A 142,239-nucleotide genomic window follows, 5' to 3' on the forward strand; every position below is an offset into this window, starting at 1 on the left:
CAATAATAATATCTAGCTCTTACACTGTGCTTTTCATCCTGTAGAGGTGCGGACTCACTCATGCAGCGCCTCCTGCTGGTGACTCCTGGAAATTAGCTCTTTTTCCAGCCAGGAGCACCCTCTGCAGGTCGGTGATCCGCCTATCCTCTTGGCCCCCCGTGTCCCTCCGTGGACCCTGGTGCCCTGTTACCTGGGGTGCTGCCCCCTGGCAGTAACCCCTCAGTCTTAGGGTCTCCCCTCCTCAGGGAACCCCCACCCACTATCCCCACCTTGTCTCAGTATATAGCTACTGCCAGTCATCATCTAGACCCTGCTCCCTGGGGAGAGCTGCAGTGTACACCCCATTCATCACTGGCAAAGAGGGGTTTGGACCTGCTGCCTTTGCCTACCCTTGGCTACCCCTCTATAGCCCCAGTACCTGTCCTGGCCTTTATCAAGGCTGAAGCCTGGATCTTTCCAGGCTGGAGCTCCCTAGCTCCTCTGCCTTTCCCCAGCCCTGCTCCACTCTAGGTACCTTGTCTCTAGCATCTAAGCAACCAGACCCTTCTCCCTCTACAGGCAGAGGGAGACTGTTTGCTCCTGGCTTCCGTGGCCTTTTTATACAGACCAGCTGTGGCCTGATTAGGGTGTGGCCCAGCTGTAGCTGCTTTCCCAATCAGCCCAGCTTTTAGAGCTGCAGCTTTCAAGCCCTTCTTGCCCCAGCCACAGCCTTCTCCTGGGCTATTTTAAGCCCCAAAGGGCAGGAGTGGGTAACCACCCCACTACACATCCATAGAGGCCCACCGGGGATATTAGTTGGTGGTTCCTTCATGGGGTCATGAGCACAGGCATGTATTTGGCATGGTTTACCCCTATCCCAGACACCTGCCCCTTCTGCGGCGTGAGGAAGACCCTAGCGCACGTTTACTTACAGTGCACCAGGTTGCAGCCCCTATACCGGCTCCTCACCAATATCCTGTTACGTTTCTGGCTGCACTTTTCCCCTCACCTCCTTCTCTACACACTCCCTATCCGTGACCCCACAAAGTCGTGGGACCTCCTGGTCAACCTCCTTCTTGCCCTGGCTAAAATGGCCATCTATGCAACCAGGGAGAGGAGGTTGGCCGAGGGAGACTCCGGTGACTATGAGGCTTGTTTCTGATCCCTAGTCCGTTCACGTATCCAGGCGGATTTCCTCTGGGCAGCATCCACTGGACCTCTTGACGCCTCCCAGGAGCAGTGGGTGCTGTCCAGGGTTCTCTGCTCGGTGTCCCTGTCAGGCTCCCTTTTTATGACCCTTTGACCGCACGCCTGTCCCTGTTCTTTTATTAGCTGTTCCCCGAAATCAGTGGGTTTCTGAGGTCCTGTAGATCATCCCCTTAGGCTGGGGGCAGGATCTGTTAGCAATGGGCGGGCTTCCGCCCACCCAGTTCCCAGAAACCCAATATGTACACATCCATGGAGGCCCACTGGGGATATCAGTTGGCGGCTCCTTCATGGGGCCGTGAGCACGGGTGTGTATTTGGCATGGTTTACCCTTGTCCCAGACACCTGCCCCTTCTGCAGCGGGAGGGAGACCCTGGCGCACGTTTACTTAGAGTGTGCCAAGTTGCAGCCCCTATACTGGCTCCTGACGAATATACTGTTGCGTTTCTGGCTGTACATTTCCCCTCACCTCCTTCTCTATGCACTCCCTATCCGTGGCCCCACAAAGTCACGGGACCTCCTGGTCAACCTCCTCCTAGCCCTGGCTAAACTGGCCATCTACAAAACTAGGGAGAGGAGGTTGGCCAGTCGAGACTCCTGTGACTGTGGGGCTTGTTTCCAATCCTGTCTGTTCACGTATCCGGGCAGAGTTCCTCTGGGCGGCATCCACTGGCTCCCTTGACACCTTCGAGGAGCAGTGGGCACTGTCCAGGGTTCTCTGCTCGGTGTCCCCGTCAGGCTCCCTTCTTCTGATCCTCTGACTGCACTCCTGTCCCTGTCCTTTTATTAGTTGTCCCCCGAACTCAGTTGGGTTTTGAGGTCCTGTAGATCCTCCCCTTAGGTTGGGGGGGATCCTTTAGCAGTGCGCAGGCTTCCACTCGCCCACTTCCTGGAACCCAAAAGGTACACATCCATAGATCTCAAAGCACTTTACAAACCAAGGTGAGTAATCATTATCCTCAGTTTACAGTGTTATGACTAAGAAAAGTTTGGGTTTGTGGTATGGAGAACTGCCTCAGAGCAGTCTGCTCACACAACTCAATTGCTTCCATAGTTCATATTTTGCCACTTCCAAAACCAAAATCCAATATTTTTCTATGGGTGACACTATTTTAAGCATAGTTAGAAAATGAGGGAATGAGGATCGTCTTCATTTCCCCCTGTGCATGGATTGATTATATAGCCAACAGCTAGAAATAAAGTGGTACTTGGAAGGAACACTGCCAACAAATTATTCAGATCTGTAAGGAAGTGAATAAGTTACAACTGCCCAGCAGCCATGTTAACAGATACACTATCTTTTTTCCACTGCTATCTTTTTTCTGTGACTACACATATCTCACATTTGCCTCACTCTGCCCTTCAAGTGTTATATGCACATTTGTGGTGCATAAACAAGAGGTGCTTAGCTATTTATGGAGAAGACTATTTTGGAAAATAATAGAAAAGAGATCATTGCATTAGGATTGCTTAATTTCCACAAACGTGTTGTTTCAAGGCAATGATTTTTTTACTCCCCAGGTACAGGTCTCCAACACAAGTGCTATCATATCTCCATTGTCCTTGAGTTCCCATAGAATGACAGAAGGTGAGGTGGAGCCCAAGCACAGAATATCAAACTCAGCAGCCTACAATTTAATTTATGCTGCTTCACTAGAAGAGCAGAGACAAAGCAGAGATTTCCATTCATTTTATTCAAAGCAGTAATATTCGTTTTATTGTGAGCAAGAAAATATGAGCATGGCATTGGCGTAGCTGAGTTTTCTCTCAAGCGAGTTTCAAGAAGGCAAAACATACCAGATCATTAGTTGAAAAGTAAATAGGGGAAATTAAGCCAACCACTGAAAGTTAGAGAGAGACAAGTGAAGCATTAATTGAGAGACAAGTAAGAGAAAAGCAATTAGGATATCATTTGGAAGTAAACAGGAGATGAGACAGAGGATAAATTATCCATCAGGCAAATCTCTACATTTCATTAGGTGCTTCATTACTAATTATTATGAGCCAAGTTTTTTCTCATATCATCTGCAATGTGCTTACAGCAGTTAAAAGCAGTAGGATGACTCAAAAGCACTGAAAGGTTGGTCACTTTTCATCTGACCACAAGAGATAGTGACATGCCATAGCAGTTACATACTGCTGTGCTTTTATAGATTGTAGCAAACATATAAATAGACAAACCCCCTGTCCTGTAAACACTTATGTAAACACTTAACTTTACTCTTGTGACCAGTCCCTTTGCAGAACAGAGGCCTAAGTTTGCAATATATTTACATGTCATTCTAGATTGGTAGGGTCAGCTGAAAAAAAGAATTACTCAACTTGATCACTGTTGGTGAAATCCTCCTGCCCCAGAGAAGCTAGACAAATTCGTACTATGAATAAGGTACAAATTTTTAACAGTGAGGGTAATTAACCATTGGAACGTATCAAGAAGGATGGGTGGATTCTCCATCACTGGAAATTTTTAAATCCAGATTGAATGTTTTTTAAAAGATATGCTCTAGTTCAAAAATGAATTAAGTCAAAGAAGTCCTATGGCCTGTGTTACGCAGATGGTCAGACTAGATGATCACAGTGGGTCCCTTCTGGCCTTAGAATTTATGAATTTAGGATTAGGAGTTTTTCCACTGACTACCCTGGAGCCAGGATTTCAACCATTGGCCTTCTATGCAGCAGAAGCCCAAAAGAAACATAACATACATACTTTTAAGACGATATGAGCAAACTTTATGATTTTTTCAACTGAATCTGGCCTTGAGAATACCAGGCATATATTAACCACTATCTCAGTTGTTGCCCATTCAAGAAGATGTTATGCTGCTTATGAAAAACCTTATTTTAATGAAACTCATTCCTCTGATGCTTGTTAGATGTAGTATTTAACTTTAAAACAAAGACATTTCTTACAGGCATATCATGAGAAGTACTGGATATCTGACATTCTTAGGGTATGTCTACACTACGAAATTAGGTTGATTTTATAGAAGTCAATTTTTAGAAATCGATTTTATACAGTTGATTGCGTATGTCCCCACTAAGCGCATTAAGTCAGTGGAATGCATCTTCACTACCATGCCTAGCATCGACTTACGGAGCGGTGCACTGTGGGTAGCTATCTCACAGTTCCTGCAGTCTCTGCTGTCCATTGGAATGCTGAGTTAAGCTCCCAATACCTAATGAGGCAAAAACATTGTCGCAGGTGCTTTTGGGCACATGTCATCAGTTGCCGCTCCCTCCGTGGAAGCAATGGCAGACAATCATTTCACGCCTTTTTTCCTGAGTTTCCCATGCAGATGCCATACCACACCAAGCATGGAGCCCGTTCAGCTAACCATCACTGCTGCTGTTGTGGGCAAGTCTGATGTGAGGGCTGCTGTGATCCAAGTAGCCAAGTAGCCAATGCAATCATTGACGTTCTGTTATCTGTTATCAGTGATTCAGTCCTGCCTGGAATATCATGCGAGCTGGAGGCTTCTGCCTTAGGCTGCTCTCCCAGCCAGCAGCTCCACGCGGTCACATCTACCCCAGGCTATCCCTTGCTCCCATGGCTCATGAAGCCTGGACAGTAGTAAGGAGCATTTCAACTATAGGCTGAGCAAGTGCAGAATGGTGGTAGAATGAGCCTTTGGATATTTAAAAGTTCACTGGTGCTGTTTGCTGACTAAGTCAGACCTCAGTGCAACCAACATTCCCATTGTTATTGCTGCTTGCTATGTGCTCCATAATATCTGTGAGAGTAAGGGGGAGATGTTTATGGTGAGGTGGGAGGTTGAGGCAAATCGCCTGGTGTCCAATTTTGAGCAGCAAGACACCAGGGTGATTAAAAGAGCACAGCAAGGCACGCTGCACATCAGAGAGGCTTTGAAAACCAGTTTCATGACTGGCCAGGCTTCAGTGTGACAGTTGTGTGTGTTTCTCCTTGATGAAAAGCCCCCCTTTGGTGATTTAGTTCCCTGAAAGTCAACCACCTTACCCCTTCGAAATAAAGTAAATATTGTTTTGAAACCATGCAGCGGGGGTCAGTGGGATGCAGCGGGAGTCTGTGCTCTTATTGGCTTTCCTGCAGCTCCAACAGCTGCTTCATCATGTCCGTTTGCTCCCCCATTAGCCTCAGCATCACATCCTGCCTCTGCTCTTTGTGCTCACTTAATTGTTTCCTGGCCTCTGCCACTGAATGCTTCCATGCATTAAGCTGTGCCCTATCAGTGCGGGAGGACTGCATGAGCTAAGAAAACATGTAATCGCGAGTTCATTGTTTTCACCTGCTAATCTGTGATAACCTCAGGGCCGAAGATGATAGTGGGAGAGTATAAACATTCTACACTCCACGATGCTGGGGAGACTGCATGGTTACCTGTTCTGCTGAGTTCGCCATGCTGACCAAACAGGAAATGAAATTCAAAAGTTCCCAGGGCTTTTCATATGTACCTGGCTAGTGCATTGGAATTCAAAGTGCTGTCCAAAGCGGTCACAATGGAGCACTCTGGGATAGCTCCTGGAGGTCAATAACGTCGATTTGCGTCTGCACTACTCCAAATTCGACCCAGCAAGGTCAATTTTAGCACTACTCCCCTTGCTAGGGAGAATTACAGTTGATTTTAAGAGATCTTTAGGTAGACGAACAGGGTTGCTTGTGTAGCCACATATTCATTATAAAATCAACCTAATGCGGCTAAATTTGACCTAACCCTGTAGTATAGACCAGGGCTTAGATCTTAGACTGAACTTAACAAAAACGGATGGGCAGAATTATCTAACCTATCTTCTGCCTCTTGGCAGTCAACTCAGCACTGAGCAGTTATGTCCCAAAATATTAAGCACTACCAGATCTTCACTCATACTCTTAGTTTCATTGACATGTGTAGCTGCAATTGGTCCCCTGGGAAAACTATACTTACAATAACCCTGTGAGTAAAAAAAACTATTGCTAGGTCACCCCCATCTTCTCCCACTCTTGTTTCTGTGTTTTTCTTCCACAGTGCTCCCAAGGCCTGGACTATCTTCCTCAGCCCCATTCTACAAGCCACCTCTCTCTCCATTTACACTAAAGATCCCTACTAAAGATCCATTGCTTTTGCAATACCCATGAGAAGAATAAACAAAACAAAATAAAAAATTGAGCCTGCTCTTCAGGCCTGTTAGCAGCACAAGGAGGGGTTAAAGGCAGTGGGAAATTCTCCCAGTGGAAAATTACTATACAGTCTTGATTTATGGGCAAGCAATTGAGACTGATCCATATGTACCAATGGTATGCACATAGGTAGAGAGTGGGGAGAGGGTTGTTCTGGGGTATGGCCAGATCATATAGCATTCTGGTCAGTAAAATGGAGCCTATTAAACCACTCTAGCCAGCATAACATAGACTCACCCCTAGTACAGGAACTGCATTTTTCCTCCTAGTGCCTATATCACTCCTTTCACCTTCTATTCATTTCCTGTCTCAATCCCTAACATCCCAAATTAAGTACCAGAACAATCTAGCCCCTAATATCTAAAATGACCAACTACTATTGTTAGCAGGACCCTGCTATCAATATATTAATCAGTGTTCCAGAAATTCTCTTCTTATATTAGATGATTCCTAGGGGTTCAGTTACACTAGCAGCTTGAAATTTTAAGGTTGCAAACTCACAGATTCAGATTGTCTACCATCAGCTAAGTTTTGCATGTGCAAAATCATTGGCACCAGGAAGTGGCTGAAAAACGTAGATTTCAATAAGTTAGTGCACAAAAGTGTAAACAAACAGAATTGGAGGATATTTCTTAGAAGCTGGTCCAAAAGGCATAGGCATCATTATTATTTCTCTAGGGGATTGCACCAAATGTAGGAGAATAAGACAAATATCATTGTAAAGACTTTGTGTATCCTATTAATAGTCTAAAAGAGCTTACTTACACATGGTTGTGTGCTCCTTTCAAACAGGACTGATAGAAAATTGCAGAAATACAAAACTATGTTGAGTAGCTGTCTCAGGAGGCACAGAACTAAATTGGTATTTTTTTTCTAAACAATGTGAAGAGAAAATGACTATCTCCTGAAAACTGGAAAAAAAATTGAAATATTAAAGCTTAAGAATAAGACACACTGCTTTTACAGTAATGGATGCTGCACTAAAGCATAACTCTGCTTTTCTGCTGCATTTATTTTATGTTTCTGATTTCTTTGTTTTAAAGTAATCAGAATTATTTTGTATTATATATTATGTTGTATTTTCAGACTTCACTAAATCTTTTAATGGACTAAAATGTGGATGACGAAGATGCTTATGCCAATTTCTCCAGTTTTTCATAGTCTGCAAACTATCTTGTAATGGTTTGGCTGTTCCATTTTCTAAATAAATGAAATTTTCAGTGATCATGGGTTGACAGCTCCAGAAACGTAAGCCCTGTGTTTATGTGCAGAAGAGGGAGAACTCAGGCATCAACCCTGGGTGTATTTTGGAGATTGTGAAAATTAAATGTAGCCTCATTGCTCATTCCCTCCATTGGTTCTATGCTGCTACTAAACATTTTGCTTATTAGCGCCAGATAATTGTTGTGATGGTGTTTGTTTTAAATCATCTATTTCTACAGTGACACAACAGTGAGATAGACAAATAAAAGGAAGGGTCCTGTCCTGAGGAGCTTACCACCTTAGGGCCTAATCCAACACCCACTGAACTCACTGAGAGTCCTTGCATTGTCTTAGTTAGCCCTGAATCAGACCCTGAGACCCAGCACAACTAGGGATAACAAAGGTAGGGAGGATAGTATGGAAAGAATGAGGCTGACAGTATTATGACTCTTATTGCTGCAAGGAACCATCAGAGTAGCTAATGTAACAGAACCAAAAAGAGACACCAAAACAGAATGTATGTACTTACCAGATTAAAAATAGCCTAAGAACACCACTAACAGATAATAACCACCATTCTGGAATAGTGGCACCCTTGTCCAGCAACACTGAGCTCTATATCCTCTATCTTTATGAGCTAGGGCGTCATACATGACCCATGATGGACATTTTTGAATAGTGAGGCCCAAACAGTACATAGATACTGTTTGTAATCCACCATCAACTATGATGTCCAAGCAGAGATAAAGAACTACTAGATTGTACAGTTTGTCTGTGTGTTGGAAAATCATTTTAGCTTAACTCAGAACCATTGTAGTTTAGAGCCTGGTCACTGATGCCATGCTGCCATTTGCAAAGCCACATCTTTGGTGAGATTGAGGAAGGACTTGGTCAATATAAATACCTCATTGTGATTTACCGTTGGTGCTTGACGTGGCCTACTGTGTATCTCCAGCAAAGAGGCTTATGTCAGAGATAGAAGCTACTGGAAACCTCTTTGCCAGAGGTATCAAAAGATTTAACAGGAATTTGAGGAGAGGTCTTTATTTAAGAATTTATTTAAAAATGTCTTCTGTTTGCTTCTTTGAGACATATAAAGAACTGTGAAGGCTTTTTCCACAAAAAGGGGGGTGAGCATGGGGTTTCTGTTTGTATTTTACCATAGAAATATCAAGAATGTCAAGTATAGACTTCCATAGCTTTGGTAGGGAACCTCTGTGGTGGGAAGCAGGGGCCTCAGCATGTGTGTACAGTGAGATCCAATTCATTAACTGAAGATGAAGGAGGGTTGAATCTTTCTCCAGAATGTTAGACAAAGAATTTTAAACAGTCTTACTAAACCTACCTTCCCTCCCAATTGCTTAATTTTCATTCTCTTGATGTCATCATCTCTCTATTTTGCTGGTCTTCACAGCAATCTCCAGGGAAGATAAGACCTGAATTTCTAATATATATTCAAAATAACAACAATATATATAATCGGGTCTTTATATATTTTAAAGAAATTAAAAAGTATGAAATAATCTTTTTCACTTTACAAGTACCTTTACAATTCATTTTGCCAGGGGCACACTTCTGAAATAATTCTATGGTAAACAAGTGTTACACATACAAATGATTTACACACACCGCTGCTGATGCTTCACTACTTTTCTGTATGATTAGTAGGGCGCTAAAATTACTTTTATATTAGCTAAAACCAAAATGAGAAAGCAAACATCACAGGTAATATACAAGTACCACAGAGAGGAGGGAAAGCAGTCATTCAATACTGACAGGAGAGAAAATTCCAGGAAGGAGACTAGGTCCACATACGACAGCCTCAGAGAAGATGACAACATAGTTGCTGAAGTCAAGCCCAAAATGATTAGCAAGAAAATAGCCCCTGCAATAGTTCTCGTGGTAGATACATCATGCTGATGTGCCAGATACTTGGCAGGGGTGTTTTGAGTCTGAGCCTGCTGCTCCAGCAGTAGAAGAAGACCTCAAGAGTCAGGTTAGAATCTATGTTGATCAAGCCAATTCCAAGATTTCTAGAACTCATACATGATGTTTAGAAGGGGGCAGGTGAAGTAAATGTTGTGTTGCAAATGTTGTTTCAATCTGTTCCTTTAGACAGAAACGAGTGAAAATCAGGCTCAGTGTAATTAGGAATAATCTATTTATAGAGATATAGACCTTATTTTTGCAAGACCAACAGTCTGGATATCACTTGCATTAACTATAAAGCCTGAGAACTATTTTCTCATATGTGTATTTGTAATAAACTGTGGTACTTACATTGAATGGCAATTGTATCATTTGATTTAGAATCTATACATGTAATATAACACTTATATATGTATTAAATATTAAGTAACTGAAAGAATACCTTTTCACACATTGATTTAAACTAGGGAAGTCCAATCTGCATTATTTACTGTATAATCCACTGTTAAAAAGTGAAGTTGTTGATGAACCTGAGATAGAAACTATATAGACCTTTTCCAAAGCCCACCGAAATTAATGGAAAGTCTTCAACTGACTTCAGTGGGCATTGGATCAGGCTCTATTTCCATTATTTTGCAAACTGTCAGCAATAGGAACCTTTAAATTATAAATAAAACCTATTATCTTAGTGCTTGAAAATGCAATACGTTCTTATTACAAAAGCTAACGCTATAATAGTGAAAGCTATTACAGATAATAATAATATATGTATTTCTTTATTTAAAAAAACCTGATTTCTTCCTTAAAGGACCTATTATATGTTAATGTCATCACACTCATGTATCATTGTGAACTTATGCAAGTGACCCATATTATGTATATAACTATAAATATTACTGAAGTCTTAGGAAAAGACTTTGGTTTTGAGTTGTGTTATTTAGATGTACAGCTATAAATTTTTATGGCATGTTGAAGCAATCTATTTGGATGTGATTTGTGAATTAGGTGTATGACTATAAATATAAATGAAATGTTAAGAAAAATCCATTCGGTGGTGGGTTGAGTTCTTTTCTGAACAGGTATATATTTCTATCTGTGACATTTTTATGAGAGTTTTAAGTGACCGTCTCCAGTACTGATATAACAAAACAGGCCTTTTATTTTGGTAAACGTGTCTATCCAATAATCAAATAGTGGTGTGAATGCACTTACTTACGATTCAGTTTGTGAGCAGTGTTTACTTATTTCGCTGTATGAATATGGCTTTATTTTCAAAAAGTTTTCTCTATTTCAGAATCAGTGCTGTATTTCAGGATTTTGGAAGAGCATAAATCCTCTAAATCTTTGACAATCAAAAGAGTAAGTTTTGTAATATGTTATACGTAGTGCAGGTGACAACAACATCTATAGCTACGGTTGCCCGAGACTTCCCATTATAAGATCCTTCCCATTATAAGCAAATTTCAACTGTCTGCGCTGAAATTTTCCATGGCAGGTGGAATTTTTTTTAAAGTTTCAGCAAAAATGGTTCAGCCATTTCCAGAATGAGGTTAGAGAAATATGTTGCTTTGCCCATGATAGCCATTCCATTGAGAAGCTCTAGCATCTCCATACTTTGAAACAAGGACTTGAAATTTTGCGGGGGGTGGATCACCCTCATCATAGTGATGTGCCTTTTATCCTTCCTATGAAAAAAGTCCAAACTTGGCCAAGTTAAGAATCTTTGCAAAATGTCAGTTCACATATGTTCAGGAGAGACTTGTTAGAATTTGGCAGCTAAAGTCTCTGAAGATTCCATATGTTCTGGGCATACTCCAGCCCCAGGACACAGAGGTTGAGCAGGACTTTCCCTGCAATTGTTTTTCCTGGCTGCTGCAGTCTGCTTTGGCGCCAGGCACCAACAATGATCACAGGGAGACAATCTCTGCTGTGACCTCAATGTTCCCCCTGCTGGTGCCCAGGAAGAATGAGAGAAATAGCCTGATTCAAATGCAGAGTGGACAAGAGCTGTATTTTAAAGAATCCTTACTGAGGTTGCAGGAAGTAACCATCCCGATGTGTAGAAAAAATAGTAAATATGGCAGGCAACCAGCTTGGCTTAACAGTGAAATCCTTGCTGATCTTAAACACAAAGAAGAAGTTTACAAGAAGTGGAAGATTGGACAAATGATCAGGGAGGAGCAATAAAAATATTGCTCAGGCATGCAGGAGTGAAATCAGGAAGGTCAAATCACACTTGGAATTGCAGCTAGCAAGAGATGTTAAGAGTAACAAGAAGGGTTTCTTCAGGTATGTTAGCAACAAGAAGAAAGTCAAGGAAAGTGTGGGCCCCTTACTGAATGAGGGAGGCAACCTAGTGACAGAGGATGTGGAAAAAGCTAACGTACTCAGTGCTTTTTTTGCCTCTGTCTTCATGAACAAGGTCAGCTCGCAGACTTCTGCACTGGGCAACACAGCATGAGGAGGAGGTGACCAGCCCTCTGTGGAGAACAAAGTGGTTTGGGACTATTTAGAAAAGCTGAATGAGCACAAATCCATGGGGCTGGATGCACTGCATCCGAGGGTGCTAAAGGAGTTGGCAGATGTGATTGCAGAGCCATTGGCCATTATCTTTGAAAACTCATGGCAATCAGGGGAGGTCCTGGATAACGGGAAAAAGGCTAATGTAGTGCCCATCTTTAAGGAGGAGGATCTGGGGAACTACAGGTCAGTCAGCCTAACCTCAGTCCTGGAAAAATCATGGAGCAGGTCCTCAATTAATCAATTCTGAAGCACTTAGAGGAGAGGAAAGTGATTGGGAACAGTCAGCGTGGATTCACCAAGGGCAAATCATGCCTGACTAACCTAATTGCCTTCTGTGAGGAGATAAATGGCTCTGTGGATGAGGGGAAAGCAGTGGACATGTTATTCCTTGACTTTAGCAAAGCTTTTAATACGGTCTCCCAGAGTATTCTTGCCAGCAAGTTAAAGAAGTATGGGCTGGATGAATGGACTATAAGGTGGACAGAAAGCGGCTAGATCGTTGGGCTCAATGGGTAGTGATTAATGGCTCCATATCTAGTTGGAAGCCAGTATCAAGCGGAGTGCCCCAAGGGTCGGTCCTGGGGCTGGTTTTGTTCAATATCTTCATTAATGATCTGTATGATGGGATGGATTGCACCCTCAGCAAGTTCGTGGACGACATTAAGCTGGGGGGAGAAGTAAATACGCTGGAGGGTCGAGATAGGGTCCAGAGTGACCTAGACAAATTGGAGGATTGGGCTAAAAGAAATCTGATGAGGTTCAACAAGGACAAGTGCAGAGTCCTGCACTTAGACTGGAAGAATCCCATGCACTGCTACAGGCTGGGGACCGACAAGCTAAGCAGAAGTTTTGCAGAAAAGTACCTGGGGATTATAGTGAATGAGAAGCTGGATATGAGTCAACAGTGTGCCCTTGTTGTCAAGAAGGCTAATGGCATATTGGGCTGCATTAGTAGGAGCATTGCCAGCAGATGAGGGAAGTGATTATTCCCCTCTATTTGGCACTGGTGAGGCCACATCTGGAGTATTCTGTCCAGTTTGGGGTCCCCCACTACAGAAAGGATGTGGACAAATTGGAGAGAGTCCAGTTGACAGCAATGAAAATTATTAGAAGGCTGGGGCACATGACTTATGAGGAGAGGCTGAAGAACTGAGCTTATTAGTCTGCAGAAGAGAGGAGGATTTGATAGCAGCCTTCAACTACCTGAAGGGGGGTCCCAAAGTGGATGGAGCTAGGCTGTTCTGAGTGGGGTGCAGATTATAGAACAAGGAGCAATGGTCCCAAGTTGCAGTGGGGGCAGTCTAGGTTGGATATTAAGAAAAAACTATTTCAGTAGGAAGGTGGTGAAGCACTGGAATGGGTTACCTAAGGAGGTGGTAAAAACTCCATCCTTAGAGGTTTTTAAGGCCTGGCTTGACAAAGCCCAGGCTGGGATGATTTAGTTGGGGTTGGTCCTGATTTGAGCAAAGGGTTGAACTAGATGACCTCCTGAAGTCTCTTCCAACCCTAATCTTCTATGATTCTAAGGGAGATTTAGGTTAGATATTAGGAAAATCTTTCTAATTAAAAGGGTAGTTAAATTCTGGAAAAGGCTTCCAAGGGAGGTTATGGAATCCCTATCATGGGAGGTTTTCAAGAACAGGTTGGACAAACACCTGCCAGGGATGATTTAGGTTTAGTTGATCCTTCCTCAGCATAGGGGGCTGGAATTGATGAGATTTCAAGGTCCCTCCAAGCCCTATATTTCTGTGATTCTGTGGTTCTATAACATAATAATGACTAACATAATTGTTGCTATATTATTACCATTAATCATTAGTTTATGTGACTCTTTTCTATAATGTTAGAATTATGCACATGAGAGGAATAAGATACCAAGGTGGAATTTTCCCCTCCATTTTTATAGTCCTTTGCCAATGAGAGAGAGAGAGAGGTTTTTGCTGTTACTGACAAGCATAATAACTCATGGAAAGTGCACTTTCTATTAGCATTAGGAAATTCTTTATCTTAGTGTCTCTAGGTTAATTTACGTAAAGTGAAACCTGGCCTAGATAACTTTTGCATCATTTATCTCAATGAACCACATGAATCTGAATAATAAATAATGAATATGCTTATATGTAAGCATATTTCCTTTTCCACAGGCAAAAATGAATATTTTCTGTGAAAAAGACCCATCCCCAAACATACCTGTGATCAGAAACCTGTTTGCACAAATGTTTGACCTAATATTCACAAACACTGTCTTGTGCAGGATACTAAAGACTTAATTCTCTAAACATATAATATAGAGCTAGTTGTTTGCTCCCTCACCAGCAGGACAGCTGCTTTACACAGAGGAAATACATAGACTAGGATGATATTCAGTGATCCTGTTTAAACAGCCAGGTTTCAGCTTTCTGATATTTTATCACATTATGAATTAAAGAAAAAGTCCATAGAAAATGCACCAGTTCCTTCCGATGGTTTTTCTTTCTCTTGCTTCTTGATGCACAAAGACATACTCAGTTACCATTTGTTAGGCTGGTCTGGCAACACCATAATAACAGAACAAAAAAATGTCTTGAAAAATCCAGAACTTACTAATAAGCAGAAGCTGCAACCCCACATGCAGCCGCAGGGACAAATCTTAACACTCAGTGCACAGTAAAGAGGCAACACATGGGGACAGTCCGCTGGGTCCAGAGCAAAACAATCATTCATTTCTTCACTTCTGCATGGTGACTGTAAAGCCCTTGCCGGCCACCGCTGCACCCTCACGGTGGTAGTAGGCCCCATTGCCACATCTCACACCCCGCAGGGAAAAATGTCCAATGGGCTAATATTCTCAGTGATCCACCAGCTCTGGCCCCTGCTTCTCCACAGACTGAAACATAGGAAGTCCCAAACGTGCCAGGTTTCATGGTATGTTGCACAGCTTCAGATCAACCAGCCGGGACTCCACACATCCTGCCCCCTGCCCACCAATGGTATTGTTGTGATGAAAGATGCTAATGGCTGCCTGCAGATGAGTCTTGGAACCAAAGACAATCACAGTCCTTGCTAAAAGCAGTGGCTGTGCCATGTACTCTTGTAGACAGAGTAATCAAGCCCCATTAGGTAGTAAAAATTAAAAAAAAAGCAGATGTTATGATGACTGCCTAAGGCCTAGATAACTTTTGCATCGTTTATCTGGATGAACCACATGAATCTGAATAGCAAATAATGAATATTCTTATTCACAAGCAAATCCCCTCTACCATGTGGGCTGGAGCTAGTATGTCAGTTGCAGGCTGTGTGTGTTGGAGGTGGAAAGCCAGGTGAACAAGTTGTGAGTATGACCATGAGAGGAAGCAGAGGTCCGAGCTCCTTGGGCACAGAGCTCGCAGGAGTGCTATACTTGGGTATTTTCCGAGCAGGGAAACTGCCTGTTGTTTATTTTTATTGTGTTCAAGGAAACAGACCTTGTGTACTTCCTTGTATATCAATAAGAATACACCAACAACGTACTGATATCTTCTCTTCACAGAAACAATCCCATAGGGCTGCAAATATTGGCTAACTGCTTGGGCCAAAGGGGTAGCAGTTCTGTATTGGCCTATCCTTCTATGGTTTGCCACTCTTACAGGATGTAAAGACAGGATTACCATGACGGGTGTGGTCTGAGTATCCGAAGAGAGTATTTGCTCGATATTGAGTGTGTGCAAATGGCTAATGCTTGAGACCCTGGTCAGCAAATTCCCATGTATTTCTATTAGGGATGTCAAGCAATTAAAAAAATTAACCACAATTAATCATGCGATCAAAAACATTAATCGCAATTGCATTGTTAAACAATAACAGAATACCATTTATTTAAATACTTTTTGGATATTTTCTACATTTTCAAATATATTGATTTCAATTACAGCACAGAATACAAAGTGTACAATGCTCATTTTATATTTATTTTTTATTACAATCATTTGCACTGTAAAAAAACTAAAGAAATAGTATTTTTCAATTCAACTAATACAAGTACTGTAGTGCAATCTCTTTATCATGAAAGCTGAACTAAAAATATAGAATTATGTACAGAAAATAACTGCATTCAAAAATAAAACAATGTAAAACTTTTGAGTCTGCAAGTCTACTCAGTCTTACTTCTTATCCAGCCAATCACTCAGACAAACAAATTTTGTTACATTTGCAGGAGATAATACTGCCCATTTCTTGCTTACAATGTCACCTGAAAATGAGAACAGGCATTCTCATGGCACTACAGTAGCTAGCATCATAAGATATTTACGTGTCAGATGCGCTAAAGAGTGATATGTCTCTTCATGCTTCAACTGCCATTCCAGTGGACATACGTCCATGCTGATGATGGGTTCTGATCAATAGCAATCCAAAGCAGTGTGGACCGACGCATGTTCATTTTCATTATCTGCGTCAGATGCCACCAGCAGAAGGCTGATTTTCTCTTTTGGTGGTTCAGGTTCTGTAGTTTCCTCATCGAAGTGTTGCTCTTTTAAAACTTTTGAAAGCATGTGCCACATCTCCTCCCCCTCAGATTTTGGAAGGCACTTCAGATTCTTAAACCTTGAGTCGAGTGCTGTAGCTATCTTTACAAATCTCACATTGATACCTGCTTTGTGTTTTGTCAAATCTGCAGTGAAAGTGTTCTTAAAATGAACAACATGTGTTGGATGATCATCTGAGACTGCTATAATATGAAATACACGGCAGAATGTGAGTAAAACAGAGTGAGAGACATAAAATTTTCCCTCAAGGAGTTCAATCACAAATGTAATTAATGTATTCTTCTTTTAACAAGCATCATCATCATGGGAGCATGTCCTCTGGAATGGTGGCCAAAGCATGAAGGGGCATACGAATGTTTAGCATATCTGACACGTAAGTACCTTGCAATGTTGGCTACAGAGGTGCCATGCAAATGCCTGTTCTCACTTTCTGTTGACATTGTAAATTAGAATAGGGCAGCATTATCTCCTAAAATGTAAACAAACTTGTTTGTCTTAACGATTGGCTGAACAAGAAGTAGGACTGAGTGGATTTGTAGGCTCTGAAGTTTTACACTGTTTTGTTTTTGAATGCAGTTATGTAACAAAACACAGAGATTGCACTACAGTACTTGTATGAGGTGAACTGAAAAATATTTCTTTAGTTTATCTTTCACAGTGCAAATATTTGTAATCAAGAATAATATGCACTTTGATTTCAATTACAACACAATTAGAATACAATATATAAAAAAAATAGAAAAACATCCAAAATATGTAATAAATTTCAATTGGTATTCTATTGTTTAACAGCGCAATTAATTGCAATTAATTTTTTTAATCGCAGTTAATTTGTTTTGAGTTAATTGCATGAGTTAACTGTGATTAATTGACAGCCCTAATTTCTATGGCTCCTTTGTCTAATCAAAGATGGTACTGTAACTGACTAAGGTCTGGTCCATACTTAAAATTTAGGTGACATAGCTACATTGGTCAGGGTTGTGAAAAATCCTCACCCCCAAATGCCATAGCTTTGCTAAACTACCCGTTCATGAAGATATGGCTAGGAAAAAGAAAGAATGCTTCCATCTATTATTGCCTGGGGAGGTGATGTTCCTACACCAATGGAAAAAACCCTTCCGTTAGCGTAGGCTGCATCTACACTGCAGGGTTATGCCAGCACAGCTAAGGTGCCATAGCAATGCCAGTATAAAATCTCTGTAGTGTAGACATACCCTGAGCATCCCTACCGAAGCAAAATTTGGGAACAAAAGGCCAACTCTTCAGACTGCAACATAAAACAAGTCAGCGACTGACAAATAGGTAACTGTGTTGCGTGTGGATGCATGCAAACCTTATTTAAACAATTTCAAAAGATTGCAAGCACTACTGTGAACAGTGTTTTGTGTTTTACGTAACTAGAGTTGGTGTACAATACACAGAATTCAGGAAGTCTTATATACTAATCTCTTGCTATGATAGCCAAATTCAAGGTGGCCATGTTGCATGATGCATTGTCCTCCAAGGGGTAAAACCACTGTACAAAATCTGGATAGAATCAAATGAAAAATTGCATCAGACTAGGGATATTACATGGTTCCAAAGATCTAGAAAGAATTTTATGTTCCCAGTAAGAGGATCTATTCTCTTATGAACAGATTGGGGCATTAGTCACATAAATCTTTCATTCATTCATGGGATACTAGAGCTTCCTGAGTGAAACATGTTTTTTTTTAATTTTATATATTGAAGAAATGTCTTTTAACCAACTTACAAAGAAAATTAAGCTTCTGAATTTTTACTTTTTTCTGTTGTGTCTTTAGTGATTTAACTGATTGGACGTTCTGAACTAATTTAAATAGCACACTAATTATAAAATTAAGTGCCATGCATATTATATTTATTTTAAAATTTCAATGCCGCTCCAAAATTAGCAATGTAAAGGAAACTCATCAGCAACATATAAAGATGTACAGAATAACTTAAGACAAAGAGAATGATTATTTTGGGGAAAGAAAGACCCTTCCGACCCCAAATCTAAGTAATTATAAAACAAAGCTGACAATCACCTTTAACAAAGACAAACTTATTCATTGTATGTCAATATATCATATATAATGATAAGACCTGGTTGGGAATCTTCTGACAAAAGAGAATGCCAATTAATAGAAGCTGAAGTGTTTCATGGAAACATCTCAGGTTCAATGAATTTTTGTCACATTTTAGGTAGGATTCTGACAGTACCCTGTCTGCCAGGTTTCTCTGCCTGGTTTCCTAGCAGGCTGTTAGGAGGTCTAGACTTCCAGGGTCCAGAGCTCCAAGGCAGCACCAACATATAGACTCTATAGAGCAACTGTAAAACTGATACTATCATGTCAATTTCAATCAGCAACTGCCGGTTTCCTACAGAACATATTTCCTTTAGGCAACACAATGTGGCAGGGTTTCTGAAATAAAACTTTTTCAGAATTTCTGGTGTGCAGGAAATTTTTGCGGGGGGCAGGGATGATTTCATTTTGGATCGGAACAATCACAAATGTTGATATATAGAAATTTCCTGCAAACTGGAAATCTTGAGTTTCGGCCAGTGCTAATGGTGTGAGACATGCTGCGTACATTTTCATTTCCAGACACATTTTAATAGCTTTGATCTGACAAAATTATTCCATACTGCTTTTATGTGCTTTTTTGTTATGCAAATACTCACTACACTTTTTAAAACTATAAATTTCCACTCCTTTCTTATTATTCCAGTGACAGTAAACTGGTCTTTGAAGCACTATTCCCTACCACCAGGGATGTTATCCATTGTTCTTGTCTCAATCGCTATCACAGTCTGCTGAGCTCCTGATCATGTCTGTGAAATGTTCACATTCAGGTTGCTTTGAAACATTTCTTTCAGAGAGCGTTTTTCCTCTTTAACCTTCATCTTTTTCAGCAATATGTTGAACAATTTCAGTTAGCTGGGATATGACTCTGACAAGGGCATCTTGTGGTAAATTGTACATGACTGATCATTGAGGAAAGAAGCTGCATCATACCCCTCTGCTGAAATGTGCAGCTTTGAAACTCAGTTTCAGATACTGAACTGGGTTATTATTTCTTTTCAGAGATGGAATGGTTCAGCCAGATAATAAACTTTAGCCAACTTGTTTATAGTAGGAAATATTATACGTTGATGGTTCTCCATGTAAAGCGACACACAATTAGGATAAGATGGTATGCTGTTTAAAACTTAAAGAGCTCTCTTATTTGTGAATCAGTTACCGACCCTCAGTTCAAATGAAAACTTTTTCAATTAGAATATTCACTGCCTGGAGCAGATACTGTATGAATGAATGATTGAATGAATGAATGATGACATTTCAGCAATGTGTTAGCTGTCAGGATGAGTCAAAGATATACCCACAGAGTAGTCTGGCATATTTTTAAGCATGAGACACTTGTTGAGCTGAAGAAAAAATACCCTCATTATTTAAATAACTTTTCCATCATTTTAATAACATCTCAGCAGTTTTGGGATTCTGCTCAAATGCATACAAACCTTTTTAGCACAAGTACCACAAACTATATACCAGATAAAGTCAATATGCAAGGGATACTATTTTCACATAAAAACTAGATCAGCTGAAAAAGTAATATAAAGTGTGAATATAAATGTTTACTGCAAATTATTCCTCTCTACCTAATGATAAATGCAGTGCATGGAAGCAGGAGGTTTGGAAACTTACAGAACCTCCAGCTTCCTACTCACTCTGCTTTTCTGGTTTAGATACAATACTGACTACCTCTCTCTCTCTCTCCAGAAATCTCCACTGAAAATATGATGTTTTACATGTTCTAACTATAAATATGCTGGACACCACACTGATCAATTCAAACAGAAATTCTTAGTTACACAGTTAGGATGCACACATTTCTTTCTAAAAATCAAGATGCACTTATAAACCAAAATCATCTTTTTCCAGTCTTTTTATATGACATAGGTAAAGGCATTATTCAGTGTGAAATCTGAGTAATACAAGACAATTGCTAAATATGAGCCTGATCCTGCAGGCAAAATTCCCATCAATGTCCTATATCATCTGTGTTTGGGGTTAGTCCAGCTAGAAAACAGAATCATTTGAATTCTCCTTATATGCTCAAAAAAACAAAAATACTTCCAACTGAGTGGTTGCACACAAAATATCACTACTATGAAGAGGAACATGGAAATGTAGAGGCGTCTTTGGTGTATCTGATAATAATGCTTCTCTGTGGAACCAGGAAAATGCTCTGAACGTTAATAAAGAGAGCAGCCCTTCTTTGAAAGGAGGAGGTAATCATATATTTGCTTTTCTATTGTCTTGCTGCCAGATCTTAAAAATGTTAATTGACTCCCTGAATTATTATTTGTAAGTAAAACTGCAGGGTTTTTTTCCCTAGTGGATAAGGGCTACTGTGAAGTTATGCCTTGTGACATTTTTTCAAAAAGGATAAAAACCTGATGGGAGTCTGACAGGTCAAATTTGAGCAGGTTGTCATGGCTGCAGTGAGAGAACAGAAGCTTTTTGTTCTTTCCTACTTGTACCTGAGCTGAACTGAGGGAGAGGTATGATGCAGAAAAAGAAACTGCTTCCTCTTTAAAACTTTGTTAGTTGTCTTACTTGGATACTTACCACAAGCTCAATCAAATATAGAGGGTAAACAGTCTATAAATTGCTCTGTAATTTGGGTTTGGCTGATTACCAGTTGTTCAATGAAGTTTGGGCCCAGTCCCGTGAACGCTCTGCGACTGGAACTGCCACCGAAGTCAAGTTCTGCAATTAGATGTATGAATACCTCAGTCATTAGACCCTGCACTTTTTCTGTGTGGACTTCTGTGCAGAGATGGAGCCCCCACTGAAGTTAGTGGGGCTGAAGATGGTGTCCAGAACAGCTTGCAAGATTGGGAACTCAGGACCAGATTCTGTGGCCCATACCCTTACCTTCTGCACCCTAGCACTTAATGCCGTGACTATGTGAGACAGCACTTAAGCACATACTTAACTTCAAGCTTCAATTAGACTTAAAGCATGTGCTTAAGTGCTGTCTGGCATGGAGATGTTTTCCTAAATCATCGTCTTACTTCATAAGCTGTCCAACTGAAATCACTTCTGCCCATAAAAAAGCAGCAGCAAAGAGGAACAAGATTTCTGTAAGGTAGAAATAATGATGGTAACTGGTAAGGTTTCAATCTAGCCCTTAGCTAATTAATCAATTGAAAGAGTAAAGTGAGGAAGATATTAATGCAGTGTGATTTTTTTTTTATCTGTGGACATAACTCTGCCCTTGGATATACATGCAGAATTTGTAATATGTTATTAAAAGTAATTGTACCAACTCATAGACTGTCAGAAACAAGCTTTCCTGTTACACATTAGTGTTAGAAGGACAGTGCACAAGCATCAGACCTAATAAGCACATACCTTCATATCTTAAACTCAATATTATTACCTAGGGAAAAGTATTAAAGGGAGAAGAAACTATCTATGTTTAATGAAATACTCCAGAACATTGGGAAAACAGAATATATAATGTTTTCTGAGGTAATAGACCTAAGATCTTTGAGTAATAATTCCCTCTTTGATGTGGCCCAATATATTTCACACACTTCTCTTCATTTGCTTCTTTTGATGAGAGTTACTCAAATCATGAAAAATCATAATGTTGCATTGTAGTATTTTTATAAATTATCCATCAGGACAGTAACACGGACAGATGTGAACATGAAGTATCTTATTTCAATTTAAGAGAAGAAATGTCTATAATTCCAATTCAGCTGTGTAGTATTTAACATTCTCCATTACAATAGGTATACTGGGTGTGTGTGTATGTGCGTATATACATATTAAATTAACTAAATTAATAATTGCATTTAGATATGAAGTGATACATTGTTGGGCTTCATATTGACATTGCAACAAAGCAGGCAGTTAAAATCATGCATGTAGCTCCATGCAGGATTTGATGCTTGGCATTACAGCATAAAGCCACTGTTAGAGAGCTACCGTTTCTCCTTGTGATAGTTAAAGAGAACTGTACAACACTTAGTACAAAGGAGTACTTTGAATCCCTGATTGGGGCCCCTCTAGACACTTCCATAATAATCACCAAGAGATTATATAAAATGAATTTCCTAAAATGAGAATGACCCAATAGACATTAGCATCTAAAGAATTGGGCAAATAATGTATTTATCTTACTTTATGTGGTAATCTGCCAAGCACCTAGGCCAACGTTTTCAGTACATCATCCGATAATAAGAAAAAGCTACACTTTGTGAATTTTACCAAAGGTATTCTAGAGCTTATGGTAATATTGTCACAGATTTGTGTAATTTGTGTGTACAATTACATTTGTAATTGTACATGTTGATGTCCAGTCAGACTTTTAAGTTGGCCTCTTACACACACAGTTAGCACAACTGCATGCACAATCATAAAAACTTGGCACATAATTTCTATCTGAATAAACAGTACTGTTAGCCTTGGGAAATCATCTATCCAGGTCCATCTCAAGAGTGCTCTGTGGGAGTCAATAGGATAAACAAACAAATGTTTAAATATGCGAGTTGAACTTGGGCTGGCAGGGAGTTAGAACTGGGGTAGAAACACAGCATTTTGTGGACATTCCTTAATGACCAAGAAGAAGTATAATTAAGCTTGTTGCTGAATTAAAAATTGAATATGTTTGCTGCATATGTATTAACTGGAGAGTGATGCAAAATTAAATTAGACTCAACACTTGTATACTTACTCATCCAAAACAAACTGCAAGAAGAAATGTATCACAGAGACATATACCCACACCTTTCTGATATGTGACCCAGTCTCTGAACTGGAAGAAGAAAGACAGCTTTGAGTTGGGATCAAACAACCATCTGCTAATATGAGTTTTTAAAGTATCCAAAACTACACTTTCTAGCGTAAGGTAAGTGCCAGCGTAGTGATGCTTCCTGTAGTATTTTCCTAGAAGTGTTTATTTTTGTACCTTCTTATTTTGCAATTTTATTCTTTATTTTTTCCTGCCTAATTTTTTAGCTGGGGCAGTCACGCCAGATAGGTGCAATGAACTTCAGGTGAAGCAAAGCCAAGAGGGATAATAGCTTGAGTACAGGTTTCTAGGAAAGAGTGTTTATCTAGGCACGTATAGGGCCATAGTATCTGAGCAACTCACATTTATTAATGGATTTTATCCTTGTTCTTTAGGTGGGGATCTATGACACAGGGTAGAATAAGAGACTTGCCCAAGGTCACACAGAAAGTCTGTGGCTGAGCAAGGAACTGAGCTCAACTCCCCTAAGTCCAAATCCAAGTCCAGTGCCTTATTCACTAGACCAGTGGTTCTCAACCTGCAGGCCATCTGCAGCCCAATAAGCACATAGCTGCAACCCATGTGGCATCCTCAGGGCCATACAGGTACTATATACATTGTGTGGATGTGGCACACATAAAGAGTTGTATATGCGGCCCACAATGGTAAAAAGGTTGAGGACCACTGCACTAGACAATCCTTCCTTCCAGAAAACTGCACTCTTCCAGGGCTGCCCAGAGAATTCAGGGGGCCTGGGGTCTTCGGCAGTGGGTCCCGGGACAGAAGTACCCCCACCGCCAAATTGCCACCGAAGATCCGCTCCAGGATCTGCCGCCCAAGTGCCGGAAGGACCCCTCGCGTGGGTCTTCGGGGCATTTCGGCGGTGGGTCCTGGAGCGGAAGGACTCCCTGCCACTGAATTGCCAATGACGACCTGGAGCGGAAGAAGCTCCGGGGGCCCAGGCCCACTCCAGGGGCCCCAAAAAACTCCCATGGGGGCCCCTGCTGGGCCCGGGGCCTGGGGCAAATTGCCCCTCTTGCCCCCGCTCTGAGCGACCCTGCAGTCTTCTGTTCCCAGTAGTGGTACAGAAGAGCTATGGAGGGCTAGTTTGTGAATGAACAGAGTGAAAATCCTGAAAAGCACAAGGACTGTCAGTATTAAAGAAACTGCTATGACTGAAATTTCTGTCACTCACAAGTGAAGGAAATTCCAAAAGTTAAGTCCGCTCCCAGATTGACCTGACAACATGATACATCCCCCTAATACACTGACCCTAGTGAAGAGCAGAATGTAAATCCGCGAATGAAATCACTGTGACTGACATGCTGTAAATGCAAGGAAAGGAATGGCAAAGAAAACAAACAACTCTTCAGGGTGACAGTATTCAAGGTGATGGGTAGTTTCTAGATTCATAGATTTTAAGACCAGAATGGACTATTACACCATCTGTTCTTACCTTCTGTACAACACAGTCCATCGAATCTCACCCAGTTGCACCAGCACTGGTCCTACTAACTGGTGTTGGACCAAAGCATATCAAATAACCAAAGGCCTGGAAAAAGCCTCACTACAAAATAAAGAGATTGCAGCATGATCCCTGAGTGTTATGTAATGTGGTGGTTTCTCATACAGAGGAGCTTTTTCTTGTTCCCAGGTATAGACCATTTCCTGTGTTGTTCAGTGTACACCCTCTTTACTGGCAGTCATGTGCTGCAGAACTCAGAGCTGATTTATCTGCTAGAGTCTTCTATTAGTTCTCCAAAGAGAAATCAAAACAGTGACAAATGAAATAATCCTTCCCTGAAGACTGCTAGCCTCTGGTTTCCTGAATAGATAATTCTAACAATGTTTTATCATGATGGTACTTTGAATAGATGTGTGTGTATCTCAACATTGCTAACACCATCTTTTCATTGTTGTAATCAGTCATTGACTATAACAGAGAGATTTACATTGCATGTTTGGACTGAAGGACTATAATTTTCCCATGTTTCAGTTTGATGCCTTTATCAGATCTTTATACTATAACAAAATGAAGATTCAATAGGACACACAGTATTTGCTTCTACAGCCCAAGTATATCTACAGACCTCAGACCTTACAACTGCAACGTTATTACCTAAGGAAACATAATTTTAGTTAATTCAAATTTATTCGTTATTTTTCTCTCCCTCCAAACCCTGAACAACCTCTCTGCCATTAATCTCTCTACGCAATGCTTTATTCTGCCACGTCATAGACATATTTGTGTTTCCCCTTTCCTAATGAATGGAGCTTTACAGCTGTTTGGAACAACTGTATGGAGAGAACAGACAATGTGCCAAGAAATTAAGACACACAATTCAGTTGATGTTACCTATAAGGTAGACACATTTAGAGGCCAAGACACAACTCTAAACTGTGATTAATGATTGCATCTTCCTTTGGGCTGAACCTTAGTCTCTTCCTCTTTCCTCTCTTCTGGACCTATGCTCGGTAAGCACTTACAGTGCCAGCAGCACTCCTGAACATTAGCATCCTACTGCCAGCAGGATTTGGAGTGTGGACATTGGAAGTGCTGCCAGAACCTGCTTGCGTTACTCACTCCTTCCTAGTCTATGTAACAACCCTATGGGATTCCCTCCCACTCCCCAAATCCTTCAAAAACATTGCAGATCCTTTCATCAAGACATGAAAAAGAATTCTAGAAGAAACAAATGCAAAGTTTTAAACATAAATCTCACCATATCCAGGGCTCTATATCAAACAGTGGTAGAGTGGAGGCAGAGGGATGGATTCTAAGATTTCCTCAGGCATCATGGTGGCCCCCTAAGAATTACTGAGAGTCAGTTCCTCCTCCTCCTTCTGCTGATGAAATGTAGATCCCTAGCCCTTTGAAGAATCTACATCAGAGCTGCGACAAGCTTTCAAAGTTGCTTGGAAGTCACCATGGACACAGCTGGCAACTTACACATGGTAAATTAGCACCCCAACTTTCACAATAAGCCAAAAAATCAAGCTAATCCCATTTTAAAACAAGGCCAAAACAAGCTAATCTCTAAGAACCCCAACACTGTATGTGACTAGATACAGAGTGCAGTCTGGGACTGTGGTGGGCCTGCTTTGCACTCTGACTCTCTCCCACCCCTTTGCCCCTGCTTGCTGGGAGCCAATCAAAAAAAAAAGAAGTGTAAGCAGAGTCAGGATGAGCTGTACCCTGACATCTGGTGGTGAATCATGGGGAGTGTGGAAAGAATTTCAGGGAGTGTGGAAAGGAATTTCAGGTATTTGCATTGGCACACCCATCACACCTAGCATAGCCCATGGCAGCCTGGGATGGTTATTTTGACAGCTCTGGGATCCCCAATTTCTTTGTTACTGGGGCAGGAGGAAGAAAGTGTTGTCACCCTGATTATGTGAATGAGGAACTATGAGACTGCTTTATGACAGAGATGACTCAACCTCAATTAAGTAGTACTTGCTAGACAAGGGACATGGGTTCCAAAACCCAGTGAATTGAGAGAGATTGGGGACTAGTGTGTGTACCTGATGGTATGGGCCTCCTTTTGAGGGCCTGGAACACCAATTGCACATCCTCCTCTCTCCACTGTTAAAGAATAGAGCTAATTTTGATTCCATTAGGAGTCCATCTAGAGGTGGCTGACCTGAATTCACATCGGGCCAATGGTGCACCAGCACTGGGGCTCCCCTACTACAAGCTGAAATCACTAAGAGCTGAAATCACTAAAAGAGCTGAGCTGAGATCACTGAGTGCTGTGTTAACTAGTGAGGGAGCCTGAAGATCTATCGCTAAGCGGCTGGCAGAGTGGAGCAGTTTGCAGCATTTTGGAGCAGCCCATGGAACAGTGAGTGGAGTGGAGCAGTTTGTAGGGATGGCTGGCGTGGCTCATGGGTTGGCTGGAGGTGGTGTATTGGAGCTGGTCATGGTGAAGGCTGCAGCAGAACTCCATGGAGAGGCGGAGCAGTTGGCTCTGGCCCACGTAAGTTGCCCCTTAACACCCTGTGTGGGTCCCCCCTCATTTCCATGCAGGCTGGGGGGGTAAAACTCTGCAGATAAACTTTTGAACCCTGGGGTGGCACTGACCAGAGACTTTCAGGTTGTTGGACTTTGAGGTGATTGGACTTAAGACCCTAAGGGGGAAAGGACATTGCCAAACATACTTGGAGGTGGGTTTTTGCTTATGGTTTGTGTTATAATCCTGTTTGTGGTGTTTCTCCAATGTGATGCCGCATTGTTTCCCTCCTTTATTAAAAGGATTTTGCTACACTCAGACTCCGTGCTTGCGAGAGGGGAAGTATTGCCTCCTAGAGGCGCCCGGGGGAGGTGGTATGTAAGTGTCCCAGGTCACTGGGTGGGGGTTTGAGCCAGTTATGCATTGTGTTATTGAAACGGAACCCCTGGATACTGAACCCAGCCCTTGTTGCTGCCAACTCAGAAGGGCAAAAGGGTTACAGAAGCAACAAGCTACAACAAGCTACAAGCCAAAAACTAGCCAACAAGCAACTCATAAGTCAATTAAGTCAAAAACAAGCCCAATTTCTGTGTTTTTTTCCACGGATTTGGCATGTCTGACCATGAAGTGAGTGGGAAGGAATCACAGCAATGCAACAAAACAAAATAAACAAAACATCCTTGTAAACAATGTGATGAAAATCCTCACCCATTAGCAACTATATCTCTTAGTCACCTTTCTCGATAGGACACACTTTCCAGTATGACTAGCTTCTCCATTTACTTAGTTATTGTCCCAAATGTCATTATATCCCATCCTCATTGACCCATTTTACACATTCTTTCTTGTTCCTTCCAGCCCGATTACTTAGTACATGATTTTTACCTGACCCACTTAGAACTTGTATGGAGTATAGTTGTAGTTGTGTCAATCCCTGGATATTAGAGAGAGAAGTGGGTGAGGCAGCATCTTTTACTGGAGTAATTTCTATCTCTCTCACCAACAGAAGTTGGTCCAATAAAAGATATTACCTCCCCTACCTTGACTCTGTGCTTAGAACTAGTCAGTAATGTGATTATTGTACTCAAGATGTTTTAAATATTTTAAATATATTGTCAGATTCAGAAATGGTGCAATAGGTAGCCACACCATACAGAGATGTTTTACTGTGATTACCAGAGTTGCTTGAGATCTTGCAGTTTTCTCCCTTCTTCTATTTTTTTCTGCTTCATCCAAGTCTTTCTCCTTCTCACCTGTTTCACTTACATTCTCTCTCCTCCCGGTTCTTTTCATCACCTACTTTTTATCACACATACAAATGCTAAGTTCATTGCTTGCAGTAGAAATTCCAACCCACTTTTATGTACTGTGAAAAAATACTTCATGCTGGGGTCAAAGATTTAGAAGAAAGGCTGGCGAAGAATTGTGAAGAGGAATGAATGAGAGGCAGAGAACTCATAAACAACATACACAAGATCATAAAAGACTTCTGGGACTTGTGAAGAGAAGATGAACTTCACAACAATACACTATTCAAGATGTGCTGAGAGGGAGAGGGAAAGAGACCAAAGCAAAACAAAGCAGAAAATGCATATGGATTAAAAAACAAGGTTAGTCTCCTCCTTTGCACAGCCACCAATAAAACTGGTGGCATTAATTTTCTATACTAAGATCAGAATTCAATTAAACTTCTGCTGAGACTAAAGTTCTCTCTCCTGCAAAATTCAGACTATGTGGCTCTCCCCTTACTGATTTTTGTTTTTTCTTTTTTTAGAACATAAGGAAAGCCATACTGGGTCAGACCAATGGTCCATCTAGCCCAGTATCCTGTCTTCTGACAGCGGTCAGTGCCAGATGCTTCAGAGGGAATGAACAGAAAAGGGCAAACATTGAATGATCCATCCCCTGTCATCCAGCCCCAGCATCTGGCAATCAGAGTATGAGGTTGCCTCCCTCACCGTCTTAGCTAATAAACATTGATGGACCTGTCCTCCATGAACTTATCTAATTCTTTTATGAAGCGAGTTACATTTTTGGCCTTCACAATATCCTCTGGCAACAACTTCTATGGGCTGACTGTCCATTGTGTGAAGAAATACTTCCTTTTGCTTGCTTTAAACCTGCTTCCTATTAATTTCATTGGATGACTCTTGGATCTTGTGTTATGTAAAGGGATGAATAAATCTTTCTTTTTCACTTTCTCCACACCATTCATGATTTTATAGACCTCTATCATATCCTCCATTAGTCAACTCGTTTCTAAGATGAACAGTCCCAGTCTTTTTAATCTCCCCTCATATGGAAGCTGTTCTGTACCCCTAATCATTTTTGTTGCCCTTCTCTTTCCCTTTTCCAATTCTAATATACCTTTTTTCAGAAGTGGGGACCAGAACTGCACACAGTATTAAAGGTGTGGGTGTAACATGAATTTATATAGTCGCATTATGAGATATACTGTCTTAATATCTATCTTTTCCTAGTGGTTGCTAATATTCTGTTCGCTTTGTTTACTTTTTTCTTTTGTTATATTATTGTAGCAATACCTCATCAGAGATTGTATCCATTGAATAATATACCGTATACATTTTTTCTAAAGTAAATTTTGGAATATAGAGGCTTATCTGTAAAGAGCTTTGTGTCTTTTATCATTATATGACAAACTTTGGATGTACGGCATCCAGCAGAATATAGGGGGGCAGGTAGAGAAGGCAGATGAGAAAGTAACCTTTTTTCATTTGTGGACCCTTAAAAATTTTTGAATGGAGGTGCAGACCCTTTTGTAAATCTTAGACATAGTCTGCGGACCCCCAGGTTGAAAAACACTGTTCTAGACTTTCCATATCATCTATCAAATATAAAGTTGTTTGGAGCCTAGGGAGTTAAGAAATTATTTATATTAATTGTAGGTTGCACTGTATAATAATATTATTAATGTGTTGCTGCTGTTAGGGTGAAACTATGGGGGCCATGGAGAAGCTTGAGAAGGCCCATGATGCAGCAGAACACCATGGTTTCACTATACAAGAAGTCAGGATGCGGAGGAGCTAGGCAGGCCTACCCATCCCTTTCTCAGTTGTGGAACTGAGCTCTGCTGTGGTCCACTCCAGGGGAGTGTAAAAAAGGACAAGGGTGTAGTGGAGTACCCAGTGGCCCCATAATTGGTAGGCCCCAAGAAGAGAAAGGACAATCTTGTAGTTAGGCATTGGACTTGGAATTGGGACATCTTAGTTCTATCCCTGATCCTGCCATAAATATCTTGTGTGACTTCAGGCAGCAAGCATTCATCAGTGATAATGAATTAGCATAGAAATTTTGATAGATGATCACTCAGGTCAAACTTTTCGAACTTGGATGTCTATGTCAGGACAAGGGATCTGTTTTATAGTCAACTCACAGAGATGTAATAAAACCTGAGCAGTTCTGGAGGGGTCTGTGGGGTAATATATTTACTTTGACAGGAGAGAAGATTTGGTAGGCCTGCACAAAAAATCATCTTTTGTCCTCTACCGTTGATGAAGTGGTCTTATCCATAACTTTGTCCTTACAGGTCACCATAGTTTTCAGATGACCTAAAACAAAGGAAGCAAGAAACAAAATGACTAGAGAGCTAGTCTCTGAAGTCTCAGCCTGAATCAAATCAACTGAGTCATAAACATTTTTTGTAATCTTATCTCATGACAATGCAGGAGGCAAACAGATTCTTTGCATCATACCATCTGTAAAGTGAGTATCAATCAGCAGATTTTGTTAATCTAAGGTGTTTTTGCTCAGTGGCTGGTATGACACCCTCCACTATGAGGAAATTTCATGTTACTATTTCTCCAGTTAAGTTTAGGTCAGTGGTGCTCGCAAAAGTACTACAGATTTTGAGAATACTTTGTACTACAAACTGTGCCATAGCCCTTAGTTCTTTCTGGATGTTGAAGGCTAGTGAGGAAAAACAGGAATCATTGTTTACAGAGATTGCTAGCATGTCCCTTAAACATCGCAGGGTGCTTATCTGTGTATAGATCTACATATGCCACAGAGGCTTTTGTAGATGATCAGCTTCTGAGGATGGATAAAAATCAGGTGTCCATGCTTATATTGTTAGATCTAGCATACAATGTTGTTAACTTGCCACGGACCCTAGAGGGAATAGCTACAGTTGGTCTTAGGTGACTTTGTTCCTATCTCTCAGAGATCTCAGTCTAGTTTGGGGTAATTGTTCTTCAGCCCCAAGGACTCTCTCAGAGACTTCTGCAGGATTCTCACTTTTGTTCGGTATGTCCATTGGGCCACTAGAGTAGCAGGGAGGTGCTGAGATGCAGTAAATATTTTCAGTATGCTGATGAGACCCAGCTCTATAGCTCCATTTCATCTGACCCCACCAGCACATCATATGCCTTACACAATATTGATAAAAATTGGGCCCCATATGAGGATAAACTGACTGAAACTCAATCCAGATCAGATGAAAATGATGTTGGTAGGATTGGGGAAGCAACTGGAAAATATTACAAGGACTATATCTCCCTGTGTAATTGGGGAAGTGTGCTCACCATGTGTGGCTCATGCTGAGAATCTGGGGGTACTGTTGAATCTCCAACTGCTGTTAGATGACCATATAAGTGGCAAGATTGGCTTTTTCTGTCCGAATCTGGCCAGGACATTGAAAACATTTCTTTGGGATGCAGCCCTTGATACTTTGAGATTCTTGCCTCCCTGTGAGGCTTGCACAACTGAATTTATGGCACTTGCCTTTACAGGCAGAAAATACAGCTATTCCCTGACTCCCCCACCCTCTGCATAAGCATAATTAGATGACATCACACTAGCATATATTCTTTATACACACATTCATATTCAGATACATGTGTATTCTAGAACTATAAATCCTCATTACAAGAATAATTTAAAATCTGATACATTTGCATTATAGACTTTAAAAACTAGGATTGCACAGTAGTTCAGCAACCTGGCCACGCTAAATTATAAAATCTGTCTGCTATGTGAGTTCTGCTAATTTATTCCATGTCTCATAAGTGTAATGCAAATTGGATACTTCACCAATAAATAATTTTAAGATGTCAAAATCAATCACCATGGTACCATGACCCCTGATCTGTAATCAATCTCATTCTACTTTCTCTTTAGGCATATGTGAGTGAGAAATTTAAGGAGAAATCAGTCACAGCTCCTTTTTCTTACAAATAAACTGAGACCCCTCCTGACTACAACATTTCAAATGATCTTGCAAAGCTGAAAATCAGAAGTGAAGTCTGTGGATGTGTGGATGTTTATGTGTACACAGAGAGGTGAATTAAGATTTATTGGGGCCCTGGGCACAGAGAACATTTGGGGCCCCCACACCACAGCAGCCATGCCCACCCACTTTTCAACATAGGCATAATAGCCTCAGGCAGGAACACAGTGGCAGTAGCAGAGGCTGCACTTTGCGGCGGAGGGAGCTCCTAAGGTGATTAGCTCTCCCACTGCAAAGCGCAGCCCTTGCTAGCGGTGCCAGCCTCTTCCTGATGGGGGGCTGAGGTGGGCCTTAGCCCCTCCCTCATCATGGGGCCGTGCCCCCTGGTCCTCCTCTTCCCCCCAAAGCCTTGCCCCCTGGCCAGGCCAGAAGCTAGATCCAGGCTGTGGCAAGAGCCACTCATGGAGCCCGGGCCACTGTGGGGAGCCATTGTGGGGAGCCCCGGATCCTGCACCTGTCCTGAGTGATGCACCCCAGGGAGTGGGGACACTGGCGAAGGGCTGCTCTTGAGTCCCCTGACTCCCCACTGGGGCAGGTTGATAGTCCGGCTCCCCACAGTGGCCTGGCTCCCTGGGCGGCTCTTACCATGGCCCTTCCAGCCTGGCCATGGGGCGGAGCCTCAGGGGAAGAGGAAGAGCAGGGGATGAGACCACAGTTCCTGCACTGGTGTCCCCCACCCCATTTCTCTCATTCTACTTTCTCTTTAGGCATATATGTGCCTAAAGGTTCCCGCATGGAATTAGCCAGGGACCCTGGACATAGGCTTACTGGGCCCAGGCATTAATCCACCACTGTAATACACACACATTATTAGTCTGTATTAGCTGGTATTGATAATAAGTGGTATTAGTTGACTGGCAAAGTCCTTTGATGATGGCATACCAGCTGTGCTGTCACATCACTATACTACTGGATTTTTGTTACAAACCAACACATCAGCACAGAATTCAAATAAACATTTCTCAAGTATCCTCACAGAGAAATTATCATTTTAGAGCTATCTGAAAAACAACACTCTGTGTAGTTTTTCAGACACAATTGCTTCACAGTTTTCCATTTGAGCTGGGATTCATGCCATGACAGGTTTCTTAAATCCAACTCCTAAATATGAGACTAGAAGAATGTCTGATTAATAATACTGACGTCTTCTTCCCTTATTATAATTTGCATGAGAAATACTGAACATTTGGAAGACCTTTGATCCCATTATCTCTGGAATTGTGAGGCAAAATTTCTGTATCTCTTGTTTGAAATTATAGAGCCTAATATTGTAATCTCTCATGCTCATTTGCAAACAAATTGATAGTATGATGTAAAACTTACTAATATCCTGTAATTCTTTTTTATGGTCATGTAAGATGTTACAACTGCATGTGCTCAGTGGCTAGGGACCAAATCCTGCAGTCCCTTTAATTGCTATTGGCCAGTGATGCAGGTATCTCAAGTATTAAAAAGAACCTGGTGATGGAATTGTGCTAAAAAATTATAACTTTTTTCAAGAGAAGAAAACTTTTGAAAGGCTGATTTTAAGTCCTAATTCAGACACTAATAATTCACATGATTATCTTGGCCTCAGAGTAATAACTATAATGCTTTAGCACTTTTGAGACCTAGATTTCTCAGTGTTTGACAAAGGTAGATAGGTCATTTCCCCTTTCACAAACGGGCAAACTGAAGAGCCAATGGGAAAAAAATTACATTGACTACAATGGGAGCAGTACGGAGCCCCAACATGACTCATTTGAGATAATACCACGAGTTACTGATAGAACAGAGTCATGTGTCCCCCAACTCCTATTATTTTGCTCTATGCACTGAATTGCACTTCTGTCCTCACCATTTTATGCCCTTTCTCTCTCATGGTAAAGATGAGCACTTTTGCTAGAGATCCCACTTTTGCCAATTAGCCCTAAAATGGGCTTCTCACTTTCTGAAAAGTCCATAGTGCAATTTTTGTGTGTAAGGGTCAAAGGGCAGGAAAACATCGAGCAATCAGCTCATTGTATGACTGGGAAGAAAAAGGTGAGCTTGCCCTTTTAGTCGATGTTCACTCTCATCCAGAATACTAGATAAGACGGCAATAAAATTCTTGAAGTCATTGATACCTATAAAAAAGAGAAAGGGCTGGACTAAATCCATTTTAATTTTGTGTCAAGTATCAGAGGGGTAGCCGTGTTAGTCTGGATCTGTAAAAGCAGCAAAGAATCCTGTGGCACCTTATAGATTAACAGACGTTTTGGAGCCTGAGCTTTCGTGGGTGAATACCCACTTTATCGGATGAAGTGGGTATTCACCCATGAAAGTTCATGCTCCAAAACATCTGTTAGTCTATAAGGTGCCACAGGATTCTTTGCTGCTTTTAATTTTGTGGTCTCTCTCTTTCTCTCTTTTTAAAAGACAATCTTTCTTGTCTAGAAGATCATAGGGTACACTGTGATTGTTGTGGCCATTTTAATGACAATTTAATATTGTTGGAAAACTAGGACTTGATAATGTCAGTTCATCATGGCTAAAATACTGAAGCTTGAGTGCGTAGAATTGTCTTCAGTGGGTGCTGTGGATAGTCAACACCTCTGCAAATCAGTATCATTACTGTGGTGCCTATGTATGGATCTAGCTGGTGTTACATTTTAGGTGCTTAAGTTTGTACGTTTTGGCCCATATGTCCACAGATGCCCACTGAAGACTGACATGAGATAATCACATGCCACGGAAGACTGACATGGGATAACCAAAGCACAGCAAAACCAATAAGGGCTGGATCTTCAAAGCTCATGTGAAAAATGGGACATTGCACAAAAGCACAGCAAGGAAAAGAGATGGCTGAATTCCCCAATGTTGCTCAACAATGCCATTTCCACCAATGTGTCTGTAGATGCAACGAGTATGAAAGGGACTCATGTTGGGACAGATCTTTATGGAAGAAAAGGAGTCAGGAGAGTGATTATCACTTTATGCATGCATCTGACAAAGTGGGTATTCACCCATGAAAGCTCATGCTCCAATATGTCTGTTAGTCTATAACGTGCCACAGGACTCTTTGCTGCTATCACTTTATGGTTAACTTTTCTTTTCCAGTCTAACCTGTAACCAACGGCATCTTTCACCTAGCAACTGGATGGCAGTGCTGCTGGATTAACCAACTAAATGTCAATTGGCCATTTGGGGAGGGAGGCTTAACATTGTGTTGGAAGGGCCATTTCAGTAACAGCATTCTGAAACAATAGGAATAATGGAGTCAGAAAACAAATGGCCATTTCCTGGAAAATGTCTTCCTTTCTAAAAATATTTATAGTTACTGCCAAGCCTTGAATTAAGTGGTTTATCTAGACAGTATTTCTGCACATTCTGACAATATAGGTGCTGGTGTACAGCTAAGGTTAAATGAACATCATCATGCATATAAGTAACCTAAAATAAGACAGACCAGCTATGTGAACTGCAAGGGAAGCTAAATGGTTATCTGAGTTGAATGTCATGTCGTCACGCAAAACTGTCATACGGAAAAGGATAAAGGTCCAAATTCTCTGCTGGAATAGATTGGCACCACTCCAGTAAAGTCATTTGTACCATCAGAGAGTTTGACCTCAAATCTTTATCATTCAACTGCCTTACATTAGAAGATTTGGTAGTGGGATATATCGATGTCTAGACATAAATGTTCTGGAGTTTAATGTAATCATGTCTCAGAACTCATTTCTGTTTACATGCTAAACTGCCGTGAGCAGGACAAGACCATCTAAAGAAATAATATTACAGGAAGAATATATAGTTTAAACATAAAGGTAAGATAATGCATTTCCATAACATGCACAAAAACAAGCAATGTTTCAATTAGAAGAGAGAGAGAGAGAGAGATGGTAAGAGCTGCAGTGAAAGCTCCCAGCAAAAGCTAATTTTTTTCTGTAGGATTTATGTTTCTCATCAGTGCAATTTTATTGTTGGTATGATCATCTCTTACCATAAATCACACCCAACACGGTAAAGTGTAAATTACTGTAAAAAAACCACATCTTTTATAACACCAGAGAAACAGAAAAGAGGGAGAGGGAGAATCTGGAAAATAAAGAACTGTAGCCCAAAGAAGCTTCTGTTGTTCTGCTTTCACCTGCCAGCAAATCTTTCAGTGGGTACCCTACATCTGACATCCTTTTCAGAGGTTAAATGCAATCTATTATCAGATCTGCATCCATTCAAGAAAGAGAAACAAAAAACAGAGCAAAATTTTTTTTTCAAGAGATGTGTTATACAAAAATGCATCTGGTGTAGTAAAGATGTAAAAGGACCTGATCCAAATATCATTGGAGTCAATGGAAAGGTTCCCATTGATTTCAGAGGGCTTTTGGATCCGGTCCTTAATTCAAACTAAACCTTCATAATTTCATTCTGAGTCTTTTTTTTCCAAAGTATCAATAGAAAGAGATCTTGCAACTGTATTGAGCGTTTGAGGACAATGCAATAACCCCTGATAAATTAATGCGGATTGAGCTATCCAAGCTGACAAGCCAGGATTCATTCCTTTGAATTTGCATTAGGTGATCAATACTGACAGAATGTTCTACAGAGGAGTCCCACTGTTGTGTAATAGCTTCCTAATTAATTGTAGCTTTCATTAAGGAATGCCGGGGCATGAGCGTTATTTTCAAGTGTTCAAAGTGATTCTTCGGTTCTCTTGTAGCAATATTTGGGGGTCCCTTCAAATCATCTTCAGTGCACCTGCCCTGACGTCTGAAATATTATTATGAAGTTGCTTTGAGTGCCTGGAATGCGTCACTTGCCCTGCTTTGACTAATCTTTGGTGTCGGGGACAGTGGATCAAAATCCCTCTCTGGGCGGATGGCACGAGTTGGGGTTGGAGACGGGCTCCTTCTGGGCAGACTTCCCTCACATTGCGTCATTTGCAACCCAAAAGGAATATTCTGTAGTTTGTGGTGGACACGGACACCCAAGGGGTCACCTCCAAGGAAAGGCTCCTTCCGAGGGTCAGAGGGGAAGAGGAAGGAAGGGATACTCAGGGTAACTGACTACTGATCGCAAAGTATAGCAGGAGAGTCTGTCACGTGTTTCACATAACTACAAGGAAGTAATTAGATTTAGGCAAATGAAGCTCCCTTGGCCCTCCCCATCTCCAGGTATATAAACTGGAGAGCGCTCGGGCGTGTATTCAGACACACTGCGGGAGAGCAGCGGAGAGCGTCGCACTTTCCTATTGCAGTAAGTGCGCTCAGCTCCCAGGACTTGCCAGCCGCTGTAGCTTATTTCTTTGTTGTTAGGACCTAGGTGGTGCCACCGTCTGCCCATTGCTTTGCTAGTTAGATCTTGTCTATGCTGAGATGCGCGAGTCCTCTTGGGCGGAGGTGAGGGGGAGAGGAGTTGTATGCAGTACTCATGCCTTTCTTTTCTTTGTTACAGTAGACAGCAACTTCAAGCTGGGCTCGGGACACTTGTCCGCCACCCACCCACCGCACTAGGGGTACTGCCTAGCAGGAGAAACGAATATGAAAATACTCGTCGCTTTTGCAGCGCTTTTCCTAATTTCAGCGCAAGTATTTGCAGAAGAAATCGGAGCCAATGATGATCTGAATTACTGGTCTGACTGGTCCGATAGTGACCAACTCAAGGTGAGCTAGAGAGCCTGGAGATGCCTCCCTTATGCACGTAAGTGGAGGGGCAGCTTTTATAAGTAAATGCATGAGCTTTGGGCGCCCGTCAGGTGAGAGAATCCTGAGCTTTGTCTTGAAATTTGTTACATTTCCTAACTTATATACTATACAACCTATTTCCATTTAAGAGCGGTGATACTGCCAATGATTTACTAGGTAACTGCCAGCATTTAGCCCTTTAATAGGTGGGGCAAGTGCTTTAAACGGTTACTTTCCTTGGGTGGCTCCCAAATCCGCTTCTGTTCCAGATAACAGCGTGTACACTTCACACCACGTTTAACAGAGGTTCCACCTCTCCCACAGTGCGGGAGTCGTTGCTTTAACAAAGAACAAGCGAAGGGAGTAACGGCGGAGAAAGACGTTACGCAGTAAAACAGGTCGCTCCCAGCGAAGTTTGCTTGTGGCTAGGAAGAGGCAGCGGGTGGATGGGGAGATCCGAGCAGGGAGCGAGCGGCGCGATGCAGCCGCAGTGAGAAGGGGATGAGGAGCGTGTGCTGGGAGAACTTTACTCCCAGGTCTTTCCGAGTCGGGTGGAGCTCTAGGGGGTGGGCTTGGCGGCGAGCCGTGAGACACCGCTGGGCGATGCCGCTGTAACATGCTCTTGCCTATACGCGCAATAACATAACGGAGCCGCTTTAGCCCACCCGCTTTCCCGGGATGTCGGAGCGGATTCGTTTGGGGTCGGTTTGCTTAACGATAACCCGGCCAGTAGCGAACTCGGGCAATGCGTCCTGCCCGCTCCCTGCCAGCAGCCGGCTCCACTGCCAGCCCCACAGCCCAGCGAGCCCGGGCGGGCGAAAGGAGAGTGAAAATGCCCACCGCCCTGCGCCGCGTCTCTTTCCTCTAGGGCGTGGCCGTGGGTGCGCCGCAGTTAGTGCCGCTAGATTTTCCCCCCGCTCTCCGTGTGTCTCTTGGCCCGTCTCTGTTGCTCTGCAGATAGGTGTTGCTGGACAGCTGCCGGGGAGTCAGGGGCTTACTGCAAAGCATATGGCCTGCAGACAGTCCATACACCAGGCACGTGGCTGGCGGGTGGTGGTTCCTCTGGGAAGGGTCAGCTCGGCATAAGGTGGCCAACCCTGATCGGACCTGCACGCACAAGAGTTTTCCTCCAGGCTAGACATTAGAATGCAAACGGATCGAAATTCCCTCTTTGGAAAGAAAGCAGCAGCTCCAGCTCGATGGCTGCTTCCCGGTTCACATTATCCTGGCCCTACTACAAGCAGTCAGTGCAGAGTCTACAGACAGGCATGCCCGGTGCAGCAGGGACAGGCAGCCAGAAGTTTGTAATAGGGCAGGCTGCTGGGGCGTAGTTTAATTTGTTGGCTGCTATTCCGGGGAGACTCGGGGTTGTTTTTTTCCCTTCCCGAATCTCCAGGGCTGTGCTGAGTAAAATGCTGACACTCTCTGCATTTCAGGATGAGCTGCCCTTACCCCTGGAACACTTTCTGCAGAGAATTGCCAGGAGACCCAGACCACAGCAGTTCTACGGGTTAATGGGCAAACGAGATGCTGGTGAGATTGCATTCTGTTTCTGTGCCAGAGGAATTATTTACACACATCAGAACCTAGGGGTCCTTTAGCTTCCTGCCTTTTAAACTAATTCACAGTTCACAATTCTCTCTTTGCTAATGAGCAGGCACTATAGGCATTTCGGTTCATATAGTGTCTTTGAACTAGGGTGACCGCATGTTCCGATTTTATAGGGACTGTCCTGGTAAGTTGGGGCTTTTTCTTATATTAGCACCTATTACTCCCCACCCCATCCCGATTTTTCACACTTTCTAGCTGTCATCCTACTTTGAACTGGACCGCGCCCTGTTTATGACAACTCATTTTGAAGAAGAGGTAATGAGGATAAAATGAGAATTTCACACTCATGACAGAAAAAATATTGAACTAGACTTACACTAACCCATGACAAATATACACAAAAATGTAAATCTGACTCTAAATGCTTTAAGAGAAAGCAAACACAAAGATGTGGTGACCTACTTCATTTTGCTCCTCAGGGTACAATCAGAATGAATTATTTTATGTCTGGATTATTTTTAGGATGATCTCAAAGATGCATCATTGTAGCCCTCTTTTCAGCATAACTATCTGTGCCTTTATACAATTTTATAATTTGTTTTTTAAATAAATTAAATTCACTCCAGCTACTGAAAGTGTTTTCTGATTAATAGAAAATTAATCCATAATTTGGAAAAACAGTGGACATATGATTTGGTCTTTATAGTAAACAATTCTTAAGTGTGCACACATTTTTTAAACACAATTAAGAAAATAAATACCTTGTGGGCTGGTATGTATGCCTTTAATTAAATTATTGTCATGATTTCTAGTTCAAAAGGTTTACTAGATTAAGAATGGGAAAATACCTATTTTGAGTCTTAAATGAAAGTTAACTAATTGTGTCTTGATTTATAGAAATTATATTTTATGGATTAATATAATATATAGCTCAATGATTGATATGGCAGTAAATTATTGCACTAATTCTCCAAGCCTGGGAATATACAGGTTACAAGGTTGTTTCTGTTCATTCATAGACCTCACATAGAGATCACTTTTATATTTCATCACTATTAAAACTACTTTTTTTCCCCTTCCTCTAGGATATGGCCAAATCTCTCATAAAAGTAAGTTGGAAAGCATTTTTTTTCTAAACCATTATCTAAACAAGCACAAAATGAGAAACTGAATTGTTCTAATTTTGAGGTTTCTAGTGTGTCACTGTAGCCTAGAATGTTAATGTTTCTTACTAAAGACTGAAAGCAAGAGTGGAGGAGAAATAGTTCTAGCTCTGGGTTTACCAGATAATATAGCTAGAGATAAGCTTGATCATGGTTACCTACTCTGTGAGAGCCTCAAAGAGGGGCTGTTCAGTCAGTATGGGATTACTCCCAAAGTCAAGATATGTGAATTTAGGTGGGAGAAGCAAGCAAACCAGAACTTCAAATCCATGGTTTGATTCCAGATCCAAAGTTTACACTTGAGATATATCAAAGTTCTAAGTTAAGTTGTATCTAACTGATGAATGAGTTGTTGTCACATAAGCAAGTGCACCTGCCAACATGAATCAATGTGGGCTCCTTTATTCCTGTATGTCACCCAGGAGAAACTGTATCTTTCATACTGAGATCTGGGTTTTTTTCCCCCCTCTGGAACTGTCAGAAGATACTAAAATGAAATCCAAAAGCATGGCTTTTAATAAAGATTGATGATGATATTACATTTTGTGAGATCTTAGCTATCCAAGAAGGTAAAGCATGCCAGAGTTCTGTGCTAACAGCTAGACTTTATCACTGGGATTACTTGTCTGAACGACAATTTTAAAAAGTCTTATCCAAAGAGCAAGCCAGATAACCAGTAGCTACATCTGGTTAAGGCAAAATTATAGCCTTCAAATGTCTCCTTTCTGAAGATCTAAGAGATTGACCTCTGAGAGGTTTTATGGTAATTTATCCTGTATTATGAACACCAATCAAGAAAAACTCTTTCCAAAGTGGAATTTGCACACTTTGTTCACATCAGAATAGTAAAATAGAAGTAGATATTTTCAAAATGTTTCTCTTATTTGAAATCAGGCTAGATACCGCTACATATGAAGCATACATTTTGGGCTAAATCCTGCAACTCTAAACAAGCCTTAGTCAGTGCTTCCAGGGTCACAAATGCAATAAGGACTACAAAATGTGGCTTCACGAGAAGTTAAAAATCCTATGTAGGCCAGGTTGTGGAGCCCTAACACATACTGGTAGGTAATCAGCATTTACTTCTGTGTAGTCTTTTGACTAACCAACATGACTAAGGACTCCATAATTTGGCCTATAGAGTCCTTTGTTCCATATGACAGCAGGGAACATTTATGTGAAATAATTCATGGAACAGATCAATCCAACAGATCCAAGATATAGGAAGGGGAAGTCTGTCGAGCTATAGGGCCTGATCATGCTTCTATTGAAGTCACTGGAAGTTCTAGCACTGACAACAATGAGGTCAAAATTGGCATCAATTATCTGGTCACTGTCTGTTTAGCCACAATGGAAAGACACCTACTAGCCTAACCAGGCTCTGAATCAGACCCTGTGAGATAGGTGAGGGTGATGTGCATTCTCCATTTATACTGACATTTCAAGTGCTATCAACTTTAGTAAGCAGGAAGAATATTTATGGAGTCTACATCTTCCTTGTATTTCTCATGAAAACAAATTACCTCAGAAAAACTGCATATTGAAAATGTATTAAAACACCCACAAATATATTTTTTCAGGGCATAAAACAGACTCCTTTGTTGGACTTATGGGCAAAAGATCTTTAAATTCTGGTATGTATAAGCAATGGCTAAGACTAAAACTACCTCTTAATTCTACTATTACCTTTTCATTTTCTCCAATAAACTGAAGAAACAGTCTTGACATGAGGCAATTCATAAAGGACAGATGAATTCTTATGAGCAGGGAAAAAACATTGCTTAATAGAAATATTTTAATCTGAAGGTCATTTCAGTGCTTATGAAAATGCAGGAGGATGGGCGATAGCAGGTGCCATATAAATTTCCCTAAGAAATTCTGCTTATGCCCCTCAATCCTGACCTGTAGCATCCGTGTTATTCCAGTTCTCTGCTGCTTCTGAGCAGAGACAGAAAACGACACTAAATTCTGGGGTGTGTTTAAGTGACATGAGAAAATGTTCAAGGAAAAAAGTATCAAATTAATTTTAAGTGGTGGATTTGATCCTAAATCACCTCGGGTAGAAGGTGCACTACCTCCTGCACCAACTGACTTTTGGAGGTTTAAAGGGACACTGTTTTTTTGGTTTGTTTTTAATCTTGTAAACTACTGACTGAGCTTACAGTCCTCCCATCAAAAGTGGCCCCATCTTTTGTCACAAGGTGTAAAGGTTTTGTTTGTTAAACATCCACAACTTTTGTGAACTTTTAATTTTACATTCAAACAGTGACTCAATAAACAAAGTTAAGCAGCACTTTAAACTACTAAAGTATTGCAGACAAGTGCTCACCACAACTTTCCCTCCCCTTTCCCCATATTATCTGCATTTTCCCCTAATCTTGCCCGTCTTTATTGTGAATATTGCATATGGATATCTCCAGTCTTCCATTAGCTGTAGCTTGTTTTATCCACAAAGCATTAATTTAGCAATCCAGAAAAGAATTTTTTGAAGTGATCTAATGCCTGCTTAAAGCTGCTGAAATAATTCTCACTGTTTTGTTAAATGGATTATAAAAGTTAAATGGTTTCAACATTTTGATATTACACTGGTGCACATTGTAAAATATTTTCTGTAATTACAGTTGTCAGTGATTTTTATTTTTAACTAGACTGTAGTCAAAGAAGTAATATAGGTCTCTATATCCTAAATAGTTTTTGCAAATTTCCCTGAATCAGGAGCAATCCAGTATAGCTCTTCTCCCTGTGAGGGTAATAGTGATTAAATGTACATATACTTGTAAATATACATTTGCTATGATAGCAGAAAATGGCATCAAGTGATAAATCTGGTTCTGTTTATTTTGGGATTAAATTTACCTTATTTTAAGTATGAAAATCTGAGATGCAATGAGTGTAAAATGCTCTTTAATTACTTTCAAATTTGCTGGTATAGTTAGAATATAACTCTGTGGTTAGCTAACTATAGCCAGGATGAATAATAAAGTTGTAGATAGTCCAGCTTTCTAATAGTAACGTACCACTCTGATAGGTAAACCAGTTTCTTAGAATTTAGCATTCATACTCCTCTGCCTAGTTGGGAGACAAGGGTGGAATAGTATAGGTTTGAGTCCACTCCTATTAAAAAGTATGCAATAACCACAACTGCAACATTGTTTGCCCCTATACAGACTGGGAAAAGGTTCCTCAAAGCTTTTCCTCATTTAAGAGTAAAGTTACATGTTGGAAATCTCCTCTCGATGCCTAATACAATTTATCTAGAAAATTACTAAGTTCTGGCATCAGGAGAGGCTTTGTTTGGAAGCTATGCTAACATCCCTTCTGGTGGATGGAAATTGAAATTAGAGGTCCCATGGTACCATAATCCTGGTGATTTGCCCAACATTTCCTGTCTCAGTAAAGCAGATTCCAGTATGTAATGCCTTGATCTGCAACAAGTTCATGCAGGCAGAGCCATGCACCCACTCAGAGCCTCATTGCCATCAATGGCCTGCAAATAGCCATAATAACTAAATAACCATAAATGCAGGGGTAATTTATACTGATAAGAGGTACAGGAATTCAGGTCCTGGGGGCATGGCAGCACCCCCTGTCTTGAAGTGCTTTCCATCATGTACAGGGTTACTGTTTTGTTCAATGGTTTTCAGCAGCCCACTATCAAAAATGTTCCCCTGCCACTGCAGACCATGATTTGTGTATAGTCCAGAATACTTGTTCAGTGAATTCAGTAGTAATACCTTACTTTCTGCTAAAGAGAGTAAGACATTATCAAAACTTACGCAGAATCTATTGTTTTAGTGTTAAACAGTTTTCAAGGTGTGTCTGATTAATCTTTAATTTGGGCCTTTGCTTGCTTTTTCTTCAACCCTATAGAGCAGAGTCATAATCCAAGCCTTGCAAGATCTGCAGCACTGGATCCCTCAAAATTAGCAGGGCATTCGCATCTAATAATTATACATCTTCATGATTTACTGAGCATGGCCAGGATAGTCTCGATGTCAGGGGGGAGAGGAGGGAAGGGAAGGTCTCCCTCATGATCCATACCATAGCCTTCTGGCTTAGAGGCAGATATGATTATAATTAAAAAGAAAAAAGCACTGAATCCACTAAAACAGACTTTTGGAATATGCAGAGGGTTTGGTTCGGTGGCTGCTTGAATTCCTCTAGAACGGTGCTTCTCAACCTTATTTGATCACACACACACACACACACACACAGAAGTACACATACTGCCTTTAGAGCGGTATCACTTTTCACAGCAGACTTAGTGCCCCATTGTCACTTACTTCTGAGCTGCTGCTGCCACCCCAGGGCTGACAGCCGGAGCCTCACCATCTCCAGGTGAGGGAGGGAGGCGGGGGTGGAAACTGCCTCCCTGTGAGGGATTACTGGGGAGGAAGGAGAGCCCAAGCAACAGGTCTCTGGCTGTCCCTTTTAGTCCCACCTCTCATGTGTGCATGGCCCTTCTGCACAAGCTCCAGCCACCCATGCCTGACAGCCAAAGCTCTTAAAACACACACACCCCTCGTGCCTCCTTTGGGAGGCCCACTCCATAGTGTGAGAACTGCTGCTCTAGAACAGAGGCAGACTGCGCAGCTAAGACCTCCCACCTTCTGTGGCGCACTATGTGAAGAAACTGATGCCATTGGCAAGACAGGAAAGGAATCCTAAAAGACCCTATTGGTTTGTGCCTTCTTTAAAAAAAAAAAAAACAACTAATATGAGAGATGCAAAAGGCTAGACCAGGACTCTCCACACACGCAACTCTACCCTTATGACCTCCTCTTCCACCATCTGCCTTCACAGCAGCATCCAACTCTCCCACTGCAAACAGTTTGTTAATAAATATGAGGGAAGAGTGGGTTGGGGCAGGCAGTGGGTGGGAGGTCTCTCTGAGGAGAAATAACATTGTTCCTTCAGCTGGCCTTCCAGAGAGTATCAGGGAGAGGTGTACCTGGGGGAATTTAATGTTTTCCACCTGTCCCCTTGAGAAGATCCTCCTTTCAGAGGAATCCTGGGGACAGCTGTGATCAGTGGAATTCCTGGTAGCAAGGCGACATTAGAACCATCCGGCAAGAAAGCCATGGTGGCCATAAAGAGCTAGCGCAGAGGTTTGACGCCTCCATGCAAATGCATATGACCTATTACAGATCCCAGGAGATCTGCAGTGGGTTGTGGGTGGCTCTCATAGCTCACCCTAATCTGGAAGTGACCTGTGGTCTCTCACTGGGATTGAGACTACTGGGGAACTAGCATACACACACAGCTTCCAGGAGCAAACTGCATTGAGAAAACAAAGCATATAGGCCCAATCTTGAAAGGAGCTGAAAGCCCTCAACTTTTATTGAAGTCATTGGGAGTTGAATACTGACAGTCTCTTAGGCTCAGGCCTTTAATATATTGCTCAGAATTGAATGGTGCAACACAATGAAATATGGTGATACATAAAACTTGCTATGTTTTATATGACTCCTGGTGCTTATTATATTTATACAACACTTTACACTTATTTTTTCAGGGTCCTCTGAAAAGAACACAGCACAGAATTATGAACGAAGGCGTAAATAAGACATTCCTATGTATTTATTAAACTTCATTTGTTTAAATGGCCAATGCAGTGTAATATAAACTATCCACTGTAAGGAATAATTATTTATTTAATAATTGTTGGGTTTTTTTGAGTTGTAAATTCAATAAAATGATTATTTTTCATAGTGTGGCAGCGATACATGTTGTATAAGTGTGTTGTAGGTCTAAAACGAAGACTCCCCATGGAACCGAAATCAGTGACATTTCACAATAAAGCACATTATTTGAAACGACCTATAAAGTTATGTTCACCAAATAACAAAAAAAGGAAATAAAATTTTGTTAATTTAAAGCAATCATATCAGCTTCACTACCGGTGCAGAACAGAACTGACGTACAGTCTAGTGCCTCAATTTCTTTTCATGGTTTAAAATGTACTGTAATTTTCGTATCAAAAATATATTTGTATCATTGCAGCATGTTTTATGTTTTGTGACTGTGTATATATATATATATATCTATTTAAACAAAAGAGATTTGAATGTGAATCCAAGGTCTTCAGTTCATAGTCTGAAATTTTATGATAGTAACATTTTAAATAAAAAATACTTTTGGGATTTTGCAACATACCTTCCGTGGGTAGAGTGATGGAATTATTTCAAACCCAGAATCATCTGAAATAAGATGCAAACTGAAGAAAAGATATTGGGCTGTAGGAGCAGAAGAAAGCCAGTTATAATTACAGTACTTCATTTTTCAAAATATAAGCTTTCTAATACCGGGGGAGGGAGAGGGGTTAAAACTTTGGGGATACTTTCTAATTCTGTTTTTAGTGGTAGGGCCAGCCAGCTGCCCCTGAGTTAATCTATTATGGGCTCAATCATACTAGGTGCTGAGACCCTTCAATTTCTATTGAAGTAAAGCTCAGTACTGTGTAGGATTTGGCACTATGACCAAACTCCCCTGGATTCTGCAACTATGGGGCCACAGAATTGTTCCGAGGACCTAACCAAATCAAAAACAGTAAAATTGTGAATTATACAGAGGAAAAATGGCTCTTTGGCTCTCTCAAGTGTTCCTCTTCTACACAGCACTCACCTTCCTCTCCACAAAAGCAAATGCTGAAAAGCCACTCACATCAGGGAAAACAATACATAGCATTTAATTAGTGTTCTACATGTTCAAAGTATTGTACAGCCAATAGCTAATGCCACCTTAGAGATGGTCAGTAATTTTCTAACTAAAGGTTTTTGTGTTGGAACCTTATTGAAATTGAAACATTGCACAGAAATGTGTCAATTTTGACAAAATTTGAGTTTGAAAACAAATTGAAATGAAGCATTTTTGATTTTTTACTTTGAAAAGAAACTTCACCTTCTGAAATACTTCGTTCTTTTCTATTAAAATGGAAGAAAAATGTTAAGTCAAAATCCAAATGAAACATTTCAATTTTGTTGATACAATGTTTCTATTGATCTGAACCAAACTCTTTTTTTTTAAGTTTCATTTATTAGGAAATTTTTAAAAATTGACATTTTGTTCTGATGTTGAATGAAGACAAATTTGGAAATAGTGGAATTTAGGATAGATGGAAATGCCATTTCCTGATGACCCCTGTCACTAGACAGGTGGGTAAGTAATATTTGCCCCATTTTACACATAGCAATTTGCCCCAGGCTCCACAGTGAGTCAGTGGCAGGAGTAGGAGATCCTGATTCCCAAACCTGTGCATATTTCTCTAGCCCATAACCTGGAATCTGGTGTCTTGATATTCCATTCAAACATAGTGTTGTTGTAACAAACACTGTCTCCTGGAGTTTTGTTTACTCAAGCAGGTATATACAATGATCATTTTGCTTCTCCACCACCACCATCATCTAACTTATTCATTAGTAGTAGTAAGTGAAACAATGGGACTATAGATTATTTGAAGCTTAATCTAAAGGAGAAAGGAGTTTTAAGCTTAAACCACATACTACCTGCTAGCCTAAACTGCCTGTTGTCTTCACTCACCTTTACTGGGCAGCTTTCCATGTTGCTTTTAAACATAATTTGATTTTGGACAGAACTACTTATTGCTGCTGCCATGCTGTATGATGTCAGCTAGTGAGCACAACTAGAAATCTGTGCCTGTATTGCAACGTACCTTGCTTTATAATTAATTTCCTGCTTTCTGCAAGACTCAGTGCAATATACACAAAGCTGCTCAACTGTTTTGGTGGTGACGGGCTGTCATTGCCCAGGCAGAACTGGATAGTCAATAAAGCTTCAGCAAAGGCATTACCCAATAAAATGGAAACAACCTAAGGAAACTAAAGAAAGAACTGTACAGGAAAGCAGCACCAAAAGAAGTTACTAAGTAAGAGTCAAAGTCATCCCCATTTTATCTTCTCATTCAACTTTGTGCAGTAAAATAATAAGAATTAGGAAGTTCACCCTTGTAAAGACAAGCTGAGATTGGAACAAGAACAGAAATTGAGTCATCATAGCACGTACAACTCATAATTTCAAAATATTTGTAGTATTGAAGTCAAACTCATAGGATTAGAGTGTCCCTCTCCTAGCAAGGATAGATGTGGGGAATGCAAGAATCTCTTCTCATCTTGAGCACCCTACACAAGGATCAAGAACAATCAGTCCCTCTAATTGGGGAACTGCAGGGACTGGTCCTTCTTTGCACTCCTCAGGGAAAAATCACTCTAAGGGGTCATAGCCACAGAAAGATACACGGTGCACATTCTCCCTGCACACTGGGGAATTGGGAGCGGGAGTCGCTCTCTTGAGCAGGAGTGGCTCTGCAGAGCCCCCCATCCAAGACTGTGGCTAACTGCCACACTTGAGCCTTTTCTGTTTACCTGTTGAGTTTGTGTTTAATATCAGGTCTAATAAAAGGAGGAAAACACAGAAACACCTGAGAGCTGAGGCAATTTTAAAATTTTTAATTACAAGAGTGATTTAAAAAAAAAACTCTTGTTATTCAGAATACACATTGAATGGTTCAATCTGAGCTGTTGAGGGCTATTGTACATTTGTGTAAATCCCAAACATCTTTAAAGACCAAATTTTGTCTTGATGGGCTTTAATAGTTCCCTTAACAGCCATATTGGCCATTGAGTTAATGAGCATTAGCAAACATTTTAAGCTGAGCATTACTGACAATAGGTCATAGCAGCTCCTTCATAATTGTATTTCTCTGTTATGTATGTGCAGATATTAGAAATGCATTCTTTGGATAAAGCTATCCATTTGGTTATTAATGACTCACTCAAACTCTTATTCAAAATAGGTGCTACTGGAGTAGAGATTGCTAGGGTAGGATCTTGCTCCTGTCTACAGCAGCACTGATGTCCTTGAACCAGTCTACTTCTTCTAACACTATTGAGCAAACCTCTTCAAACTTTTTTCAGAATATTTTTGAAAAGAGTGAACTGATGTGTTTGCCCAGAGAATCTTACAAAACTATTCATTATGACATTCAATAAATATTATCATTTATGCATAACAAATTTGGCTAATGTATCTCTATTTGATAAGAAGATTAAAGGAGTACAGACTCCGAAATTTTTTTTAACCAAATACTAGTTACAGGTTCAAAATCAAGAATCCCGAGAGGGACATGGAGCAGAGAACTCTGGACAGTGCCCACTACTCCTCAAAGGCATCCAGGGATCCAGTGGACATGGCCAGAGGAACTGTGCCCTGAAATGTGACTTCAGAAGGGATTGGAAATAGGCCCCGTAACCACAGAGTACTCCCCATCCAGCTTCCTCCTCCTCCTGGTATGCTGGAAGGCCCCCTGGGCCATTGCCGGGAAGAAGTTGACAAGGATGCTTCATGACTTTGTAGGGTCACGGATGAGGAGTGCATAAATGAGGAGGTGAGGGGAAAAATGCAGTCAGAACTGGAGAATGAGTTTTGGAGGAGCCAGAAGAGGGGCTGCAACCTCATGCACTCAATATTAAATGTGTACCATACTCTCCCTCTCCCAGCAGAAGGAGCAGGTGTCAGGAGAGATCTTGTACCACGCCAGGTACATGCTGATGCTCACAGCCCCATTCTCTTAGAGTGGCAGCAGAGTGAGTAGCCCTGGTTTGGCTGCAGGTTTGCCTCACAAGACCTTAGGAACATAATTTTCAGTGAATATATATATTTTCTTACACAATATCTGACTGTACATTATGCAGTGATTATGTTGACCAGTGTGACATGGGCATTCATTAGAGACCTTACATGACATTCTTGGGGTGAACCCATGGGATCCCTCTACCTCTGTCTAACCCTGTACCCTCTACAAATTGTCATCCAAAGGTCCTTGGGTCACTGTACCGTACATCTACGTACAACAAGATAGTTCCTGCCTTTGTTACCTAGTGGTCAGGGCTTATGCCGTTCGACTGCAGAGGGTATTTTGGTAGGGAAGCCCGGGCCTGGGCCCACCCACTCCACCAGGCTCCAGCCCAGGGCCCTGTGAGGGCCACAAACACAATCCTCTAGGTTAAATAAAAGCAGAAAAAATAAAAACATAGCTATCAGACATTCTTTATAAATCATAAAGCTCTGAAAAAAGGGCATAATCCTAATGAAAATAAAATTCTGTGCAATTTGCCTTTAAGTCTTATTTCTTTTTACCTCAGAAATATCTGCAATGCTAAGACTGATTTTTCCTGGTTTTGTTGGACCTGTTGTCAGTCTCAGATTTAGAGCATGTTCATTGTGGGCTCTAATATCTGAAGGGTTGAATTTTTAACGAAAATAGCCATTATCTAAAATGTTATTTAGCAATTAAAGTTTAGTGATGGGAGGTGAACAATTCAGGGAAGGGTTGATGAGCTGCTGTGGGCTCAATATGTCCTGCTGCCCTTGCCCTGCAAGAGCCATCATGCTTCAAGGGGATGTTCAAAAGGAGAGAGCCAGTTCAATTGAGGGAAGGTTGGAAAGGTGAGTTGTGTGACTTCCCTGAAGGGCAGGCAAGCTGATTTAGAGGGAGGGAGGGAAGGAAGGTGGGATGGACAGACCCAAACCCAGACCCAGACCCAACCCCAACCAGAGACTATTAGATGCTAGAGCCTCCCGGAAGGAACGTAGGCCTGGTGTGGGCCTGTTACATTCGCTTTGCTGCCTGGGAGTGTGTTCCTTTTTTGACCTGAGGTATTGTGTTTACTGTTCTACTTGAGACTTACAAGTTATCTGAATGGGACTACTGCAGTCGATTGTGCTAGGTCCTGAAAAGGAATGACTACCCTCAATAAACCTCTGTTGGATTGCTCCCTACTGGAGTCCATGCATTGATTTCTTTCCTGAACCCTGAAGTAACATAGTCACATAAATAAGATTTAAGGGGACCAGATTTTGCTTTGGTACCCAGTGATTCCCATTTAGATGCCTGAATAAGTGACCATTGGGAACTCATGGGTACATATCACTTTTGAAAAGCTGGTAGCTTCATTTAGGTACCTTAATGGGAGCTAACCTCTTTTACCAAAAATCATCTCCAACCATAGGTGCTGAGAGTTTCTGAAAATCTGGCCCCTGGAAGAAGTCTGACTAAAAAGCCCTTCCCCTCTCAATTGCTTAACTTTCATACTCTGATATAACAGTTTCCCCTTTTTGCAAGTCACTATTTAGTCTTCCAGCTTAGACAAGACCTGAAATTCTAATGTAAAAAAACAAGCAGAACAAAAATTTTAAAAAATATCCCATCGTGCCCTCTTTGGATACCACAGAGAAACAAGAAAAGATCATAAGCCCCATTTTTTTCCTTTGTAGGCCACCTTTAATATTTTGACCACTTCAGAGAACTGTAGGACTGGAAGGGACTTCAAGGTCATCTAGACCAGTCTTCTGCACTCAAGGCAGGACCATATAATAATTAGACCATCGCTGACAAGGGTTTGTCTAACCCAGGGGTAGGCAACCTACAGCATGGGTGCCGAAAGCAGCACGTGAGCTGATTTTCAGTGGCACTCACACTGCCTGGGTCCTAGCCACCAGTCTAGGTGGCTCTGCATTTTAATTTAATTTTAAATGAAGCTTCTTAAACATTTTTAAAAATCTTATTGACTTTACATACAACAATAGTTTAGTTATATATTATAGACTTATAGAAAGACCTTCTAAAAACATTAAAATGTATTACTGGCACGCGAAACCTTAAATCAGAGTGAATAAAGGAAGACTCGGCACACCACTTCTGAAAGGTTTCCGACCCCTGGTCTAACATGTTCTTAAAAACCTCCAAAGACAGAAATTCCCTAGGCAATTTGTTCCAGTGCTTAACTACTCTGACAGTTAGGAGGTTTTTCCCACTGTCCAACCTAAGCCTCCTTTGCTGCAATTTAAACCCATTGCTTCTTGTCCTAGCTTCAGAAGTTAAGGAGAATAATTTTTCACCCTCCTTCTTGTAAGAACCTTTTATGTACCTGAAAACTGTTATCATGTCCCCCCTCAGTCGTCTCTTCTCCAGATTAAAGCCTATTTTTTTTCAATCTTTCCTCATAGGCCTTGTTTTCTAGACCTTTAATCTATGGACTTTCTCCAATTTGTCCACATCCTTCCTGAAATGTGGCGCCCAGAACTGGACACAATACTTCAGCTGAGGTCTTATCAGTGTGGAGTAGAGCAAAAGAATTATTTCTTGTGTCTTGTTTACAACCTCCTGCTAATACATCCCAGAATGTTTGCTTTTTTTTTTTTTTGGCAAGTGTTACACTGTTGACCCATATTTAGCTTTCAGAGTAGCAGCCGTGTTAGTCTGTATCCACAAAAAGAACAGGAGTACTTGTGGCACCTTAGAGACTAACAAATTTATTTCATCATAAGTTTTTGTGGGCTACAGCCCACTTCTTTAGATGCATGGAATGGAACATATATTGAGAAGATATATATACACATATAGAGAGCATGTAAAGGTGAGAGTTGTCTTACCAACTCTGAGAGGCCAATTAAGTAAGGAAAAAAAACTTTTGAAGAAGTGATAATCAAGATAGCCCAGTACAGACAGTTTGATAAGAAGTGTAGAATACTTACAAGGGGAGATAGAGTCAATGTTTGTAATGGCTCAGCCATTCCCAGTCCCTATTTAGCTTGTGATCTGTTATAATCCCCAGATCCCTTTTTGCAGTACTCCTTCCTAGGCAGTCATTTCCCACTTCGCACATGTGCAACTGATTGTTCCTTTCCAAGTGCAGTACTTTGCATTTTGTACTTATTGAATTTCATCCTATTTACTTCAGACCATTTCTCCAGTTTGTCCAGATCATTTTGAATTTTAATCCTATCCTCTAAAGCACTTGCAACCCCTCCCAGCTTGGTATTGCCTGTAAACTTTATAAGTGTACTCTCTATGCCATTATCTAAATCATTGATGAAGATATTGAAGAGAACTAGACTCAGGACTGATCCCTGAAAGACCCCACTCCATATGCCCTTCCAGCTAACAACTCTCTGGGAACACTTTTCCAACCAATTATGCACCCACCTTATAGTAGCTCAATGTAGGCTATATTTCATGTTAGCTACCCGTTAAGTGCCATACTTTTGATTTAAAGTGTCTATTCTTCAGTAGAAAAGTTCATTTTATTATCAATTTGTGTATCTGGACCCAAGGCACAAAACTGCTTCAGCTAGACAGAAGGCAATTTATTCTGATGAAAACGGAGAGGGAAGACTTTTAAGCTTTATACAGATGGTTCTTCATTTGCAATAGCAGGATGAGTTTGGGCTGAAGCACCTTTTATCTCAAACTCTCAGTTATTGGCAGAGCAGTTGGAAAGATAACTTTATTTGGTAAATGGAGTTATCTTAAAACATAAAAATACCAAGTTTCTGGTATTCTCTCTAAAGACATTAAACTACCCTTTGGCTAACATTGTGGAAGCCTCTGTACTGGATCTCTGCCAACCAAATCTGGTCATTTCAAATTAAAAAATAGGTAGAAAAGCTTTGAGTGGTGCTTGCTTTCTTTAGAAAGAGGATAGAATAGCTGCAAAGTATAGTGAAGAAATGGCTCTTATTGTTTACCTCCTTCCAGTCCGCTGCCAAGCAAAACAAATTTGTTATATTGTTTTTCTATTCCTAAGGGTTCCAAGTACTTACCTAAGGAATTCTTTGGACACTGACAATCAGCACCGATGCAATATTGCCAATTTTCACTATATCTGATTTTTTCTTAAAGCTCCAGCTCCCAGAGTCATGTGATTATGTAAGACTCTCTGCTTTTATTTTTTAAGTATACTTCTAATCTAAATTATTATGAATAAAATCTTGAAAATATGAACCCTAAAGGCTCAAAAACCAAGAGACACTCCCCCAAAAATAGAGCATTTTTAAAATCTCATATTTAAATCAGTCTCATGATTTTTAACACCTGACTCATACTTGGGATTGGCAACACTGTTAAATGTCTATTCTCATTAGAGGTCCATCACAGAAATTCAGGGCATAAATAAGTCCTGTGACCCACAGAAAGAATCACTTTCTTTTAACAATGAACTTAATTAAAATAAAGAAACAGTATTATCCCTAAAAGTTCTACCCCTCTGCTTCACTGCAGCATATCTGCCTTGAACTTTCCACAGCCTTCCCTCATGCCTGGCCCTCTGTGTGTTAGAATGTAGCATAAAGCAACAAGGTTTGTTTTTCTCTAGATGATTAGCTCATAGAATCATAGAACTGGAAGGGACCTCAAGAGGTCATCTAGTCCAGTCCCCTGCACTCAAGGCAGGACTAAGTGTTATCTAGACCATCCCTGACAGGTATTTGTCCAACCTGCTCTTAAAAATCCACAATGATGGAGATTCCACAACCTCCCTACGCAATTTATTACAGTGCTTAACCACTCTGACAGTTAGGAAGTTTTTCCTAATGTCCAACCTAAACTGCTCTTGCTGCAATTTAAGCCTATTGCTTCTAGTCCTATCCTCAGAGGTTAAGGAGAACAATTTTTCACCCTCTTCCTTGTAACAACCATTCATGTACTTGAAAATTTATCATGTTCATGTCCCCTCTCAGTCTTCTCTTCTCCAGACTAAACAAACCCAGTTTTTTCAATCTTCCCTCATAGGTAATGTTTTCTAAACCTTTAATCATTTTTGTTGCTCTTCTCTGGACTTTCTCCAAATTGTCCACATCTTTCCTGAAATGTGGCATCCAGAACTGGACACAATACTCCAGCTGAGGCCTAATCAGCGCGGAGTAGAGTGGAAGAATTAATTCTCATGTCTTGCTTACAATACTCCTGCTTACGCATCCCAGAATGATATTTGCTTATTTTGCCACAGCATTACATTGTTGGCTCATATTTAACTCGTGATCCACTATGATCTCAAGATCCCTTTCTGCAATACTCCTTCCTAGGCAGTCATTTCCCATTTTGTATGTGTGTAACTGATTGTTCCTTCCTAAGTGGAGTACTTTGCATTTGTTCTTATTGAATTTCATCCTATTTACTTCAGACCATTTCTCCAGGTTGTCCAGATCATTTTGAATTTTAATCCTATCCTCCAAAGAACTTGCAACCCCTCTCAGCTTAGTATCGTCTACAGACTTTATAAGTGTACTCTCTATGAGATTATCTAAATCATTTATGAAGATATTGAAGAGAACCAGACTCAGGACTGATCCCTGAAGGACCCCACTCCATATGGGCTATCTGCTTGACTGTGAACCACTGATAACTACTCTCTGGGACCAGTTTTCCAACCAATTGTGCACCCACCTTATAGTAGCTCAGTCTAGGTTGTATTTCTCTAGTTTGTTTATAAGAAGGTCTTCTAGTTGTGTCTTCTCAAACATAATGGACTAGTACAATTTTATTGTGCATTGTCATTCTACATTTTCTCATTGTCCATGCTGCTTCTTCAGTAGTTGTGACAGTTCAGGACAAGTCCAGACACTTGCTATTGGTTGTAGACCCAGGTACATGCAGGAAATAATTAGATTTTCATTGTATGTCCGGAAGAAGGGTTTGGTCTGTATAAATCACTCTTGTACTGCTTTACCTTGTCTAAATTGTGCCTCAAAGTGAGTATGATTTTTCCATCATGTAGATTTGTGCTAGTACATGTAACATGATATAGCACACTGTAAATGTTATGATTTCATATCTATTTGGATTAGTACAATAAGTAGTAGAACTGGTAGAAAAAAATAGGATAGTTTTTTGGGGAAAAACTGACTCTTCTTTCCACTGAAATTTGAAATTTCGGAGATCTGAGGCATCTAGACATTCAGAGCTGCCTTGCCATAAGCTGCTGAAGAATCTTAACCAAAAATGGAAGAATATTTAAAGAACGCTAGTTGGCCAGAACTTCAGCGTTGAGATGTTTTCTTGAACAGAGGCTGTGTGAGCACTTTCTTTGGAAAGCAGCAGCCTGCCCTCTGCAAGGGGTGCATTGACAATACCCACTAGTAAAAGTCCCCAGCTCTTGTCAACTGGACTTCACCAGCCAAGAAGAGCACAACACATTCAAAGCACGTCATAATTCAGAGATCAAAATAGAAGTGTTTTACAGGACTGTATTTTACAACACTGTATCCTGTAAAGACATCTCAGAGGATCATTCATGTCACCTTTAATCCAGTTGAAACAGCTTCCAGCCTTTGTTGAATTTAAGGAAATTTCCTGCACTTTTCTAAGGCTTAATATTTCATCAAAGCCCAACCATGCTGGTAGTCATATAGATGCTCTATATATTGTCCCAGCAGGAATCCATAGAAGGGAAGGAAAGAGAAAAAACAAAGGAGGCCACTGGAAAGGTCTGTAACCTTGTTAATGTATGTGGTGCGGAAACCCTAATGTTCGAATTAAAACACCTTTGTTTCTGATCCACATGGTTTTATACTCCCTCCAGGGAGCCTCCTGCACTGTTGTTATTGTTTTGTTTTCCAATTTTGGTTTCATTCTATCTAGGCCTGGAAGAATCCAATAAAAAAAGCATTTCTAAGACTATGGCTATGTCTACATTTAGGCCAGAATACAGGCACTACATGTGTAGCTACACACCTCAGTGAAAGGCAGGCTGCATCCACACCTGTCATTGTGGTGTGTAGCTATATGGGGCAATGAAAGGCTCCAGCCATGGGGAGGCAGTGGGGAAAGGCTCCTCCAGCAGGACATTACACTGCTAAAAATAGCAAGTGTAGACATGGGAAGCACTGCTTGGGCACATACAGAGCCCGGGTAGGGCATATGCCCTAGGAGTCCAGGTGTGTATGACAGTCTACTCACCTAAGCCATGCCTCAGTGCTATTTATACCTGTGCTAGGGAGCATGCAGTGTCTGTACTCTACACACAACCATAAGGGTAGACATACCTTATGAGTAGCAACAGGACTTTAATAAAATGGCACTCTTTGTATAGCACGTCTCCTGAATTTTCTGAGTGTTCTAAGCCCTCCATTTCTGTCTGTTAAAATAATTTATCACAACAGAGAATTAATCTTGAGCATGGTTAGTTACTGTGGATCCCTTTATGCTTCTGGAGTCCGAAGCATAAAAGCTTATAGCCCACCATATTACCTAAGTGTTGTATTGTACACATGGCCACCTACCTGGGTTAATATATAGTATGACTGGCAATAGTGATCACTGTCCTCTGCAATATTTCTATCCTATGGGTTTGGGAATTGCCTACTGCAAAATCTGACATCACACCTGGTGAGCCTTTTATTGAACCTTGGTAGCTGCGGAGAACCTTTTTTGCTCTTGGAAAATGAGCTTGTGACACTCAGAGCCTCGCAGAAATAAATCCTTATTTAAAACATTTCTTGAAGGATGCTCTGTTTTTAAAATATTTAACTTTCACAAAAAAAGAGTTCTCATTTATTTTGAAGTGTACTATACAGCCGCTTCATCACTCTGGATGTTTTTTAAGCTCTTGATTTCTCATCTTCCATATGTTATAGCTCTCTTAGTTCAGAGCTCAGTCCTCCTGTTAACGTCAATAACATGATTTCATTTTTTATTTATATATGAAGAAACAGGTTTGCCAATGGCTGCTTTTTAAAAGTTTTGTACCATGCTGACACTAGACCTTCTGCTGTGCAAATTGGCATCTAAAGAAGCAGCATCTCCATTAGTTACTGACAGAAATCATTGTCTCCAACTGTGCTGATTCACATAGCTAGGCACCTGCAAAATGATGATGGCAGTAGAAAACTTAAATGACAAGATTTTCAAAGCATTGCACCTTATCTGTGTGTGTGGAAAACAGAGAAATGGTGTGTGCAAGTGTACACAACAGCTGGAATGCATGGAAATAAATGTGCATAACATTTTTCAAATCAAGGGCAAGTATACACATGACATATCTATGCAATGTGTTCTTCACTGTTAAAAATGGGAGAGGAGAGTAAATGGTGCTACATATATTGCTGTTCAAGAGTATTTTTAACTTACAAAAGTTACATGTGCATTTTCCATTCCCACTACAGAACTTTAGACACATCCAACTCTTGACAGAAAAAAGTTAGAGTTCATAAAAGTGTTTACATTTATAGATTCCAAGGTCAGAAGGGACCACTAGGATCATCTAGAGTTTCTAGACTGACCTCCAGTGCTGCAGGAATGTCTCTAATCACTCATTTTAGATGCTAAAATGTCTCTGGAAGAAGAAGCATTCAAACAAGGATCAAGAAGAATTATGCTACAGGGGGCAAATTGAGTCATAAGAATTCATGGGAAATATCTTTTTGGACCTCACAAAGGAACAATTGTAATTTTTTTTTAACTATTTAGTGTTTCTGAAAGGGAATTTGAAAAATCAAACACACACAATCCCTGTTTCAGCTGGAATGGTAAAAATTACATTGGGGTAAATTTCAGTAATAGGCTATGTGAATAAAACGTTAACACTGAAATGATTTTCTACAGGGAACTAGTATTTGTGTTCCAATCTCTTTCAAGATGAAGCAGTACACCATTATTATTTTTTTAATATGACAAAATAATTCTCTGACTGACCAGCTGCTCAGCCTTGAGCCTATCAAATTCAAGATGCAAAAATCATGCCAAGTTATTGAAATAATTAAATTTCTTAACAAGGAAAAGGAGCTGTGATATCACATGTCATTCTGTAAAGGTTTGAGCAAGATTCCTATAATCTAACCAGCCACTCTCCTCAGGTGTTACTTAGGGCATGAAGGTAGACAAACTGAAAACAAGGCCAAAAATGTATAGATCATTGTCACGGAATGTGGGGGAGTCAGGGCCCTGCACCCCTCTTCCTGGGATTCACCGTGACTCTCAGCCAGCCAGTAAAATGGAAGGTTTATTGGACAATGGGAATGCACTCTAAAAAGGAGCTTGTAGGTACAACCAGGACCCCTCAGTCAAGTCCTTCTTGGAGGCAGGGAGCTTAGATCCCAGCCTTGGGGTTCTCTGTGTTCCACCACCCAGCACAAAACTGAAACTAAAAACTCCAGCAGCTCTCTACTCTATCCCCCCTGCTCCTCCTCTCCTTTGTCCCGTCTCCAGCCAGAAGGTGTCACTTCTGCCAACCGCCCTCCTGGCTCAGGATACAGCTCAGGTATCTTCATTCAAGGGAAGTCCTCCATCCCCAATGTAACTCCCTGCAACATTTCCAGGTCAAATCCACCCCGCTCCCTGTTGCATCACAATCATCATAAGCATTTACATTGCTTTTATATGTATATAACCCTTCTGCCAGGTGGAGCAAACAGCAACAAGGGCCAGGCTCAGAATCTAGGGGTTCCTTTTCAACAATACAACACAAAAATGACTTGAGTCCCCACCCAGTGACCTGGGACAATTACACACCAACCCTGCGTACCTCTGAGAGGCAATACTTCCCCACTCGCAAGCACAGAGTCTGAGTGTAGCAAAAACTTTTAATAAAAGAAGGGAAGCAACTCAGTATTAATTTGGGAAAACACCGCAACTAGGATTCATAAACACAAACCATGAGCAAAAGATGCAATCCCAAGTAAGTTGGACAGTGTCCTTTTCCCCTCAGGGTCTTAAGTCTAGCAACCCACAAGTCCCTTTAACGTGCCCATCCTCTCTCTGTACCACACTCACAGTTGCTGTCCTTGGCCAGTGCAACCCCTGAGTTCACAGGTTCATCCACAGAGTTCACCTCCCACCCTGTGCAGAAGGCAGACGGGGGGTAAGGGGGCACCTTACATGCTGCACAGCTTGGGCACTCGCTCATTGCCCCAACAGCCAATTGCCACACCTCTGCAGGGCTCTGCTCTGGCCCTCTCCAACAGCTTCTCTGCTACCTGCTCACCAAGATGTCTTCAAGGGCCCCCCACACACACACACAGGTAACACAGCTGTCAGCAATTTCAGCTATTAGCAGGGGAACCTCATTGCTGGTGCACACTGGGCAGTCTCTTGCTATAGAGACACTATCACAAAGTTAGTCTAATACTTAGACCTAAGTATCAGTGATTTCAGCTCTGCATCATGTAACAAAACTCTCAATTGGGCCTAAATTAGCCCTTATATTATACCATAGAGAGAGGAAGGGTCATATGGTATCTAGGACCCTTAAACAGGGCCCACCCACCAAGTACAAGTGCCTATCTCCACTCTCTCAGCTCATTGGGCTTTGGAACCCATGTCCCCTGTCTAGCGAGTGCTGTTCAGTTGCGGGTGAGTCCCTCCATTGGGGTATGCCAGGTACAGTTCTGCTGCCCTCGGTTCACACAACAAGGATAACACCCCTTTATTACTCCTGCCCAAACAACAAGGAGACTGGGGATCGAACACCAGCCACAAGTGATCATTTGGGCAAGCAATTCCATCACGCTGAGCACCTAGGCAGGGTTGGTGTGTCCATGAAAATGATATCAGCTTCTGAAGTCTTTTTCCACAACTCACGACTAGATGTCAGGAGAGAGCTCATCCAGACTCTGCTTACATGTACATATCACATTACTTTATATATTGAGTGTGATTTACCTTGCATAGAGACTCAACACAATGCATGAAGAGTGTAAAACACTCAGAATGACTTTACTGTTCAACGCTCATTATGACTTCCATTTAAGGAGAATGTGGTGACTGACAAAATACATTGCTAAAACAACACACTAAACTCAAGAAGAGCTAAGCATGTAGTATGGGCCTAATCCAAAGCACAATGAAGTCAATGGCAGTCCTTCAGCAAATTTCAGTGAACTTTGGATCAGGTCTTACATGCAGACATACAAGTTTGGTCAAATACATATAGGCACATGAACAACCTGTCTCTTACTGTACAACAGGAAGTCTTGTTCTCCTTCTAAACCTGTTTCGCTCCTTTTAGCTGTGCTTCCCACAATAACCACTCACCCCTGATCTCTGAGACAACCCTTTGATCTTGGTCATGCTACAGAATGATCATTAAAAATTAAACTAGAGAAGACCTTAGACCTTCCAAGATGTGGGTCAAACTTAATTGTTTAATCACTTTGCTTTTATGCCACAACCGTTTCCTCCCACCCTCCTGCATTTATAGATTAGCCATTCAGGGTACTATATTCTAGAAGTTGCTGATCACCCTCAGATCCAATTGAGCTCAATGAGATTTGAGAGAGTTCCTCCATCTTGAAGGAGGAGTTTAGCACCCAGCAGGATTGAGTCCCTAGACCCTGATTCTGCAAACATATATGCACATGAATAACATTAGTCATGTGGCTAATCTCAGTGAGTTCAATGAGTATCTATATTTGCAGGATGTATAAGTGGGATTCAAAAAGGTACTTAGGCACTTACGCACTGAAATCAACAGAAGAGAAGTGGGAAAGAGAAAAGTGTCAGGAGCGAGGCTGATTTTATTTTTTAGTAAATGAGAGGGTGTGTTGGGACTTAACTCCATCACCTGCAAGGCAAGGGAGAAAAACCCAACTGGTCATGTTCCTCACCTTCAGGATGATTGCCACCTAGCCAGAGGAGGTGGAGCTAGGCCTTATAACTAGATGGTGGGGGGACTGACTGCAGAGGAGACAGTGTTCTCTGGTGAAGAGAAGCCCTGGGCTAGGTTTTATCCAGATAGGAAACAATGGAGGAAGAACATTACAGGAGTAGACTAGCTCCTGAAGTGGAGTTAACAAGGGAACTGTTCTGAAGCCTGGAGGGTTGTGGGTGGAATGGCTGTTACTTTGCAGATTTGTTTGGACTTGTATTCACCTTGTTTGAGCTACCTTGGAAGGGGTTTCAACTTTGATGTGACATGGCCAGAGGGCCAAGCCACAGAACACCCAGAGGGAGAGTCAGAAGAAGGTGCACGCTGAGAGAGGCCACTAGGAGTCCAAGGGAAAGCCGAGTAGGAGTGTACCAGAGACAAGGACCCCTGAAACACTATTGTCAGGCTGTCTGGCATGGCTCACAAACCTGGGTGCCTACCTCAGGGCAGACTGTAAGAACCAGGGCACAAACCCCAAATTGGTTGTATGTTGTATGGTTAGATTTCACCAACCCAGAAACTCATGTGAACTCCTAAAGCAGTATAACAGTCCTATCATGGAGTCACAGACAGACCTCTTGGGCATTCCAGTCTATCTTGCCACTCAGGCAAGCCTGCATATATGATAGATGGTCCCTGACACAAACACACAAATCACAACAATATTCAGATTATTCCAAGTCCCGAAGGACTGGTCACTTACCCTTGGTCATTTGCCCCCCAGATTTCAAACCAAAGACTACACTTGTAGCCAATCCCCAAACAAACTAAAAGATTTATTAAGTAGGAAAAAGAAATCAGAATTATTTACAAGGTTAAAGTAGGTAAACATACACACACACACGCACACACACACGAGATACAGCCTTAGGCTTCAAAAGGTAATAGTAGCTGCTCTAATATGCAAGTTATATATGTCCCTTAGGGCTAACCCAGGCCAAGCAGCTTGGGGATCCCTTGCTTATGCTTAGAAATATTGCCCTCTCCAAATTCCAAGTGGCATAGTGATAATTTCTCTTTAACAGAGATTTTTATTCCCTTCCCCAATGATTCAAGCTGTAATGGGCCAACAGCTTGGGCATATACCCTCTTCAGGAATGTGGGGGAAGCAATCAACAAAGTCTTTTGTCCACTGATGTTCCACCATGGCCTGTATGGTGCCTATAGACCTTCTGTCTTTGGGAGGAGATAACACCTCTTGTGGTAAAGTAGTATTTTGCACTTGGTAATGCTTCTCCTTTGATTCTGGGGGTTTCCAGTCTAAGGCTATGTCTTTACTGCAGCCTGTCAGCAAAACTTATGTCGTGCAGGGGTTTGAATAAGTTACACCAACATAAGTATGTGTGTGCACAGCGCTATGTCAGCAGGAGAACATCTCCTGCCAATATAGCTTATGCCACTGACAGAGCTCTCGCCCGTCAACATAGAGTATCTTCACCAGACACACTTCAGCACTGTATGTGTAGACATATCTTTAGGCCAGGTCTACATGAAGAAAGTAGCTTGAGATAACTATGTCACTCAGGGCTGTGAAAAATCCACACCCCTAAGCGACACAGTTAAACTGACCTAACCGCCAGTATAGACAGCACGGTGTCAAAGAGAGGGCTTCTCCCATCAACATAGCTACTGCCTCATAGGGAGGTGGAGTACCTATGCCAATGGGAGAACCCCTCCTATCAGCAAAGGCAGCATCTTCACTGAAGTGCTACAGCTGTGTAGCTGCTCTGGTGCTGCTGCAGCATTAAATGAAGACCTGCCCTTAGCAAACATTTTTATAATTACAGAGCAGACACTTAAGGAATACCTTATAACATGGGATACAGATACTAGAAGATTAATAATGCAGCATCCTACAAGCATGTCATAAAGTCTGAACACTAAACACATTCTTATAACTCTAGCACCTACTTTAACAATACTACCACACAGGTGAGTCAGAGTGGTTTCCAGCTATGCATTTGTCAATGTTCAGTGAGGCCTGGGAGATTTGGGATGAGCTGGCACCTGGTCTGCTGGCATCACAGGTGTGCCCAGAGATGAGGAGGCACCCATGAGGTGAGGATGTAACCCTATGGTGGGCTTATAAAGATGGCATAGAAAAGACAAAGTGAAAAAGACGGCAGAGCTCTGAATTTCTTTAAAACCTGATGCTGGAGAGAGAAGCACAAATGAAATGAGAGAGAATGGGTGGTGAACTAAAGAGAAGACACTTCAGCCCAGATTCTTAAAGATATTTAGGTGCCTAATACCAATGAAACCAACAAGTTAAGCTTCTAACTAGGATCTAAGCCTTCCTCTCTGCAACTCTTATTTCTCCCATTCCTGCTCACATTCTCTTCCTTTTGTTTTGTCTTTTCCTCTATGGCCAACATGAAAGTGATGGTTACCTTCTGCCTTCGTACTTTGGTTTAAGAGCAGCGGCTTCCCTTCCAGCAAGGGAAGAGAGAGTTGGTGATGGCTTCCCTGTTTTTCAAGAAGGAGAATAGAAATATACCCTCCCTCCTCTGCTGAAAGTTTCACACAGCTCTACAGCTCTTGAAGCCTTTGGCCTAAATCATGCCTACAGAGCACAGTACAGACAGTAAAAGCTGAAAGGGTCAACACAGCATTTCCTACTCATTCTTCCCAGCAGAGTAAACAGTGGGCATCAAAAATTCATGGTAGACATAGCTGGAATTTGGAGTGAGGGTTTGCTTAGTTACTTAACTCTCAGCTTCTCTCAAAGCTAAGCATCTGGAGAGGAGGGTAAAAAAGCAATGAGACTCTTTAGTGCCCCAATCTTGTAAGCATTTGTGTGCATGCTTAACTTTACTATTTGAATAGCCTTATTGAAACAGGACTGTTCATGGTGTGTGTTTGCAAGATCAGGGCCCAGCCCTCCCCCCATACATGCTGATCATCACTAATGACCCATGCTCTCATGAGAACCTCTCCTTCGTTAGCTCAAACCCCACCCTCAGGAGGGCTTCACATCATGGAGGGACTTTAGGCAAAATATTGCTGGCAGTAATGAGGGATAATACAACAGAAAGTGGATTTTCACTGGGCATGTCCTGTAGGAAATGCAGAGCCCTAGATCAGCCTCCATGAATTTCAGGGTAGTGGGAGTTTTCTGTGCTTTCACTTTGGGCCTGTATTTGCCAAGATTCATTCTCTCTTGTCATATTCCCGTGGAATGATTAAGCCCTGAGTTTAGAAAACAAGCAATGCTGCAAGCTTACTCAAGGCACATGTTCAGGCCATGGTACTTCCAAATTCCCCAAACAAAATAGTTATTACTGACTTCGCCAGACTTAACAAGTGCTGTGACATGTAACTAAGCCACTCAAAGCATAGAGCATCTAGCAACCTCAGAGGTTTTCTCCTCTTCAATTTGTCTCCAGTGTGGAACCGTTGAGACTTTTGATCCCTGAAAAAAACATGTCAGCATTTCCTAATCTTGCGCCTTGCCATCTATTTTTAACAGATGTGCACTTTCACCACATATCTCCTAATATATATGAACTTTGCAAAATCTTTTCCATTATTCATCCAGTTAGTTAAACATTATGTCATTGTTTGTATGTATGTAGATAAAAAGAAATAAGGAAGTTTGCTTATTTGAAATTGCACTTTGTTTTCAATTATATAATTCTCCACTTTGGGATAAAATACTATGTATTTAAATAGAACTGAATGTATTAATATTTCCCTAGTCATTATCATCCAGACTTTTAAAACAAATGCTGGATTTAACAAGCATTTAGAATTTAAACCTATCTCATTAAACAATGATGATGGAGAATAATTAAGAAGTAAAAATTTCCATCTGTCTCTTCAATGCACTTTTATAGCACTTATCACCATGGTATCTAAGGACTGATTCTATTTAATAGTTTTATTTAAATATAAATGCATTTGGGGTGAAATTCACCTGCCTCGGCAAAAATCAAGCAATCGAGTTTTGTGCATGGATATTAACTGGTAGAATTCTTCCTCTCTGACCAGAGGCAGAATCCCCACTGCTGGGGAGTGGACAGCTGAAAATGCTATCTAGGTACTTATATAGCCTTCATCCCTGTAATATCTGAACACCTCATAGTCAATGAGTTTATTCTCACAACATCCTTGTGAGCAAGGGAAGCATTGTCCCTGTTTTGCAGGGGGGACATGGAATAGATTAACTGATTTCCCCATAGTCACATATGAAGCTTGTTCTTGAGGAAGGAATTGAATTCAGGTTTCCCAAGACACAAGCCAGTTCCCAATCCACTAGCTCATCCTCCCCTCCCTAATCACAGGCTTTACTACATTCTTAAGTTGTATTAACTTTGTGTGGGAATTCTGCTGGGGGCAGGGAGGAAGGATGTGTATCTCCCCCTAAACGTATCCTTGACTTACCTACTCCTTGCCCCTTCCTAGTTCCAGAACTCCAGCCCCATACTCTCTGAAGGCCGCAAGCTGGATATGGGAGAGAGCCACTGCCATCGTTGCGTCTTACTCTCCTGTTCCACACAGAGGGAGCATACATGGATGCCCTTATCTGCACTTGGACTGGGGAGACATTGGTGGTGGATATAATAGGCCAGGGGAAGCTAAACCTCCCCCAGTAGGATGCAGCACACTTCCCTTTGGAGGTGTGCAGCTGGACAGCTGCCTGTGAAACACTACTGCTGAAAGGGATCTGAGCCGTGGTCCCTGGCCATTTTCTGCCCCAAGGTCCTGCTCCTGCATCCTGCTCTTACCCTGTGGCCCCATCCATGCTGCTCCTCTTCCCGCCCCCAGCCTGTCTCTTCCCCTGAGCCCCCTCCCACCGACAGCAATTGTCCACCCCCTCTGCTCCTGCCCCCCCCCCCCGCTGCTCACACTCCACCCCTGAGAGGCAGAGAGGTGAAAGTGGCAGGGGGGTACCTCAGGGGAGGTGGCAGAGATCCATGGGCGGGGGGTCCTCTCGGGGGGCTGAGACCAGGGCCTGGTGCAGAATGGGGATGGTGATGGACGGGGCCTTGCGGTGTGGAGGCTGAGAGGGGATGGGCCTCAGGGTGGAACAGGGGGCGGGGGCCATGGTCCAGGCATTGGTGGGCCCCCCTCACTTCTAGGGAGCTTCCAGCGCTCAGGCCCAGCCTCCTCAAATGCAGAAGTCATGTGCTGCCCATGTGTGAGACACAACTAGGCCCATTTATTTGGTTAATCAATTATATTATTTTTGCAAATTTCCAGAAACTCAAGTTTGCTGAAACTATTTTGATTTTTTTTTTAAGAATATAAGTCAATAGAAACATGCCAGTTTGGGTGCTTTCACTGCTCCCCAAAATATGGAATAAAATATATTTTGTAAAATTATTTTATGAACTTAAATAGTTCAGAATGTTTACACCAACCTTAAAGTCATTAAGAAAAATGGTAAATTTTATCGTGCAATATATCAATTATAGAATGTTGGCTGCTGCACAGCAAATTTTTGTACAACATATTTGTGTGCGTGTGTGTACAAATATATAATGATGATCCACGTGGCTGAGCACTATGGTAATATAAAGAATTTTGAGGATGGACTGACTACAGGATTGAGTTGTTACACCTTAGATCAACTGATCTACTTAATAATAGAATTAATGAGATCAAGCCTTTTCCCACTGAAGTAAATAGGAGTTTTGCTATGGATTTCAATAGGAGTAGGACTGGACCCAATGTAAATAAATTACAGTGATGGATAATACTCTCTCCTGGTTGAAACTGACTGTATATGCTATGAGAATATCAAACTCAATACAGGGGTAACTGGGATAAAATTTAATAGCCAGTGTTGTACAGGAGATCAGACTAGATGATCTAATGGTTCCTTCTGCTCCTAAACTCTATGAATCCATAAGATTATTCTCAAAGTATGAGACACTGATCCTTTGAGAACAATGACATTATGTTTCTTATACAGTGTAATTGCTGTGGATGGACAGTGGTTCTTTTGTCCGGAAAATGCTTATGGGGTGCATTTGCTCAATTTTATCCTTATTGGATCCTTACTCGTTTAGAGCCATTTAAGGTTCTGAACTGTTTGGCATCCCCTGGCTTGCAGAATTAGACCCTGTGAGAGCAGAAATTCTGTTTTCTTCAGGCAATCAAAGACTATCTTGTTATTAAAATAGTCACTAAAAACCCATGCAGTTATTTTGTAAATAAGCAGAGTGGTTAGATTTTAGGTTCCACTGTTGCAGTCTGAACCACATCACACACCCTTGTGCCATTAGGATGCCCGAACTATTTTACTGGGATTCTGCATAGACAGCCCTTGGGATATAATTTGCCTGTTTAAAACATTATAATGAATTGTAGTGCTCCTGGAAGGTGCCCCTTTGTCAGCCCAGGAGATGGATGTCCTCTGTTTACCCACAGCCACAATACAAGCTTTCCCAACCCTTTTTTAACAGGAGAGAGTAGTTGCATCTTTAAGCCCATTCTTTCCTAGGCCTGTCCTCAGAGATTGCTAGAAAGAGCTCCAATTAGTGTCAATTGTGATGACCGGTCTATGCGTATTTTTTTTTAAATGTATCATCAGTCAAGTGTCATTCATGTGGTAATTTGCATCTCTTTGGTATATGACATTTAAATATTTAATTGGTTTTTTAAACTCCCTTTCTATTTTTTCCAAAAATAAGGCTCTTTTTAATAAAATGTATTTTGCATTAATGTTATTTCCAAAAACTTATGAATGGCTCCAAAGACAAATTCCCAGGTATGCTAGATAAATAATACAGTGCATGTTCTATTAATACCGATAAGTACATATTCCCAAAATGGTGTAGAATGGCATTATTCCAGACTATACTGTGCCCTCAGCAGGAAAGTGTCGTCTCCCCAGGATGTGGGCTGGAGCATCTTTCAAGATATTTTTGGAGGGAAGCATGAGGTAGACTGCAGTGATTTTTAAAGAACTACAGCTATGTTTACCTCAGTACCATTTTGGAGCCAAGTTTGAAGTGAATTCTGGTGTTTGCAAATGGATTTGCTGTGCTATTCAGTGGATCCAACCATAGATAAATAGGATGGACATAAAAATATGTTTCCAAGGCCAACTTACAATAGGTGAGAATCTGAACCCTAGATTGGTATGGCTGTCAAAATGAGTACAGAAAAGACAAAATGGTTAAAGATGTCATTATTATATAACCGATATATCAGAATGGCTCTGGGGTTCATAGATTCCTGACAAAATATCAGTTACAAAGAATATACTATACTGCAGTTGTCAATGGACTTCTGCATGCATAACTGCAGAATTGTACCCTTAACAGAAAGAATAAACCATTTCAGTATTGTGAACTCACTGTGAATATTGTGTTTTAAAACATACAAGAAAAAATGTCTTTTCTTTTGAAAGGTCTCAGGGCATTTTAAAAGATAAAGGTTTCTAACTGCCTCTTTGATTCACACCTGTAACACCCACTTCTAGCAACTGTGGTCATAGGAGGAGAACAATAGCCCAAAACCTTTGCTGAAAAAATATTAATTTACAACAATCTGGAAAAAGACAGGAATTCAAAGTTAAAAATAACATTTATTTTATCTCATTGTGTATTATCTTCCTCAACAGTTTAGAGCCAGAACAGAGTATCACATATAACTGTAAATTTTCTGGCATTCAGTATAGCCCTATTTAGATTATTTTCCTAATTTCCTAATTTAATTAACTAATTAATTTAACAAGCCTTTTCTGTTTTATTTTTTTAATCTAATCTTGCAAATGACACTAGTCTAATGCCTATTATGTTCCTTTCACCAAAGCCAGTGCAATAATCTTAAGAACGACTGTACTTGAGAGAACATGAAAAAAAACAGAAAAAAAAATCGCATTCCTTCCATGCCAATCATGTTCCTTTTAAACAGACAAATTATTAGCTACTGCCATCTGCAGGCCACTCACAAAAATCATTTGATTGCATACTTATATTTTTCAAAAGAAATCAACAAAATACAAACTCAAATATTAACATATCACAGAAGCAGTGACTAAACACCTACTGAAAACATTTGACAACACTCTGTTTCCCTTAGTTACATTTTATCAATTTAAATAGTTATGTTAAAGCACATGGTACAGTACACAGAGCAGCAATGTACAAAAATACAGGACTCATCAGCTCTGATTTCTTAGCACAGTTCCAACCTTGGTAGTGCTGAAGCTGTTCCCGCTAGGCCCCTTAATACATAATAAATAAGGGTGTGGTAAGCAATTGATGTTTCTAAGCCACCTGAGAGCAGCAGCAAAAAAGATATGAACCTAAAGACCCAAGTGAAATAAAAATGAGTTGCAGTAGTTTATAAATTCCCCTAATGGAAAAGTCTCGAGGCTACTAAATGAAAGGGGGCGCAGAATGTGCAGGTCCAGCCTTTGGGGCAGATAATCAGGGAAGTTGCACTGGGCACCAATTTAAAAACCAACTGTGGCATGCCCACATTAACTTTTTGGGGGAAAGAAGGCGCCACAACACTTGGCAGGTTGGGGGGGGGTGCGCCCTCGGTGGCAAGTCCTAACAAGATCAGAGCCCCTCCTGTGGTAGGCGTTGAACAAATATGTTCTAATGGACAATCTGTCCTGTAGATCATGCAATCTAACTAGACAAGATGGGTCAGGGCTGGGAGAAAGGGGTATTTATCTCCATTTTAAAGAGGTGGACCTGAGGAACAGGGAGTGAATTCAGATCTCCAAAGTCCCAGTCCCAGTCCAGTTTCTTGTCCATAAGACATCCTTCCTCTCAATTATAGGAAAGGACTCTCTGCTCTGAGCCTTTGACTAGAAATGTGAGTGATGCTTAAGCTACAAACCCTTTGTTACCTCCCCATAAAAGAGGAAGATTTGTTTTCTCTCTCCATTCTCCGGCACTTTATGCATATTCTCTAAACAGTGTAAAAGTACATGGATCTTAAATGAAACTAAAAATTTTCTAGAAGAACATATTAAATCAAAAATAAAAACTTTAAACTTCTGGAGAGCCATAACTGGGCAATAACTAATCTACATGCATCATAACCTTACAATTGCATAACAAGAAAACAGGAAATGAAAATGCTGCAGTCTCTCAGCATCTGTTTCAGTAGCCCAGATGATCATGCATCTCCCATAGTCTCTCTATCAAATGTAAATCTATCCAGCATGTCGGAGACCCATCCCTATAGATCCTCCCCTCTGTGTGTCATTTCCAGATCTCCAAAGTCAAAGATGAAATTTTGATCACTATCTCACTAGCCAGGAAAACATCCACAACACTAGCATTGCCACAATAAAATATTCATAGTTGTACATAAGATTTTAGTCTATTTGGTATGGCCCAACCCAGTCTAGAATGAAATTATAATATACATCGAGTAGCTGATTTTCTGAGCAAACAATTTTGATTCTTGGGTGGGTGAGGTAATATTTTTTATTGGACCAACTTCTGTTGGTGAGAGGGATGAGCTTTTCAGTTTACGCTGAGTTCTTCTTCAGGACTGGGAAACGTAATCAGAGTGTCACAGCTAAATACAAGGTGGAACAGATTGTTGAGCATAACTAGATAACACATATTTCAAGGGACCATTCAAGGTTAACTGGCCCTTTAACACCTCTCCAGTCATAGGGAGGGGAAAAAGGGGAGGGGGACGGGGAAGGCAGCTGTGCAGATTGTTAGTGAGTTATAGATTGTTGTAATATAAAAATCCAGTGTCACTATTCAGTCTATGATTTTTGGTATCTAGTAAAGTTATGAATTTATGTGCCATGGCTCATCTACTGAAAGTGCTGTGCAGATTTCCTTTGAGGATAAGGACTAATAGGGCAGATAGAGAGTGGTCACTTTGCGAAAAGTCTTAATTGACAAGTGACAGGGTGTTTTTGCCTTTTACCATTTTCCTATGTGAGTTCATTCTGGAGCGTAGTGATTGGTGTGACATTACACCCCATATTCTTCATGGAAATATGGTTATGATATGAATATGGTATAACTAAGATATAGTTTATGCAAGATGGGCCTTCTAAGATATCATTTGAAAGGTTATGATTTACTGAGTGTGTTTATCCAATTGATACACATGAATCATTTTTGTATCTGAAGCTGGGAATATTGACCAAGTCTCTGTATTTCAAATGGGCTACCCTGGATGAGGACAAACAATGTTAGTGGCTTATTGAAGAAATGCACACAAGCATAAAGGGCTGGCTTTAGGCTGATTCACCCGATTCCCCTGAATCAGGCCTTGTATCTAAGAGGGTCCCGCACTCAAGCCCCAGTACTGTGTACTGGCAAGAGCCAGTGCACCGCACTGGGGTGGCCTAGCTTCCCCAGGGGGCAATTTAAAAGGCCTGGGGCTCCCAGCAGGGGCTGGAGCCCCAGGCCCTTTAAATTGCCATCAGAGCACGAGTGCTGGAGCCCTGGGGAAGGGCTGTGGGGCTCTGGGGGCTATTTAAAAAGTCCAGGGCTCCCATTACTTCTATCGCCCCGGCCCTTTAAATAGCCGCAGGACCCCGCCACTTCCTCAGGGCTCCCGCAGCTATTTAAAGGGACGGGGCAGTAGAAGCAGGGGAGCCCCAGGCCCTTTAAATAGCCCCCAGAGCCCTAGGGTAGCGGAGGCTCCAGCTGCCTTTGCTGCCCCTGTCCTTTAAATAGCCGCAGGAGCCCTGCCACTTCCCCAGGGCTCCCACGGCTATTTAAAGGCCCGGGGCGGTAGAAGCAGGGGACCCCTGGGCCCTTTAAATAGCCCCCAAGCCCCGGGCTGCTGCTGCGACCCCAGTGGGGGAGGGAGGAAGAGGAGGCACTTACTGTACAGAGTGGGCTGTACCCCCTGTACCGGCACCCGCTGCCCGCAGCCAGCTCCTGCTGCACCCCCTGCCCGCACCAGCCCCGCAACCTCTGCCCTGCCCACAGCCAGCCTGTCTCCAACCAGCCCCGCACCCACCTTTTTTTTCCATGGTTATTTTTTTTTTTTTGGTCATCCCTGCCGGGGCCCTGCCAAAAATGTTCCAATTGGGCCCCACACTTCCTAAAGCTGGCCCTGCAAGCATAAGGATTACCCAAGGAACTGTGCAATAGAAACCTCTCAGAGATAGCTCTGCACAATGGGAACTGCTTGACCCAGGTCATATAACTCTTTACAATGGGAACTGTTTGACTCAAGTCACAGCAAAAAAGCTTTCCAGCAAGTGTGGGGAAGATATAAAAGAGGGACAATGACAACATGAAGTGTCCTCACTTTCCTTAAAACAACACACCTGAAAATACCCAAAGAACAAAGACTGAACTGTGAGAAGTGATGGTCCCAGGCTAACTTCTTTAGCCTGTGTAAGAAAACCTGGGAAAGCCAAGGCAACTTGTGCCTTAAGAATCTGCCAGCCTGTTTATCACTCAGGGTGAGAATTTATTAATTTGTATCCTACCTATCTAGTGTGTTAAGCTCAGTCTGCAACTTTTGTTTATTTACTAAGATAATCTGTTTTGTTCTGTTTGCTATCCCTTGAACCACTTAAAATCCACCTTTTGTAGTTAATAAACTTATTTCTTGTTTATAATATAACCCAGGGTTATGCAATTCATAATTGGGGGGGTGGGGAAGAGTCTGTGCATTCCTTCCTCCACATTGAGGGAGAAGGCAGATTTCATAATATACCTTTGGGTCTGTACTCCAAGGGAGCTGGACACCTGAGCGCTGAGGCAAGTGCCTTAAGCTGAGCCTTCCCAGAACTGATCTCAGTGTCTGTTTTGTTCCACTGTTGGGTGTGGCCCTGCCAGTGTGTTTGCAGAAGGAGGCTTAATAGTCTAGCTCAGCAAAACAGGTTAAAAGGGTGCCCAGGCTGGCATAACAGGTGGGCTCAGAGGTATCCCAATACATTAGGTGGCATCCTAAGGGGCCCAACCCATCACAATAGGTTTCACCCACATGGTTGCTATTAGGACATTTAGTGTACTGGATGAGGTACACCTCATGTTGTAATAGGCATGTGTAGGACTCATTGGATCTTGAAAGGTGTGTTGTAGGGGGTATTGATCATTGTAGCACTCAAGATATGTCTTCTGGTTTTGCATCTGTTGTTTTGGCAGGGTCTGGTGCTGCTTTGAGTTGGTGTGTCCTGGTCTGTGCAGAGCTTGCTTCTGATGATGAGCATGGAGAGGCTGGAGGGATATCTGAAAGCCAGAAGAAGGGATTCAGGAAAGATTTCTCTCAGGATGAGGTGCCTATTGAGTATGGGTTTCAATTGTTTGATGATAGCCCATATGGGTTCTTATCTGCACTGGTAGATGACAGCTTGGAGTGTACAGTCAGAGGGGGCTTTATTTCTGTATTGAAGCAGGCTGTCTTGAACTATTTGGGTGGCAGGTTCCATGATGTGATCTACTTCTTTGGTGGAGTGTTCTTGTATGGTGAAGGTGGTTATGAATGTATTAAGGTATCCCATATTTTCTTCTTGGAGCCTATTCTGTGGTATCTGAGTGCCTGGTTGAAGACAGCAGATTCCTTTGTGTGTTTGGGGTGATTACTGGAGCTATAAAGCAGGGCCATAACTAGGGCAGGCTGAGCAGGGCAGCTGATCAGGGTGCAAAACCAGCAGGTGCAGAAAAATGGCGGGGGGGGGGTGGAATCAGGCCCAGTGGTCACCCACACACACATAGGATCAGGCCCAGCAGTGTCAGCTGGAGCAGAGGGTGCTCAGCTCCCCCTAGTATCAAGCTCCTCAGTATAAACTGGAGCCCAGGGTGCTCGTTGCTCCCCCTCCCTGCAGGATCTGGGCTCAGTGACCCTGGTGGGAGCAGGCTCTCCCCCAAATGCTAGCAAATTGGCAGTGGCAGCAGGCGGGCAGAGCACTGAGTACAACCAGCTCTCCACCCTGGGGGGTGTGGGGGAAGAGGCCCACAGGGAGGTGCTGACTGACAGGCTGGAGCTGTGTCACAGGCCCACACCAGCTGCCCTACCACCATGACAAGGAGTGCAACACTACCCGCCACCTCCTGTGGCTACCCCTGCCACAGGTACCTCATCCAGCACTCACACACACACCCCTCCAGCACTCCCCCAAATATACCCTTCAGCACCCCACAACTTTACCCTGCCCAACCCTCCCTCCCTCCAGCAGTGTCCTCTATTTGAATATGGTAACCCTAGCCAAGTTGCTCCATTCTCCTAGCCTTAGTTTCCAGAGCTGATGTGAGCGAGTCTGCGCTGCCAGTAGCAACCACCTGCCCCCAGCACCTGGGCTGGATGCCAGGCTCAGGCTGTGTGACTGCAAGCTTGGCAGCCACGGAGCTGGGGCAGGGCAGCCAAGGGGAGCAAAGGGCCATTCTACCCCGTGCACAAGGAGTGTGGTGTGACCCTGCTGCAATGGCAGGTCCCCAGCCAGCAAGTGGGTTGTGATCAAGCTTCTGAGAGGCAGGTGCCCCAGGGCAATGAGTACTGTAGGGAGCATCTCTGGCTCCAGGGGGCGCTGCCAGCCTGTGCTGGGCTCCTTCACGGCAGAGGCAAGAGCATGTCAGGGGGGCAGCTTGGAGTTGTGTTGCCTGGAGAAAGCCTGGCCACACAGAGATGGCCTGGCTCCAGGAGCAAGGCAGGGAGGACTGGCACCCAGCCAGCCAATGGCCTGGCTCCCACAGCATGGAGAGCCAGGGGTCCAAGAAGGCCAAGCAGAAGCGGTGTTTTGTTTTTAAACTTGGAAGTGTCAGTTAAGCATGCATATCCTTACATAGCCCAGTCAGGTTAAGGTTCTTTTCCATAGAAATGGTCCTCTCTCCCAAAAGGTGGTCTCTATGTGTGTGCCCTTGCTTAAGGAAGACAAGCCAGTTTCCTCTCTTTGCTTAAAGAGACCCTATTTCAAATAATTTATATTTGTATAGAATTTTAATTTGTATCACATCAATTCTTGACAAATGTGGCCCAGAAAGTCTGTCAGCCTCTCTGTCGGGTTCCCCATATTCACAGCTGGCTTGCTGGCATTATGCAGCATCCCTAGACAGCCAGTCCTAGGGATGTTTGAACTGTGCAGACAGAGATGGTGCCCTTTGTTCCGATGGACTTGGCTCCTGGAACTATGATAAAAAAACAACAACTGACAAAGTGGTGGGACCCTCATTAAAGGTAGGAGGGAGAACTGAAGAGACTGGCATCCTTAAGTTACTTTTACATTCCCTCTAACACTGGCTCTGCCACTATGTTACTTTTCCCCCAGAAGAATATAGTGCTCACCTCTGACAGGAAGCCCCACAGCAGCAAATCAGCAACTTGTTATTACAGTGACAAACACATCAGAGTGATGATAGACAGCTTCTCTTTACCCTAGAGCTTCTTGTCAACAAATGCTGCCCCCTCAGGGTCAACAGTAACAGGGAAAACTTAAGAGTACCATAAAATTCAGTGAACAGAGCATCTTCCCTTTGCATCCCAGTACATAGTCAAGATGCTTATCACCACCACAGTCTGTCACACCTGTTTAACATGGGGCAAAACTGTTTCAGAACCCATCGTGGGTGGGTCCTACAGAAACTTCACTTCTAGGCATATGGAAAATGGTAGGCACCAGGAGGCTTAAACTGTCAATTTCAGTTAAAAACCTTTATTAAAAAGCAAAGTGATGCTAAACCATACTATGAATCTGTTACAACATAAAAGTTTCAGGACCCTTGTTGTGCAGAGGCCTATACTCCAGTGGTCCAAGGTTACAAAAGACCACATCAGAGTAAAGCTCAATACATGCACTTATGAAATTACCAAAGGTTAGAAACAGACTGGTACAAACTGAATTCCTTAATTTTTTTTTAGGCAGTGCTAAGAGGTCTTCAAGGCTCTTGGTAAAATCACAGGTCGGCATAACAATGACCTGAATGAACCTAGAACTGAGAGAAAACATTTGTAGTTGAAGTCACCAAACTGTGCTCCCTTTGATTAACAATCATGAGATGAAGTGTTCATCCTGTACCTATTGAGTTTCTGGGTACTGGGCGGATGGAAGCCCGCCCACTGCTAACGGATCCCCCCCGCCCAGCCTAAGGGGAGGGTCTACAGGACCTCAACTGATTTCGGGGGACAACTAATAAAAGAACAGGGACAGGAGTGCAGTCAGAGGGTCATAAGAAGGGAGCCTGACAGGGACACCGAGCAGAGAACCCCGGACAGCGCCCACTTCTCCTCAAAGGCGTCAAGGGAGCCAGTGGATGCTGCCCAGAGAAACTCTTCCCGGATGCATGAACGGACTAAGGATCAGAAACAAGCCCCACAGTCACAGGAGTCTCCATTGGCCAACCTCCTCTCCCTGGTTGCGTAGAGGGCCATTTTAGCCAGGGCAAGGAGGAGGTTGACCAGGAGGTCCCGGGACTTCGTGGGGCCATGGATAAGGAGTGCATAGAGAAGGAGGTGAGGGGAAAAGTACAGCCAGAAATGCAACAATATATTGGTGAGGAGCCGGTATAGGGGCTGCAACCTGGTGCACTCTAAGTAAACGTGTGCCAGGGTCTCCCTCGCGCCGCAGAAGGGGCAGGTGTCTGGGACAGGGGTAAACCACGCCAAGTACATGCCCGTGCTCACGGCCCCATGGAGGAACTGCCAACTGATATTTCTGGTGGCCTTGGGACCAGGGTAGAGTATAGGCTGGCCCACCGGGGCTCCTCACCCTCCAGAGGTGGCAGGAGGTCCCGCCACTTGGTGTCAGGGCAGGACACGAGGGTGAGGAAGTGAAGGATGTGGAGCATGAGTGTATAGAGATGTGTCCTTGGCGCGGTTTGGAAGCGGACCAGCTGCAGATCATGCAGGCAGCTTGCGGAGAAGGGGCAGGGGGGCCGGTTGGGTCCACGGGGCAGGGGCCCGATGAAAAGGTCCGGAGGCCCCAGGGTGGAGGGTGGGCGGGGCGTGCCCTCTCTCAGGACCGGGTCCAGGTAGGCCCGAGCAGCGGGTGGCAAAGCGGCCTCCACCTCCTGGAGTACGCACCAGAGTACAAGGTCTGGAGAGCCCCATACGCCAAGCAAGCATCAGAGGATGCAGCCAGTCTCCCCAGTCATAGTCCAGGAGGTCTCCGACCCTGGTAGCTTCTGCCAGGACCAACCTCTGGCACACTGTGGGGGACTCCGCCACCTGCACACGGAGCTGGGGGTTGTGTAGCAGGGGTTCCGCAAGAAAATCTGCCCCCTCGGTGGCCGCCACGGACCTGGTTGCAGAGAACAGCTTCCAGGTCCGGAGGAGGTCCTGGTAGAAGACTGGCAGCCCAGAGAGGTCTCACGGAAGATCCCTCAGATCGAGATAAAGGAGCTGCCGGTCGTATTGGAGCCCTCGGAAGCAGTGCAGGAAGGGGTGCGTCAGTACTCTCCAAGCCGGACTACCTGCACCATAAAGAAGCCTCTGCAGGGCCTGGAGGCGGAAGACATGGACCTGAGTGCGTAGGCACTTCAGGCTTTGCCCTCCCTCCTCCAGGGGCAGGTGAAGGTGTTAATCCTGTATCTATTGGTTTCCGGGAATTGGGCGGGCACAAGCCCACCCACTGCTAAAGGATCCCCCTCCAACCTAAGGGGAGGACCTACAGGACCACAGAACCCCACTGAGTTCGGGGGACAACTAATAAAAGAACAGGGACAGGAGTGAGGTCAAAGGGTCATAAGAAGGGAACCTGACGGGGACACTGAGCAGAGAACCCCGGACAGTGCCCACTGCTCCTCGAAGGCGTCAAGGGAGCCAGTGGAGGCCGCCCAGAGGAACTCCGCCCGGAGGCGTGATCGGACTATGGAGCGGAAGCAAGCCCCACAGTCACCGGAGTCTCCATCGGCCAACCTCCCCTCCCTGGTCGCGTGGATGGCCTTTTTTGCCAGGGCAAGGAGGTTGACCAGGAGGTCCCGGGACTTCGTGGGGCCACGGATAGGGAGTGCGTACAGAAGGAGGTGAGGGGAAAAGTGCAACCAGAAACGTAAGAGGATGGCAATGAGGAGCCGGTATAGGGGCTGCAACCTGGCGCACTATAAGTAATCGTGCGCCAGGGTCTCCCTCACGCCGCAGAAGGGGCAGGTGTCCGGGACAGGGGTAAACCGTGCCAAGTACACGCCCGTGCTCACGGCCCCATGGAGGAGCCGCCAACTGATATCCCCAGTGGGCCTTGGGACCAGGGTGGAGTAGAGGCTGGCCCACCGGGGCTCCTCACCCTCCAGAGGTGGCAGGAGGTCCCGCCACTTCGTATCGGGGCGGGACACGAGGGTGAGGAAGTGAAGAGTGTGGAGCACGAGCGTCTAGAGCTGTTTCCTTGGTGCAGTTTGAAAACGGACCGGCTGCAGGTCGTGCAGCCGGCTTGCGGAGAAGGGGCGGGGGGGCTGGTTGGGCCTACGGGGCAGAGGCCCGATGAAAAGGTCCGGAGGGCTTGGGTTGGCGAGGTGGGCGGGGCGTGCCCCCCCCCCAGGACCCGGTCGAGGTAGGCCCGAGTAGCGGGTGGCAAAGCGGCCTCCACCTCCTGGAGTACGCGCCGGGGAGTGCAAAGTCTGGAGAGCCCCATGCGGTGAGCGAGCGTCAAGGGATCCAGCCAGCCTCCCCGGTCGTAGTCCAGGAGGTCTCCGACCCTGGTGGCTCCCGCCAGGACCAACCTCTGGCGCACCGCAGGGGACCCCGCCACCTGCACACGAAGCTGCGGATTGTGTAGCAGGGGCTCCGCGAGGAGGTCGACCCCCTCGGCGGCCGCCACGGACCTGGTCGCAAAGAACAGCTTCCAGGTCCGGAGGAGGTCCTGGTAGAAGACCGGCAGCCCGGAGAGGTCTCGCGGAAGACCCCTCGGTTCGAGATAAAGGAGCTGCCGGTCGTATCGGAGCCCTCGGAAGTGGTGCAGGAAGGGGTGCGTCAGTACTCTCCCCGCCAGACTACCTGCACCATAAAGAAGCCTCTGCAGGGCCTGGAGGCGGAAGACGTGGACCTGAGTGCTTAGGCACTTCAGGCTCTGCCCTCCCTCCTCCAGGGGCAGGTGGAGGTGTTAATCCTGTAACAGGGTGGTTACCTGCTCCTGCCCTAAGAGGTTCAAAAGCAGCCCTGCACAGGGCTGCAGCTCCAAAAGCCTGGGCTTATTGGGGGAAAATAGGCTTGGCTGTGGCCATGCACCAATCAGGCCCAGCTAGCCCCTATAAGAGGCAGTGAGCCAGAAGCCCAGTCAGTCTCCCTCTGCCTGTAGACAGAAAAGTGCCTGGCTGCAGGGAAGCTAGAGACAGAGTACCCAAGTGGAGCAGGGCTGGGGAAAGGTTGGGGAGCTCCAGCCTGGAAAGCCCTAGGCTGTGGCCTACCAGAAGGCCAAGGGGTACTAGGGGTTGCAGAGGGCAGCCCAGGGGTAGGCAAAGGCAGCAGGTTCAAACCCTCCTTGCCAGTGATGAGTAGGCTGATAGTGCAGTGTGTCCCAGGGCGTGGTGCTAGATGGTGACTGGCAGTAGCCTTATATACTAAGGCAAGGTGGGAATAGTGGGTGGGGTTCTCTGGGGAGGGGAGACCTTAAGACTGAGGGGTTACTGCCAGGGGGCAGCACCCCAGGTAAAAGGGGCACTGGGGGCCAGAGGACAGGTGGATCACTGGCCTGCAGAGGGTGCTCCAGAGTTGGAAGAGCTAATTCCCAGAACATACCAGCAGGAGGTTGCATATCTTAGGTCGATTCCCCCCACCCCCGCCCTACAGTGTAGACCAGGCCTTAGAGTCTGGCTTACCCAGACAAGACAACAGCATGACCAGCAAAGCATCTAAAAGCAATGTCTTAAGCAGCCTGATATTGCCAATGCCAGCTCAAGTGGCTGATTAGACTGAGTACAGGACCTACATTTCTCCAGCAGCAAAGGCCACAAGTGAGGATCAGCACCACAAACTCCATCTTCGCTATTCTTTTCTCTCCTTTTGTCTTAAACTTCAGTCCGGTTTTGGTTTTTGTTTTAACAATAACTCCAAACCATCTATCCTCAACTGTTCTGCCCCCAACCCCCATAATACTGATAATACTATCTTTAATAGCCTTTAAGATTACCAACTAGGGGATCCCCCTATTAAAAAACAAACAACCCAACTGTACAGTGAAAGAGAAGGAAAACTGTTACAATAAAAGCTTCTCAGTCCTTTACATTTCAATTCTAAGTGTTTTTCTTCCTTCCTTCCGTGTCTTTAATAAAATATTTAAAAGATGGCAATGGTAGCTGTTAAATCAGTACTGATGTACTTCCATTGTGACATGAAACTCTCATGCCATCTGCTAGGTCCAAAACACCGTTTTATCAACAACACCCCCTTTCTCCCAACTAGACAAAGAAATGGAGAGTGGCTGGCAACCCTTAAATTGAGAATCCATGTTCTAATATAACTGCTATTTGACAAAAAATATTTTTCACCATAGCATCTATCAGAACTCTTAGATGTTGTGAATCTGCAGAATGTTCCCTGAGAAGAGCGCACTTTTTTTCTGAAACTAAGCTAATAGGTCCCTTATGAAGTCTCACAACACAATCTTATAAAACCATATAATCTTGATTAGACAGGTGTATGTGTGTCAGTCAAAACACAGCCATGTACATAAAGCCACTAGACAGTTGTTCATGGACTCCAGGGTGTGGTATTTCAGTACAGATTCCTGAAGAGAAATTGAGCACTGAAAAAAACAAGCAAACATTCAGACATTTTACAAAGAACTCTAGTGCTTCATTTTAAGCCTCCATTTTTCTCTGATATTCAATATCAGCAGTTTTTAGTTAAAAAAAATCAAAAAGTTCTTAGAGTTTTTCTAAATTTAGTATGCAATTTGGAGTTTGTCAGCTAATCTATAAACAGTATAGTTATTGATCACTATTATATAAAGCCCATTTTTAAAAACATCCCATTCAATTTACTAGTGGAATAGTGAGCTGTGTAGAAATGCATTTGCTATGCTACAAGGGTATGTAAAAAAACCTCTCATTGTTTAGGAAGAACTAAATTCTCTTTCAGACAAGGAATCCAATCCTGAAGTCTTTACTCAGGTAAAATGCCCATTGAATTCTAGGGAGTAGGATTCTGTGATTTGTCTCCAAGAGGTCCAGTACATAAAGCAAAGCATAATGCAAGGAGACCCTTCTGGATTCTGCGGTGTTGCTCTGGCACTCAAAACAGATCCCAGCCCATCCTAGGCTGCCTGTGGGCTCTATGGGTCTGTGCACTACGGACCTACCCCCAACCCACCACTACACCAGGTCTTGGGAAAGGGGCGGAATAGGGCTGCTTACTGGTGAATTCTTTGACCAGTTGTGGCTCCTGTACTGCCACTATATGCTGCTAGAATAGCATGAGAGAGCTGAGTAGGAGCCAGAACCTATACCAATGTATGTATTGTGCCTGAGAAAGGAGTTCAGGGTGGATCCAGCAATATCTCAGAGGTTCCACTTACTTGCGCGTTCCCTTGTAAGTGACACTTTTTATTCTCACTCCTAAATTTCCCCGAATGTTATGCAGGTGTGTAGCCACTTGACTCACATCAGAATCAATAAGAATCATGAAGTTAAAACCCCATACAGCTTTCAAAAATCAGGCCCTTGAGGTAGAAACAAAAAGGATATAACTGGCCAATTTTATTCCATGTTTCAAATTCTTATATCAAACCTGTTACCACTATATGTATAGACAGGCCAGATCTACAAAGATATTTCAAATATGCTAATGCAGGATAAAAGTCCCACGGCATGGCCATGGCTGGCCTTGGTTTGCTGGCAGGGACTACAGGGCTAAAAATTGCTGTGTGGACATTCTGGCTCAGGCTCCAGCCCGAGCTCTGGGATGTTCCACGCTTGCAGGGTCCCAGAGCTCGAGCTCCAGCCTGAATTTCTAGACAGCTATTTTTCAGTCCTGGAGCCTGAGTCAGTGGACCCAGGCCAGCTGCAGGATTTTTATCCCTATGTAGACATACCCACCAGTGCCTAATGAGAATGTAGTGGGATTTTCAGAAGTGCCTAAGCAGATTAGATACCTACCTCCCATTGACTTTAGTTAGGCACCTAACTTGCTTAGGCACTTCTGTAAATTCTACTAGGTGCCTCTCTCTACCTGTAGGAATTTGCAAATCTCTGTAGATCTTGCCCAATGTCTACAGTAACCGCATGAATGCTACAGTTTTTAAAACACAGGAGCCTAGGCACAATGTCCAGTCCATAAATGCTAATTTTACACCCCCAAGGTGAAATTCGGGTGAACACACATCATATGAGCCATTCAAGTCTTCCAAGGAGGCTTTATGTTAAAAATACATGTATGTTTGTAACTGAAGTCAGCCAGTCTGATTGAGTATGAACAAGGGGCAGAGCTGCTAAGCAAGATGGTGCTCTTTTCACAGAACAGTTTTTTCAGACCAGAGTTGTAGTTTAAGTGAGGCAGAGGTCCCTGTGCAAGCCCTCTGCAGTGGGGTGAATTTCACACTATTATACTGGCTAAAAAGTGCTTTTTCCATCTTAAATACCATTGTCCAAATCCATTTTGAATATTCTTTAGACTATTGGGTGCATGACCAGCTTTAGCACAGATAGAGCCATTTGGTAACAAGTAATTTCTGTTTCAAAATTACTGGAATGCTTATTCTTTGGTAGCTGATTTGTAATGTTTCAAGGTGCGAGCAGAAGGATCTGTAGCTTCAATCCATCTTGGCATCCAGTAATGGGAAAGCCAGTCAGCTCGCCCAGGGTAGTGCTTCTCAAAGATCTGGCGGTAGTAGTAACCTTCTTTAGTCTTAGGAGGATTAAAAGGAAATTTCTCTGCTGCCTTTTCCAGCAGAAGGTCATCAACCTATGGGCAAGAATGAAATAATAATTAAGCTGTGAAGTTGCTTTATAAATTATTCACCAGACCATTAGCTGCAGTCGAAATACCATCATCTCAGTGTAGTTAACTCCACCGTTCCTTAAATTCCAGAAAGAGATTAAAAGCTTTCTAAAAAGTGAAATTCTGCCCTAGGATGTGCACACAGCTCCCACTGAGCTCAAGGTGAGCCTGATCTGCACAACTTTATTGAGATTTAGTTTCATAAATGGCCCTATTAGTGCAATCTTGTTTCTGGAGCCACAGTAGGTGTCAACTTTTTTAAAGCTAAAATTCTTTTCTAGTAAACTTACAAAAGTATCTCCTCAGTTCCTTCCTGCCTTTCTCTCTCTATTGAATGATTCTGAGCAAGCTCAGGCTATGCAGTTATCTGCTTCTTGATAGCTTCTCTCCTCTGCCTGCATTCAATGGACCCCAATTCACTCCAATCAGCACAACCCAGTCTGCAGGCTTCCAGTGGCAGAAAGTAGCCCAGGAGTGGGAGTGCAGAGGTCAAGTATCCTGAAGCCTCCATTTCACGAAGGGCAGCTTTTCCTGTAGTACAGGGGTGTAAACTGCACTGGCACCAGCAGAGGTGAATCTCACCCACAGGCTGGCGTAAAGTGGGCATTACGTTTTACCACTAGTGATCATTTACACACAATTCCCTGTGCTAAGCAAGTATAGCTGCAGTTACACTGCCTGGCTTGGTAAGAAGAGATTTCAGCTGCAAAAAGGGCCTAGCTATGCTACAACCAAGTGTGGCTACCAAAAATTGACACTGCACTAACTCTGCAACTGGGAACAGCAGGTAGAGGTGCTATAAATGTATAAACTACAGCAGCTGCCCTAAGCTGAAGGATTTCCCACAGTACCACAGCTGCAGCATTCATTTCTCACACGAAACTCAGAATCCAGCAAGTTTATCCATAAACTAAAACACACACATATATTTGCAATCCAGCTATTTCCTTCACTTAAGCATATCAACTGCCTTTCACAGTCCTTTTCATGAGATTTTATCGTTTCTTTCCATCGAAAATTTCACCTAACACTACAACAGTTTTCACATCCTGAAGTACTTCCATTTCTTAAAAGCAACCTTACTCCTGTAATATTCTTGAACAGATGGCAATTCAAGAACGTCAAAACTCAAATATTTATTTTCTGAACTATCTGCAAATTCCACCTTTCATTGACTGATGCAATTTCTAATATACCAATAATGGCTTTAAAACATAGCATGAAAGCCTATGGTACTTTAGATAACAAGCAGTAATTTTAACATAAATAGGTGTACCTGGAGATCAACATGATCTTGGAGAATTGAAAACCAAGACTTCTTGAGAGATGTTATACCATCACTGAAGGCTTCTTTGGGTCTCCAGAGTATTTCTTTGGGAAGCAAGTTGGAATCCTGAAATGATTCTCTCAAGAGATGTTTTTCAATTCCATCCTATGGATATGACGCATAACAATACTGTGAATGTTAGGAACCTAAGTGTAACAAACCCTACAAGACAATTTTTAAGGCTAGATTTTTAAAAAACACATCTTCCCCTTTAGAAGCCCATTCAATAAAAAGATCAGGCCATTGGCACCAATCCAGCAAAGCAATCAAGCATGTGAACAGTACCATTACATTCTATACGATTACTCCTGCTTAATGCTCTGCTGGATCACAATCTTATATCTCCAACATGCCTTTTGGGTGCTGTGTAGGTCTAAATACCTTTGGAATTCTGAGTTCCGCTGGCAGGGATAGGTAATAAGAAGTAAACCTGTGATCCAAAAATGGGACTCTCAGTTCAAGACTAAAAAACAAAACAAAACAAATTAAATTAGAAAAAACATACTACATCAACCCCAAGACACATTAGTTTAGAATTCCAGAACTGTTAACATCCACTTATTTTGAACAGCAGAAAGAATACAAGGCTTAGTACATTAATATATGAATATTTCACTTATGCTCAAAATTTAATTTCAATTAATCAATCTGGACAATCCAGTAAACCATCTGCACAGTATTTATCAACCAAAAAAGTCCAAGAATTTTGTCAGTGTATGCTGCCATCTATTGGAAGTTTATGATATCATACAAAAATGTAGGAATTCCTACAGTAGGTTCCACAAAGACCTCCATAAAACAATGCATTTTGCATATAAACACTGAAAAAAAATCCTGTAATCCTAAAAGATCTGTCAAAAACGGGCAAGTTGCCTGTGAGGAGATGCATTAGTTTCACCCAAAAGCATACCTGAGTTTGGCTTTCAAACATGATAGCAATAAAGATGCACCTGCAGAAACCATAAAGACATTTCATAATGATTGTGCAATGCTCTCATGCAGAATTTCCATTAACTTCAGCAAGAGTTCCATGTGCAGAAGCACTGAGCCCCTACTGCTTATGTTCGGGCCCAATATGTTGTGGAGCCAGATAACTAGTATCATTTCTAAGACTTCATACTTGAGGTGACAAATGAGTTGATAAGAATTTTGCCTTTGGAAGAGAGGAACTGCATCAATCACTCCTGTACTTGCAGCAGGGCATGTTAGTTTAAAGCATGTAACGTAATGGGCCAGGACTTCAGCCAGTGCAAGTCAGTGTAGCTACACTTAAAGTCAGCTCGGGAAGTGGTCCAGTGTAACTTGGTGCATTCCAAACCTGAGTTTATTATTCTTAGTTTTTCTCCTTACAAAAAAAAAACAAAACACCTACTGCAGGTAATGTACAGTATGCCCTTGAAGAATGACTACGGTTCAGTAATATTTGAGTGCAGAGGCTTGCACTTCCTATCCTTGTATATCGAGTAAGAGGTTAGGGCTTTTCAGTTTGAGCCAAAGATTGTTCAGCGTGCATAAATGAGAACCTCCTGCTATATATTTTCTGCAGGTGATAGGCATCTTTGACTGTTTATACTTCTTTGCCCCCAACCTCTCATACTGACTGTTACCCCTATTTCTCACATCACATCTACATTTAACTATAAGTTATCAGAGCAGGGACCTTGTCTTTCCAATTATTCTATAAAGCATTTCACAAGCTTTTGTATAACGGGAAAAGGCAATTGCAGCTCTTCAAGCAAAAGGCAATTCAAAGTGTGAAAATAAACAAACCTGAGTAAGCAGCCAGTCATCGGCGCAACATGCAGTCTCCCCATTATTAAGATGGAGAAACCGAGGCACAAGGAGGTTTACTTGCTCATGGTTACACAAATCTGTGGCAGAGCAAGAACAGAGCCCAGATCTCCTGACTGCCCAAGTCTTGTGTTTAAGTCACAAGACCCTCCTTCCCTTCATATCTATCCAGCTTCTTTATTAATACTCTATTTCCATTTTTTTTCCCTTCCAGTTTCCATTCCTTAATGTTCAGATGCATCCCTGTTGTTTATGCCAGAGGTCCAAAATGTATATAAACATATTGCCTAATTTCTTTAGTTATTTTTAAAACTTTCTGATTTTAATCTTGGTCACAAAGGCCATTTCTCCCCACCCAAATATTAACATTTCTAAATATAGTAAATATTTTGTACTGCTCACAACAAAGATCATTCCTTCTAGACAAAGGCCTTTCCTGCATCAATTGGCAAAATAGCAACCTGGTGCATTTGATATGATCAGTTATGCACAATGCTATGAATGCTCCACCTGGATTCCTTCAGGATACAAATCCAATTTAATCTTGGTATGTAACTTTATACTGTTCTCCAGCCTTCTATCGGAGACTTTTAACGAGCAAATTTTTCTGTTTGTTTTTTCTTACATGAAACCACAAAAAAGGATATTGCTTTCCTGCTCACACGAGTTTTTATGGCCAGATCCTGGTCCCACCAATAAACAGCTTGTCCCTTAAAAGATACTGAATTATAGATGAAGGCAATTGAGGGTAGTATTTCCCTCTACATGTTACGAAATGCACTACTGTTCAGATGTTTGTAATTTCACAGAGGACAGCAAGATCTTTAAGATTCTAGTCTACTTAGATTCTTAAACTGCACGTATAACTGTGGTGTGTGGGAGCCTAAACAGGCCTTACCCATGAGCTGCAGTAGTTCTGTCTGCACGAAGTACATCAAACATGTAGAGTTCTCTCAGAAGCCGCTCACTGTCTTCCATAGCTTCTTCAGGAGATGGAGCCTGTAACATACATGCATACGTAGTGCACACATATATATTGCATGGCTGTATTGCTACTTTGAGAATTTTCTGTAGCATATATGGATTTCCAGTGATTTCTTTGCACGGAAGGAGAAGTTGTACTCTGCAGAGCATTCCATAATACAACGATATGCTACACATTTTTAGGGCATGAATGTTGAAGCAACCGGTACACAAATTTACACTGCAGGCCAACTTATTTCACAATCTGCAAACATTTGAGGAGAATACATACAATTGGATGATTAAGACTCCTTTCCCCAACCTTCCTCACTTTTACAGAAACACGCAACATGCATGCTCATACTCATGGACTTACTGCGATACTGTACAAATAGCATGTGCCCCATGTATTTCCCAAAAGCTACAACGCATTCTATGGGGATTTGGACAAAACTGCCCCAGTGTCTTCTTTCTATTCAAATGTCTCAGGAATCCAAGAAGGCCATAAGTGATCTCGGAACAGAGCCATAAGGACTCAAATAATGAACCTCCTCAATAAAACTTGTTTTGGAAGCAGTTACATGGAGATGCTGATTTTTTTTTTTTTAAAGATTGTTTACGAATGTACATCTGTTACTATGATCGTTCTCACCACAAGCAAAGAGGATGCAAGTGATATTTGTTGCACAAAAAGTATAAAATATTTATGCCAGATTCTCATCTAATGTAAATCAGCATAGCTCCTTTGACTTCACACTTAGCAGTCTCAGTACAGAGGCCAAGAACTGCAGGGAAAGAAGACTGAACTGTTTGTTTACCCTTAGAAGTGGTCTCCGCAAGTCAGTGTCGGCACACACATTAGCAGGACAGTATGGGGAAAACCTGCACTACGACAGGACTGTCCCGATTCCAAAAATAAACGGGAATTAATGAGAAGATCCTCAGATGGTGGAAAGTGTCAGAGCTTCATTGAACTCAGTGAGCTATGACAATTTACACCGCTGAAGATCGGTCCTTCAGTCTCTAGCTGGCACCTTAACCAACTCTAAATTTGCTTTTAAAAATGTAGAAAAAAATGTTTGAATTTAAAAATTATTATAAAAATGCATAACGATCTCCAAAAGGAAGATTCTATAACAGGAGGAAAAAGGAAATGTCTGGACCCTGGACACAGCTGGTGATGTGCTCTTAAAACTGTATTATTTGACGCCGGGGTTCTATTCCGCATAAAGCGAAAACCGCATATTGTGAAACACTCATTGAGTTGAATGGCGGGCAGAATCACCTACACTACAGATGCAGTTTTTATATTGTTATTTTTCTTTTTTTCCCGTTTTTGCTGACTGCGCAAAGCTGAATTCGTACATGTTAAATGTGCCTAAGATGCGACTTGCCTGTACTCACGTGCACAGGGGGTTTTGAATACTTATTTATCTACTTTAATACATTATTTACTTGTAAATAGATATAAAGTACCAGCACCAGAAAGAATTAATGTATTCCAAGGACTCTTTTCTAATTATTGTGGCCCAATATGGGCATGCACAAACAAGAACCCTTTTTCCTTTGTGAACAAAATGTTGTTCTTACCTTATGGAAATAGATATAGCCTTGTGTAAGCTCATCTGAGCCTTCCCCTGAGAAAATGACCACACTGTCTGTTTTCTTGCGTATGTGTTTGGAAACCAGATACATACCTAAAACAATAAAATCAGATTTACAAAGTTATTGTAAATTCAGTTATAACTGAACAAAATTCTGACTTCAGAAGTACAGCCCACACAGTCATTTTGATTTAGTGTTTCAGTGCTTCTCTTACATACTAGAAATGAGGGGGAAACAGTTGAAATCCACAACAGCAGCAACTCTTTCTGCCTTTCAATGCCATTAAAATATCACTAACTCATATCATTTTAGGTATATTTTCTGTATCTAAATTGTTCTTATGATGCATGCTTTCCTATAACTAGTCCTTCAAACTCAAACAATTGAAGGGAAAAAATATATCTATAAGTGGCCTTGATTCAGGAAAGCTAAGTCCCAGTGAAGTCAGCTGGACTTAAGTACACGCTTAAAGTTAAGCACATGCTTGAGAGCTATCCTGAATAGGGATGTTTTCCTGAATTAAGGCTTATGTTTGTAAGAATAAAAATAACCAAATATTTATTACTGCTGTAAGTTTATCTTAACAGTTATACTGTATAGTCCATTTCATTTCCAAAGCACTGTACTAATAAATTCTCTCTATTCTCTTCATATACATACAATGAATTCAGCCTTCTCCCCATTGAACCTTTCCACATGATTTAGTAATAGAAAATTTTGGTTTTGTTTATTTTATTTTTTTTTTTTTTTTTAAGACCGAGTTCATTAACAAGTGTTTATTTCAAGGAGTTCTACTACACTATCACACTAAAATCACATTTGAATGCAAACAAAATGTGAAAAAAATTGGAAAAATTATTTGTTTCCATATTTGTTATGGCAAAGTAGTACGTATATTCTGAATTCACAAAACTGTGCCTGCCTTTCTGGAAGACAGGCTTTAGCCAAACATGAAGTTTTTGGTTCAGAACAGGAATAAATGGATGAGATTCTACGGCTTGTGTTTTACGGGAGGTCAGACTAGATCTAATATTTCCTTCTGGCCTTAAAATCTGAATCTCTGTCTTTCATTTAAGGATCTCAAAGCCTTAATAAACCTCAAAGGAATGTAAATGTTGTTATACATGTCTTACCAGTAAGACAAATAACTTGCCGTGGTCCCACTCGGATGATTTGTCTACAAAAACATTTAGTTCACCACAAACTGTAGTCTAATTCTAGCCTGCACTAGCCTACCACAAAATAAGTGTCTGCACGGACCCTGCTGCCATGCATTAACAGTTCCCTAGTGACCGCTGATTTACTCCTGTTTCAAAGAAGAATAGATCAAAGACCACTAGGAACTGTTAGTGTGCGGCAGCAGGATCCACACAATTAGTTCATAGCAGGCTAGTATTAAGTAGATTTACACTCCAGCTTGCCATGAAATAAGTGTTTGTGCAGAAAAGCTCTGAGACAATGACGAAGTTGGAAATAGAAATCAGGGTTCCTGGCTCCCAGATCCTCTCTGATGTTGGACAGTATACAAGGATAATACTTTTTGTGTAAAACAATACTTAATAAAGAGTATATTAAAAAAAAAACTTACCAACTGAAGCTCTAACTGTTGTAATATCATATGTTTCCAAGCTAAAAATAACCTCTTCTAATGCCTGAATTCCTTCTTCAGAATTAAATATTACTTCATGATGTTCACTGCCAATATAAGCAGCAACCTGTTTATAACAGATTACATTACTAACTTGCCTTTTAACCCAAAGTGCTTTGCAAACATCCACAACACATCACTAAAATGCCAGAGCTCTTCTGCAACAAAAATTACATAACTGATTAAAACAGGAAGAAAATAAAATGGATATCCACTATAAACTGCAGTGGAAAATATTTCCCAAATTACAATTTATTCTAACCCCAATGTTTACACAAAGTACAGCGGGCTCTGTAATGGCTGTGACGTGTTTTTTTAAAGTACGACATGGCCTAAAACACAGCACAGTGCCCCCCAAAAGATTTGTCTAAACTACAAGTTCATTGGCAACTAACACATTCACAGATGCTAGACGAGACACTTCCAGTGATTCTTCCAAGATCTAAAAGTTTAGTGGTTTAGCCTTGGACTCAGCCACAAATGGGGGCAGAATTGAGGAATCTTTGAAAGCATGGCCCTTGCAGCAGAGCCCTGCATGAGACTATTTTTTTAATCCTGCTCCCATAGCTTCCTGCAATATCCACTTCCACCTGCTCACACTTTTTTCTTGCATTTTTATCCTCCTCCCACCCGCAAAAACCTTAGATCCTGCAAGAAAGACAGATTCCCCCATGCTACCAAAAAAAGAGTTAATATTTTTATATATTATAAAAACAATTTTACCATTAAAAAAATGAAACAAATCATGCTTAAACCATTTAGTGATGTCCCACAAATTTCCGCAGTGTTTTTTTTTTTGGCCCATCCAATCATGCCTGCAACAAAAGCACATTTTACCCACTCCTGGTATTATGGCAGAACTCCCTGGATCTGTCTCTTGTAGTAATAACTCAGTGACAGTTTTGGTCACAAAAAGATTTTTAAAATACATAAGAACAAAAATAAAAACAACCTATTTCTGTAATTTAATTAAGCAGCAAAACCAGTGCTGTGCAAACTTGGTTTTACCAAAAATTCTGATTCCATCCAAAAAAGGATTAAGACTACATCCAGGACACATTGTGACCTTATACAGGTAATGTAAAAGCAGTATTCTCTATTCAGCTTGAGCACACTAACTGTAATGGAAGACAAAAATATTACTATACCTTTCTGGCAGCCAATAAATCAGGACTGTCTTCCATTCCAATGGCAAAAGTTTGCAAAGGGTAATTGATGCTTGCTTCTTTCATCAGTTTCAGGAGCATCGCAGCAACCAAACTGGAATCCAAGCCCCCTATCCGCAAAACAATTTATTTCGTTATGTTTTTAAGGTACAAGCACCTGTACAATGGAAACATGATTTACATAGGTCTTGCTTTTTAAATTGTGTGTGAATCCAAGACACGATGTACAAAGTAGGGTGGAACAGAGCTCTAGAAAAAAAGAGACAGCACTGTACAATTTCAGTGGAACAGCTGTAGTAGCAATTACTAGTTTATGTGCTGTCCAGGAACTGCAACTAATTTTTTCTTAACACACAAATAGATCTTCGATCGTGGTATAATGATTCCAAATAAACATACCTTCTCTCTGCCCATCCTGCCAAGATTGGACTGATTTCCCACCCACCCCCAAATATATAACTGTTCTCATCTCCTTCATGACTATGCTTCCACCTACTGCTAATAATTGTTCTCCCTAAGATTCCACTTGCTCCCTCAGCTTTGACAGTTCTGGCCTGCTCACAGTCCCCAACTCTCTCTTCTGCTTGCAGCTACCATTCCAGCCATCTGGCACACCCGCCCTCAACTTCACTATCCTTCTAACCATTTTAAAAGCACAATGTACAACTCTTCATGCCTATCTCACTTAATGCCACATCCCTTGGTAAAATATACTGTTGAAACTGAATGCACAGGGCAATAGTTGTATAAATAACACACAATTAGTGTGTACCTAGATTGTATTTATGGAGATTTGACTATGCTGCTGTAACTTGAGAAAAGACGGTTACTCACCTTTGTAACTGTTGTTCTTCGAGATGTGTTGCTCATATCCATTCCAATTAGGTGTGCGCGTGCCGCATGCACATTCGTTGGAAGACTTTTTACCCTAGCAACACTCGGTGGGTTGGCTGGGCGCCCTCTGGAGTGGCACTGCTATGGCACCGGATATATACCCCTGCTGACCCAACTGCCCCTCAGTTCCTTCTTGCCGGCTACTCCGACAGTGGGGAAGGAGGGCGGGTGTGGAATGGATATGAGCAACACATCTCAAAGAACAAGTTACAAAGGTGAGTAACCGTCTTTTCTTCTTCGAGTGCTTGCTCATATCCATTCCAGTTAGGTGATTCCCAAGCCTTACCTAGGCGGTGGGGTCGGAGTGAGATGTTGCAGAATGCAAAACTGCTGAGCCAAAGGCTGCATCATCTCTGGACTGTTGAACCAGAGCATAATGTAAAGCGAAGGTGTGGACCGAAGACTAGGTAGCTGCACAACATATCTCCTGGGTAGGTACACGAGCCAGGAAGGTGGTAGACGAAGCCTGAGCCCTGGTAGAATGCGCCGTGAGGTGGCTTGAGGGAACATGAGCCAAGTCATAACAAGTACGGATGCATGCCGTCACCCAAGATGAAATCTCTGGGATGAGATAGGGAGACCCTTCATTCTGTCCGCCACTGCAACAAAGAGCTGGGGCGTTTTACGAAATGGTTTTGTCCGCTCGACATAAAATGCGAGCACTTTACGGACGTCCAGGGAGTGCAATTGTTGCTCCCGTTGTGATGAGTGGGGCTTTGGGAAGAAGACCAGGAGAAAGATGTCCTGGTTAACATTAAAGGCCAAAACCACCTTAGGGAGGAATGTCAGGTGTGGTCACAACTGCACCTTGTCCTTGTGAAACACAGTATACGGTGGGTTCACCGTGAGAGCACGAAGCTCGGAAACTCGTCTGGCCGATGTAATGGCTACGAGAAAAGCTGTCTTCCAGGACAGGTATAGCAACGAGCATGTTGCCAACGGCTCAAATGAGGCAGACATAAGTCTGGTTAGAACCAGGTTGAGGTCCCATGTTGGGGCGGGGCGGCGTACTTGGGAGTATAGGCGTTCCAGGCCCTTGAGAAATCTAGTGACTATAGGGTGCGAGAACACGGAGCGGCCACTCTCCCCTGGGTGGAAGGTAGAGATGGTCGCCAAGTGCACCCTCAATGAAGATACGCCAGGCCCTACTGCTTAAGAGACCAGAGGTAGTCCAAGATGGTAGGGATTGCGACCTCAGTGGGAGTAACATTCTGCGTTCCGCACCAATCAGGAGAAACGCTTCCACTTGGCCAGATACGTTGACCGAGTGGAAGGCTTCCTGCTACCCAGGAGTACTTGTTGTACTGAGGCAGAGCAACGCAACTCTGACTGGTTTAGCCACGCAGCAGCCACATCGTGAGGTGAAGGGCCTGCAGGTCTGGGTGGCGAAGACTGCTGTGGTCCTGAGTTATGAGGTCTGGGTGGAGTGGCAGAGTAATTGGGTTGGCTATCGACAGACTGAGCAGCGTGGTGTACCAGTGTTGCCTGGGCCACGCTGGAGAGATCATGATTAGGCGCGCTCTGTCCCTGCAGAGTTTTAGCAGGACCTTGTGAACCAGCGGGAACGGTGGGAAGGCATAGAGCAGCCGGTTCTTCCACGGCATTAGGAATGCGTCCGAGATCAATCCCAGTGAAAGACCCTGGAAGGAGCAGAACATCTGGCATTTCCTGTTCGCGCGGGAAGCGAACAGGTCTATGTGGGGGAAATCCCCACTTCTGGAAAACCAAATGAATAACATCCGGGCATATTGACCACTTGTGGCACAGGAAGGACCTGCTCAGTTGATCCGCCAGAGTGTTCCGAACCCCTGGGAGAAAGGACGCTACCAGGTCTATCGAGTGGGCTATGCAAAAGTCCCAGAGTCGGATGGTCTCTTGACAAAGGGGGGGAAGATCGAGTCCCTCCCTGTTTGTTTATGTAATACATGGCCGTTGTGTTGTCTGTAAACACTGAGACACAACGGCCTTGTAAATGTTGCTGGAAAGCCTGGCGGACTGCTTTCAGCTCTCGGACATTTATGTGTAGCGCCAGTTCCTGAGATGACCAGAGGCCTTGAGTACAAAGGCGTCCGAGGTGAGCACTCCAGCCGAGAGATGACGCGTCTGTCGTCAGGGACATTGAAGGTTGGGGTGGATGGAACGGCAGCCCTGCACACACTAGTCTAGGGAGCCTAGAGTGCTCGGGGGAATGGTGACTATCGTGTCTATTGGGTCCCTGCCCGGGCAGTATACCGAGTTGAGCCAAGTTTGGAGAGGACGGAGGCGGAGTCTGGCGTATTTGGTCACGAACGTGCAGGCAGCCATGTGACCTAGGAGACCGAGACAAGTACGAGCCGAGGTCGTCAGGAAATTCTGTAGACTTCGGATGATTGTTGCCATTGCCTGAAACTGTGGCTGTGGTAAGTAGGCCTTGGCTAGATTGGAGTCCAGGGTAGCTCCTATGAAGTCTAACCTCTGCGTGGGAACCAGAATGGATTTCTCCATATTGATCATCAGGCCTAGACGTGTGAATAGGTCCCTGACGATGCCCACATGCTGGGTGACTTGTGTCTCGGAGGTTCCTCGGATTAGCCAATCGTCCAGATACGGAAAAACGTGTATCCGACGTCAGCGGAGATATGTGGTGACTACGGCCATACACTTTGTAAAAACCCTTGGCGCCGCAGAAAGGCCAAAGAGCAGGACCATAAACCGGAAGTGCTGACCGTCGGCTACGAAGCGAAGGTACCTCCTGTGCGGAGGAAAAATGGCGATGTGAAAGTACGCGTCCTTCATATCGAGGGCGGCATACCAGGATCCAAGGACGGGATAATGGTCCCCAGGGATACCATGTGGAACTTCAACTTTATCATAAACTGGTTGAGTCCTCGCAGGTCTAGGATAGGTCTGAGACTTCCCTTTGACTTGGGGATTAGGAAATAACGGGAGTAAAACCCCTTGCCCTTTCGTCATTTGGTACCACCTCTATCGCTCCCATGGCGAGGAGCATCCGCACCTCTTGCAAGAGGAATTGCTCGTGAGAGGGGTCCCTGAAGAGGGACGGGATTGAAACAAATTGGAGGTGGCATCCATATTCCACCGTGCGTAGGACCCACAGATCTGAGATTAACTGGGATCACATCGGGAGGAAGTAGGAGAGATGGCTGGAGAAGGGAGGCAAAGGATTCTGGCCTGTAACTGGTACGCCATCCTCGGGTGTACTTTCAAAAGTTGGACTTTGGTCCCGCTGGTGGTTTCGAGGGACCTTGGTTTTGGCCCCCTTGGGGTCCTGACTGGCATCTACGCCCACCTCGTCCACACTGCCTGCCAAAGTCTTGTCTTTGTCTAGGCGCAGAGTATGGGCGGTGAGGCTGGGGACGGAAAGGCCTGCGTTGGGTCACCGGTGTATGCCTGCCTAGAGAACGCATTATGACCCTATTGTCCTTCAGGCTTTGCAGTCTAGGGTCAGTCTTTTCCGAGAAAAGACCTTTACCATCAAATGGCAAGTCCTGGATGGTATACTGCAGCTCTGGTGGGAGGTTGGAAACCTGCAGCCATGAGATGCGTCTCATGGCAACACCCGAGGCCAGAGTCCTGGCTGCTGAGTCGGCTGCATCTAGGCCTGGAGGGAAGTTCTGGCCACCTTTTTCCCTTCCTCCAAGAAGGCAGCGAACTCTTGGCGGGAGTCTTGAGGGAGTAGCTCCGTAAACCTACCCACCTCTGCCCAGGTGTTGTAATCATAGTGGCTGAGCAGGGCTTGTTGATTTGCCACCCGGAGCTGTAGGGCGTCTGCCGAGTACACTTTGCGGCCGAGCAGGTCCATTCGCCTAGCCTCTTTCGACTTTGGGGCTAGCGCCTGTTGGCCATGGCGCTCCCTCTCATTAACGGACTGAACGACTAGTGAGCAGGGAGGAGGATGGACATACAAATACTCATACCCCCTAGAGGGTACCATGTATTTACGCTCAACTCCCCTGGCCGCAGGAGGGATAGAGGCTGGAGACTGCCATATAGTGTCGGCATTGGCTTGGATGGTCCGTATAAATGGTAGGGCCACTCTGGTGGGGGTGTCCGCCGACAGAAGGCTCACTATTGGGTCCTCTACCTCTGGGACCTCCTCCACCTGGAGGTTCATATTGAGTGCTACCCTCCTGAGGAGGTCCTGATGGGCTCTTAGGTCGACTGGAGGAAGGCCCGAGGAAGATGTTCCTGCCACCGCCTCATCTGGAGAAGAGGAAATGCCGGGGACGAGGGGGTCCTGTGTGGCCTCTTGCTCTTGGGCCACCTCCTGCTCCGGTGGGACCGGGGAGACCGGTGGGTGGACTGGTGCTTCCTCCGTACCAGCCAGAGGGGGACAGCTAGCTGTTGCCTCTGGCACTCGGTGCTCTGATGGGGCAGAGCAAGACGGAACTACTGGAGCACCTTGGGCCTGGTGGTACGCCCAAGGTGTCCAGAAGGACCACTGATGTGGGCCTTGGTCCTGGGTCTGGGCCTCTTGAAAGACTCCAGTGGGCACATCAGAATCGCAGTCCTGAGCATAAGAGCTGTCCGCGTGGGACGACACTGAAGTGTGTCTGGATGGCCATGGATGAGCGGAGAAGCCCTGGGCAGAGTTTCTGTCTCTAGCAGACTTTGCTCTGCTCGGCACCGGAGACCGATACCGGGAGGCATACTGGTACCGGGAACGAGATCGGGACCTGCGACCGGAGTGGTGCTGGGAGGTTGACCGAGATCTCGGGGCTCGACATCGGGAGCGGCTACGGGAGTCACGGTGCCTGGAGCGGTGCCGGGAGTTGGAACGGTGCCGAGAGTAGCGGGCTGGCGAACGGGATACCAACCGGTGCCGCGAGTGCGACCGGTACCGAGGAGGAGAACAGTGCCAGGACTGCGAGCGGCGTCGGGAGCGGGAGCGCTGTCGGGACCTAGAACGTCTGCGGGACCGTGATCGTGAACGGTGCTGGTCCGACAGAAGGTGGTCTTATCAAGGCCAGCTTGCCTATAGACTCTATTACCCGCATCGGTGGTGCCGGGGGTAGAGGCAGCATCAACTCTGTCATGGCAATCAGATCCCTCACCATTGAGAATGTCTCCAACGTGGATGGGATAGTAAGCTCTACCGTGGTTCGCGCCGGGGAGCTAACAAGCGCCGGACTCGATGGGACCAGAATCGACGGTGCCGACATTGTCGGTGCCGTGGCGGGTGTCGGCGCCGGGCAATCCAACTTAGATGAGCTCTCTGGCTGTGATGCAGGCAGCACAGAAGCAGCAGGAGTCTTAGTCTGTCTCGACCTCAGGGAGAGGGAGCGCTGTGGAGCCGACTTCGGTGCCAGCGATGGCCGGCGCCGAGAAGGCGCTTCTGCCCGCCGATTGACCAGCACTCGGTGCCGAAGGCGGAGGGGTGAGAGCCGCCTCCATGAGGAGCTGTTTAAGTCTGAAGTCTTGCAAATGTGACACTTAGCTGTCAGGTGCAGTTCCCCGAGGCACTTCAGACAGGAGTCGTGTGGAGCTCTTGTCGGCATCGGCTTGCAACAGGCCGAGCATGGTTTGAAACCCGGTGAACCGGGCATGGGCCCCAGCACCGGGTGCGGGGAAGGGGCTAATCCCCGAACCTCTCTTAACTATATTACACTAACTATGCTATAAACAGAAACTAAGTATAACTATATAAAAAAGTTTACAACTATCTACACAATAATGAACGAGAGAACTAAGAGTAGCTAGGGAAGTGGAAGTCAGCTAAGCCACGCTCCACTGTTCCAACGACTGACAGGGGCGGTAAGACGGAACTCAGGGGTGGCTGGGTCGACAGGGGTATATATCTGGTGCCACAGCGGCGCCACTCCAGGGAGCGCCCAGCCGACCCATCGAGTGTTGCTAGGGTAAAAAGTCTTCCGACGAACGTGCACGCAGCGCACACATACCTAATTGGAATCGATATGAGCAAGCACTCGAAGAAGAATTTTATATTTTGAAACAGTTTGGGCTCGAGTTTTTTTTTTGTTTGTTTTTTTTTTGGGGGGGGGGGGGAGGGGAGAAAGAGATGGACACTGTCCCATCCCCAGCACCATAATACCCTTCCCAGCTTTTATGTATGTAAATGAAAGGAGTTAGCAGCACTTGCCAAACTAATAATGGCTTCTATTGAGCCCTGCCTCATTCCAATACAATAAGATACATATTGAACATGTGTCATTATGCCATGCATACACACATGCACAACCTACCTTAACTCTGTCAGTAAGAACTCTCTAAAAAAAAAAAAAAAAAAAAAAAAAAAAAAAAACTGTAGTGAACCAAATGTCAGACCCAAGACTAGACAGCAGATACCTGGATTCTACAGTAAATGCCTAACCACTAGAGAACACTGCCTCCCAGCCAAGACACTGAACTGCCTTCTGGATTTTAGATTACCCCCTTTGAAAAACTTAGTATTAGTTCTGGCCCAGATACCCCTAAGTCAGTACTCACAGGATATGCCTTCTCCCTCTCTGCCGCCACAAATATACACGAGGGAAGGTGAAAGGCAGAAAAGAAACCATTTCCACACCAAATTTTCCAACTTCCCCTCTTTTCTGGAGTATACAGAAACCTCTCTATAGATTTACCTTGTAATAGTACAGTTATGTCTCATTTTTATAAGATATTTACCCTTACTAAAAACCCCTATAATGTTTTGAGTACATTGGATTAGCACTGCTTGAAGTGTTGGTTTTGTATCTTCTTAGTGAAAGCTGGCCAGGCACTCTGCAATCCAACATCCCAGCTCAGGTTCCATTAGGTATAATAATACAGTAAGAGGCTCAATAAAGACTAACAATTTTCAAAAATTCCTTCAAATTTCTGTTAAAATTTTTGGTAGAAAAAGTACATTAAAAGTCCTGTTATTTTAGATGCATCACAGGCAGACCAGAGTAAGTAAGCACTTCATTTATTTATTTGGTGGGGGAGGGGAGAGGGAGTGTAGGAGCAGGATTTTATAATTGTACTACGAGAATTAACGTATGATTTATTTTACCCTGTCAGACACCCTTTTTGAATAGCAGAAAGGAATGACAGACCAGAACAACTAATTATAGTCACTCTTTTGTTTTACGATAAGTTACAATGTCAACTATGGTTTCCTATATGTATTACAAATTAGGCACTCTAGTTAAATATATATTTCTTTGTTTTGAGGTTTTAGTAAGTAAGAAACCAGATCTAGTACTGTATCTATGTTAAGGAGAAGAAATGTTGAAGGCCTGAAGCCCCAATGTGAAGTGTTTTAGTTATAAGATTTAGCAAGGCTTGATTTACAATGTATTCTGCTGAATATAAAATGCTGTCTTATACATTGCTGTCTTATACCTTTGAAGGTTTCTGTAAGAGATTGTTTGTGTGAATGGGGAATAAATGCATCAGGAAAAGATAAGGTATGAAAGCCATCACAAATGTCCAGATCGTCAAGAAAAAGTGAGAGACCTGGAAAGACCAGGAGACAATCAGAAAACATCCATTGTATCCAGTGCTAAACATGTTAGCAGAATTGACGACCTCAGAGGTGAGGCAGGAACCCCCGAAGGCAAGACAACAAATAGAAGATAATGATGGGAAGCACGGCAATAACCATCAAATGATAACAGCAGAAAACTCCAAGATTAACACCACTTAAGGACTAATGATTACAGGATGACATTGCAAAATGCATCAACTCAAATGGGAATTTACAACTATAAAGCTGGGGTGTTTTCCATGGAACTCTGGGTTTAGTCCTGCAAAGCCTCGGAGCATCGGATCCCGTCCGACAAGAGCCCAGCTCCTCACTCGTGCTCAATTTAAACTGACTCGAGATACAACAGACTGGTAACTATAAACATCAAGTGGCGGGGGAGAGAGAGAGAGAGAGTAACATATGCTAAATGTTGTATTTTCAATAAATGTGGCGTATTTGCCTTCTCCTGAAATGATCCTATGTGCTTTGTATGAGCATAACAAGAGAAGAGAGCAGGGAAGAAAAGTACAATCATTCTAAGTTGTGCTGTTTACCTGACAAAAGAGAGCCGATTCTTCGGTGACTCATTAAACGTTTTTTAACAGCATTTTCAAACAGAAGCCGAATGTTGTTTTTCACCGTTTCGAGATCCAAACCTGCCACAACAGGAAACAAGCAAACAGCTTTGTTTCAGGGGTTTCTATTAAGGCTTTGCTGAACTAAACTAAATAAGAATACAACATTCTTTGCTATCAAATAAATTTCAGACAAGGATGCAGGAGCTCCAATGTATTCGCAGGCAGTCACACACAAAGAGAGCTCCCAAGCATCACACTCGTACAGTATAAGGTTTCTTTTCAGCTCTTTGCCAAATAATTCTACCACTTACGCCACACAATACATGTTACATGTTCATGAAAAATTAAGCAATGAATTATTCTGATTAATTTAAAACAAGGTTATAAAAATCAGTTCTTTGCTGTGTTACCTGCAGGCAGATTTTCCACTGTATCATAAGCAGCATGCAGAGGTTCATCTTTACAGCTATGGAATTTTACCAGTTCCACTGACGCAACTTTGCCAGATGGTTTTAAATCCAAAACTTCATAATGTCCCGGAAGAAAAGGCTCCACTTTAGGACAAGTGGACATGGAGTGCTTTAAGTTGACAAGACCTGCAGACATGAAAACATATGGAGAAGAAATTTTCAGGTGTTTGAGTATTTACCATGTCCCTCATCATAGTTCCTGAGCTGCTTATAATTAGAACCAAAATATTTTTCTCCAGATTATCTGTTATAGTCTAATTCTGTCCTGGCTGGTACAATGATGAGAAAAAAAATATGCTGCCTGAGACCTCCTCTGGTGCAGGAGTCCTGCCAACAACAGACTGGGTTGAGACATGTTTTAGAGTTGCAACAATGTGAACTGCAAACACAGATAGGGTGTGCCCTGTAACTAGCACTTGCTGCTAACAGCAGCATGCAGCGCATGATACCCCCATCTAGCTATGATCAAGCCACCAAAACAACAGACAACAACCTCACTGGGGTCATGGTTCAGAGGCTACCATATTATCTTTTAACTCTATGGAGAACCCTACCTACCTTGTTGCCTGTGTGGGGAAAGAGGCTCTTGACACTCACTTTGTCCCCTAATGCACCAAAGGGTCTAGTCCTGTGCTTACTGAAGTCAGTGTCAAAACTCCCATTGACTTGCATGGCACAGGATCAGGTCTCAGTGCGGCACAGGGCAAACTTTACTGTAACTCAGCTTCTAACTGCTAAGTAGTATTTTACTACTGGGATGTTTTAGGGAAAATATGGCATAATTGAAGACAGTGACAGGGTCAAGTACAGTACATTTACTGCCTGTGTGAGCTTGAAAGAGAGAAATTAACAAATTTACATATAAAACCTAAAAGAGGTTAACAAAAATCAGTAAGTGGCCAAAGTCTCTACAGAGTTGATATTAAAATAAGTAATATTTATATCAATTTAGCAATTCCATAATTACTAAATTATAGACTCAGAACCTGAACATGTTGTTTCTAATAAAGGCCTCAGGATCAGACTTGCATTAAAATTGCCAAGGGCCATATTTTACTTTAATTTTACACGTCAAACTTCTGGTGAAATCACAGGGACTATTTTGCAAAAACTGAACAGGGAATGTCTCACATGGTTATTTGGATATAGCCAGCTGAATTTCAAAACATCAAGTTATCTCAGCAGTGATACAGAAGGGAACTGAGAGCTGAATCCAGGAGCCCTTATTGGAGAAAAAGATACCATAGGCAGTTAAGCACAAATAAAAAAAGACTATAGGATTGAGTCTCTGAGATTGCATCATTACAATGATCGAGCTAATTTGGGTGCCAACAACTAAACACACATACAGCAGTTCAAGGGTAAATGTGAGGAGACAAGAGATTTATTTGTATCTTGTTCAAATAAACTCCCTTCCTATTCCAGTTTGATAGTGTTTATACATATTAATGTCTATGGTTCCAGCATTTCATTGTTTTTCTAAAAATAAAGAACAGGTGGAAGTAGGGTAACCACACATCCCAATGTTATCAGGACCTTCCTGATATTAGGGCCTTTGTCTTATATAGAAAGTGTGGCCAAAACTGTAGCACGTGAGCCGCATGTGGCTCTTTTACAGTTAAAGTGCAGCTCCCAGAGCCCCCAACATACCCACCTCTCATTTTCCGCCCATAAGACTGGGCAGGTGGGAGCTCGGGGCTTTTATCCTGTGGCAGGGTGGTGGGACTAGGGGCTTCTGCCCTGCAAGGGGGGAGAAGGGGTGTAGGGGCTTTAGCCCAGTGGGGGTGGGGGCAAATTGGTGCAGAAGCCCCGCACCACAGCAGGCACCGCCCTGCAGGTCACGTTGTGCATGTCTTGTGGCTCTCTAACCTCTTGTATACGGCTCGGAGGCTCAGTAAGTTTGGCCTCTCTTATTATATAGGCAACTATACACCTCTCCACCTCTCCCCCTTACACTCAAGAAAAAAAAAGCGTCTCAATTTTTCACACTTGCTATCTGGTCACCCTAGGTGAAAGTATCAGGTCTAATTGAGACTGACTTCAGCTGACTCCTGTATTACTGATCAGAATCAAGACCTCAAATATTATCTGAAATTAGATAAAGATACCTAGCAGTCATAACTATGTAAAAGTAGATAAACTGATTTTTAGCTATGTTAAAAGGTCATTTATTCAACTCTAAAGTCTTCCTATTTTATAAAATGTCTATCTTGAGTTCTATTTACATTTAAAAAACAAAAAAACAAATGGGAACCACACGATTTTATTTGGTACTGACCAGATTCAATTGCCAATAATTTTGTTGTTCATTTTTATATATCCTTAACAATCATCAAGAGAATGAAATCTGTGTTCCTCCAAGACTTTTTATATTTTGACTCAACAGCGGTGATGATGAAGCTGATTACTAAATTACTGAACGTTATTGATTTTACCTTTTGCCTCAGAGCAGACACCCAAGAATCCATCTTCAGTCAGCACCTTAAACAATGGTCTAACTCCATATGTATCTCTTCCCAGAAACACTTTCCTGTTTGCAGTGTCCAATAGGATGAACGCAAACACACCATCTAGCATGGAGGCTGTTTGCTCTATTCCTCCTCTGTTGTAAAGATGAAGGATTACCTCGCCATCTACTAAAGTTTGATATTCAAATCCAAACTGCTTTTGCAGCTAAAGAAAATAATTAGAAAGAAAAAAGAGATTAGCATTCACAGACACTGACTGCATTCATTTTTACTTAAAATAAAAAGAAACATTTACTTATTTGCAATTAAAAAAAGAATATAGATTACTTTGTGAATAAGAGTTTGAAAACTTTATAGATGTTTTCATATAAGCAAAGGTAAGGATACACTTGTGTTTCAGATCTGATCTATTCTATTCTATTTGCAGCTCTGCCGCTAACTTCCTCTGCAACTCACATCAGGGACAAATTTTCAAAGGTAGCTTAAAATTGTGTGTGCTTCAGTTGCTGGGTGTAAAATTTGAGACACCCTGTGTCTGATTCTGAGAGACATTGAGCTCACTTACTCTAAAATTAAATCTCTTAATGGGAACAATAATACTTATCTACCTTACAGGGGTGTGGGTTGCTTAATTCATTAATAATTTTAAAGCCATTTGGAAATTAACCATATTTGCTTCAATTATATAATACCATCGTAATACAGGAATAATACTTTGACTGAGAATTTCATTTGCCAATTTTAATTCCTTCAGTTAAACAAACCAATGTTTGTTCGGTGAAATTTAAGATTCTTCCATAAGCAAAAAAAGCAGTTTCAGATGCCAGAAGTTTTAGCAGCTATGACTCATGAGTATGCTTCATGCCCTTATTGTGCTACTTTTTAAAATTATTTCAGCCATCTACTGGATGGTAGAAAATCATCTAAAAATATTCTTTTTTACAGTTGCTGTCTTACAGGTTACTATCACTATATTTTTGATAATTTAATAATACTTTTTAAATCATGAGGTGAAATCTTGGCCTCACTGAAGTCAAAGGGAATTTTGTCATTGGTCACCATGGAGCTCACCTATGGTTCTTTAACAAATAAGCTCCAAAAACATACTTGCCATCTGGAAATCACTCTCTTTACTCAAATTGTTTTTAAAACTACATCAGTGCATACATCAGTTTATAACTCCCACTGATGGCAATGCAAGTTTTGCCTGATTAAGAACTGCGGACTCATGTTCAAAGTCTGTTTTAGAAAGCAGTAAGTGCTACTGAAAATGACCGTAACATACTGCAGAACACAGCAAGTACTGCAGAATGATGATACAAGGGACTCAGCATTGCTTTGCTCTGCAGTATGTTGGATGATTCTCAGTAGCTTACAGCAAAAAATCAGACACTGTAAAAGCCACACTCTGCAGCACTTAGTTCGTCAAACTGCCAGTGACATCAGTGGGAGCTTGACTGAGTTAGCATTACAGAGTAGGGCCTTTTGCTAACAATCACAGCTGCTACTTACCCATATGTTCCATATTTAACATGCTGGTGCCACTGACTATATATAGGCCTGGATTCAGGAAGGTACTTATGAACGTGCATAACTTTAAGGATACGGATAGAACCAGACAATAAATTAGGGCCGTGGTGCCAGGTTTTCAAAAGGTATTTAGGTACCTAAAGATGTAGATAGGCACTCTTGAGAATCCCATTAGATGCCTAAGTTGAGTACCCAATTCCCAATCATTTCAATGAGATTCAGCACTGGTCTACACTAGGAACTTACATCAGCAAAGCTACACCCTCACCGCTGAGAGACGCAGCTATGCAGACGTAAACCCTGGGTTATGTCAAAAGAAGAATTCTTCCGTCAACCTAGTTACCACTTCTAAGGGAGATGGATTGACTACAGCAATAGGAGAACCCCTCCCGTTGCTACAGTGCACATCTACATTGAAGCAGTACAGCTGCGTCGCTTTAAGTGTAGACATACCCTTCAACACCTAACCTGTTTAGGTGGTTTTGAAAATTCCACTAGATCCCTATCTGCATTTTTAGGTGCCTAAATACTTTTGAAAATCTGGCCCATTGTGAACACTGTATTGATCTATATTAAGAATATTTAAGACATGTCCTACCTCATCTGATATGAGATTAAACAGAAACATAAATAATCTTCTACTGTCCTAGTTGTAGAGCTGCCTCAAAATAATCTGCAGAATAACAAATTTAAGAGGACTTTTTGTGGGGGGAGGTGGAGGTAGGGTGACCAGACAACAAGTGTGAAAAATCAGGACAGGGAGTAGGGGGGGGGGGTAATAGGAGCCTATATAAGAAAAAGCTCAAAAAATCAGGACCGTCCCTATAAAATTGGGACACCTGGTTACCCTAGGTGGAGGGGGGGACAGGGGATTTTACATTTTTTTTTTCTAACTCCCAATTTCTTTATTAGTAAGCACTGACTATGTGCTTACCCCTTGGAAGCTTAAAATTGGAGTAGATTTCTTTACTAAGTTATTTTTCTTCTTTCCATTTATACATAATCACTATTTATTATAAATATTTGAAGGACTATTGTATTCTGAGTCTCTCTCATGTACTTATGAATTGACTCCAGATTTTCACCCAAACAGTTTGTTTTTGAAGTTGCATCATTTGATTTGCTCTGACATTCTAGTCCAGTGTTTCAGAGAAGTTCCAAATCTTCACCAGCACTGAGTTACTACAGATCACAGTTTTTTGTTTTTTTTTACCTGTCTGAAATTGTAGATTTCTCCATTGTAACATAGCCATAAATATGGAAACTTCTTCACCCGAATAGGCTGCATGCCATATAATTGATCAACAATCGCCAGACGATGGAAACCAAAACAACAGTTGGTGAAGCCATTGACGTTTTCAAAACGAAATGCATCAGGACCTCGATGAGCTATTTTCATGGCACTTAGACACTGGACAGAAAGGCATTCATCACTTCCAAAAAGGGCCCAGATACCACACATTTTGAAATCTCTTGCAGGCTGTGTCACAGCTACTTAAAATGAAGAACCTGTTAACAGAAAGATATGTCATCATACAATGTGTTTTAGCTACAACAGATACCTATTAGGGGAAACATATTTTAATTTATTGAATATGAATTATTGAACACTGTCTTATGAAGAAAGTAACTTTTTTAGGCCTTGTTGACAGAAGGTTGATTAAAAACAAAACCCAGAAAGAAAACTTCAGGATACCTTGCACAGCCCAAGAAATTAGGTTTAAGCTCAGTTTTAGATACAGTAAATATGTTTGTGGCTTATTTTAGACGTTTCTTGCTTACAGAACACAAATTCATATTCCAAGTACAGTATCATATGTTGATCAGATATGGTCAAGAAGTAGGAATTACTTTTGGTCCTAACTTGGCAGACATACCTGACTTTCTGAGTCTGATAAGCAAGAGCTTTAGTTATTCTAAGTTTAGATAATTTGACTGAAGACTCTTAAAAGATCTTGCTGGTAAATGCAAATACACCTCTACCTCAATATAACGCTGTCCTCGGGAGCCAAAAAAAAATCTTACTGCATTGTAGGTGAAACCGCGTTATATCGAACTTGCTTTGATCCACCAGAGTGCACAGTCCCGCCCACCCCGGAGCACTGCTTTACCGCATTATATCCGAATTCATGTTATATCGGGTCGTGTTATATCGAGGTAGAGGTGTATCTAGTGAATCTAACTTATGAAATGAACCACTCAAGTCAAAACATTCCAAATGTCAAGGTGTATCTGGCAAACAGACATTTTCCACATATGCAATATTTTTATTCCTGTTTTCCTTGTTAATGGTCATTATTAAATCACATGTATATTGAACAGCTAGAATCCATGTGCTGTGTATGTAAAAACCTGATATAGACTGGGTTAGTTCTTTTTACAGGCACGAAGTCTAGATTTTGGCCAAGAAGCCAGAGACCTAGTAAACAGTGAACAATACTAGCTAAGGAAGACAGGGCAAACAAAAGACAACTTTGCTTTTTGCTAAAATAAGCTTGGTCAGCAAAAAGCCAGGTGGGGAGCCATAACTGGTGTCTTTATCTGAAGCTGCAAACAGACCAAAGAAATGAAAGAGGCCTATTATGCCTGTGTCCATTCTTTCTGTAGAAGGAGATGCTCTCCCCACATATCAATCTTGAGTTTATGGAAAAGGTTCAAGCATGTCAGTATGAGATATAACATCCTCCCTATTACTTCCCACCAATACCAGTGCTCGTCTTTAAAAGCACAAATGAGCAACTGAAAAACAATTTCTACTGCCATGTACTTTTCAAATGTCTTTTTGTTTTAACCCCTAGGTATGTACCTGTTGGACAATCAGAATGGCTACTTCATTCCTATGAACCCCAAAATCAGAATTCAACATATATTTTATTTTATACATTGTCTGAAGTACTAACTTGAAACCATGGGCGGAGACATTATGTAATCTTTGACTACTGGCTACTGTGCTTATTTTGTCTTGCTGCTAGACCTATCCAGGGGTTTGGGACTACCTACCCCATCACTTTCCTCCACCCATGGAAAATCCATATAATCTACTGTAATCAATTGATTGGCAGTGTCTCTGAGACTAATAAGCAAGGTGACACTCCACCAGCATTGTGCATAACAAACCCACCTGCTTGATTCTACACCATGTCCATTTTGTGTTCCATCATATATAATGCACAAACAGTTCAAGCAACCCTTTTAACTTAAAAACCATTCTTCAGTCCATTGAGTAGGGTGGGAGGAGTGTTTGGGATTTCTTTAATTTTTTAAACAATTACCAAGCCTATGGCCTGTCTCACTCAGGAGTGTGAAAAAACACGCCCGTGCGCTGCATGTTTCAGCGCCGTAAAGTGGCAGTATAGACAGTGCATCAGCGCCGGTAGCTACTTCCCTCGTGGGGGTGGGTTTTTTACAGCACTGAGAAAGAGCCGCAGCAGTGCTTTAACGTTGCTAGTGATGACAAACCTTATTTTAAAAGAGATAAACTGAAAAACAGAAGAACGTGTTTTTCCTCTTATTTACTTTGTGTATTTGACGGTACTTTCTGCATAGTCAATTCAGCTGTTTCACTATTTTGTATTTCCTCTATTGTTTGTGTGGGTCTTCCACATAGCAACTGCGGGGCGGGGAATTGTGAACAGAAAACAGAAATGGAGTTGCCAAGGCACAATAACTGGCAGGCAGACTCAGAGGTAGATGTAAGTACTTCAAAACGACTTTCAATTTATTTTTAATTGACTAGATTTCAAATTGGCAGTCTCTCTTTAACACTGCAGGACAACTTTTTTCAAATGTTTTGACCATGCAGTGAATTTATGCGGGGGGTAGGAGGTAACCCCATTTCATTCACCAAAATTTCATCTAAAAGCTCTCCTCTCCCCAGTAGTTTCAACGGTGATACACAGCCCAAGTAACGCGTACTGCTTTCTTCATATCCTCTGCTTGATGCAATTCTGGTGTCTTCCTCTGATGCAATTCTTAGAGGAGTACAGCTTTGCACAGCAATGAGTCAGGAAGCCTCTCCTCTTAAGGACTGCATAGCCCACAGGAAGCCCAGCGGCTGAGGTTCCATGTGGGTTGAGGGAACTGCCCGCACAAATCAGTTTACAGGATCAGGACTTTAGTCTGCAAACTTTAGTAGGGACCAGTGTCTGCCCCTGTGTACTCATCGCCTAGCAAAATGGGGCCATCAACCTTCCGGTCTTCTAGGCACTAATGCAACACACGCAGTAAGGCCCCATTCCTCCAGCCATGTGCCATGAGCAATCCCTAAGCAGGCGGGTAAGAGTTTGGAGGATCGGGGCCTACCCAGAAGCTGGCAAAAGAAAGACATTAACATGCTTCACGCGAGTGACCAATGCCACCATCAGAAAGGGCTTTCATGCTCAGCTGCCCCGGGCGTGCGCCATTCCCCGCAGCCGGAGGGCGCGCTCCGGGAGGGAACCCAAGCCGGCAGGCGCGGAGCAGGGCACACCCCGGCCAGGCACAAACCAGGGAAGAGCTCCCCGGGGACAGCCAGCGGCTGCTGGGCACAGCAAACCGCCGCCGCCCTCCCTGCCCCGTTACCTCTGCTCCGCCTCCAGCGCCGGGAAGCGCCAGTAACGCCCGCCAGATGCTGCTAGGGAGGCTCCCGCTCCCGCTCCCGCTCCCTCCGGAGGGTCAGGATGCTGCTAACCAGACAGACAGACGGAGGCAACAGCCTTCCCCACCCCTCCTGCCTGCCGAGCAGCGCCGGTGAAACCTGGCTCCTCCTCCCGGTCTTCCTGCTGCTGAAACACAGAGCGAGGTTTCATCATGCTGCCCGCCCCAGTCTCGCCACCACGCAGGGAGGGGCGCTGCGCTCTGCTCTTCCGAGCACCTGGTGGTTCCCTGACTAGATTTAACTCAGCAACCTGCCGCCGGCCATTTCCTGAGCTTCCCGCGTCTCCCCGTAAAGCGGGCAGGGGAGGGGAGCCTGGCGGTCTGTTCACAGGGAACGTTTCTCCGGAAAGAAAACAAACTCGCTCACACGCACACAAACAAAACACGTGTTCTGTGCCGGATTAAATACAAATCTTAAAACAGTAGTGTCAAAAAATGTCCTTGCTAGGATGAAATACAGTGAGCGTAGCACACTAATGGTGTATCCAGTTGTGAGGAAAGCAGGGAGGCTATAACTATTCCAGCCAGAGACATATGGTATTATATAGTGAGCAAAGCCATTTCTCATTATACACATGAGTAGATACAATTAAAGTTGATCAGAAAGCACAGTTATACCGTTATCCCACAAAAACTACTTCCAAAGGTCCTAATCACACAATCCATTGTCTACAGCCAAACACTGAGGTACAACCGCATCTGGTCCAACCCCTCAGACAGAGACCAACACCTACAAAATCTCCACCAAGCATTCTCAAAACTACACTACTCGCATGAGGAAATAAGGAAACAGATCAACAGAGCCAGACGTGTACCCAGAAGCCTCCTATTGCAAGACAAACCCAAGAAAGAAACCAGCAGGACTCCACTGGCCATCACATACAGTCCCCAGCTAAAACCCCTCCAACGCATCATCAGGGATCTACAACCCATCCTGGACAATGATCCCTCACTTTCACAGGCCTTGGGTGGCAGGCCAGTCCTTGCCCACAGACAACCTGCCAACCTGAAACATATTCTCACCAGTAACTGCACACCGCACCATAATAACTCTAGCTCAGGAACCAATCCATGCAACAAACCTCGATGCCAACTCTGCCCACATATCTACACCAGCGACACCATCACAGGACCTAACCAGATCAGCCACACCATCACCGGTTCGTTCACCTGCACGTCCACCAATGTAATATACGCCATCATATGCCAGCAATGCCACTCTGGTATGTACATTGGCCAAACTGGACAGTCCCAACGGAAAAGGATAAATGGACACAAATTAGATATTAGGAATGGCAATATACAAAAACCTGTAGGAGAACACTTCAATCTCCCTGGACACACAATAGCAGATTTAAAGGTAGCCATCCTGTAGCAAAAAAACTTCAAGACTAGACTTCAAAGAGAAACTGCTGAGCTCCAGTTCATCTGCAAATTTGACACCATCAGCTCAGGTTTAAACAAAGACTGCGAATGGCTAGCCAACTACAAAAGCAGTTTCTCCTCCCTTGGTTTTCACACCTCAACTGCTAGAAGAGGGCCTCATCCTCCCTGATTGAACTAACCTCGTTATCTCTAGCCTGATTCTTGCTTGCATAGATATACCTGCCCCTGGAAATTTCTACTACATGCATCCGACGAAGTGGGTATTCACCCACGAAAGCTCATGCTCCAATACGTCTGTTAGTCTACAAGGTGCCGCAGGACTCTTTGCTGCTTTCCCCATCATTTGTTATTATAGGCACCCCAGTGCAAAGTGGTAGTAGACAGGGCCAGCTCTAGGTTTTTTGCCACCCCAAGCAAAAAATATTTTGGCTGCCCCCCACCCCAGCCCTGGGCTCCCCCCCCCATCTCCTGCTGCACCAACTCTGGGCTCTCCCGCCCCACCTCCACGCCCTTTTGCCCCAGCCCTGGGGTCTCCCTCCCCACTGCACCCTCCTGCCGCCCCAGCCCTGGGTCACTAGTAACTCGCTCCCAGGGCGAGTCATTCAGCAGGAATTTTGGTTGTGCACAGAACACAGACAGGATTGGTTCCCATATGGTTACAGAACTGCAGTAAAGTGGAACAATTTTCAGCTTGTGTAATTGGAGGCTACCTGGATGTATATTATAAGACTGTCCTACATAAATGAAGAAAAGTTGAGATGCCTTTATTATTCTTTTTTTCCACTCTTTGTTTCTGTGGGGAATTTTCCAATGTAATATCACTGTCTTCCTTTGAAACAAATAAAACTTAAAAAAACAAAAAAGGCAATGGCTCTTGAAAATAGTAAATCCAGTCCTAATAACCACTGGAAGCATTTATTGCTCAATTTTATCCTACTTTTTCTACAGCAAGTTACAGTGGATCAGTATCTTTGATTTGGGAGAAATGAAGTAACAGCTGTCCAAATTGAACTTGAGCACTCCTGAATTTTGAGGGTGTTCAAATCTGGAAGACAGGTGCTAGATTCTCTTTCTGAATATTAGCTAAATCTGGCAAGGAAAAGTCAATTTCTGTTTCCATGGCTCAGAAGTGGAAAACCTCCTACATGCCTGGTACTGTATCTAAAGCTGCCCAGGTCCTCTAGTAGAGCTTCCCCTCCCTTACTTTTCATTTTAAACTATAGTGGGATCCACGTAACTCCCTTGCTAGGCTTTAGATAGAGAAGTGTACTGTCCACGTAGTCCACCCAATTCTTTTTTGGGGGGCTGCAAGGTGAGGTCACACCAGTATCCCTAATCCAGTCTGGGGATGTCTTCTGAAGGGGATATTTGGGCCATACTCCTTGGGTATACTTGTTCCCCCGTTTACAGTGCCACCCTGTTCTAGCAGTGAGCTCTCCATTCACAGCAAGCAGCAGCACGAGGTCTCAGCTACCTCACTCTTCCGGGTTCCCTTTCCTGTTGATCACTGCCAAGTGAATGCTGGGAAATATAGTTCTTTCCCTGCTCCAGGGCTGGCTCTGTAGGCAGGGAGCTAATCAAGGAACTACAGCTCCCAGGACCCCCCTGTTGGTTCTCAGCTCCCATGCTGGATCCCTGCTGCCCTGCAAATGTGCCGCCCCAAGCACCTGCTTGTTTTGCTGGTGCCTAGAGACAGCCCTGGTAGTAGATGTGAGAGCCTTCCAAGGTGGCTGCCAGTTCTAAGAAAAATTACTGACAGTCTGGGTATGTCTTAGGGCAACTTGTTTATTTTACACTATAGACACCAGTCTTTGAACACAGTTAGTCAAAACCAGCATGCACGCAGTCCCCATTTTCAAGGATCTCAGCCCAAATACCAGTGTCTAATTCCCAGCAACACTGTCTCAAGCATTAACTCCAGATAGAGAGGCCTAAGGCACAGACCAAACTTCCTTGGGGTTTGCCACAGCTCCTCCCAAAACTGACAACACAGCATTTCTTCCAAGAATAAATGTTTACTCAGAAGTACCGAAAAGGAACTTGAAAGAATATGTAATGGCACTATCTGATGATTACCTACCATAACATTATTATTGTTTATTTCTGATAGCAGCCATGACGCAGTAGGTGATGTCTAAAGAGAATGGTGGTAGGGTTGCCAGGTTTCTGGTTTTCAACCGGAACACCTGACTGAAAAGGAACCCTGGCAGCTCTGTTAAAAGTCCGGTAGGTGGCGCAATGGGTCTGACCAACTCCCTGCCCAGCACTGCCTGGCTCCCAGGAACCAGCGATATGTCCCTCCGACTCCTAGACAGCAGGGCGGTCACCGGGGCTCCGCGCATTGCGCCTGCGCCAAGCACTGGCTCCACAGCTCTCATTGGCTGGGAACCATGGCCAATGGGAGCTGTGGGGGTGGCCCCTGCAGGCAGGGGCAGTGCAGGGAGCCTTCTAGCCACTCCTCCATCTAGGAGCCGGAGAGACATGCTGGCTGCTTTCCGGGAGCTGCCTGAGGTCAGCGCTGCCCAGAACCCACACCCTGAACCCCATCCCACCTCCTAACCCTCTGCCCCAGCCCAGAGCCCCAGCCCACACTCCGAACGCCTTGGTCCCAGCCTTCACCCCAAATCCCTCATCCCTAGCCCAGATCCCAGACCCCCAGCCAGAGCCCTCACTCCCTCCTGCATCCCCCACCCCCTGCCCCAGCATAGAGCCCCCTCCCATACCCTGAATCCCTCATTTCTGGTCCTACCCTAGAACCCTCACTCCCAGTCCAAAGCCCATAGCCCCTTCCACACTCCAACCCCCTGCCTCAGCCCAGAACCCCCTTCTACACTCTGAATCCCTAGGCCCCATCCTGGAGCCTCCTCCTGCACCTCAAACCCCCAATCCCCAAGCCCGCACCCCTAGTTGGAGCCTTACCCTAACCCACACCCCAACACCCTGCCCCAACCTGGAGCCCCCTCCCACATTCTGAACCCCTCGGTTCTAGCCCCGAGCCCCCTCATGCACCCCAAAACTCTCATCCCCGGCCCCACCCCAGAGCCCACACCTCAAGCCCTCACCCTCACCTTCTCCCGCATCCCAACCCCCATCCCAGCCCGATGAAAATGAGAGTGTGAGCGTGCGTGGGGGAGATCAAGCGATGGAGGCAAGGGGGTTGAGTGAATAGGGGTGGGACCTCAGAGAAGGGGCGGAGCAGGTGCCAGGGCAAGGATGTTCGGATTTCTGCAATTAGAAAGTTGACAACCCTAAAAGGCAGCAAAATCCCTGCCTGGAGAAGTCTTAAAATTTAAAGGAAGTTTTCGTTTTACAGCATGATGGCAGTAATCAAATAATTAGGATGAAGATGGTATCTGATGGGGCAAGAGGGTTGCTGGGTCACATAGCTTGAGAGCTTCACAGTGGGAGGTTATGCGTTACCCACAAGGACCAGAAAGACTTTGGGGTCTATCAGTTTTCATGAAACATTTATAAGGAAGAGGAAATCGGCTACTAGGCATTATGTGGAATGACTGGACTAAGGGAGAGGTTTGTGTCTGACCAAAGTAACACTGCTGACCTGACTGCAAGCCTACTCTGGATTGCGACTATTTGTTTTAGTTTGGGTATTTAGGTTGTACTTTATACTGTTCTGAGGGGAAAAAAGCTGTGTTTGCTTGCTATTAGCCTTGCTTTATTTTGTTTGGGGAAAGGGAGAGCTTCCAAAGTGTATGCCTGTAGGAGGCTACTGTGCTGTATTTTAGTTTCAAAGAGGAAAATATTTGGAGAAAGAAACCTGGAGAACTATCTGAACTTTAAGGTTGTAGACTGGGACTTCAGCCAGCAGAGTAGGCTGGAGTCCTCCTCTCTCCTGGAGCCACTCCACTACAGTTTCAATGGGAATATTTATATAAATATATTTCATGAGGGTCTGATAAGTTTTCTTCGATGTCTTTCCTTTGCTTAAAAGAAATCTAACAGAAATCTCTTCAACTGGGGGAAATGGTTGATACCCAGAAAAATAAAATGTTATAGTCACAAGGATAGGCTTCTGCCTTTGGTGTAAATGGTGGCAATGTCTGCCATCTAGAATTGCTATAATCTTTGCCTGTTTAATCATTTCCCTTCTTTGGAACCTGGTGGTAGCATTCAATGTTCAATTCTGTGACAGTTAGATACTTAAAACATTGGCTGCATATGTGAACACTGGTGGAACTGAACTGAAGCCAGTAATAGTGGGACAAAACCTGCCTAGCCTGAAGTGTGTCAAAGAGAAAACACTAGTTAACAGATACATGATAAGACTACCCCTCTTGCAACTGTCTCCCCCACTTTTGTTTATTCCCCAAATTTCTATAATGTGAACAAGAGCTATCTCAGAGCTTAGATGCGCAGACGATACAGTGTGTGTTGCATGCCTGGTCGAAGCACATCAGCTGGCTCTAGTGTGGACAAGGACCTAGAATAAAGAGAAATGAGAGAGTGTAAACTCTAACAGAATAATGGTAGCCTCTAATTAAGAGTTTATCTTTATGGAAAAGTCCTACAGAAGTTAATAAAAAAAGACGCTTCTGTATGACTTTTCGTTTATTTTATTTTAACCACTGTATAGGATGTAGTAGTCTATTTTCCAGTCCATATCTGAAGTCTATTTTTCTATTAGATAATTAAAAAAACCTGAAGAATTCTCATATTCTACAAATCTTTAGAGTAACTTCTGTAGAAAAATATTGGTTTCATGCCTATTTAATTCCATAGTACTCTTTCAAAAGGGTAGAAAAGATTTGCAGACCATCTGGACTAGCATTTAGAATAATTATTTCACTTAATAGGGGAGAATTAACTTCAAAAGAAAATCTTCAGTTCACTCCTCCATTGCAGCTGGATGCACCTATCCCTTTGATGTTCCACTCATTTGTATGGATATACTGTTAAAAACAAACTCTCACAGCTGGAGAGACAATTGTATAAGGCTGTGACTGCTGAATCAGGCCACAAAGAGCCAAAGACTTACAGACAAAGCCAAATGCAGAAACGGAATAATGGACACAATTCCAATAAAGCTACTTTGGCACATAGGTCCTGCTTCTGTTGCCATTGATGGTAAATTTCACAACCACTTCAGTGGTACAGGATAGGACTTCTAAAGTGCAAGGGATGCAGTTACTATTTACCATCACAAGGTAGAGCTACTGCCTCAGAATCAGAAGTTAGTTCAGGACAGATTTTTTGGTGGCCTCAGAGTGTGGCCACCAACTCTTGCTGGTGGCTGCTCTCACATTTTTTCCTAAAATACTTGAGTAACTTTAGGAAAAACAAATAAATATGCAAATATACACATCCAAATCATTGTAATTTATTTATTGCTAGCTAATAAGTCTATTGTTAATATCACTTTTAACAAACATACAAATATCACTTTTCACAGCATAATTACGCAGCCCTGGCAAACCTGGAGACAAATTAAGCCAGGACTGAGTAAGTAAGTCAGGGAAGACAGCAGGAGCCATTGGGGTGGGGATGCCAGGGGAGACAGAGCTTGATGACCTGTAGCCAGAGCCAAAGCCTCATAACTGGGGATGGAGGATGAAGCTGCATGGCCACAGCCTAGAACCTTCCACTGTGCAGCCAGAGCCCAGGGCTAGAGCCCGAAGACCAATGGCCAGACTCTGCTGCCCCACCACCCCAGGGGTGGAGCCCAAAACCTGAGCCCCACTGCCCCGGGAAGGTGGGGAACTCACCAGCTGCCCATTCCTCCAGTGCTGTGCCCCAGCTGTCTCCGGGGGGGGGGGGGGGCAGGGCCATACCTCTGCTTGTAGCCCCAGCAGCCAACACCAAGGCAGTGCATCCAGGAGCAACAGGGAGGGGGAGGGGCTGCTGCTTCTCCCTCTCCTCCCCTACTCCTCCATCACAGCCCAGAGGCTGTGGCTGCAAGAAAAGCCACTGGTGGCCAAATGCGGCCATGATGGCCGCATTTGAGAAATGCTGAATTAGTTCATAGACAAATTAGTGACTAATATACATGTAAATGTACCAGAAACTGTAGTGGGAAAACCTGTTGTGAAAGCTTCTGAGCCGATGTCATTAGGCATACAAATGGTAACACTTTGCAGCGCAGACAATAACTAAACTTCACTAACATGTAAATTAGAGTGTTTCCTTTAAGTGAGGTTTCGTTAACAGTCAAAATCCAATGTTCTCACAGAAATATCTATTGGTGATATTTCAGAATATGAATCATGCATAAGGTTCCGTGTTTGTCATGGAGGTCATGGAAGTCATGGATTCCGTGACTTTCTGGGACCTCTGTGACTTCTGCAGCAGCCAGTGAACCTGGCTCGGGGGCCACCTGAGCAGTTCGCGCAGCCCCTGGGCCAGGCGCATTGGCTGCTGGTGGGGCAGTCTCAGGCCCCTCGCCCCCAGCAGCTGGAGTTTAGGGTGGGGTGGGGTGGGGGAAAGCTTAGGGCTGGGGTTGAGGGGGCCTGAGACTTACCAGTGCTTACCTGGGAGGGGTCCCCGGAAGAGTGACAGAAACTTCCTTCCCTCAGTTCCTACCTTTATGTGCTACCTCCACCTGCAGGCACAGGCCCCGCAGTTCCCATTGGCCATGGTTCCCAACCAATGGGAGCTGCAGAAACAGGCCTTGGAGAGGAGCAGAGGCAGCACATGGAGCTAGGATCTCTGCTTCCCAGGAGCCAGGTAGGGAGCCTGCCCCAGCCCCAGCACCTGCGGCAGCCCCCAGACCATGACTATCCCTCACTCCCAGCACCCGTGGTGTCTTCCGGGGCCACACTCCCCCAGCACCTGTGGCGGCCCCCAGGCCGCCCTCCCAAGTCCCCGAGTCCCGCCAAAGTTTTAGTCGAGGTGTATAGTAAAAGTCATGGACAGGTCACGGGCCGTGAATTTTTGTTTACTGCCTGTGACCTATCCATGACTTTTATTAAAGATACCCATGAGTAAAACATAACCTTAATCAAGAATACTGCAGGTAATGTCACTCATACTTAAAGTAATCAAAGTCAAATTAGATAGTCTTGAACTCTTCAGAAGGGTGTCTTAGGCCCAGATTTACAAAGGTACTTAGACACCTGACTCCCAGTTTTAGACTCTACTGCGATCCACAAACCGCCCACCAAACCCAGGGCTGGCCTTACCATGAGGCAAACTGAGACGGCTGCCTCAGGTGCCAGACTGTGGAGGGGCGTCCCTAGGACCGAGAGTGTAGAAAATTGTATCCGCTGCTGGTGCATATGTATTCTCTTTGCTCTAGATGCACAGAGATGGTGGAGTGCTGTGCTGGAGGAAGGAGGGCACAAGAGACATAGCAGGCAGGTAGGAGAAAAGGTGAAAGAGAATAACAGAAAGTAACAGGAGCTGCAGGGAGAGAGAGGAGGAGCAGCCTCTTATGTACCTCTCTAGCACCCCGAGGAGCCTGGACTGATTAACACCAGCTTCTCAGAGAGCTTCCTGTTTCCTGCTGCTTCCCTGAACCCACTTGAGGAGAACAGGCAGTCAACTGAAGTAGTAGGAGCCAGTTAGGCCCTTAAGACACTGGATATCTCCCCTCACTCAGGCCCTGCTACCAGCCTGCTTATTTGTCCCCTTCAACTGAGTGTTGAGAGCCACTATAGCTGGCACAGAACAGCAGACATGAATGAAAGAAGCAAATGCCCCTCTGGGGCAGCATTCAGAAAAAGAAAGAAAGCAAAGGAAGCTTTTCTATCTAAGCAGGAAGGAGCTCTCCTGAGATACATAGACCCAAATGTTCACAGCCCCAGTGAGGATGTGAGTGGTAGGGAAATGCCTGATCTTCTAGTTAGTAAGAGTGCAGGTGACCTGGCAGCTACTGCAGCATCCATATCTCCATCTCAAATGGATGTAACCATGCACATTCCTGAAGAAAAGTGTAGATCAGAGAAGAGTGTGGTGGAGGTGCAAGAAACAGCTTCTGCTGAGGGTATGTCTACACTATGAAATTAGGTCAATTTTATAGATGTCAATTTTTAGAAATTGATTTTATAGAGTCGATTGTGTATGTCCTCACTAAGCACATTAACTTGGCAGAGTACGTCCTCACTACAGTGGCTAGCATCGACTCACAGACTGATGCAGTGTGGGAAGCTACCTCACAGTTCCTGCAGTCTCCACTGCTCATTGGAATTCTGGGTTAAGCTCCCAGTGCCTGATGGGGCAAAAACATTGTCGCGGGTGGTTTTGGGTACATGTCATCAGTTTGCCTTTCCTCCCTCTATCATTCCCTCCCTCCATGAAAGCAACTTTTTTCCTGGGCAGAGGCCATAGCACAGCAAACATGGAGCCCTCTCAGCTCACCGCTGCTGTTGCAAGCATTGTAAATACCTCGTGCATTATACTGCAGTATGTACAGAACCTGGCTAAGAGATGGCAGCACGAGGACAATTGTGAGGAGGACATGGACACAGACATTCCTGAAAGCACGGGATGTGGCAATTGGGACATCATGGCAGCAGTGGGGCTGTTTGATACAGTGGAACGCTGATTCTGGGCCTGGAAAACAAGCACAGGGTTGCAGGTATGGGATGATTCCCAGTGGCTGTGAAACTTTCGCATGCATGCACTTTCCTGGAACTCTGTGAGTTGTTTTTCCCTGCCCTGAAGCACAGGAATACCAAGATGAGAGCTGCCCTGACAGTCGAGAAGCGAGTGGCGATAGCCCTGTGGAAACTTGCAACACCTGACTGCTACCGGTCAGTCAGGAATCAATTTGGAGTGGGCAAATCTACTGTGGAGACTGCTGTGATTCAAGTTGCCAATGCCATCACTGACGTTCTGCTATCAAGGGTAGTGACTCTGGGAAATGTGCAGGTCATAGTGGATGGCTTTGCTGCAATGGGATTCCCTAACTGTGGTGGGGTGATAGGCGGAACGCGTATCCCTATCTTGGCACCAGACCACCTTGCCAACCAGTACATAAACCTCAAGGGGTACTTCTCAATGGTGCTGCAAGCACTGGTGGATCACAAGGGACATTTCACCAGCAACAACATGGGATGGCCAGGAAAGGTGGATGACGCTCCCATCTTTAGGAACTCCGGGCTGTTTGAGCAGCTGCAAGAAGGGACTTTCTTCCCACACCAGAAAATTACTGTTGGGGATGTTGAAATGCCAATAGTTATCCTTGGGGACCCAGCCTACCCCCTGCCCCGACGGCTCATGAAGCCATATACAGGCACCCTGGACAGCAGTAAGGAACAGTTCAACTATAGGCTGGAGCAAGGGCAGAATGGTGGTAGAATGTGCCTTTGCACGTTTAAAAGCTCGCTGACACAATTCGCTGACTAGGTTAGACCTCAGCGCAACCAATATTCCCATTATTATTACTGCTTGCTGTGTTGTCCATAATATCTGTGAGAGTAAGGGGGAGACATTTATGGCGGGGTGGGAGGTTGAGGCAAATTGCCTGGCTGTCAGTTTTGAGTAGCCAGACACTAGGGTGATTAGAAGAGCACAGGTAAGCACACTGCACATGAGAGACTTTGAAAACCAGTTTCATGACTGAGCATGTCCGTTTGCTCCTCCATTAGCCTCAGCATTGCATCCCACCTCTTCTCATCACACTCACTTAATGCTTTCCTGGACTCTGCCTCCATGCATTCAGCTGTGTCCTATCAGTGTGGGAGGACTACATGAGCTTGGAAAACATGTCATCGCAAGTGCGTTTTTTTCGCCTTCTAATCTACAATAACCTCAGGGACAGAGATGATAGGGGGAGCATAGATATATTTGCACCAGTGGGGGGTGTATCTATTGGGTGTCTGGGAAGTGGGCGGGCAAAGCCCGCCCACCGCTAAAGGATCCTCCCCCAGCCTAAGGGGAGGAACCACAGGGCCACAAAACCCACTGAGTTCAGGGGACAACTAATAAAAGAACAGGGACAGGAGTGAGGTCAAAGGGTCAGAAGGAGGGAACCTGACGGGGACACCGAGCAGAGAACCCCGGACAGCACCCACTGCTCCTTGAAGGCATCAAAGGAGCCAGTGGACGCTCCCCAGAGGAACTCCGCCCGGATGTGTGATCGGACCATGGAGCGGAAGCAAGCCCCACAGTCACCGGAGTCTCCATCGGCCAACCTCCCCTCCCTGGTCACGTGGATGGCCTTTTTTGCCAGGGCGAGGAGGAGGTTGACCAGGAGATCCCAGGACTTCGTGGGGCCACGGATAGGGAGTGCGTACAGAAGGAGGTGAGGAGAAAAGTGCAACCAGAAACGTAAGAGGATGGCAATGAGGAGCCGGTGTAGGGGCTGCAACCTGGCACACTCTAAGTAAACGTGCGCCAGGGTCTCCCTCACGCCGCAGTAGGGGCAGGTGTCCGGGACAGGGGTAAACCGTGCCAAGTACACGCCCGTGCTCATGGCCCCATGGAGGAGCCGCCAACTGATATCCCCAGTGGGCCTTGGGACCAGGGTGGAGTAGAGGCTGGCCCACCGGGGCTCCTCACCCTCCAGAGGTGGCAGGAGGTCCCGCCACTTCGTATCGGGGCGGGACACGAGGGTGAGGAAGTGAAGGGTGTGGAGCATGAGCGTGTAGAGCTGTTTCCTCAGCACGGTTTGGAAACGGACCGGCTGCAGGTCGTGCAGCCGGCTTGCGGAGAAGGGGCGGGGGGGCCGGTCGGGCCCAAGGGCAGAGGCCCGATGAAAAGGTCCGGAGGGCTTGGGGTGGGAGGTGGGCGGGGCGTGCCCTCCCGCACGACCCGGTCGAGGTAGGCCCGAGCAGCGGGCAGCAAAGCGGCCTCCACCTCCTGGAGTACGCGCCGGGGAGTGCAAGGTCTGGAGATCCCCATGCGGTGAGCGAGCGTCAGGGGATCCAGCCAGCCTCCCCGGTCGTAGTCCAGGAGGTCTCCGACCCTGGTGGCTCCCGCCAGGACCAGCCTCCGGCGCACCGCGGGGGACTCCGCCACCTGCACACGAAGCTGGGGATTGTGTAGCAGGGGCTCCGCGAGGAGGTCGGCCCCCTCGGTGGCCGCCACGGACCTGGTCGCAGAGAACAGCTTCCAGGTCTGGAGGAGGTCCTGGTAGAAGACCGGCAGCCCGGAGAGGTCTCGCGGAAGACCCCTCGGTTCGAGATAAAGGAGCTGCCGGTTATATCGGAGCCCTCGGAAGCGGCGCAGGAAGGTGTGTGCCAGGGCTCTCCACGCTGGACTACCCGCACCATAAAGGAGCCTCTGCAGTGCCTGGAGGCGGAAGACGTGGACCTGAGTGTGCAGGCACTTCAGGCCCTGCCCTCCCTCCTCCAGGGGTAGGTGGAGTACCCCTGCAGGGACCCAGTGGAGTCCTGGCCAAAAGAACTCCAGAACCACCTTCCGGAGGTCAGCCAGGAGACCCAGGGCCGGGACCAGGGTGTTGAGCCGGTACCAGAGCATGGACAGGACCAGTTGGTTGAGCACCAGTGCCCTCCCTCGAAGGGAAAGGCACTGGAGGAGTCCTGTCCATTTCCGGAGCCGCTCCGCCACCCTGCCCTGCAAACTGTGCCAGTTCTCCGGCAGAGACGAATGCGTGGCGGAAAGGTAAACGCCGAGATAGAGCAGCGGACCCACGCTCCACCGGATGGCCTGAAGCACGGGTGGGAGGGAGCCTGCCTGCCACTCGTCCCCGACCACCAGGCCAGAGCTCTTGACCCAGTTGACCCGGGCGGAGGAGGCCGCCGAGTACACCGCCTGGCAAGCCTCCACCTGCGCCAAGTCGCCCGGGTCCTGGACCACGAGGAGCACATTGTCGGCGTACGCCGACAGGACCAGCCGCAGCTCCAGCTCCCGAAGCACCAACCCCGTCAACCTTCTGCGGAGGAGACAGAGGAAGGGCTCGATGGCCAGAGCGTACAGCTGGCCCGAGAGGGGGCACCTCTGCCGCACTCCCTGCCCGAAGCTGACCGGTTCGGTCAGGGTCCAGTTGAGCCTGACCAGACACTCTGCGGAAGCGTACAGCACCTGGAGAAAACCCACAAACTGGGACCCGAAGCCCAACGCTCGCAGAGTGCCCAGGAGATACCCGTGGTCCACCCTGTCGAACGCTTTCTCCTGATCCAGGGACAGGGGGACGAACGAGAGACCATCCCTGCACCCAAGCTCTAAGAGATCCTGGACCAGATAGAGGTTATCGAAGATGCTATGCCCCGGGACGGTGTAGGTCTGGTCTGGGTGGATCATGTCCTCCAGCACGGACCCCAGCCGCAGCGAGATGGCCTTGGCGATTATTTTGTAGTCCATGCTGAGGAGCGAGACGGGACGCCAATTCCGTAAATCGCGGAGGTCACCCTTCTTCGGCAATAAGGCGAGCACAGCTCGCCTGCACGAGAGAGGGAGGACCTCGCCCCGCAAGGACTCGGCCCAGACGCTGGCCAGGTCTGGGCCGAGGACGTCCCAGAACACGCGGTAGAACTCCACGGTCAGCCCGTCCATGCCCGGAGACTTGTTGGTGGGCATGCGACGGAGGGCGTCCGAGAATTCGGCCAGAGAGAGAGGCAGCTCTAGCCGGTCCCAGTCGCCCACGCTGAGCATCGGGAACCCGTCCCAAAGCACTCTGTGAGCGGCAGGATCGGTCAGATCCGGGGAGAAAAGGTGCGCGTAGAAGGTCCGGGCCCTCTCGCACATCTCCGCCGGATCCGTGAGGGGGGTGCCGTCCTCCGCCAGAAGGCAGGTGACGTGCTTCTTGGCCCCCCTCTGTTTCTCCAGGGCATAGAAGAAGCGGGAGCCGCGATCCATCTCCTGAAGGAGGCGGATGCGGGAGCGAACAAAGGCGCCCCGAGCCCGATGGTCCTCGAGGACCCGGAGTTCCTCCCACTTCTCCTGGCACGCTCCGCAAAGGGATGGATCCTCGGGGCTGGCGGCCAGATGCCTCTCCAGCTCTAAGACCTCCCGTTCCAACTGCCCTATCGCCGCATCCCTCCGTCGGCTGACGCCCCGGGTGTAGTCGCAGCAGAAGAGCCGGGCGCGCACCTTCCCCACATCCCACCAGCGCCGTGCCGAGGAAAAGGCGTGCCGCTGCCCTCGCCAGGCCAGCCAGAACTCCCGGAAGGACGCCTCGAAGCCCGCATCCGCCAGCAAACTATTATTAAAGTGCCAATAGACTGGCCCCGGCCTCTCCCCACTGAGAGAGGCCTTCACGGTGACGAGGTGGTGGTCGGAAAAAGGGGCCGGCCGGACGCTGGAGGACTGGGCCCGTGAAAGGTGAAATCGCGACAAGTAGATGCGGTCCAACCGGGAGTGGCACGACCGATGGGCTCCCACCCGGACATAGGTGAACGTGGAGACATCGTCCGGGTGGTGGTCGCGCCAGACGTCCACCAGGGAGTGATGGTTGACGATCTCCCGGAGGACGTCCGCGGCGGCCTGGCTCTGCTCGGTCCCCGAGCGGTCCCGCTCCTCCAGGATGATGTTGAAGTCCCCGCCCAGGACCAGGCACTCACGAGGATCCAGGGAGCCGAGGAAGGCGGACGCCTGCCGATAGAACGACAACCACTCCGGGGCCGATGTCGGGGCATAGACGTTCACGAGGTTCACCACGAGCCCCTCCAAGCGGACCCGGAGGTGCAGCAGGCGGCCCGGCACAGCCTTGGCAACCCCCAGCACCTCCGGCCGTAGGTCGGGGGAGAACAGGGTAGCCACTCCAGCACTACGGGTGGTAAGGTGGCTGAAGTAGACCCCGTCCCCCCACTCCAGCCGCCAGCTGGCTTCGGCGGCCGGATCCGTGTGGGTCTCCTGCAGGAAAATCACAGAGTACCTCCCCTCCCGAAGGAAAGAGAGCACCTGGCTCCTGCGGAAACCCACCCTACAGCTCCGGGTGTTCAATGTGGCAAAGATGATGGGCGCCATGAGGAGGGCTGGGGGGGATCCTCGCCGGCAGGGACGCCCACGGCCCCCAGCGGGCCGCGCAGCAAACCGTGACCCACCCCGAAGGTGAGCAAGGAGTCACGGAAGCCGCGGACCCGCTGGTAAGTCGCGGCACCCTGCCTCCCGGTCCTCTTGCCCTCCCCCATAAGGGCCCTCGCGGCTCGGAGGATCTGATGGAAATCCCCCCAGCGCTGGAGAGCAAGCGCCACCTTGTTGCGGGAGCCCCTGACGTCTTCCAGGAACTCCCGCAGCTCCTCTCGCAGCGCGTGGGAGGGTGGGGCCCCTGGCCCCTGGTGACCCACCGGTGGGGCCTCTGGGACAACCCCGTGGCCTAGGGGGACGGGAAGGCAAGGGGCGGACCCCCGACGTGGCGCCTGATGGGCCGGCGCCACACGGTCCGCCACAGAGCCCGGCTCGACGGGGGGCGGCGGAGGGAAGAGTGCAGCCCCTAGGGGGTCGGGACAGTGAAATGTAAAGGCCGCCCTCTGGGGGTCACCCTCCGGAAAAGGGAAGGGGACAGCCCCAGGGGCGGCAACAACAGCAGGGGCAGGGGAGGGGACAGGGACGGGGTCAAGGGCAGGGGCGGGGCCGAGGTCAGGGATAGGGACAGAGATGGGATCCGGGACCGCGGGAGCTGAACCGTCAGGAGCGTGCTCCTCGCGGCCAGGCGCGGAGGTCAGAGGGGCAGGGAGGGGGTCCCCAGCGATGCCAGGCTCAGGCCCGGTGCTAGGCGCGCCAGCCACGGCATCGGGAGATGCAACACTGTCGGTGGGGCCCCCACCCGGGAAGGAAGTCAGGTGCCCCGCATCACCGGGGGATACCCCCGTGAGCCCGTCTCCCGGCCGTGGGGCACCGGCCGTCGCCTCAACAGGCCCGGCGGCCGTCAGCGGGGCGCCAACCACGGCCAGGCAGGGCAGGGAGTCTAGGGGACCCCCGGAGGCGGGAGCGGATGCAGCGGCCAGGAGGAGGGAACACGGGGAGAGGGGAGCTGGGGTGAGGACGGCGAGGTCGAGGCCCGCTGGCGGAGGGTCATCCTCCCCCTGGGTAACCGGGGTCAGACCCAGGGCCTCGATATCCTCAAAAATGGAGGGGTGCTCACCTCCCACCACCCCGGGGTCCTCCCCGCTGGAGCTGAAGGCGATAAGCGCCCCGACCGTTGCAGGGGGCGCAGGCGGCAATGGAGCAGGAGGGACCAAAGCCGAGGCCGCCACAGAGGGGGCCTGCAGGGGAGGGACGGTGGAACCCTCTGGTGCCGCCACGGCTTCCCCGGCTGGAACTGGCGGACGGGCCGACCCCGAGGGCACAGCGGAAGGATCGGCATCCGTGGCCCCCTTTCTGGTCTTACAGGGGGCTCCCGCATCAGGTGGTAAGAGCAGAGCTCGAGCCTTCCGCTTGCCCCGCCTACCCTGGACCAAGGTCCAGCCCTCCATGGCGTCGCTGACGGGTTGGGTGTCAGGGGTCGGGTCGGAGGGCAGGGTTGGTGGGTCGCGGACCTGGAGGGGCACCGGTGGGACAGCAGGAGGAAGGGAGGATACCCCTCGGGGAGGGCTCTCTCCCACGCCCGGCAATACCCCTGCCACACCCTCCTCCACAGGCCCCGCCAGAGTGCAGGCAGCGGAGGCAGGGCCCACCCGCTCATCTGGGCATGCCGAGGGAGATACCCCTGCAGCCCGAGCGGGAGCAGCGATGGATGGAGGAGGAGGAGGGGCGGCCCTGGGCACCGGGCGGTCAGAGGTGCCGGCGACGACGGAGCCGGCGCCCTGCCGGGGCCCGGGGGGCCCGGGCGCTCCTCCGAGCCGAGCCAAGGGGCAGTCCCTCCGGACGTGCCCCGTCGCCCGGCAGAGGTAGCACCTGGCCTCCCCCGTGGAGTAGTGCACCCGGTAATGGGCCCCCTGATAGGGGACCAGGAAGGACCCCTCGAGTGCCTCTCCGCCACGTGCCGCCGGCGGCAGTTGAAGCTGCACCTGCCGGCGGAACGAGAGGACGTGACGGAGGGCGGGGTCCTTGCAGCCCAAGGGGAGAGGGCTCACCACTGAAATGGGCTTCCCGAGAGTCAAGAGGACAGGCAATAGGGCGGCATTGGGGAGGAAGGGGGGGACAGAGGTCAGGGTAACACGGACCCCCAGGTCCTCCAGCGGCTCCAGGGGGACGAACACACCCCCCACCGCCAGGCCCTTCTCCACCGCCTCCTGGGCGGCAGCCTCCGAGGCAAGGAAGAAGACGACCTTGCCATACATTCTGGAGGCCGCCACGATGGCCGTGGGCCCCACCACCCTCGCCAACGCCCGCACGTAGGTCTCCACGTGGGGCGAGGCGGGCACCAGGAGGCAACGGACGCCGTGCTTCCTGGTCAAGGTGGGTAAGGGGCCTCGGCCGCTATAGATGGTAGCGGAGGCGGCGGCCTGGGGAGATGACGAAGCGGCAGGCGGGGGGGCCGTCGCCACCTGGGCGTACGCCCCGGGGGCCGGGGGAGGGACACCCGCAGAGCTGGTGGAGGGAACAGCAGGGAGGGGCGCCGCGGCCGGTGGTGGGGCCGCGGCAGAGGTGACAGGCTCCGCCATGGAGGGCTTAGGTTTCCTAGCGGGGCCCTTTCCCTTCTTCTTGCCCTGGCCCTTCCCGCCAGCCGGAGGGGGTCCCCCAGAAGCAGGGGGGGCGAGGGACGTGGCGGCAGCAGAGGACACCCCTGCACCCGCCGCTGCCGGTGCCGCAGCGAGAGTGGTGGCAGGCGGTCCGGCAGCAGCGGCAGCGGTGGAGACTAGGGGGGTCGCTGAGGGAGCAGGGTGGGCGGGGGGAACAGGGGTCGTCCCAGGGGTCCCATCCGCTGCATCCCCCGCCATGACGAGTAGGGAGGGAGGGGAAACACCAGAGAAAGGGAGGGGAGGGGAAGCAGGGCAACCACTCCTCCCCGCTAGGCTGTAGGCAGGGGAGGAGGGTGCAAAAAATGGGGGGGGGCAGAGAAGGGGCCAAGCAAGGACTCGGGGCGGGGATCAGTCACCGGACACGGGAGGGAAAAAACCGGCTCCTCTAGCTGCACTAGGGGAGGGAAGGGATACTAAAGCAATGGGGGGGGGTGCAGTGCCAGAGGGGAAACCTCAAATGGGGGGCACAAGCGCACGAGAAGGGTACAGGCGCACGAGGGGGGGGGGCCAAACAGGGCAAAGGGGCAGTAAGGAAGGGGCTCAACAAGGCTGGGAGTGGGGCAGAGGGACCAAGGGACCGGTTGCAGGGCCGAGGCAGGACAAACAAGGCTACAAAGGGGGGACGGGCGGGGCAGGCAAACAAACTGAAGCCGGGAGTGGATGGGCAAAAAGCTACAAGGGGCAATGGGGCAGGCAACAAGGGGAAGGCTGGGGGGCCTGACACGGAGGGGAAGGGATCAGGTTGGGGAGGGGGCTGGGGGGGGTGCGTGCACCCTCGAGCACTTGTGCAGGGGCGAAAGGTGTGGCTGGCTGCAGCTGGAGGCCCAAACGGTGGAAAAAGGGCGTGGCTGGCCAGGCGAGCAGCTGAGTCCCAGAGGTGGGGACCGAGGCAGATGGTAAGCAGTCCGTGGGGGCGGTGGAGGGGGCAACGGTGGTGGGGGGGGGGTTGGGGGGGGCACAGATGGACCAGGGGGCAGGCTCCACGCCACACCCCCTGTGCCCCCACAAACACAGTCTACACCCCCCCCACTAGAGCACAGTCAAAGAGTTACTCAGTTCCTGAGGGCCCCCTCCACGGCGGTCTTCAAGGTCGTCCTGTGCACTCCCCCAGCAGCCGGCGGGCCTCTCAGGCCTCACACGCCTCCAGGCTCCAGCAGCTCCCCCGGCAAACACAGCTCCAGCAGCAGCGGCTCCTCCTCCAACAACCCAGGTGGCCAAGCAGGAAGGACCCCACGCAGGTGGTAGCAGCGGTGGTGGGGTCCTGGCTTCTCCCTCCGGAGGTGGAGGAGTGGGGGCTGGCCAACAAGGCCCCCCCCACCCCTTGCTCAGCAGCAGCAGCAGTCCAGGAGGGGAGTACTCCAGTCAGCAGCAACAGCAGTAGCATCCCAGGAAGGGAGAAGGAGCTCCAGCCAGCAGGGCAGCTAGAGAAGGGTGGGAACGCTCCAGCCATCTATTGGGTGTCTGGGAAGTGGGCGGGCGAAGCCCGCCCACTGCTAAAGGATCCCCCCTCAGCCTAAAGGGAGGACCCACAGGACCACAGAACCCACTGATTTCGGGGGACAACTAATAAAAGAACAGGGACAGGAGTGAGGTCAAAGGGTCATAAGAAGGGAGCCTGAGGGGGACACCGAGCAGAGAACCCCGGACAGCGCCCACTGCTCCTCGAAGGCGTCAAGGGAGCCAGTGGACGCCGCCCAGAGGAACTCCTCCCGGATGCGTGAACGGACCATGGATCGGAAACAAGCCCCACAGTCGCCGGGGTCTCCATCGGCCAACCTCCTCTCCCTGGTCGCGTGGATGGCCTTTTTTGCCAGGGCAAGGAGGAAGTTGACCAGGAGGTCCCGGGACTTCGTGGGGCCACGGATAGGGAGTGCGTAGAGAAGGAGGTGAGGGGAAAAGTGCAGCCAGAAACGTAAAAGGATGTGAATGAGGAGCCGGTGTAGGGGCTGCAACCGGGCGCACTCTAAGTAAACGTGCGCCAGGGTCTCCCTCACGCCGCAGAAGGGGCAGGTGTCCGGGACAGGGGTAAACCGCGCCAAGTACACGCCCGTGCTCACGGCCCCATGAAGGAGCCGCCAACTGATATCCCCAGTGGGCCTTGGGACCAAGGTGGAGTAGAGGCTGACCCACCGGGGCTCCTCACCCTCCAGAGGTGGCAGGAGGTCCCTCCACTTCGTATCGGGGCGGGACACGAGGGTGAGGAAGTGAAGGGTGTGGAGCACGAGCGCGTAGAGCTACTTCCTAGGCGCGGTGTGGAAACGGACCGGCTGCAGGTCGTGCAGCCGGCTCGCGGAGAAGGGGTGGGCGGGCCGGTTGAGCCTACGGGGCAGGGGCCCGATGAAAAGGTCCGGAGGGCCTGGGGTAGGGGGTGGGTGGGGCGTGCCCTCCCGCAGGACCCGGTCGAGGTAGGTTCGAGCAGCGGGCAGCAAAGCGGCCTCCACCTCCTGGAGTATGCGCCGGGGAGTACAAGGTCTGGAGAGCCCCATGCGGTGAGCGAGCGTCAGGGGATCCAGCCAGCCTCCCCGGTCATAGTCCAGGAGATCTCCGACCCTGGTAGCTTCCGCCAGGACCAACCTCCGGCGCACCGCGGGGGACTCCGCCACCTGCACACGAAGCTGGGGATTGTGTAGCAGGGGCTCCGCGAGGAGGTCGGCCCCCTCGGTGGCCGCCACGGACCTGGTCGCAGAGAACAACTTCCAGGTCCGGAGGAGGTCCTGGTAGAAGACCGGCAGCCCGGAGAGGTCTCGCTGAAGACCCCTCGGTTCGAGATAAAGGAGCTGCCGGTCGTATCGGAGCCCTCGGAAGCGGCGGAGGAAGGCGTGCGCCAATACGCTCCATGCCGGACTACCCGCACCAAACAGGAGCCTCTGCAGGGCCTGGAGGCGGAAGACATGGACCTGAGTGCGTAAGCACTTCAGGCCCTGCCCCCCCTCCTCCAGGGGCAGGTGGAGGACCCCTGCAGAGACCCAGTGCGTCCCAGGCCAAAAGAACTCCAGAATCGCCGTCCGGAGGTTGGCCAGGAAACCCGGGGCCGGGACCAGGGTGTTGAGTCGGTACCAGAGCATGGACAGGACCAGTTGATTAAGCACCAGTGCCCTCCCCCGAAGGGAGAGGCACCGGAGGAGTCCCGTCCATTTCCGGAGCCGCTCCGTCACCCTGCCCTGCAAATCCTGCCAGTTCTCCGGCGGAGACGGATGCGTGGCAGAAAAGTAAACGCCGAGATAGAGCAGCGGACCCGCGCTCCACCTGATGGCCTGAAGAGCGGGTGGGAGGGAGCCTGCCTGCCACCCGTCCCCGACCACCAGGCCAGAGCTCTTGACCCAGTTGACCCGGGCGGAGGAGGCCGCCGAGTACACCGCCTGGCAAGCCTCCACCCGCACCAAGTCGCCTGGGTCCTGGACCACGAGAAGCACATCGTCGGCGTACGCCGACAGGACCAGCCGCAGCTCCGGCTCCCGAAGCACCAACCCCGTCAACCTCTTGCGGAGGAGACAGAGGAAGGGCTCGATGGCCAGAGCGTACAGCTGGCCCGAGAGGGGGCACCCCTGCCGCACTCCCCGCCCGAAGCTGACCGGCTCGGTCAGGGTCCAGTTGAGCCTGACCAGACACTCTGCGGAAGCGTACAGCACCCGGAGAAAACCCACAAACTGGGACCCGAAGCCCAACGCTCGCAGAGTGCCCAGGAGGTACCCGTGGTCCACCCTGTCGAACGCCTTCTCCTGATCCAGGGACAGGAGGGCAAACGACAGACCATCCCTGCACCCAAGCTCCAAGAGATCCCGGACCAGATAGAGGTTATCGAAGATGCTACGGCCCGGGACGGTGTAGGTCTGGTCTGGGTGGATCACGTCCTCCAGCACGGACCCCAGCCGCAGCGAGATGGCCTTGGCGATGATTTTGTAGTCCGTGCTGAGGAGCGAGACGGGACGCCAATTCCGTAAATCGCGGAGGTCCCCCTTCTTCGGCAATAAGGCGAGCACAGCTCGCCTGCACGAGAGAGGGAGGACCTCGCCCCGCAAGGACTCGGCCCAGACGCTGGCCAGGTCTGGGCCGAGGACGTCCCAGAACACGCGGTAGAACTCCACGGTCAGCCCGTCCATGCCCGGAGACTTGTTGGTGGGCATGCGACGGAGGGCGTCCGAGAACTCGGCCAGAGAGAGAGGCAGCTCTAGCCGGTCCCGGGCGCCCGCGCTGAGCGTCGGGAGCCCGTCCCAAAGCACTCTGCGAGCGGCAGGATCGGTCGGATCCGGAGAGAAAAGGCGCGCGTAGAAGGTCCGGGCCCTCTCGCACATCTCCGCCGGATCCGTGAGGGGGGCGCCATCCTCCGCCAGAAGGCAGGTGACGTGCTTCTTGGCCCCCCTCCGTTTCTCCAGGGCGTAGAAGAAGCGGGAGCCGCGATCCATCTCCCGCAGGAGGCGGATGCGGGAGCGAACAAAGGCGCCCCGAGCCCGATGGTCCTCGAGGACCCGGAGCTCCTCCCGCTTCTCCTGGCACGCTCCGCAAAGGGATGGATCCTCGGGGCTGGCGGCCAGACGCCTCTCCAGCTCTAAGACCTCCCGTTCCAACTGCCCTATCGCCGCATCCCTCCGTCGGCTGACGCCCCGGGTGTAGTCGCGGCAGAAGAGCCGGGCGCGCACCTTCCCCACATCCCACCAGCGCCGTGCCGAGGGAAAGGCGCGCCGCTGCCCTCGCCAGGCCAGCCAGAACTCCCGGAAGAACGCCACGAAGCCCGCATCCTCCAGCAAGCTGTTGTTAAAGTGCCAATAGGCCGGCCCCGGCCTCTCCGCACTGAGAGAGGCCGTCACGGTGACGAGGTGGTGGTCAGAAAAAGGGGCCGGCCGGACGCTGGAGGACTGGGCCCGTGAAAGGTGAAATCGCGACAAGTAGATGCGGTCCAACCGGGAGTGGCATGACCGATGGGCTCCCACCCGGACATAGGTGAACGTGGAGACATCGTCCGGGTGGTGGTCGCGCCAGACGTCCACCAGGGAGTGATGGTTGACGATCTCCCGGAGGACGGCCGCGGCGGCCTGGCTCTGCTCGGTCCCCGAGCGGTCCCGCTCCTCCAGGATGATGTTGAAGTCCCCGCCCAGGACCAGGCACTCACGAGGATCCAGGGAGCCGAGGAAGGCGGACGCCTGCTGATAGAACGGCAACCGCTCCGGGGCCGATGTCGGGGCATAGACGTTCACGAGGTTCACCACGAGCCCCTCCAAGCGGACCCGGAGGTGCAGCAGGCGGCCCGGCACAGCCTCGGCGACCCCCAGCACCTCCGGCCGTAGGTCGGGGGAGAACAGGGTAGCCACTCCAGCACTACGGGTGGTAAGGTGGCTGAAGTAGACCCCGTCCCCCCACTCCAGCCGCCAGCTGGCTTCGGCGGCCGGATCCGTGTGGGTCTCCTGCAGGAAAATCACAGAGTACCGCCCCTCCCGAAGGAAGGAGAGCACCTGGCTCCTGCGGAAACCCACCCTACAGCTCCGGGTGTTCAATGTGGCAAAGATGATGGGCGCCATGAGGAGGGCTGGGGGGGATCCTCGCCGGCAGGGACGCCCACGGCCCCCAGTGGGCCGCGCAGCAAACCGTGACCCACCCCGAAGGTGAGCAAGGAGTCACGGAAGCCGCGGACCCGCTGGTAAGTCGCGGCACCCTGCTTCCCGGTCCTCTTGCCCTCCCCCATGAGGGCCCTCGCGGCTCGGAGGATCTGATGGAAATCCCCCCAGCGCTGGAGAGCAAGCGCCACCTTGTTGCGGGAGCCCCTGACGTCTTCCAGGAACTCCCGCAGCTCCTCTCGCAGCGCGTGGGGGGGTGGGGCCCCTGGCCCCTGGTGACCCACCGGTGGGGCCTCTGGGACAACCCCGTGGCCCAGGGGGACGGGAAGGCAAGGGGCGGACCCCCGACGTGGCGCCTGATGGGCCGGCGCCACACGGTCCGCCACAGAGCCCGGCTCGACGGGGGGCGGCGGAGGAAAGAATGCAGCCCCTAGGGGGTCGGGACAGTGAAATGTAAAGGCCGCCCTCTGGGGGTCACCCTCCGGAAAAGGGAAGGGGACAGCCCCAGGGGCGGCAATAACAGCAGGGGCAGGGGAGGGGACAGGGACGGGGTCAAGGGCAAGGGCGGGGCCGAGGTCAGGGATAGGGACAGAGATGGGATCCGGGACCGCGGGAGCTGAACCGTCAGGAGTGTGCTCCTCGCGGCCAGGCGCGGAGGTCAGAGGGGCAGGGAGGGGGTCCCCAGCGATGCCGGGCTCAGGCTCGGCGGTAGGCGCGCTAGCCACGGCATCGGGAGATGGAACACTGTCGGTGGGGCCCCCACCCGGGAAGGGAGTCAGGTGCCCCGCACCACCGGGGGATACCCCCGTGAGCCCGCCTCCTGGCCGTGGGGCACCGGCCGTCGCCTCAACAGGCACGGCGGCCGTCAGCGGGGCGCCAACCACGGCCAGGCAGGGCTGGGAGTCTAGGGGACCCCCGGAGGCGGGAGCGGATGCAGCGGCCAGGAGGAGGGAACACGGGGAGAGGGGAGCTGGGGTGAGGACGGCTAGGTCGAGGCCCACTGGCGGAGGGTCATCCTCTCCCTGGGTAACCGGGGTCAGACCCAGGGCCTCGATATCCTCAAAAATGGAGGGGTGCTCACCTCCCACCACCCCGGGGTCCTCCCCGCTGGAGCCGGAGGCAATAAGCGCCCCGACCGTTGCAGGGGGCGCAGGCGGCAATGGAGCAGGGGGGACCAAAGCCGAGGCCGCCACAGAGGGGGCTGGCAGAGGAGGGACGGTGGAACCCTCTGGTGCCGCCACGGCTTCCCTGGCTGGAACTGGCGGACGGGCCGACCCCGAGGGCACGGCGGAAGGCTCGGCAGCCGTGGCCCCCTTTCTGGTCTTACAGGGGGCTCCCGCATCAGGTGGTAAGAGTGGAGCTCGAGCCTTCCGCTTGCCCCGCCTACCCTGGACCAGGGTCCAGCCCTCCATGGCGTCGCTGACGGGCTGGGTGTCAGGGGTCGGGTCAGAGGGCAGGGTTGGTGGGTCGCGGACCTGGAGGGGCACTGGTGGGACAGCGGGAGGAAGGGAAGGTACCCCTTGGGGAGGGCCCTCTCCCACGCCCGGCAATACCCCTGCCACACCCTCCTCCACAGGCCCCGCCAGAGTGCAGGCAGCGGAGGCAGGGCCCACCCGCTCATCTGGGCATGCCGAGGGAGATACCCCTGCAGCCCGAGCGGGAGCAGCGATGGATGGAGGAGGAGGAGGGGCGGCCCTGGGCACCGGGCGGTCAGGGGTGCCGGCGATGACGGGGCCGGCGCCCTGCCGGGGCCCGGGGGGCCCGGGCGCTCCTCCGAGCCGAGCCAAGGGGCAGTCCCTCCGGACGTGCCCCGTCGCCCGGCAGAGGTAGCACCTGGCCTCCCCCGTGGAGTAGTGCACCCGGTAATGGGCCCCCTGATAGGGGACCAGGAAGGACCCCTCGAGTGCCTCTCCGCCACGTGCCGCCGGCGGCAGTTGAAGCTGCACCTGCCGGCGGAACGAGAGGACGTGACGGAGGGCGGGGTCCTTGCAGCCCAAGGGGAGAGGGCTCACCACTGAAATGGGCTTCCCGAGAGTCGAGAGGACAGGCAATAGGGCGGCATTGGGGAGGAAGGGGGGGACAGAGGTCAGGGTAACACGGACCCCCAGGTCCTCCAGCGGCTCCAGGGGGACGAACACACCCCCCACCGCCAGGCCCTTCTCCACCGCCTCCTGGGCGGCAGCCTCCGAGGCAAGGAAGAAGACGACCTTGCCATACATTCTGGAGGCCGCCACGATGGCCGTGGGCCCCACCACCCTCGCCAACGCCCGCACGTAGGTCTCCACGTGGGGCGAGGCGGGCACCAGGAGGCAACGGACGCCGTGCTTCCTGGTCAAGGTGGGGAAGGGGCCTCGGCCGCTATAGATGGTAGCGGAGGCGGCGGCCTGGGGAGATGACGAAGCGGCAGGCGGGGGGGCCGTCGCCACCTGGGCGTACGCCCCGGGGGCCGGGGGAGGGACACCCGCAGAGCTGGTGGAGGGAACAGCAGGGAGGGGCGCCGCGGCCGGTGGTGGGGCCGCGGCAGAGGTGACAGGCTCCGCCATGGAGGGCTTAGGTTTCCTAGCGGGGCCCTTTCCCTTCTTCTTGCCCTGGCCCTTCCCGCCAGCCGGAGGGGGTCCCCCAGAAGCAGGGGGGGCGAGGGACGTGGCGGCAGCAGAGGACACCCCTGCACCCGCCGCTGCCGGTGCCGCAGCGAGAGTGGTGGCAGGCGGTCCGGCAGCAGCGGCAGCGGTGGAGACTAGGGGGGTCGCTGAGGGAGCAGGGTGGGCGGGGGGAACAGGGGTCGTCCCAGGGGTCCCATCCGCTGCATCCCCCGCCATGACGAGTAGGGAGGGAGGGGAAACACCAGAGAAAGGGAGGGGAGGGGAAGCAGGGCAACCACTCCTCCCCGCTAGGCTGTAGGCAGGGGAGGAGGGTGCAAAAAAAATGGGGGGGGGGCAGAGAAGGGGCCAAGCAAGGACTCGGGGCGGGGATCAGTCACCGGACACGGGAGGGAAAAACCGGCTCCTCTAGCTGCACTAGGGGAGGGAAGGGATACTAAAGCAATGGGGGGGGTGCAGTGCCAGAGGGGAAAACTCAAATGGGGGGCACAAGCGCACGAGAAGGGTACAGGCGCACGAGGGGGGGGGGGCCAAACAGGGCAAAGGGGCAGTAGGGAAGGGGCTCAACAAGGCTGGGAGTGGGGCAGAGGGACCAAGGGACCGGTTGCAGGGCCGAGGCAGGACAAACAAGGCTACAAAGGGGGGACGGGCGGGGCAGGCAAACAAACTGAAGCCGGGAGCGGATGGGCAAAAAGCTACAAGGGGCAATGGGGCAGGCAACAAGGGGAAGGCTGGGGGGCCTGACACGGAGGGGAAGGGATCAGGTTGGGGAGGGGGCTGGGGGGGTGCGTGCACCCTCGAGCACTTGTGCAGGGGCGAAAGGTGTGGCTGGCTGCAGCTGGAGGCCCAAATGGTGGAAAAAGGGCGTGGCTGGCCAGGCAAGCAGCTGAGTCCCAGAGGTGGGGACCGAGGCAGATGGTAAGCAGTCCGTGGGGGCGGTGGAGGGGGCAACGGTGGTGGGGGGGGGTTGGGGGGGGCACAGATGGACCAGGGGGCAGGCTCCACGCCACACCCCCTGTGCCCCCACAAACACAGTCTACACCCCCCCCCACTAGAGCACAGTCAAAGAGTTACTCAGTTCCTGAGGGCCCCCTCCACGGCGGTCTTCAAGGTCGTCCTGTGCACTCCCCCAGCAGCCGGCGGGCCTCTCAGGCCTCACACGCCTCCAGGCTCCAGCAGCTCCCCCGGCAAACACAGCTCTAGCAGCAGCGGCCCCTCCTCCAACAACCCAGGCAGCCAGGCAGAAAGGACCCCACGCAGGTGGTAGCAGCGGTGGTGGGGTCCTGGCTTCTCCCTCCGCAGGTGGAGGAGTGGGGGCTGGCCAACAAGGCCCCCCCCACCCCTTGCTCAGCAGCAGCAGCAGTCCAGGAGGGGAGTACTCCAGTCAGCAGCAACAGCAGTAGCATCCCAGGAAGGGAGAAGGAGCTCCAGCCATCTATTGGGTGTCTGGGAAGTGGGCGGGCGAAGCCCGCCCACTACTAAAGGATCCCCCCCCAGCCTAAAGGGAGGACCCACAGGACCACAGAACCCACTGAGTTCGGGGGACAACTAATAAAAGAACAGGGACAGGAGTGAGGTCAAAGGGTCATAAGAAGGGAGCCTGACGGGGACACCGAGCAGAGAACCCCGGACAGCGCCCACTGCTCCTCGAAGGCGGCAAGGGAGCCAGAGGACGCCGCCCAGAGGAACTCCGCCCGGATGCGTGAACGGACCTTGGATCGGAAACAAGCCCCACAGTCGCCGGGGTCTCCATCGGCCAACCTCCTCTCCCTGGTCGCGTGGATGGCCTTTTTTGCCAGGGCAAGGAGGAAGTTGACCAGGAGGTCCCGGGACTTCGTGGGGCCACGGATAGGGAGTGCATAGAGAAGGAGGTGAGGGGAAAAGTGCAGCCAGAAACGTAAAAGGATGTTAATGAGGAGCCGGTGTAGGGGCTGCAACCGGGCGCACTCTAAGTAAACGTGCGCCAGGGTCTCCCTCACGCCGCAGAAGGGGCAGGTGTCCGGGACAGGGGTAAACCGCGCCAAGTACACGCCCGTGCTCACGGCCCCATGAAGGAGCCGCCAACTGATATCCCCAGTGGGCCTGGGGACCAAGGTGGAGTAGAGGCTGACCCACCGGGGCTCCTCACCCTCCAGAGGTGGCAGGAGGTCCCTCCACTTCGTATCGGGGCGGGACACGAGGGTGAGGAAGTGAAGGGTGTGGAGCACGAGCGCGTAGAGCTGCTTCCTAGGCGCGGATTGGAAACGGACCGGCTGCAGGTCGTGCAGCCGGCTCGCGGAGAAGGGGCGGGCGGGCCGGTTGGGCCTACGGGGCAGGGGCCCGATGAAAAGGTCCGGAGGGCCTGGGGTAGGGGGTGGGCGGGGCGTGCCCTCCCGCAGGACCCGGTCGAGGTAGGCCCGAGCAGCGGGCGGCAAAGCGGCCTCCACCTCCTGGAGTACGCGCCGGGGAGTACAAGGTCTGGAGAGCCCCATGCGGTGAGCGAGCGTCAGGGGATCCAGCCAGCCTCCCCGGTCATAGTCCAGGAGATCTCCGACCCTGGTAGCTTCCGCCAGGACCAACCTCCGGCGCACCGCGGGGGACTCCGCCACCTGCACACGAAGCTGGGGATTGTGTAGCAGGGGCTCCGCGAGGAGGTCGGCCCCCTCGGTGGCCGCCACGGACCTGGTCGCAGAGAACAACTTCCAGGTCCGGAGGAGGTCCTGGTAGAAGACCGGCAGCCCGGAGAGGTCTCGCGGAAGACCCCTCGGTTCGAGATAAAGGAGCTGGCCGGTCGTATCGGAGCCCTCGGAAGCGGCGGAGGAAGGCGTGCGCCAATACGCTCCATGCCGGACTACCCGCACCAAACAGGAGCCTCTGCAGGGCCTGGAGGCGGAAGACATGGACCTGAGTGCGTAAGCACTTCAGGCCCTGCCCCCCCTCCTCCAGGGGCAGGTGGAGGACCCCTGCAGAGACCCAGTGCGTCCCAGGCCAAAAGAACTCCAGAATTGCCGTCCGGAGGTTGGCCAGGAAAACCCGGGGCCGGGACCAGGGTGTTGAGTCGGTACCAGAGCATGGACAGGACAGTTGATTAAGCACCAGTGCCCTCCCCCGAAGGGAGAGGCACCGGAGTAGTCCTGTCCATTCCGGAGCCGCTCCGTCACCCTGCCCTGCAAATCCTGCCAATTCTCCGGCGGAGACGGATGCGTGGCAGAAAGGTAAACGCCGAGATAGAGCAGCGGACCCGCGCTCCACCTGATGGCCTGAAGAGCGGGTGGGAGGGAGCCTGCCTGCCACCCGTCCCCGACCACCAGGCCAGAGCTCTTGACCCAGGTTGACCCGGGCGGAGGAGGCCGCCGAGTACACCGCCTGGCAAGAGCCTCCACCCGCACCAAGTCGCCTGGGTCCTGGACCACGAGAAGCACATCGTCGGCGTACGCCGACAGGACCAGCCGCAGCTCCGGCTCCCGAAGCACCAACCCCGTCAACCGCTTGCGGAGGAGACAGAGGAAGGGCTCGATGGCCAGAGCGTACAGCTGGCCCGAGAGGGGGCACCCCTGCCGCACTCCCCGCCCGAAGCTGACCGGCTCGGTCAGGGTCCAGTTGAGCCTGACCAGACACTCCGCGGAAGCGTACAGCACCCGGTGAAAACCCACAAACTGGGACCCGAAGCCCAACGCTCGCAGAGTGCCCAGGAGGTACCCGTGGTCCACCCTGTCGAACGCCTTCTCCTGATCCAGGGACAGGAGGGCGAACGACAGACCATCCCTGCACCCAAGCTCCAAGAGATCCCGGACCAGATAGAGGTTATCGAAGATGCTACGGCCCGGGACGGTGTAGGTCTGGTCTGGGTGGATCACGTCCTCCAGCACGGACCCCAGCCGCAGCGAGATGGCCTTGGCAATGATTTTGTAGTCCGTGCTGAGGAGCGAGACGGGACGCCAATTCCGTAAATCGCGGAGGTCCCCCTTCTTCGGTAATAAGGCGAGCACAGCTCGCCTGCACGAGAGAGGGAGGACCCCGCCCTGCAAGGACTCGGCCCAGACGCCGGCCAGGTCTGGGCCGAGGACGTCCCAGAACACGCGGTAGAACTCCACGGTCAGCCCGTCCATGCCCGGAGACTTGTTGGTGGGCATGCGACGGAGGGCGTCCGAGAACTCGGCCAGAGAGAGAGGCAGCTCTAGCCGGTCCCGGGCGCCCGCGCTGAGCGTCGGGAGCCCGTCCCAAAGCACTCTGCGAGCGGCAGGATCGGTCGGATCCGGAGAGAAAAGGCGCGCGTAGAAGGTCCGGGCCCTCTCGCACATCTCCGCCGGATCCGTGAGGGGGGCGCCATCCTCTGCCAGAAGGCAGGTGACGTGCTTCTTGGCCCCCCTCCGTTTCTCCAGGGCGTAGAAGAAGCGGGAGCCGCGATCCATCTCCCGCAGGAGGCGGATGCGGGAGCGAACAAAGGCGCCCCGAGCCCGATGGTCCTCGAGGACCCGGAGCTCCTCCCGCTTCTCCTGGCACGCTCCGCAAAGGGATGGATCCTCGGGGCTGGCGGCCAGACGCCTCTCCAGCTCTAAGACCTCCCGTTCCAACTGCCCTATCGCCGCATCCCTCCGTCGGCTGACGCCCCGGGTGTAGTCACGGCAGAAGAGCCGGGCGCGCACCTTCCCCACATCCCACCAGCGCCGTGCCGAGGGAAAGGCGCGCCGCTGCCCTCGCCAGGCCAGCCAGAACTCCCGGAAGGACGCCACGAAGCCCGCATCCTCCAGCAAGCTGTTGTTGAAGTGCCAATAGGCCGGCCCCGGCCTCTCCGCACTGAGAGAGGCCGTCACGGTGACGAGGTGGTGGTTGGAAAAAGGGGCCGGCCGGACGCTGGAGGACTGGGCCCGTGAAAGGTGAAATCGCGACATGTAAATGCGGTCCAACCGGGAGTGGCACGACCGATGGGCTCCCACCCGGACATAGGTGAACGTGGAGACATCGTCCGGGTGGTGGTCGCGCCAGACGTCCACCAGGGAGTGATGGTTGACGATCTCCCGGAGGACGTCCGCGGCGGCCTGGCTCTGCTCGGTCCCCGAGCGGTCCCGCTCCTCCAGGATGAGGTTGAAGTCCCCGCCCAGGACCAGGCACTCACGAGGATCCAGGGAGCCGAGGAAGGCGGACGCCTGCTGATAGAACGGCAACCGCTCCGGGGCCGATGTCGGGGCATAGACGTTCACGAGGTTCACCACGAGCCCCTCCAAGCGGACCCGGAGGTGCAGCAGGCGGCCCGGCACAGCCTCGGCAACCCCCAGCACCTCCGGCCGTAGGTCGGGGGAGAACAGGGTAGCCACTCCAGCACTACGGGTGGTAAGGTGGCTGAAGTAGACCCCGTCCCCCCACTCCAGCCGCCAGCTGGCTTCGGCGGCCGGATCCGTGTGGGTCTCCTGCAGGAAAATCACAGAGTACCGCCCCTCCCGAAGGAAGGAGAGCACCTGGCTCCTGCGGAAACCCACCCCTACAGCTCCGGGTGTTCAATGTGGGCAAAGATGATGGGCGCCATGAGGAGGGCTGGGGGGGATCCTCGCCGGCAGGGACGCCCACGGCCCCCAGCGGGCCACGCAGCAAACCGTGACCCACCCCGTAGGTGAGCAAGGAGTCACGGAAGCCGCGGACCCGCTGGTAAGTCGCGGCACCCTGCTTCCCGGTCCTCTTG

At 46.7% G+C, this 142,239-nt stretch overlaps 2 protein-coding genes across 4 annotated transcripts; one reads left to right on the forward strand and one right to left on the reverse strand.

Moving 5' to 3' along the window:
* The first annotated feature begins 37,633 nt into the window (after positions 1-37,633).
* On the forward strand, positions 37,634-46,998 carry TAC1 (tachykinin precursor 1). 3 transcript variants are annotated; one of them, XM_050941748.1, is made up of 6 exons: positions 37,634-37,701; positions 37,903-38,108; positions 39,566-39,662; positions 40,766-40,789; positions 42,424-42,477; positions 46,359-46,998. In XM_050941748.1, the coding sequence occupies exons 2-6, from the start codon at positions 37,986-37,988 to the stop codon at positions 46,406-46,408; spliced, it is 348 nt and encodes a 115-aa protein (XP_050797705.1). In that variant the 5' UTR covers positions 37,634-37,701; positions 37,903-37,985; the 3' UTR covers positions 46,409-46,998. The 3 variants fall into 3 exon arrangements, with proteins under 3 accessions (XP_050797705.1, XP_050797704.1, XP_050797706.1); XM_050941747.1 differs by having other exon boundaries at positions 37,639-37,701; positions 37,900-38,108; XM_050941749.1 differs by lacking the exon at positions 42,424-42,477 and having other exon boundaries at positions 37,639-37,701; positions 37,900-38,108.
* Positions 46,999-83,444: 36,446 nt separating this feature from the next.
* On the reverse strand, positions 83,445-110,787 carry ASNS (asparagine synthetase (glutamine-hydrolyzing)). The gene is made up of 12 exons (XM_050941721.1): positions 110,493-110,787; positions 107,146-107,441; positions 104,370-104,607; positions 101,875-102,060; positions 101,441-101,542; positions 92,525-92,652; positions 91,317-91,443; positions 89,714-89,820; positions 88,059-88,159; positions 85,751-85,832; positions 85,319-85,474; positions 83,445-84,006 (listed from the first exon to the last, which is right to left on the reverse strand). The coding sequence occupies exons 2-12, from the start codon at positions 107,392-107,394 to the stop codon at positions 83,797-83,799; spliced, it is 1,686 nt and encodes a 561-aa protein (XP_050797678.1). The 5' UTR covers positions 107,395-107,441; positions 110,493-110,787; the 3' UTR covers positions 83,445-83,796.
* Between the last annotated feature and the right edge of the window lie 31,452 nt (positions 110,788-142,239).

This window comes from Gopherus flavomarginatus, chromosome 2 (assembly GCF_025201925.1).
Source record: "Gopherus flavomarginatus isolate rGopFla2 chromosome 2, rGopFla2.mat.asm, whole genome shotgun sequence".
Lineage (NCBI taxonomy): Eukaryota > Metazoa > Chordata > Testudines > Testudinidae > Gopherus > Gopherus flavomarginatus.

Excerpts from the sequence above, each read along its gene's own strand:
- TAC1 (XM_050941748.1), top strand. The coding sequence starts at position 37,986 with ATGAAAATACTCGTCGCTTTTGCAGCGCTTTTCCTAATTTCAGCGCAA. Across the intron at positions 38,109-39,565 it reads CCGATAGTGACCAACTCAAG|GATGAGCTGCCCTTACCCCT; the intron begins GTGAGCTAGAGA and ends TCTGCATTTCAG. Across the intron at positions 39,663-40,765 it reads AATGGGCAAACGAGATGCTG|GATATGGCCAAATCTCTCAT; the intron begins GTGAGATTGCAT and ends CCCTTCCTCTAG.
- ASNS (XM_050941721.1), bottom strand. The coding sequence starts at position 107,394 with ATGTGTGGTATCTGGGCCCTTTTTGGAAGTGATGAATGCCTTTCTGTC. Across the intron at positions 89,821-91,316 it reads AACAGTTAGAGCTTCAGTTG|GTATGTATCTGGTTTCCAAA; the intron begins GTAAGTTTTTTT and ends TTATTGTTTTAG. Across the intron at positions 88,160-89,713 it reads GCTATATCTATTTCCATAAG|GCTCCATCTCCTGAAGAAGC; the intron begins GTAAGAACAACA and ends TGTATGTTACAG.